This window comes from Rutidosis leptorrhynchoides, chromosome 11, assembly GCF_046630445.1.
Source record: "Rutidosis leptorrhynchoides isolate AG116_Rl617_1_P2 chromosome 11, CSIRO_AGI_Rlap_v1, whole genome shotgun sequence".
NCBI classification, from domain to species: Eukaryota; Viridiplantae; Streptophyta; class Magnoliopsida; order Asterales; family Asteraceae; genus Rutidosis; species Rutidosis leptorrhynchoides.
In genome coordinates, this window is record NC_092343.1 from 158,878,495 (window position 1) to 159,022,673 (window position 144,179).

The 144,179-nt window shown below is 34.1% G+C and overlaps 3 protein-coding genes across 3 annotated transcripts; 2 read left to right on the plus strand and 1 right to left on the minus strand.

Annotated features, from left to right (window-relative positions):
• Positions 1 to 15,227: 15,227 nt before the first annotated feature.
• LOC139875122 (uncharacterized) lies at positions 15,228 to 67,367 on the minus strand. The gene is made up of 2 exons (XM_071862486.1): positions 65,599 to 67,367; positions 15,228 to 15,588 (listed from the first exon to the last, which is right to left on the minus strand). The coding sequence occupies exons 1-2, from the start codon at positions 67,365 to 67,367 to the stop codon at positions 15,228 to 15,230; spliced, it is 2,130 nt and encodes a 709-aa protein (XP_071718587.1).
• A 7,569-nt stretch (positions 67,368 to 74,936) lies between these two features.
• LOC139875123 (F-box/FBD/LRR-repeat protein At1g13570-like) lies at positions 74,937 to 76,622 on the plus strand. Its single transcript, XM_071862487.1, has 4 exons — positions 74,937 to 75,770; positions 75,943 to 76,107; positions 76,220 to 76,509; positions 76,616 to 76,622. The coding sequence occupies exons 1-4, from the start codon at positions 74,937 to 74,939 to the stop codon at positions 76,620 to 76,622; spliced, it is 1,296 nt and encodes a 431-aa protein (XP_071718588.1).
• Positions 76,623 to 107,950: 31,328 nt separating this feature from the next.
• LOC139875124 (F-box/FBD/LRR-repeat protein At1g13570-like) lies at positions 107,951 to 109,424 on the plus strand. Its single transcript, XM_071862488.1, has 5 exons — positions 107,951 to 108,013; positions 108,487 to 108,570; positions 108,745 to 108,909; positions 109,021 to 109,310; positions 109,418 to 109,424. The coding sequence occupies exons 1-5, from the start codon at positions 107,951 to 107,953 to the stop codon at positions 109,422 to 109,424; spliced, it is 609 nt and encodes a 202-aa protein (XP_071718589.1).
• Positions 109,425 to 144,179: the final 34,755 nt, after the last annotated feature.

Genomic DNA, 144,179 nt, shown 5'->3' on the forward strand with positions numbered 1-144,179 from the left:
GTCCAAGGTGAAAGCCGAAGTTGTTTGTCACGAGAAGGCGATTCGCATCCCGAGAGAAGACGGATTACCCTTAATGGTGTACGGAGAAAAAGGTAATGCCAAATTAAATCTTATTAGTAGTTTGAAGGCGCGCAACCTAATAAGAAAAGGTTGCTTTGCTGTACTAGCACACGTCGAGAAGGTTGAAAAAGAAGAAAAGAAAATCGATGACGTTCCCGTTGTAAGAGAATTTCCTGAGGTGTTTCCGGACGAATTACCGGGACTACCTCCACACCGATCTGTTGAATTCCAAATAGATCTTGTACCAGGAGCCGCACCAATAGCTCGTGCTCCATATAGACTTGCGCCCACTGAAATGAAAGAATTACAAAGTCAGCTACAAGAATTATTAGAACGTGGTTTTATCCGACCGAGTACGTCACCATGGGGAGCTCCAATTTTGTTCGTTAAAAAGAAAGATGGGTCTTTTCGCATGTGTATCGATTACCGTGAGCTGAACAAAGTAACCATAAAAAACCGATACCCTTTACCCCGAATCGACGATCTATTTGATCAACTCCAAGGTTCGAGCGTATACTCCAAAATCGACTTAAGGTCGGGTTATCATCAACTGAGGGTTAAAGAAGCCGATATACCAAAAACAGCCTTCAGAACTCGTTATGGCCATTACGAATTCATGGTTATGCCATTCGGTCTAACCAATGCACCCGCCGTTTTCATGGACCTCATGCACCGAGTATGTAGTCCATATTTAGATAAGTTTGTTATTGTCTTTGTTGATGACATTCTTACCTATTCGAAGAATAACCAAGAACACGAACAACACTTGAGACTTGTGTTAGAGTTGTTAAGAAAAGAACAACTTTATGCAAAATTCTTTAAGTGCGCTTTTTGGTTAAATGAAGTACAATTTCTTGGCCACGTAGTCAGTAGTAATGGAATCAAAGTTGATCTCGCCAAGATCGAAGCCATCAAAAATTGGGAAACCCCGAAAACTCCAACGCAAATACATCAATTTTTGGGTTTAGCCGGTTATTATAGGAGATTTATTCAAGATTTCTCCCGAGTAGCCAAACCTTTAACGGCCTTGACACATAAGGGGAAGAAGTATGAATGGACTTCCGAACAAGAGGGTGCCTTCCAATTTTTGAAAAAGAAGTTGACTACGGCACCTATTTTATCGTTACCTGACGGAATGGAAGATTTTGTTATCTACTGCGATGCATCAAGAATGGGTTTTGGGTGTGTTCTTATGCAACGAAAGACGGTTATTGCATATGCTTCTCGACAACTCAAAATTCATGAACAAAACTACACCACACATGATCTAGAATTGGGCACCATTGTTTTTGCATTAAAGATGTGGAGACATTATCTATATGGGTTCAAGTTTATCGTATACACCGACCACAAAAGTCTCCAACATATTTTAAATCAAAAGCAACTGAACATGAGGCAGCGTAGATGGGTTGAGGTGCTAAATGATTATGATTGTGAAATCCGTTACCACCCGGGGAAAGCGAATGTGGTAGCTGATGCCTTGAGTCGAAAGGAAAAAGAACCTATTCGAGTAAAAGCTATGAACATGATTATTCATACTAATCTTACTACTCGAATAAAAGAGGCACAACAGGAGGTTTTGAAGGAAGGGATTTTTGGAAGGGAAATACCCAAAGGATTAGAAAAACAGCTTAATATTCGGGAAGACGGAACCAGGTATTTAGCTGAAAGAATTTGGGTACCAAAGAATGGGAATTTGAGGAAAGTGGCACTAGATGAAGCACATAAAACCAGATATTAAATACATCCCGGAGCGGGGAAAATGTACCAAGACCTCAAGAGAAACTTTTGGTGGCCAGGAATGAAGGCCGATATAGCCATATATGTAGGAGTATGTTTGACTTGTTCTAAAGTCAAAGCTGAGCATTAGAAACCATCGGGTCTACTCCAACAACCTGAAATCCCAGAATAGAAATGGGAAAACATTACCATAGATTTAATTGCTAAGTTACCAAGAACCGCAGGTGGTTATGATATGATTTGGGTAATAGTCGATCGTCTTACTAAGTCAGCACACTTTCTGCCAATAAAAGAAGAGGATGGTATAGAGAAATTAGCACGATTATATCTGAAAGAAGTTGTTTCTAGACATGGTATACCAATCTCTATTATCTCTGATCGTGATAGCAGATTTACTTCTAGATTCTGGCAGGCATTACATGAAGCGTTGGGAACTCGTCGAGATTTAAGTACTGCCTATCATCCACAAACTGATGGGCAGAGTGAAAGGATGATTCAGACACTCGAAGACATGCTACGAGCATGTGTTATTGATTTTGGAAGCAGTTGGGATCGACATCTACCGTTAGCTGAGTTTTCCTACAACAACAGCTATCATTCTAGTATTGAGGCGGCACCATTCGAGGCACTTTATGGGAGGAAGTGCAGGTCTCCGATTTGTTGGAGTGATGTGGGGGAAAAACAGATTACGGGTCCAGAAATTATCCAGAAAACTACCGACAAGGTCATTCAGATTCAGCAACGATTGAAAACAGCCCAGAGTCGGCAAAAGAGCTACCCGGATGTTAGAAGGAAACCTTTAGAGTTTGAGGAGGGTGATATGGTTATGCTTAAGGTATCACCTTGGAAAGGGGTTACTCGTTTTGGAAAGCTATGGAAATTGAGCCCAAGATACATTGGGCCATTCAAGATCGAAAAACACATTGGGCCGGTGGCCTATCGACTTGAACTACCTCCACAATTAGAAAAGATTCACAACACCTTTCATGTTTCGAACCTGAAGAAATGCCTAGCTACCGAAGATCTCATTATCCCTTTAGAAGAAATTAAGATTGACGAGAAACTAAATTTCGTCGAAGAACCCGTCGAAATTATGGATCGTGAGGTCAAACGACTCAAACAAAGTAAGATACCAATCGTTAAGGTTCGGTGGAATGCACGTAGACGACCTGAATTCACTTGGGAAAGAGAAGACCAAATGAAGCAGAAGTATCCACATCTGTTTACCGATATCGCACGTTAACTAGGTACTATTCCAAATTTAGGAACGAAATTTAATTTAACGGGTGTATAATGTAACGACCCGGATTTTTCCGCTAATATATATAAGATTAATATTTACATAATTAGATGTTTCCAACATGGTAAGCAATCAAATTTGTTAAGACTTGGTTCATTGAAACAGAAATTATCTAAACGTTTGACCACCCAGTTTGACCGATGATTCACGAACGTTATAATTTGTATATGACATGATATATATATATATATATATATATATATATATATATATATATATATATATATATATATATATATATATATATATATATATATATATATATATATGTTTAACATGATATAATGATAACCAAGTATCTCATTAAGGATATTAACAATGAGTTATGTACATAAAAATGAGACTATTAACGTAAGAAATTCGAAACGAGATTTTTATGTATATATATCATATTAAGAAATATTCATATATCATATTAACATGATAATATACTAATTTAACATCTCATTAGATATAATAAACAATGGATTAACAACATTAAATGAGATCGTTAACTTAAAGATTTCAAAACAACACTTACATGTAACGACTAACGATGGCTAAACAAATTCATTAAAATGTATATACATATAATGTATTTAAATGTATTTGAACACTTTTAAAAGACTTCAAGACATATATCAAAGTACTTCCAGTTAACAAAATTACTTACAATTACATTCTCATTCATTTTCATCAATAATTCTACACGTATGTACCCGTACGTGTACTCGTAGAATACGTAGCTTTTAGATGTATTTACTATTCATCTATACTAATAAAAATCTGCTCCTTAGCAGCCTTAAATGATTAAGGATCATGTGGGGACCACCATTTGTCAAGTAGCATGAATTATTTAGCAAGAAAACAAAGTTAGGTATCTTTTCTTTCTTTATAAACCAAAAACGTTTTTATGCATGCACACCATTTTTCCATTCCATTTTCTCATACATACACTCCCAATTCTCTCTCAAAATACTCCTAACTTCATACTTGATCATCTCCAAGCATTTTTCCCATCATTTAGCTTCAATTACAAGCTTTAATCATCATAAAAACAACCTAGAATCAAGATGTTGCAAGATTACTTCCAATCTTTTTAATTCAATCCAACAACTCATCCAAGATCAAGAACATCATTTCTATTTCAGCAACTTTGTTCAATTGATTTGAGATAGTCACCCTATTCATAATCTTATTTGATTCATATTCATATAGCTATCTTATTATGAGTTTATAACTTACAATAACAAGAACATAGTTTAGATTAATTCTAAACTTGTTTGCAAACAAACTTAATCCTTCTAACTTGACTTTTAAAATACTTCAACACATGTATTATGATAGTATGTCTAGCTAACATAAGGATATAAAACTTGTAAAAATGAAGAACACCTTAAAATCAAATATACGCCGTCTTAGTTGAACGGGGGCTGTTTTGGGATTAATTTTAAAAAACCTATCTTAAACTTTGAATTAAAAGATTTCCTTTGGTGAAAAATATTATTTTATGTGGATATGAAACATATCCAAAATCCATGGTTAAACTCCAATTGGAAGTATGTTTTTCAAAATGGTCATCAAGATGTCGTTCTTACGATGGATATGACTATCTTCTTATATTTGACACCTAAGCTGTATTTTTGACTATAAACATATACTTTTTCTAATAAGATTATTAAATAACAGTTCGATACAAAACTATGGCAAGTCGAATCACTCAAAACAGATTTTTAACGAAGAAATTATGGGTAAAACAAAATTGGATATTTTTGCTTGTTTTTAGCTACGAATTTGATTAATAAAAATGGATGTTAACCATATCCTTGTTAAATTTTCCTATATCCTATATATATATTTGGACTGTTGGACTTTTCGAACTATTTTGGACTACTAACATTGGACAATTAAAATTATCACAAGTATTATAAGTATGGAATATTAATTATATACATATCTTGACACAAGAATATTATTATTAGGTTCGTGAATTTGTCAAAGGCCAAGTCTTATTACCATCTATTCAGAAAACATCACAAGTGAGTTATAGTCCCATTTTACTATCTAAATTATTTTGGGATGAGAATACATGCAGATTTATAAATGTTTTACAAAATAAGCACAAGTTCATGAAACTACATTTTATGATTGTTTTGTTATACCGGATATCTGTACTTATTATTATTATGCTTGGTAACCTAAGAATTAGTGAAAAACACTAATTGACTCGAATCCTAAAGGTAGATCTACGGGCACCAACCACCCCCATTTTTGAATAGTGAAAATGCTTTAGTACTTCGAAGGGTTCTTGTCATACATTTGAATAGTGGAATGTATGATGCCAGATATCTTAAGCGCTCTATGTTAAGGTCGGTTACCAGGCGACTCATCGTATGAATGATTTTTGCAGTTGTAATGATCCTGCGCATTTAATTAAATGAAATCTTATGGCTTATTAAATGTTATGATTATTATATAAAAACTAAACCTATGACTCACCAACAATTTTGTTGACTTTTTTAGCATGTTTATTCTCAGGTGGTTATTAGAAAGCTTCCGCTGTTGCATGTTTACTCAACGTCAAGATTTGGAGTCATCATGCTTTTCTAAATAAATAAACTTGCATTCGGGAATTGTATTTGTAATATATTGTTGGCAAGTATGTAATGGTGTGTGTAAAATACAGGTATTTTGAGGAGATTGTCTTTGATCGACAATCAAAACTTATGCTTTTAGACCTTTATCCAATAATAAAGTTATGGTTATTTTAAAATGAATGCAAGCTTTGAAAACGTCTCATATAGAGGTCAAAACCTCGCAAAGAAATCAATTAATATGACACGTTTATAATTAATATGAACGGGGCATTTTATATTTTTACTACAAAATACAGTATGGTGAGTTTCATTTGCTCCCTTTTTAATTGCTTTTGCAATATATATTTTTTGGGCTGAGAATACATGCGCTACTTTTATAAATGTTTACTAGATAGACACAAGTACTTAAAATATATTCTACGTTGAGTGGTACCACCCTGTATATCTTCCCTAATAGCTTGGTAACTACTATTTACATGTGGTATTGTAAACGCGAATCCTGCTGATAGATCTATCGGGCCTGACAACCCCAACCGGACTGGACGACCAGCATTCAACGGTTGCACAGTACTTCGTTTCAGTGACTACTCTTGGTACAGTGTAGTGAGATTTCATAATAAAGGGAATATGCGACGTTGATTAAATGTTAAGTATGGATACAAAGTGCTCAACCACTTAGAATATTTTTATTAAAACATTTGTGTATATTAAATCTTGTGGTCTATTAAGATATTGAAATGATTGTTATGATAAACCTATGAACTCACCAACCTTTTGGTTGACACTTTAAAGCATGTTTATTCTCAGGTATTAAAGAAATCTTCCGCTGTGCATTAGCTCATTTTAAGGATATTACTTGGAGTCATTCATGGCATATTTAGATCAGTACCTCGCAATGGGACCAAATGTTGATGACTTCGTCCAGGTGGATAAGGATGGGTCGTCACAGGTGGTATCAGAGCAGTGGTCTTAGATAACCAGGTCTTGCATTAGTGTGTCTAACCGATAGTCGTTAGGGTGCATTAGTGAATCTGGACTTCGACCTTAGCTGCATATTATAAATATTGTTTATCATTCCTAGTGGAAAATTACATGTTTATCAATCCTAAGTCTAGACACGACTTCCTGCACTTATTGCATAGCTAGTTTATAGATAAATTTATATCCTAGCGTATCTGTTATTATAAACTTTGTCTGACCGTTTCCGAAAGTTCCTCTGTAGTCTACGGGATCTTCTATATTATATATAGATATTCTATGTAATTAGAATACCACTCGATAGCCGGAAAAACATTCATATCGAAAAATCCTTTATTCAATCGTACGAAATGGAACTCATCACTAGTTCAATTTCTTCAGAACCCGACAGATATTTCGACATGGATGTTTACCTATGCTCCGGAAGCAGCGTCACCAGAATGAATCAACCAATCAGCCATCCCCAATTCATCTGATGGGTTTGTAGCCTACTTAATCATTGGAGACACGAAAAAGGCAATCCTTTCCATCAACCGAATTCACCTCTTGACGAAGAACCTGAAGCAATTACCGGCGAACCTATCCGAAACACCATTTTTAGCCTCATCTCCAGGGTAGCTCGTCACGATTATCTTCTATCTAAAATTCTAAACCCTATTCATCCGCTCGTTCTGACCGACAATCATTCAGGAATAATAGAAGAAATTAACGAACTTCGTGCTCGAGTAATCAATTTGGAGAATATGGTGCAAAACTTAACAACTTCAACAATATCACCGGCACCCACAGTACCATCAATAACAGCACCAGTACCATCAACAATCTATGCCTCAACATCTCATTCTGTACCTCGAGTATAATCATCGTTCTACATACCGTTCTACTTCAATTGTCTTCGTTCTTCATGGCGATTATGTAATCTCTAATGTTTTAGAGATTATATATTCTTGTTCTAACGGTAAATCAAATGAGTCTAATATCATATTGACTCATTAAATCCATGATTACATCAGAAGAAAATATATATGTATATATGTTTTCATAAAGGTTGTAATTAAAAATTCTTTCGTACAAACTGTTAATGGTGAAAATATTTTAACGGGTAGGTAATACCGAGGAATATTTAGATTTCACATTAATAAGTTACCATGTACATCCTTCGAATCTGATTCAACAGTCATTTACTATCCTACTTACATCCACAGATATACGAATCCGTTCACCACAGAATAACCATATTCATTCAATTTCATATTTGGATTTTGATCTATCAGAATCCAACAAGTGGCATAATGAAGAAAATATTGGACAAAATAAAATTTGTTAGAAACAAACAATTTAACTATGAGAAGAATTTTGTTAATAATCCACGCTAACTATTTCTAGTTAACTGTTCCCAGCTAATTGATTACATTTTATTTATCTCAATTTATTTATCGCAATTTATATTCTCGCAATTTTATTTATCGTCATTTAATTTCTGTTATTTATTTTACGCACTTTAAATATCGGGACACGTATACAAGGTTTTGACATATCATATCGACGCATCTATATATATTATTTAGAATAACCATAGACACTCTATATGTAGTAATGCTGGAGTTAGCTATACAGGGTTAAGGTTGAATCTACAATAATATATATAGTTTGAGTTGTGATCGAGTCTGAGACATGTACACGGGTCACGATAAGTATTAATTAATTCAAATATTATATATTAAACTATATATGAATTATTGGACTGTTAATTGTGGACTATCGACTGTGGACTAATAACATTGGACAATTAAGATGAATTAAAATATTGATTATAACATATGAAACTAAACAATTCTTCAAGTTTGCCACTTGATTTCATCTTAAACCTCATTTGTGTCTTGACGATTATAATTTGTGTCTTAACGATTATAATCTGCGTTCAAATCTTTCATGATTCTTGAAGTCACCTCAATCGAGAGGATTAACCAACCGTACTTCATCTACGAAAGAAAAGATTGATGCATATAGTTATGCACCTGAAAAACTCTCGAAAACTGAGTAATCGTTTAACACGTAGCTGTGCTAATTCTTTTAGTGTTATTATTACCCAAAATAATTTGGGTAATCCCTTTCAAAGTGGCAAATTTTGTCACAGCTCCAACAAGTTAACTTCAACCTTTCGTCTGAAATTATATACCTCTTCGTGCTATCTGTATTACATTATATCAGAAATTTCTATAAAACCTAAGTATGAATTATGAATGTTTCTGGAGTAGTGTTGGGAATTGAAGCATGAGTTAGTATAATATAATGCGCTTGGCCAACGTGATTATATTACAGTAAGTCATGCTAAGTTTCTAATGGAACATGATAAAGGATCACAGATTATACTTTTATCAGGAACCATGTTACATAACTCTTTCATTCTTCTTAACCTCTGAACATATCAAGAAAATATATATTCTTGATAGTTCTATCTTCTATAATTCTGGTAATTTACCAAATCAATCGTGCTATTACGTTCCTTCCTGCTTAGAACATTATGACCAATCGAAACTTCATACCTATAAATTCTGGACCATTATTTGCTTGACTTGTAGTCGGGAAGAGAAAACAAGAGCATGGAGTTCCAAAATATAAGGGAAAATATAAAACCCGACAACAACACCGAAATTACAAACCGTGTATATCAATACGTATTGCAACGTAAAGACACGGGAGAATTAAAAACATTATAATCCCAAGGTAATCATAGAAGTAAATAGATTCCTCTGATGATAAATGAAAGAGAAGAATGATAGAAGCGATAGTCAGGAAAATACAAAGTATTAGAACTGGATTAAGCATTTTCAGAATCTTTTGGAAGTATGAAGTGAGTAAAGGAACAGTGAAAATAATGGAAATGGAAGAAGTTAATTTATAATAGAAATATTTGACAGAGCAATCAAGACAGATGACCATATTTAATTAAAAAGATCCTAATTTCCTTAAATTCCGAAGACTTAGATCTTATTTAGATTTCAAAGATTTCCTTAATCCCTTGAATTCCAGAAATTCAACCAAGACAACGTCAAAAGTTAAGACGCACCTTATTTTCTAAATTCAACAGTAACTACGTCAAAAGTTAAGGCGAACAGTTATTTCCACATTTCTCTCTTTTGTGACAGCTTCACTCGTACGCTTCACATAATCGAATCATTTTATCTATATTACTCAATAATGATGAAACTCTATTTATCAACTCATATTCGTCATGAAAACATTCTTATTGTTAGGCACGACGACCTCGATCAAATTTCGGGACGAAATTTCTTTAACGGGTAGGTACTGTCATGACCCGGAAATTTCCGACCAAATTTAAACTTAATCCTTATATGGGTTCGAGACGATAAGCAAAGTCTGTAATATTGAGTCTCAAAATTTCTGAACTGTTATTTAACATTTGACCATTTCCGATGACTCACGATACGATTACATGTAAATAGATACGCAAGTATCTAATATATATATATATATATATATATATATATATATATATATATATATATATATATATATATATATATATATATATATATATATATATATATATATATATATATATATATATATAATATGAAATATTGTATATTGTAATTATTATAACTAATATATAATAATTATTATTTAAAGAGTATATATTTATAAATAATGTATATTGAATACATATTTTGTGATTTTGAAGTTATTTAGTAAACGAAAGTAACACTCAATTGTTATTTGATTGATAGTAAACGAGTTAAAAAGAAACTTATATGAATTTAAAATAAACGGTGATCCGAAAATAAGTAATATAAATTTTAGGCTTATTAAAAATGTATTTAGGAACTATTTGTTAAGTTTTAACACTTTTTATATTTTACCCAGAAATGAGAGGGATAGTTGATGTAATTTTTATTTTGTAGATTAATGATCAAATTATATACCATAATGACTAAAATAAATAAAACTATTTAATTTAAAGATATGGGATTTTTCAGAGATTTTTATTTCGCTACTGTTTATCAACGAAGTACGATATATATTATTCCTATTAAAATAGAGTACAAACAATTAACCGGTGACTATATATTTTAACACATTTATTTATTATATTGTATTATTTACTTTTCTCAACTTGTTATATAATAAATATATTTAATTTATAGACATAGTTTAACATCAATCAGGAAATCTCATATTCCACTTGTGCTTAAATTAAATGACTCGCTGTACATGATTGAAATACATTTACACATTTAAAAGGGATAAGAGTGAGTTGCACTCACATAAGCACTACCACTTTACATTTTCATCAATCACACTTTCTTTCTCTGTTTCATGTCAATTCACAATTCACATATTAGTTGATTATTAGTATATTTATTATGATACAGAATATATAACTTTATCTATGTTATATATATATATATATATATATATATATATATATATATACATCCATATCATACCATCAATATAAATCTATCAACTTTTGATTTTCTGTCTAATCATGGACCACTCAATAACAAACCCACTAACCATCTACCTAAATATCTATTTCTATTTAGTCTTCAATTGCAACTAAAGAATACATTTAACCCACCATCTATCACTCTGCTTTAATAAACTATCCCATACCCAATTTCTTTTTCATATTATATAAATAAACATAAGCCTACAATTCAACTTGCACCATTCATGATTATCTCCCTTTTAAAATATGTCGATACATTAAATTCATATGAGAAGGTGGCTATGAGCTGTAAAGTGTGAAAATAATTAGTATTTTGTTTTTGTCTCTCAATCACTTCTATATATCTAATATATATTAGTCACCGTATTATGAACTATCATCGAGCCACCCTCACTTCTCACCATCATCGTTCATGACTCCTCTCTTACAGCCGGAATAACCTTGTGAAGAGCACCACCAACGAACTACTATTGTATATCTCTTCGATTCACAACCATCTTTAACCACCGGCTACATCACCATCATGTAAACCACCACCTTCATTATTAGAACCACCACCTACAACCACCCATGTAAACCATCACCAAACTCACCCTCATCAAACAATCATAAACACCACCTCATCTCCTATAACCGTTCGCTACCACAACTGAAAACACCACAATCATCTCTCTCTCTTTATTTCCTTTTTCCTGCAATTCATGACCACCGTTGTTGTCGTTTCTATTTTCTCTTTTGTTTAATAAAACTAACAATTAAACAACAACACCATCTTCAAACTGTGACCTTTTAAATCACCACTTGGAAAGTCTCATACCCCTATACCACCACCACTTCATCGGATCAACACCACCAACCCACCTTCTCCTCTTGCTTCGGCCACCCATCACAACCTGTGAATATAACTGTTTCTACTTTTCCTTATTCAGTTTCAAGTCCACAAATACAATCATGGTTTTCTTTTTCTTTTAAAGTTGTGGCCGACAAAACCTAAAACGAATAAATCCCACTTGATTAATATTTGAGCCGTCTCAATTTTTTTTATTCCTTTTTGAAGTCAAGTAACGAAACAGAAATTTGATAAGTATGTTACTGGATATTTTTTTATTATTTGGGCCGTTTAAATGAATTTTTACCAAATGGGGCTGTTGGGCCGTAATTACTATTGGGCCGAAGAGATTAAGTAGAAGAAGATAGAAAAGCAGAAGTAATCAAGTTAAATAAATTTTGGTTTCGTTTATATTCAGAAAAACGGAATTAGTCTAGTGGTTGGATCTGTTTGTGGGTTAATGAGAGGTCTTGGGTTCGAACCTGGGCCAAGGCAGTTTAATTTTTTTAGCTCTTCCCATTTAAGATAGTTATTTATTCATCTTATTATTATTATAAGTATTATTATTAATATTATCATTATTATTATTCATATAAGTATTAGTATCATTATTTTTATAGTTATGATTATAAATATTCATTATTGTTAAAAATTAACACTTTTACTAAACGTATTATTTATTAAAGTTATCATTTTCATCAATATTATTAAAAGTATCTTTATTTTAAATTTATTATTATTATTATTATTATTATTATTATTATTATAAATTAGTATTACTATTATCATAATAGAAACATTTTTACATATATTACAGATATCAATATAATTATTTATGAAAGTATTAATACATAATAGATAAAGATAAAACATTAATATATATATATATATATATATATATATATATATATATATATATATATATATATATATATATATATAACTAATAAATCATAATAAATAATAATTAATAAGAATGTATAAACTTGTTCGATTACCATTATATGTGTTAATATATATATAAATGATATAGGTTCATGAATTCGATGTCAACCCTACATTTGTTCAATGCCGTCATATGTATTTTTACTACAAAATATAGTATGGTGAGTTTCATTTGCTCCCTTTTTAATTGCATTTGCAATATATATTTTTTGGGCTGAAAATACATGCGCTGCTTTTATAAATGTTTACGAGATAGACACAAGTACTTAAAATATATTCTACGTGAGTTGTACCACCCTGCATATCTTCCCTAATAGCTTGGTAACTACTATTTACATGTGGTATTGTAAACGTGAATCCTGTTGATAGATATATCGGGCCTGACAACCCCAACCGGACTGGATGACCAGTATTCAACGGTTGCACAGTACTTCGTTTCGGTGACTACTCTTGGTACAGTGTAGTGAGATTTCATAATAAAGGGAATATGCGACGTTGATTAAATGTTAAGTATGGTTACCAATTGCTCAACCACTTAAAATATTTTTATTAAAACGTTTGTGTATATGAAATTTTGTGGTGTATTAAGATATTGAAATGATTGTTATGATAAACCTATGAACTCACCAACCTTTTGGTTGACACTTTAAAGCATTTTTATTCTCAGGTATTAAAGAAATCTTCCGCTGTGCATTAGCTCATTTTAAGGATATTACTTGGAGTCATTCATGGCATATTTAGATCAGTACCTCGTAATGGGACCAAATGTTGATGACTTCGTCCAGGTGGATAAGGATGGGTCATCACAATATGTGTGTATAGAAGCTCATGAGTCATTGATATATATATATATATATATATATATATATATATATATATATATATATATATATATATATATATATATATATATATATATATATATATTTGCATGATGTATATTATCTACATATAAACAAAAGAATAATAATATATTAATAATCATGATAGGTTAAATAGGTCACCTAGTAACAAAACGTGCATAATTGAAAGAATATGATAGCAGCCATAATTTATTTTAAACTTGTTTACTAACAATCAAAATAGCAACCGATTGTTACTATCATTTAATAATTATGTTCGATGTACTTTCTATATAGATACTTTTTTGATAACATGTTTTATTATACCGTATTTTATTTTACATATTTATCAATTAAATCGTATATTATTTCAATTTATATTTCAAATTAATTCGAACTAATATACACATTTATATTTTTAAATATATATGTATCTATTTACAAATTAGTGTTCGTGAATCTTCGAGAACGGTCGAAAGGTAATTGAAACAGTTTAAAAATTTTGAGACTCAAGATAAAAGACTTCGCTTATCGTGTCAGAACCATATAAAATTAAGTTTAAATTTGATCGGAAATTTCCGAGTTGTCACATGTTACCCGTCATGTGTGTTGTACATCCGCTATCAATTATCCATTCTTCATTTTGTACAACACCATTGAGACAAACCTACATTTGATTAATCAATAACTTTGGTACCCAATGTTTGTTGGGTCCGAGATGATTAGCATTAAAGATTCCTACTCTAACCCATTTCTTAACAATTTTAATTTTGTTGTTCTTTTTAGTTTGACTCTATTTTTAGAGTTTTGATTAATCATTTTTCTTGAAGAATTTTTTGCAAATGATTTGATTTCTTTTCCTCTGGTCTTAACTTGATTGGTTATGAAGGCCTTTGGTTTTGGTGTTTCTACTACTTGAGGTCTAACAAACAATATTCGCTTATGTTTGGATGATTTTGTTTTAAGAGTATTTTCCTTGTATCCTAGCCCTTGTTTGTCATTTGTTGATTTTTGAACACTTAAAATATTTTGTAACACTTTACTACTCCCGTCATATTTTGAAAACTTAATTTTATTTTCAAGTAGTTTGTTAGTTTTGTTCAAGGCATAGTTTTCATGTTTTAAGTCATCACATGTAAGACATTCTCGTGAGTTAGATATTCTTTCTTTAAGTTGTAAGATTTCTAACCTAAGCAAGTTATTTTCTTCCTTTAGACTTGTGTTTTTGTCACTTACTTTACTACTCAAGGTACACAATTTAGCAAAGTTGTCAATACTAAACTCAAAGAAATTTCCAAGCACCTCATTGTCGGTTTGTCCGACTTGTGATCCTTTGTCGTCATCACTTGGCATGTCAATGGCCATGAGACACGTTTCCTTTCCTTCTTCTTGAGTGTCATTTTCTTCATAATCTCACGCACCTCCAAGAAAGGCCTTTTCATTCTTTCTTTTAGGACATTCACTTATTAAGTGATTTGGATCACCATACCCAAAACATTTTCGTACAAAATTTTTCTCGGGATCGAATGGCGTCTTTCCTTTGTTCCATCGGAGGGCGAACTTGGTTTCCTGGTCTTCGATAAAATTTCTTAAATGAGCGAACAATAAATGCGAGTTGCTCATCATCATTGAGAATATCATCATCGTCATCATCAATGTCATATTCATCATGAATCTTAGCCTTTAGAGCGATTGACTTGTTCTTTTCTCTCTTGACCTTTTCTAACCCATCATCTTTATCTAGGATGACCTCATGTACTTTGAGATTTCCAATGAGTTCATCTAGAGTTAGCTTTTTCGCATTCTTTGATTCGTCAATTGCCGTCACCTTTGGTCTCCATCTTGATGGTAGAGCCCTTAAGAACTTACGAACATATTGCTTATCCATGTAAGTTGTACCTAGAGCTTTCAAACTTGAACAAATATTGTTAAATCTAGTGTAGGCACTATCTATTTTTTTCATAATCTTTAATAGCAAATTGTTCATATTTAGTTATAAGCAATTCTACTTTATTTTCTATGACTTATGGGTTTTCAAGATGAGTAACCATGATACTATCCCAAATTTTCTTAGCACTACCATAATAAAAACCCTCTCATATTCTTTTCTAGGCAATGCATTAAAAATGGTCATTTTAGCCTCATAGTTTTTTCCTACTTCTATCTTATGTTCCTTAGTCCATTCTTCGTCGGGTATATATATTTTAGTTTTCTTATCATCACTAACCTTAAATTCAACATGATCACCTTTAGTAATAATGTTCCAATAGTCTATATCTTTGGAATGGACATACGTTTCAAATCGATGCTTCCAATAGCAAAATCCTTCACTTTCAAGAAGTGGAGGTCTTTACATGGAACATCCTTCACTATAGTTCAAGTTCTCAAATTTTTGTTCCATGATCTTAAACTCTAAGATTTGCAAAAATTAGTTTTTATTTCAAATTAGTAATTTTTGACAAAACGTTTAGAGCAACCGCTCTGATACCAATTGTAAGTAACTAGAGGGGGGTGAATAGTTACTTAGTCGATTTTTAAAAAATTTCTTTAGCGTTTTGTTGAACTTGAACTTGATATAGTGTGATTTGAAATGTTTGTTCTCTAATAATGCTAGAAACACAAATATATGTTAAATTGTAAGTAAAAGATAAGGGAAGAGAGAACAAACACAACGATTTATAGTGGTTCGGGAAGATGTTAACTAATCTTCCTTAATCCACTCCTCAATTCTACGAATTGAAATTTTTCTTCACTATGATACTCCAAACTCGGTGGAGTGTCCGGATACAACACTAGTACTTCGATAAGCCGCACCTTGTGAACTCTTACGTCCCTTTGAAGACTTCATAAACACCTATAGCTCTTACCACAAGATCCCAATGAACTTATCCTAGTGAAAACACAACTATCCTCTAGATACCTTTAAGAAGATAGTTTACAAGTAAACTTAAAACTTTAAGCTTACAAGTACTCTTGCTAGAATCACTCTAAAAGATTACAAATTGAGTATAAGAATGATATCAGTAAGTATGAGAAAATATGAGTGCAAGAGGTGAGTCTTCAAATGCTTCAAGGCTTGGCTTTTATAGGAAATATAAATTTGCCTGGAAGTCATACGGCTCACTGCACGGTCGACCGTGGTTCGACCGTGTACCTCTGACATCTGATTCTTATGGCCGTTTTTGTCTTTTGAAAATTATCATTTTCCTTTGTTGAATAGCTGCAACTAGAGGCCAATTACTTCTGAAAATTATCCTCATTACCCTTTATGTTTTGGACATAAGCTTGGAAGTTGATATGTCCTCTAAAGAAGAGAGTCTTCAATCTTTGACCATTTGTCATTGATTACCAAAAGAGGTAATTGCAGATTTTTGTCTCTTGACAAACCATTATCTTCCAAAAGCTTCATCAACCTTTCTTAATTACTTGTCATTTAGCTTATGGGAGTATCTTGCCCTTTAGAACATTGTTACAACTTAAATGAACTAGTTTGAATCTAGTTTGAACACAATGATTCTTGTTATATCTTGACTAGACTTGAACTAATTACATTCTTATACAAATAATGATACATAGAGCTAATGGTGGAGCAACTCTTTAAGTGGGACTTTAATGACCATTATTATTATGTTTAAATGATACTATGTATTGGGGTAAGGAGATATGACACTTGAGTGTTTTAGTCTAAATCAAGCTTAAAGTGTCATTAAGATGTCATTAGGTGTGATTAGTGAAAATTAACATCTTTTGGTTCAAAACTCTTTTTAGATCAAAGAGGGCAACTATTATAAGCATGTTAAAAAAGGTTTTGTAAATTATAGATGCCGGGAACTAGTCAAACTTTATTTGGTCAAGATTGGTAACAGAGAAAACTGCGGTCGGGCTGTGGTCATCCATGAAGTCAGCCGTAGGTTTACAGTTTAAGAAAAGCTTGAACTCGTTGGTGCAGGACAAACACGGTTGGTGTCATGGTCGATCGTGGTGCAGCCGTGTAGTATTTTTCCCAAGATAATTACTTAAGTATTGGTCTTTTGCTAGAGATAGTTTAGGCTCATGAACTCATGTCATCCTACAAATGATTAATTACTAGGTTCTTGTGTGTCATCATCAAAACAAAGTGATTAACTTTTGAATATTATGTTTTGAATCTTAACCAACACAACGTGCTATTAAGTGTGTAATCACTTAACTTGATCCCCGAATGCTTATACGACCGTTAGTGTCACTTGTCGTTTGAAACGAGCTATGTACTTGATACACGTTTAACTTTGGTCATAATTGGGATATTATAACTACGTAATACTAATTGTTATTTTCTAATAATAATTACTTGGTTTATTGGTTGCTTAATTACGCTTAGTAATTTACTTATGCTCACTAGTTAGTCTTGTTGGACTTTCTACCTTGTTGGACTCAAACCCACCCTACTCTAGTTGATGGACTATTTAATTAGCCCAATTTTAATAAGTTTATGACCCATATAAATGTAAGACAAATGTCTATTTATTAGAGGGAACATACTAGCATTTTTGTTAACCATAATCACAATTGTGGCATGGGATCCCAACATAAGCACCAACTTTAGACAACCATTAACCAAAAAGCAAAAGTTTGTCCCCCTTGTCCCCCTAAACCCCACGGCCACCACCACCATACCACCCCATCACCTCCTATAAATACCATGCTAATTCCTCACATTTCACACTTGATTTCATTCACAAATTACACACACTTACTCTCTAATTCTCTCTCTAGTCTTTCTCACTCTAAAACTTGTAAGTTTTAAATTTTCTTTCTCTTCTTTTTCCCTCCATATCCACGACATCATCATCATCATTTAAAGGATCTAGCTTTTTAGCTTTTGATCTTGTTATATCTTGTAGATTCAAACTTGGGTTTGAATCCTTCAAGAACATGAAAGATTCAAGCTTTCTAGCTTTGAATCTTCATTTACTTGTAAGATCTAGCTTATGATTTCTTTATTTGGTTATAAAGATCAAAACTTGTGTTTATGATCTTCATGTAACTTGAAGATCTAGTCTTTTTCTTTAAGGAACTTCAAGAACACTAAAGATCCAAGCTTTCTAGCTTAGGGTTTCATTATTTTGTTAAAGATCTTAGCTTTTTAGCTTATGGTCTCATTACTTTCATTAGATCTTAGCTTTCTATCTTATGGTCTCATTAATCTTGTAAAGATCCAAGCTTTCTAGCTAAGGGTTTTCTTAATACTTGAGATCTAAGTTATTATTGTAGATCTCACTTACTTGGAACTTTTTTTTTGTTTTTTGTGATGATAAAGATCAAGTATTCATCATCACATATGATGAAGATGCATAAACTTGTGTAAAAAGGACAAATGTTGAAGCTTTATTAGGTTTATGCAATAAAGAGGCAATCTTGATGTTCAAAACTTGTAGAATGATAGATTTTACTCTTAGTTATGTGTTGATGGTTGAAACTTGGTCAAAGTGATGCTAAAACATCAAAGATTTGTACACGTGAAGCTTACACGCATCAATGATGAGAACCGTGATGAGCATCAAGCACCATGAAACCCACCGAAGCACTTGTTTGCTGTTTTTTGGGGTCTGATCTGACTCCTGGACTTCTAGAAAATCAGTTTTCAGATAGTTTGTTTCGAGTAGATAACTTTTCATTTAGGCCTCGCCTAAATCCGATATACGGTTTAGGATTTATAGCCTTCCGAAAGTCACTACGCCTTTGTAACGACGTGCTGAAAATTCTGACCTACTCGCACTTAAACCGTCACCACGGTCAAACGAAGACGAGTTAGGTTCTGAAAATTGGAAAGCGGTTAGAGGACTCACATACAGAGCCTTGGCCACTGACCACGCGTCTTTTCGTTTTGTATAGAGGTCGTAGCAGCTGTCCGAAATCAGCCTTTTGTTTCGATCGCTTTTCTTTTTGAAAACTTACTTTATCTTTTATGAATGATGATGACGATGATGATGTCTAGGACTTTACTTACGTACTTTTAAACCTTTTGGGACAACATACTGACTTAGTGACCTTTGACTTAGGTTGACGACCTTTTGGACCGACTTACTACCTCCATACTTTTCATATCGACTTTTACTGCTTATTCACTGTGAGTTATAGCTCCTTTTTTTACTTTAACTATTTTTGGGACTGAGAATACATGCGCTTTTTATGTTTTACATACTAGACACGAGTACTTAAACTTTATATATGTGTGGGTGATATAATGGCACAAAGATTCCCCTTAGCACGGTAACGTTTAATCATTGGTTTTTGAACCGGTGAACGCGAATATTAGATATGGATCCATAGGGTTTGACATCCCCACTCGGGCTAGTCGCGCTAGCATTTAACAGGTGTTTGATACTTCGAGGACATACGCACTCGCCAAGTGTACTTTTAGGGGGTATTACTATTACGTTAAGTTAGTTACCGGGTGCCCACGGATAAACATATACTTTATCATACTGATTTGAATTGCTGGTTGAAGCACTGAAATCTCGTGGTCTTCATTACATTATTGATTACAAACAAACTATAGCTCACCAATATTCGTGTTGACATTTTAAGCATGTATTTCTCAAGTGCTTAGACATTGTTGCTTCCGCTGTTAGACTTGTTGTTATAGTCTTGGTGTATAGACTTGCTGTTACAGACTCACTGTGTTAGACTTCCGCTGCATTACTTAGAGACGTCTCAATCATGGAACTTTTATTTTGCATTCGCAACTTATGTTATTTTGAAAAATGGCTTTGTAACGACCTTTGTGTCACGTCATCTTTTGTAAAATGTTATCCTTTCCTGAATGCAAAACTTTTTTTTAAAACAGCATGTAGTATTATACCGTGTAATGGACCTATTGTTGACAATTCGTACATGATGGTTTTGTACGGGGCGTCACATTTGGTATCAGAGCATTGGTTGTAGGGAATTAGGTTGCATTAGTGAGTCTTGACCGAGTATAGTAGGATTCGCTAATAGGACTAATCTACAACTTGCTCGTTTACTTGTTTCTGCAGAACTGCTGCATGCTACTGCTTACTTTTACTGCTATATGATCTTGATGTATGCTACTGCTTATTCTCGCTACTGCATGCTACTATCTGCTTTTTGCATGATACTTCTATTTGATACTGTTATTATTGCCATGCTATGTACTGTTGTAGATGATCTAGGCTGCTGTAGTTATTATTCCTGATTACGTTCTCGCTACATGTCTGCTATTCGCTGTACCGACTTGGAGAATTTATCTTTCCTAGTTCAGATGTTTTTCTGAACCCTTTTTCCACTCGTCTAACCCTACGGACTAGTATTGTAATCCACCTGTTACTACCGTTCCATCGTTCCAGAGATCGAAACATTACTTCACGCAATCTAGGAGGAGTACCCCTCGGATTACACGCCCACTAAAGTTGATCCTCGGAGGAGGAGATATGTGAGGACTTTGTCGGAGTAACCGCACCTCGAGCTCACCCTAATTAGCCACGTACAACATATGAACATTAGAAGGTTATTCAGTTTCCACAAGTTGACTCGTATCCCGTACGCTTTCATGACCGTCACTAATCTCTTTCATTCTTCACCACTACTCGACGATCTAATGACACTTCTGGACTTAGGTCCCTAACACTTTTAGGCATTGGAGAAGTCGGGAAGGCATCTCCTTTCACAAGGTCAGAGTGTCTTCTACTGATGCTTAGCCATACCCAAAGACTTGGGAGTCGCCTCAAGACATATCGTATTACTACTTGCTACACGTACAACTCGACACGAGACACAGATTGAATTTTGATATTGCCTAAAATTATCATATATTTAGACGCAATATCATTCCAAAATGTAATGTTTTTTATTGTAATTTCCTTATTTTTAGTTGTAATAGTTTAAATAAATAATTGCGAAGACGAAAGACGAAAATCGCTCAAAAATGAAGATTTAAAGTCAAAAATGAAGATTTAAAGTCAAAAATGAAGATTTGAAAGACGAGAACGTCCAAAATGCTCAAACGTACAAGTTACACTCCAAGTGATTCAATTTATTGATGAATAACGTCTAAAAATGACAAGAGTACAAGCCGAGAAACATAAAGTACAAGATAGCTAAGCATACGAAAAGGCGTTCGAAAATCCGGAACTGAGACATGAACCAACTATCAACGTACGACTCAACGGGGTTAAAATTACAAGTCAATTATGCTCAAGAATATAATATAATATTTAAATAATTCATCATAATAATAATAATATAATAATAAATATAATATAAATATATAAATAATCAATCACGGAGGATTGAAAGATTGAAATCAACAAATTGCAAATACTTCCAACAAACATCAACATCCAGCTAATTTTCAAGCAGCCCACAGTGCATTTCATATTGCTATAAATAGATGCTACGGATGCAAACAATGGACAAACCTCAATTTGTTTCTTTCTCCCTATATGTAATTTATATTTATAATTTTAAGTTTAAATTAAGATTAATAATAATTGGGTTATTGTAAGAAATGTTTTACGGGTTTTAAAGTCGGAACTCTGTCCGTGTAACGCTACGAGAAAATAATCACTGTAAGTTATGTTCTTCCTTTTTAAATTAATGTCTCGTAACTAAGTTATTATTATGCTTATTTAAGTCGAAGTAATCGTGATGTTTGACTAAATATTAAGACGGGGTTATTGAACTTTGGACCATAATTAAGGTTTGGGCAAAAGACCGACACTTGTGGAAATTGGACTATTGACTATTAATAGATGGGGGGTATTGTCTAATTGAGTGACAACTCATTGGAGTCTGTCGAACCTATCTTCAAATTAATTAACCTAATAATTAATAATGATTATGGCTGTCCTATTTAGTGACGTTCATATGGAATCTATTATAATCATTTAATTAATTATTCGGGTTGGGTAATTGATTATTCAAACTGATCAAGTGGTTAAATTAATATTCATATCTAATCAAAACAGGGGAGGATTACATACAGTGATAACTGGTGTAATTGTTGACAGAAGTGATAACTGCGTCACAGTTTAAATCCTTAATTAGTGGGAATATTTGACTTCGAGTATAAGGGTAATTTGACGAGGACACTCGCACTTTATATTTATGACTGATGGACTATTATGGACAAAAACCAGATAGGTATCAAATAAACCAGGACAAAGGACAATTAACCCAGGTAACAATTAATTAAAATCAAACGTCAAACATCATGATTACGGAAGTTTAAATAAGCATATTTCTTTTATTTCATATTCTATCGCAATTTTATTTATTGTTATTTTATTTATCGTCATTTATTTATTTTACGCACTTTAATTATTGTCATTTATCTTTACCCTTAAAAATATAAAATCGACAAACCAGTCATTAAACGATAAAACCCCCTTTATATATTATTATTACTATCTATATATATATATATATATATATATATATATATATATATATATATATATATATATATATATATATATATATTTGTATAAATATAGTTGTTAAAAATATAGTACGTAATCACTAGCTCCCTGTGGAACGAACCGGACTTACTAAAAGCTAAACTACTCTACGATTAGGTACACTGCCTATAAGTGTTATAGCAAGGTTTAGGTATATCTCATCCGTAAATTAAATAAAACTTGTGTGGATTGTATCGTATTCATATTAAAATAATAATATATTTCGTACACCTTCGCTTTAACATCAAGTTTTTGTCGCCGCTGCCGGGGAACTCGTGGTTATCTAAAAAAAATAAAATATAAAAATAAAATAAAATAAAATTGAAAAATAAATAAAAATTTAAAAAAAATAATAAAAATAATAAAAAAAAATCTCTTTTTTTAAAAAATAAAATAAAAAATTTTAAAAAAAATATTTAAAAATTTAAAAAAAATATTAAAACGTAAAAAAATAATAATTTAAAAAAATTATTAATTTCGTAAAAAAAAGAAAAAAAATTTAAAATCCTTAACAAAAAAATTTTAAAAAAAAATTTTTTTTTTTTAAAATAAAAAAATTATTAATTTCATAAAAAAAAGAAAAAAATTTTTAAAAAACAAATTAAAATCTTAAAAAAAAATTTTCAAAAAGAAAAAAAATTTTAAAAAAAATATTAAAATCGTTAAAAAAAATTTTTTTAAAAATATAAAAATAAAATTTTTAAAAAAAATTTTAAAAAATTAATTAAAAAATATATTTTTAAGATTTTGTCCATAAAATTAAAAAAATGTGTTTATTTTAAGTTTTATTACCTTTAGTTTTTTAGACTATAGTCGCAACTTTTAGTATTAAGTTTAGTTTTGCCATAGTTATTTTTATACTTTTAGATTTTTAGGATTTGCCGTAAAATCCCTTAAGTGCTTTTTCTTTAGACTAAGATTTAGGTGCCTTAGAATTTTGCGACGCCGTGTTAAAATTTTAGTATACTTTTAAGTAATTGCCGTTTTTCGTTTAGAATCCGTTTTTAATTTTCGACGCGCTACTTTCTTATTATATTTCGACCTTTATTTTTCGACGCACTTTTTCTTTTTCATTTCGACGCTCTAGCTTTTAGGACATAGAATTTTCTATTTCTTCTCTAAAATTTCAAAGGAAAAAATTATTTTAAGCGGTTAAATTAATAGACATCCAAATTTTCTGGTTCTTAATAATAGTTGGATTTGTTAGTAGCTATTTGTGGGCTTCCGATTTAAAGGGTCCTGGCTAGGGGTGTTTAAAACCGGATATCCAAAAATTCGGATATCCAAATTTAGGATATCCGAAATTTCGGATAGTGGTTTTGGCCATCCGATATCCGAATCCGAAATTTCGGATATCCGAAATTCGGATATCCGAAATTTCGGATTCGAATATCGGGTTATCCAAATATCCGATTTTTTTTAAAAGAAAACTTTGTTGGAAATACTAACAAATATATACATGAAATGCAATATTTACATTGAAATTTGCCTTAGACCAGCTAGGAACTAACTACAGACAGACATATGAACCGAATGATAAATAATAAAATAAGGTTAGAAACTACACATCACCATCTCTAGAACAATAGGAAAAAACAGTACTTTATTGGTAAAATTAAAGTGATCTTAATGTAATGACTTCCAGCAAAACAACAAGTTAATTAACTTCCTTTTGTTGACTAGAGATTCCACGAAACTTTTTGATGTATGGAAGCAGGAAGTTGTTTTCTCTTTCCCACTTGTAGATCGATTCATCCACATCTTCTTATGTAATCTTAGATCTAAGGTTGAAGATAACGACTGAAGATGAGATGAAGATGTGACTCAGATAGAGAGAAATATTTAGATCTAGAGTTTTTTCTTCTACCTTTTGCACTGTACTCAATTTGCCCCATTGTAATTGACAGCCCATTTCCCTAGTATAATTATAATAAACTTATATTTATATATATTAATTAATTATTAATATATATATTTTCGGATATCGGATATCCGAATATCCGAAAATTTTGAAAAATGCTATCTGAAACCCGAATCTGAAAAATCGGATATCCTATTTTCGGATATCCGAAAATCCGAATATCCGATTTTTCAGATATTTTCGGATCGGATTTTCGGATTATTCGGATTACGGATTCGGATTCAGATATTATGAACACCCCTAGTCCTGGCTACCTGCTGCATCTTTTGGCTATTCGAAACGTGAGCAAAATCAGAAAAGTCTATTAATTTGATAACTTATATAATTTTTCTTATTTGTATAACTAATAGGATATTCTGTGAATGCACCCAGCAAAACGTTCACCACCTTTCATACGTTCACCACCTGTAACTCGATCAAGACATCTAGCCAATATTGTCGCCGTTGATTTTTCCTTAGAATCATCATCTAGTCGACCAAGTACTCCAAATCAAATTTCCGATAATCCATTTTTTGAACCCGACCTCACAATTGAGAACCCGGAGGATAGTCAAGGACAATTCAGAGATCCTGAACCATTAATCTTTCCTCCGGAACCACCAATCATTCAAACAGAGATTGTCGAGGAACAAACCATTAAATTAGAATCCTCTAGTGATTCAGATTCAACAAATCCAATCATGGAAAATCGGGAACCTCTAAGTATGGAAGATCGAATGAGAGCTACACGCACTAACCAAAAGTTACGCAATTGCTCAACCACACGTTAATGCACCAGATTATGAGAACAAAGCACAAATTCTACACATGGTAACTAATCAATGCCAATTTATTGGTACACTGTAACAACCCGACCCATTATACAACCGAAAACAGACCTTAAAAAAAAAAATTTGAAGCAGGCCTGTCCAGGCAGGGTGCGCGGCGCGCAACCCTTCCTGTGCGCGGCGTGCATAGGGCCTGGCAGCCTGATGTCCGATTTGGTCAATTTTCAAATAAAGATCACCCACTTCCCGACATAATTAGACGAAACGCTTTTCACAACATGTTCTAATATGAAAACTCATATGATCCAAACATAAAATGAGTTTTACAAAACGGGGCCCACATCAGCCTTTTTACGAGTTTCATACAAAAGTTTGAGTTTCGACCACACTAGTTTAAATTCGAAACGACACTATGAGCTTGGTGTTTGGAGTTAAACTACCCAAATCTCGGCCAAACTCCAAAAGCTATCACATTCCAAAAGCGTCCCCTAAACAATAAACGGGATCTCTAATCCAATCGAATGCCCTTACCCTTGTCCACGCCGGAGCCTATAAAAAGATAAACAACGAGAGGGTAAGCTAAAGCTTACTGAATGCAATAATTATACACATACATATATAATATACCTACTTGCAAATACTCATACACATACCGCATACATACTAGCAACACAATTAGCTTATCATCAATACGAGGCTACCAACCTCCAATACCAAAAGCTAGCATAACAATCGCATAATATATATATATATATATATATATATATATATATATATATATATATATATATATATATATATATATATATATATATATATATATATATATATATATATATATATATATATATATATATATATATAACTCGAACAATATAGTATGCTTTCGCTTACAACACAATAACCATGGTTAACCAATCGTAAAAGGGAATGGTGCCCGCGAAAGGCCATCGGAGTTCACAACATCCATTAGTGTACTTAGCACCTCGTATCACTAACCCCCGGGTGGCATCTTAACACCTCGATACTTCACCCTCGGGTGGCGTCTTAACACCTCGACACTTCACCATTTATTATGGAGTGGCGTCTTAACACCTCGACACTTCACTCCTAGGTGGCATCTTAACACCTCGATGCTTCACCTCGAGTGGCATCTTAACACCTCGATGCTTCACTCTCACTTAAAGGGTTTCTCACTCTAGAATTGAATGGGAGAGATGATAAGGTTGGTGGAGTGTTGAATATGCCTTCAACCACCATCCAAGCTGGCCTTTACAGCCCTAACTCGTCCCCATGTGAAAAGAAAGGATTACCCCTTATTTAATCTTTTAAACAAAAGCTAGAATTCGTCAACAGTAGCAGTGCGCGGCGCACACCACTACATGTGCGCGGCTCACACAAAGAGCTGGGCAGAATCTGACTTTGGTTTAATTCTACAAAAGTGCCCATACCTTATGTAACATAATTACACTGCTGTAAAATACTGATTAGGGTCTTACAACTCTCCCCCACTTGAATCGGAGCGCGTCCTCGCGATCCAAGCCGCATGACAAGAGGGAAGATAAACTAACACGAATTCTTCGGGCTCCCAAGTAAACTCGGAACCTTTACTACGACGCCATTGAACTTTAAAATCCTAACCACTTTATGCCTCAACCTTTTGACCTTCTCATCGAGTATGGCAATCGGTTCCTCAATATACTCTAACTTATTATTTAGCTCAATCTCGTCTAGTGGCACCCATGAAGACTCGTCCGTAAGACACTTACGGAGATGGGAAACATGAAATGTATTATGGATCCCCGCAAGCTCTTCGGGTAATTCCAAACGATACGCAACTTCACCAACATTAGCTAAAATTTTAAATGGCCCAATAAACCGAGGAGCTAACTTTCCCCGTTTTCGAAAGCGAATAACACCTTTCCATGGCGAAACCTTAAGCATCACCATGTCCTCTTCTTGAAATTCGATCATTCGTCTACGCTTGTCGGCATACGACTTTTGTCTATCTTGCGCCTTTTTCAAATGATCCCGAATCGTATCAATCTTGCTATTCGTTTCTAAAACCAAATCGGTACTCCCGATTTCTTTTTGACCAACTTCATGTAGTGACCCGAACTTTTCCATGTTTTTATATATTAAATGAAATTGATATTTACATGATTAAATGTTTCCAACATGTTAAGCAATTAAACTTGTTAAGACTTGATTAATTGAAATAGGTTTCATATAGACAATTGACCACCCAAGTTGACCGGCGATTCACGAACGTTAAAACTTGTAAAAACTATATGATGACATATATATGGATATATATATATAGTTAACATGATATTATGATAAGTAAACATATCATTAAGTATATTAACAATGAACTACATATGTAAAAACAAGACTACTGACTTAATGATTTTGAAACGAGACATATATGTAACGATTATAGTTGTAATGACATTTAATGTATATATATATCATATTAAGATATATTAATAGATCATGATATCATGATAATGTAATAATTTAACATCTCATTTGATTTAATAAACAATGGGTTAACAACATTTAACAAGATCGTTAACCTAAAGGTTTCAAAACAACACTTACATGTAACGACTAACAATGACTTAACGACTCAGTTATAATGTATATACATGTAGTGTTTTAATATGTATTCATAAACTTTTGAAAGACTTCAAGACACTTATCAAAATACTTCTACTTAACAAAAATGCATACAATTACATCCTCGTTCAGTTTCATCAACAATTCTACTCGTATGCACCCGTATTCATACTCGTACAATACACAGCTTTTAGATGTATGTACTATTGGTATATACACTCCAATGATCAGCTCTTAGTATCCCATGTGAGTCACCTAACACATGTGGGAACCATCATTTGGCAACTAGCATGAAATATCTCATAAAATTACAAAAATATGAGTAATCATTCATGACTTATTTACATGTAAACAAAATTACACATCCTTTATATCTAATCCATATACCAACGACCAAAAACACCTACAAACACTTTCATTCTTCAATTTTCTTCATCTAATTAATCTCTCTCAAGTTTTATCTTCAAGTTCTAAGTGTTCTTCATAAATTCTACAAGTTCTAGTTTCATAAAATCAAGAATACTTCCAAGTTTGCTAGCTTACTTCCAATCTTGTAGAGTGATCATCCAACCTCAAGAAATCTTTCTTATTTATAGTAAGATATCTTTCTAATACAAGTTAATACTCATATTCAAACTTTGATTCAATTTCTATAACTATAACAATCTTATTTCGAATGGAAATCTTACTTGAACTTGTTTTCGTGTCATGATTCTGCTTCAAGAACTTTCAAGCCATCCAAGGATCCTTTGAAGCTAGATCCATTTTTCTCATTTCAAGTAGCTTTATCCAGAAAACTTAAGGTAGTAATGATGTTCATAACATCATTCGATTCATACATATAAAGCTATCTTATTCGAAGGTTTAAACTTGTAATCACTAGAACATAGTTTAGTTAATTCTAAACTTGTTCGCAAACAAAAGTTAATCCTTCTAACTTGACTTTTAAAATCAACTAAACACATGTTCTATATCTATATGATATGCTAACTTAATGATTTAAAACCTGGAAACACAAGAACACTGTAAAACCGGACATACGCCGTCGTAGTAACACCGCGGGCTGTTTTGGGTTAGTTAATTAAAAACTATGATAAACTTTGATTTAAAAGTTGTTCTTCTGGGAAAATGATTTTTCTTATGAACATGAAACTATATCCAAAAATCATGGTTAAACTCAAAGTGGAAGTATGTTTTCTAAAATGGTCATCTAGACGTCGTTCTTTCGACTGAAATGACTACCTTTACAAAAATGACTTGTAACTTATATTTCTGACAATAAACCTATAATTTTTCTATTTAGATTCATAAAATAGAGTTCAATATGAAACCACAGCAACTTGATTCACTCAAAACGGATATAAAATGAAGAAGTTATGGGTAAAACAAGATTGGATAATTTTTCTTGTTGTAGCAACGTGAAAATTGGTAACAAATCTATATTAATCATATCCTAGCTAACTTATATTGTATTATACATGTATTCTAATATATTATGTAATCTTGGGATACCATAGACAAGTATCCAAGTGTTTTGACATATCACATCGACCCATGTGTATATATTATTTGGAACAACCATAGACACTCTATATGCAGTAATGTGTGAGTTAGCTATACAGGGTTGATGTTGATTCCAAAAATATATATACTTTGAGTTGTGATCTAGCCTGAGACGTGTATACACTGGGTCATGGATTGATTCAAGATAATATATATAAATTTTTTTCAGTACATCTAACGTTGGACAACTAGTTGTAGGTTACTAACGAGGACAGCTGACTTAATAAACTTAAAACATCAAAATGTATTAAAAGTGTTGTAAATATATTTTGAATATACTTTGATATATATGTACATATTTGTTATAGGTTCATGAATCGACCAGTGGCCAAGTCTTACTTCCCGACGAAGTAAAAATCTGTGAAAGTTAGTTATAGTCCCACTTTTAAAATCTAATATTTTTGGGATGAGAATACATGCAGGTTTTATAAATGATTTACAAAATAGACACAAGTACGTGAAACTACATTCTATGGTCGAATTATCGAAATCGAATATGCCCCTTTTTATTAAGTCTGGTAATCTAAGAATTAGGGAACAGACACCCTAATTGACGCGAATCCTAAAGATAGATCTATTGGGCCTAACAAACCCCATCCAAAGTACCAGATGCTTTAGTACTTCGAAATTTATATCATATCCGAAGGGTGTCCCGGAATGATGGGGATATTCCTATATATACATCTTGTTAATGTCAGTTACCAGGTGTTCACCATATGAATGATTTTTATCTCTATGTATGGGATGTATATTGAAATATGAAAACTTGTGGTCTATTGTTACGATTTGATATATGTAGGTTAAACCTATAACTCACCAACATTTTTGTTGACGTTTAAAGCATGTTTATTCTCAGGTGAATACTAAGAGCTTCCGCTGTTGCATACTAAAATAAGGACAAGATTTGGAGTCCATGTTTGTATGATATTGTGTAAAAACTGCATTCAAGAAACATATGTCGATGTAATATATTTCTATTGTAAACCATTATGTAATGGTCGTGTGTAAACAGTATATTTTAGATTATCATTATTTGATAATCTACGTAATGCTTTTGAAACCTTTATTGATGAAATGAAGGTTATGGTTGTTTTAAAAATGAATGCAGTCTTTGAAAAACGTCTTATATAGAGGTCAAAACCTCGCAACGAAATCAATTAATATGGAACATTTATAATCAATATGAACGGGACATTTCAGTTGGTATCAGAGCATTGGTCTTAGAGAACCAGAAAATTTGCATTAGTGTGTCTTATCGAGTTTGTAGTATGCATTAGTGAGTCTGGACTTCGACCGCATTTTCTTTAAAAATGATTACTTAACATTATTGTTGGAAACTATATATTTTTAACATGTGAATATTATGTGATATATTAATCTCTTAACGTTTTTGATATTATGTGATAGATGTCTACCTCTAGAACAAGTCCCATTGACTCACCTAATAATAATGAAGAGTCAAATGTAAATTGGAATGATTCGTGGACTGATTCACAAGTTCCCGAAGAGGAACCGGAAGAAGAGTCGGAACCGAAAGAAGAATCGGAACCGGAAGAAGAATCGGAACCGGAAGAAGAAATAGAACTAGTGGGTGAAATAATAAAACGGTTAAGTAGAAGAAAATCCTCAACCAACCGACCAAAGTTAATTATGGTCAATGGTGTTTCCGCCAAGGAAGCAAAGTATTGGGAGGATTACCAATTCTCCGATGAATCGGACCCCGACAAGGATTCCGATGATGTTATAGAAATTACCCCAACACAATTTAATAAGGCAAAAGAGAACAATAAGGTAAAGGGCATAAAAATAGAGAAATTTGATTCCAAACCGGATGAACTTTATATGTATCGTCAACACCCGTATTTCTTAAGTTGTGACAATAACCCGGGAACCTCTAAACCACCAGGGTTTTCTAAACCAATGTGGAAAACGACGGATCGTATTAGGGGAACATCATATATCCCTAGAAACTTGGCAAAATGAACCAAAACCGAAGAAGAAGAAACGAGCGAGTCGGAATAAGATAGTTGTATTCGTGTGGTGTAATATATTTAATATAGTGTGCTTATGCTTTATGACATATGTAAAAATTGCTTGTATTAATATGTATTTTTTTTATGAATCTAACTCTTGTCTATTTTACAGTATAAGAACACAAAATGGATAGACAACCCAATATTTTAAGAGACCTACCCGGAGACATGATTGATGAAATCTTGTCTAGAGTCGGTCAGAATTCCTCGGCACAACTATTTAAGGCGAGATCAGTTTGTAAGACATTCGAAGAACGTTCCAAGAATGCCTTGATTTATAAAAGGCTTTCGTTCAAAAGATGGGGGATATCACATTGGGAAATCCATAAGTTACGATGTGTTTACTTTGACGCATATATTGCGGGGAACTCAAATGCTATTTTACGCAACGGGTTAAGAAATTATTTTGACTCAATATATCCGAATATAGGACTTCGTGATTTAGAAAAAGCGGCTAACATGCAACATAAAGAAGCATGTTATACTTACGGGTTAGAAATGTTCGCTTCTCACCAAAGTGAGAACAAGAACATCGGGCTACAACTATTAAACAAAACGTTCCCACAAGTGACGGAGTCGGTAATTGGGGTAAGAAATGAGGTTTTTAGGTTATTACGAGACTGTTGGTCATTACATAACCTTCATCCTTTTGACGAAGTTACAACACATTGTCTTACTATCGGTCACAACGGTTATGTTCCACCAAACTAAGGATGGGAAGTGGTATTAGTAAAACCAGAATGCATGACTTGTTTCTGGACGTATGAATTACGTGTCTTTATTGCCTTTGATGAACGCCTTATTTATTAACTAGAATTATCTTCGCAACTACTTTGTATCAAAGTTTTATGTGCTATATTTCATGCTATATGTAAAAAAAAAAAAACGGTATTGTAAGTTTGCAAGTTATTGTATAAAGGTTTGAATATGATTTTTTTTTTTTGTGATTAGTTTTTCATATAGAATTGTAGTAGCTGAAATGGTATGTTAGCTACTGAGTATGAACTTAACGGGTAGGTACTACCCGAATTAAAGAGTATAAAACGCTAATATGAAGAAAGAGCTTTTATAAATAAGTTCATATTACGCTACGAAATACTATTGACTACTCTTGATATTCTATATGATTAACCCGTTTCATTTGATTATTTTGAAGGAAATGCCACCGACTACTCGACACACCTTGAATATGAGCGAAGAGGAATTCCGTGCCTTTCTTGCTTCAAACATAGACGCAGTACAGGCTGCGCTACATACCAACAATAACTCCGAATCTAGCAATGCAGCTAACGGCGCAAGAAATCGTGTAGGATGCACCTACAAAGAATTCACTGCCTGCAAACCTTTGGAATTTGATGGAACCGAAGGACCGATCAGATTGAAACGGTGGACCGAGAAGGTCGAATCGGTGTTTGCCATAAGTAAGTGTACTGAAGAGGACAAAGTGAAGTATGCTACGCATACCTTCACAGGTACTGCGTTAACATGGTGGAATACCTATCTAGAGCAAGTGGGACAAGATGATGCTTACACACTACCGTGGTCAGCATTCAAGCACTTGATGAACGAGAAGTACCGTCCCAGAACCGAGGTCAATAAGCTCAAGACAGAACTTAGAGGGTTACGAACCCAAGGATTTGATATTACCACGTACGAAAGACCATTCACAGAATTGTGCCTATTGTGTCCGAGAGCGTTCGAAGATGAGGAAGAGAAGATCGACGCATTTGTGAAAGGATTACCGGAAAGAATCCAAGAAGATATAAGTTCACACGAGCCCGCCTCCATACAACAAGAATGTAGAATGGCTCACAAACTATTAAACCAGATTGATGAAAGAATTAAAGAACAGGCAGCTGAAGAGGCCAATGTGAAGCAAGTTAAAAGAAAGTGGGAGGAAAACGGTGATAAGAATCACCAATACAACAACAACAACAGCAATTACAACAATAATCGCAACAACTATCCCAACAATCGCAACATCAATCGTAACTACAACAAACGGCCCAACAACAATGACAACAACAACAAGAACAACATCAACTACAACAATCATCCCAACAACAATAACAACCGCAACAACAACAACAATCAGAAGCAGCTATGCCAAAGGTGTGAAAAGTATCACTCGGGATTCTGCAACAAATTTTGCAACAAGTGTAAAAGAAATGGTCATAGCGCGGTGAAGTGTGAGGTCTACGGACCAGGGGTTAACAGAACGAAAGGAACAAATGGTGTCGGTACGAGTAATGGCGGAGCAAGTAGTGTCGAAGCAAGTTATGCCAATGTAGTTTGTTATAAATGTGGAAAACCGGGCCACATTATTAGAAATTGCCCGAACCAGGAGAACACGAATGGACAAGGCCGTGGAAGAGTTTTCAATATTAATGCGGCAGAGGCACAGGAAGACCCGATGCTTGTTATGGGTACGTTTCTTATTGACAATAAATCTACTTACGTTTTATTTGATTCGGGTGCTGATAGAAGCTATATGAGTAGAGATTTTTGTGCTAAATTAAGTTGTCTATTGACGCTATTGGATAGTAAATTTTTACTCGAATTAGCAAACGGTAAATTAATTTCAGCAGATTATATATGCCGGAATCGAGAAATTAAACTGGGTAGCGAAATATTTAAGATTGATTTGATACCAGTAGAGTTAGGGAGTTTTGATGTAATAGTTGGCATGGACTGGCTGAAGAAGGTGAAAGCAGAGATCGTATGTTATAAAAATAAAATTCGCATTGTACGAGAAGAAGGAGAACCCTTAATGGTGTACGGAGAAAAGGCCAACACGAAACTACATCTTATTAGTAATTTGAAGGCACAAAAACTAATAAGAAAAGGTTGCTATGCTGTTCTAGCACACGTTGAGAAAGTATAAACTGAAGAAAAGAGCATCAATGATGTTCCCGTCACAAAATAATTTCCCGATGTATTTCCGAAAGAATTATCGGGACTACCTCCGCATCGATCTGTTGAATTTCAAATAGATCTTGTACCAGGAGCTGCACCAATAGCTCGTGCTCCTTATAGACTCGCACCCAGCGAGATGAAAGAACTGCAAAGCCAACTGCAAGAACTATTAGAACGTGGTTTCATTCGACCAAGCACATCACCATGGGGAGCTCCTGTTTTGTTTGTCAAGAAGAAGGATGGTACATTTAGGTTGTGTATTGACTACAGAGAGTTGAACAAACTTACCATCAAAAACCGTTATCCACTGCCGATAATTGACGACTTATTTGATCAACTACAAGGCTCGTCGGTTTATTCGAAGATCGATTTACGTTCTGGATATCATCAAATGCGAGTAAAGGAGGATGATATTCCAAAAACTACTTTTAGGACGCGTTATGGTCGTTACGAGTTTATGGTTATGCCGTTTGGATTGACTAACGCACCAGCTGTGTTCATAGACCTTATGAACCGAGTGTGTGGGCCATATCTTGACAAGTTTGTCATTGTTTTCATCGATGACATACTTATTTACTCAAAGAATGATCAAGAGCACGAAGAACATTTGAGAAAAGTGCTAGAAGTATTGAGGAAAGAAAAACTGTACGCTAAGTTTTCAAAGTGTGCATTTTGGTTGGAAGAAGTTCAATTCCTCGGTCACATAGTGAACAAAGAAGGTATCCAGGTGGACCCGGCAAAGATCGAAACCGTTGAAAAGTGGGAAACCCCAAAAACTCCGAAGTATATACGTCAATTTTTAGGATTGGTTGGTTACTACAGAAGATTCATCCAAGATTTCTCCAAAATAGCAAAACCCTTGACCGCATTAACGCATAAAGGGAAGAAATTTGAATGGAAGGATGAACAAGAGAAGGCGTTTCAATTATTGAAAAAAAAGCTAACTACGGCACCTATATTGTCATTGCCTGAAGGGAATGATGATTTTGTGATTTTTTGTGACGCATCAAAGCAAGGTCTCGGTTGTGTATTAATGCAACGGATGAAGGTGATTGCTTATGCGTCGAGACAATTGAAGATTCACGAGCAAAATTATACGACGCATGATTTGGAATTAGGCGCGGTTGTTTTTGCATTAAAGACTTGGAGGCACTACTTATATGGGGTTAAAAGTATTATATATACCGACCACAAAAGTCTTCAACACATATTTAATCAGAAACAACTGAATATGAGGCAGCGTAGGTGGATTGAATTGTTGAATGATTACGACTTTGAGATTCGTTACCACCCGGGGAAGGCAAATATGGTAGCTGACGCCTTGAGCAGAAAGGACAGATAACTCATTCGAGTAAAATCTATGAATATAATGATTCACACTAACCTTACTATTCAAATAAAGGAGGCGCAACAAAGAGTTTTAAAAGAGGGAAATTTAAAGGATGAAATACCCAAAGGATCGGAGAAGCATCTTAATATTCGAGAAGATGGAACCCGGTATAGGGCTGACAGAATTTGGGTACCAAAATTTGGAGATATGAGAGAAATGGTACTTAGAGAAGCTCATAAAACCAGATACTCAATACATCCTGGAACGGGGAAGATGTACAAGGATCTTAAGAAACATTTTTGGTGGCCAGGTATGAAAGCCGATATTGCTTAATATGTAGGGGAATATTTGACGTGTTCTAAGGTTAAAGCTGAACATCAGAAACCATCAGGTCTACTACAACAACCAAAAATCCCGAAATGGAAATGGGAAAACATTACCATGGATTTCATTACTAAATTGCCAAGGACTGCAAGTGGTTATGATACTATTTGGGTAATAGTTGATCGTCTCACCAAGTCAGCACACTTCCTGCCAATAAGAGAAGATGACAAGATGGAGAAGTTAGCACGACTGTATTTGAAGGAAGTCGTTGTGACAACCGGGAAATTTCCAACCAAATTTAAACTTTAATCTTTATATGTTTCCGACACGATAAGCAATATTTGTTAAGTTAAATTTAAAGAATTTTAAACTATGTTCATACATTCATTCAACCTCGACCAAGTTCCAACGATTCACGAACCATTAAACGAATATGATTATATATGTATATGTGTATATATATTATAACTTGAAACGTAAATAAAATATTAGATTAAATACTTTATATGATTGTATCCGTTTTAAAATGTTTATCAATGGAATTAGAAGATAAGATCAAATGATTAAATTATCAGATATATTGAATTATGATTACATGTCTCTGTTGAAAGGCCCACGTTGATTTGAGAAATCTTTCCATTTTAACAATATTCAGAAAATGGTAAAGTGATTTATAAATAAGAACAAATTGTCAATCATTGAGAACTAGACAAAGGATAGTGGAAAATTGAATCTCATAAAGACTCGATTGATCTATTTAGTTTCAAACGTACAAAAACGTTTTCAGTTTAAAAAGAACTTTATTATTAAAACGTATATAACTTTTATAAATATCTAGAATCACTTTTGACAACTCATTACTTAACTAGTATGATAAAGATAATGATATTTATATTTTATTTTATTAAATATATATAACGATTTAAATTAATATTATATATATTTATAAGCGTATTATACGTACATAGTTTTATACTTTTAATATACTTAAACTTTACCTTTACTTTATTTTTACTTTACTTTAACTTTAATAATTCACTTTAATAATTCATACTTTAATAATTCACTTTAATAATTCATACTTTAATAATTCACTTTAATAATTCATACTTTAATAATTCACTTTAATAATTCAAAAATCTATTATAAATAGAATTCAATAGGTTTCATTATTTCATAGAAACTTGAAAATATTTTTTCTCTAAACTCTCTCAATCGATTTACATATATATATTTACTCCGTATTATTTCAAGATATTATAAGTATACATAAAATATTACGACGGAGTGCTGTCCGAGTGATTTCGAAATTGTTTTTCGAGTGGGATAGGATTAAGAAAATTATGGGTTATAGCTATGGAGGAGATTGAGTATGGTTCATGGGTATGCTCGTGAGGTCAAAACTAGTGTTTATCATTTCCGTTGCGTCTACGTACCTTTCCTGCAATATTGAATCTCAATATTGATATGTGAGTACTCATAATTTAACTTTTACATACTAATAGTGTATCCCTGACTAGTGCTCGAGTATTTAGGATTATGCATGCTTGTACTTTTGATATTGCCCTTAGACAGGTTAGGTTGAATCTTGAATTAGTTACACTTGCGGTTGAGATAAGGTATAAGATATGCATGTCCTTGGAAAGCTAGCGAAAAATTAAGAACTTTTCCTTTAGATATCGAATGGTTTCGATGAACGGATTAGAAGTTATAATCAATTGAATTTTCGATATTTTTATTAAAAATGATTATTATTATCGTCGTTTTTATCATCGTTCTAGTTTTATCTTATTATTATCATTATTATTATCTTTATCAATAAAAGGGATTTATCATTAAAAAATGTTATTTTTTTATTATTACTATCGTTATTATCGTTAAAGTTATAATTAGTATTATTATTATTATTATTATCCAAATATTATTATTATTGGTATTATTATTATTATTATCATTATTATTATATATATCATTATTTAAAAATGGTTATTGTTATTGTTATTATTATTATTACTATATTATCATTAAGATAATTATTAGTATTATCGTTAATAATGTTATAGTAACTATCATTATTAATATTAGTGTAATTAAAACAAATATTTGTAACAACTAATTATTTTGATTACTATTATTATCATTATTATGAACACGATATAAAAGACGATTAAAAGCTATTAAACGAAACGATTAGGAAATAATGGGTAAGAGTATCATGATGAAATTAAAATATTATAAGATATTGATTTAGATAAAATTATCGTTCTTATTATTTTTATCATTACTATTATCATTAAAAGTATCGTTAGTATTAAAACTATCATTTTAACAAAAATTATCATTTTAATAGAAATGTCATTGTTACTATAAAATATCATTATTATTATTATTTTAAATAGAATTATTATTTTAAAGATAATATTAAAAATTATTGTAAATATTAAAGTTATCATAATTAGAATTATCGTTTTATCATAATGTCATCTTAGTAATTATAAATATTGATATTTTTATAATAATTATTATTATTACAAAATAATACAACTTTTACTTACTAACATTATAGATATTATTTTATCAAATAAATATGTGATCAAACATATTTTACTACGTGTAATAACTTACTTTAATAATACATATCATATTATCTTTATGATATTAAATGAACCCTATAAATTTTATTACTTAATATATATAAAAGTATATTTTATTATATAAATTTAATATAAAATTTTATTTATTAATAAATAAATTATATTATTTACTCTAATAAATCTTTTAAAAATATTTAAAAATATAAAACGACGATATTTAAACTATATATTAATCATGTATAGATTTTTGAAAATTATTTTGAGTCAAATTTACTTTTGTTGACTTTTGCATATTAGTCTCGAGCATTAGGATTGTGGTACACTATGACTTGACCTAATTTGTTAGACAAATATTGACCAACACATAAATATATATAATTAATTTAGGTTCGTGAATCCGAGGTCAACCTTGCACTTGTTCAATGACGTTATATGTATTTTTACTACGAAATACAGTATGGTGAGTTTCATTTGCCTTTTTACCCTTTATATTTTTGGGACTGAGAATACATGCGCTTTTATAAATGTTTGACGAAATAGACACAAGTAATTGAAACTACATTCTATGGTTGAATTATCGAAATCGAATATGCCCCTTTTTATTAAAGTCTGGTAATCTAAGAATTAGGGAACAGACACCCTAATTGACGCGAATCCTAAAGATAGATCTATTGGGCCTAACAAACCCCATCCAAAGTACTGGATGCTTTAGTACTTCGAAATTTATATCATGTCCGAAGGAGGATCCCGGAATGATAGGGGATATTCTTATATGTATCTAGTTAATGCCGGTTACCAGATGTTCACCATATGAATGATTATTTTTGTCTCTATGCATGGGACGTATATTTATGAGAACTGGAAATGAAATTCTTGTGGTCTATTAAAATGATGGAAATAAATGATTATGATAAACTAATGAACTCACCAACCTTTTGGTTGACACTTAAAGCATGTTTATTCTCAGGTGTTAAAGAAATCTTTCGCTGTGCATTTGCTCATTTTAAAGATATTACTTGGAGTCTTTCATAGCATATTTCGAAGAACGTTGCATCCGAGTCATTGAGTTCATCAAAGATTATTATTAAATCAATTTATAGTTGGATAGTGGATATTATGAAATGGTATGCATGCCTGTCAATTTTCGATGTAAAGAAAGATTGTCTTTTAAAAACAAATGCAATGTTTGTAAAATGTATCATATAGAGTTCAAATACATCGTAATGTAATCAACTATTGTGAATCGTTTATAATGTATATGAACGGGTCCTTTCAGTTGGTATCAGAGCGGTGGTCTTAGCGAACCAGGTCTGCATTAGTGTGTCTAACTGATAAGTCTATAGGATGCATTAGTGAGTCTGGACTTCGACCGTGTCTGCATGTCAAAAGTTTTGCTTATCATTTTGTGTCGAAAATTAACTACTTATCATCCTCAGGAAATTACCTGCTTATCATTTTTAGTCTAAGACACGTCTTGCTACATTGATTGCCTGAATAGTGTATAGACAAAAATTCATATATTAGCATATCTGCTAAATCATATCTTATCGTATCTGTTACTTTAAACTTTGCCTGACTTATCCCGCAAAGTCCTCTGTAATCTACGAAATCTTTTGATCTATATATATATATATTCCATGTAATTAGAATACCATCCGTTAGCCAAAATCAGTTCAAGTCACTCGGATTCCAAAATGGAATCCCATTCAAGCTCCGAAAGCAGTGTGACCGGAATAGATCAACCAATCAGTCATCACCTATTCTGGATGAATTGAGGATGGGTTCGTAGCCTCCTCAATCATTGGAGACAAGAAGAAGGTGATCCCCTCCATCCACCACATTGACCTCTTGACGAAGAACCTGAAGCACTTACCGGCAAACCTGTCCGAAATACTATGTTCTCACTCATTTCCAGAGTATCTCGTCACGATTATATATTACATCAAATTTTAGATTTTATTTATCCGTTCGTCCGAACTGACAATCACCCCGGTGTAATAGAAGAAGTCAATGAGCTTCGCGCTCGGGTAGTGGCTTTGGAGAATATGGTGTGGAGATTACAAACACCAGCAGCAGCATCAGCAGCATAACCAGTACCACCATCATCAACGCCATCAGTACCATTACCACCTCCAACGACAACCGCCTCGTAAACCTCAACTTCACAATCTGTTCCATGAGCATCAACGTCATACGCACCATAGATACCAAGTAGTACCAACAACAATAACTGACGAAGTATTAATTCATAACTTCATTGGAGAAACATTCCGCGGCGATTATGTAATCTCTAAAGTCTTAGAGATTATCTAATCTAGCCCTAACCATAAATCAGTTAAGCGAACTAAAATGATAGAAGGAAGAGTAGAAACCCTGACAAAAATGGTGTGTGATTAACAAGCTAAACTTGCTTTACCAACAGCATCAACAGTACCGTCAGCGTTACCAGCATCGTCAGTACAGTCAACATCCGAATCAACAACACCGATAACATCACAAACTCCGTCAATTCAAGAATCACTGTGGACATCATTACGAATCAATAACGTGTATATTGTATCAACGAGTTATGAAGAATTAACTCATTCCCTGTAAAGAAATTATATGTATGTATGTATATATATATATATATATATATATATATATATATATATATATATATATATATATATATATATATTTTGAAATAAATCTTTCCGTGCTAAGCTATTGTGTGTGAATCTTAACTACTCGGTTAATTCATATTACAAATATGCAATAATGTACAACCTTCGGGCGCAACTTAACCAGCGTTAACTACAATCTCTGTCGCAATTCAACAAATTCCAATTCATAATAAATCAAGTATATATTTGATTTTACACTTTCATCATCGATGTACAAGAAACTTTTCAGATAACATCATTCGTACTTTGCAAAATTCACAAGAATTCCACGAACCGAACATCATACATCAACAAATAATGAAGTATTGATTCATAATTTCAATGTCATTAAAGAAATACTGCGTAAAAGTTGTGTACTTTTTAAAGCCTTTAGGGATTATTCAATTCTAGTTTCAACCGTAAATCAAATGAGTTTAATTTAACATCAACTCATTAAATCTATGTTACATCTGAAGAAAATATACATATATATATATTTTCATAAAGACTGTAATAAAATTCTTTTGTACAAAATATTAATTGTGAAATTTTTTTTTTTAACGGGTAGGTAATACCCGAGAGATATATAAATTCACAAATAATATGTTACATTCTTCGAATCTGATTCAGCAAATCATCCATTATACTCCCTACTTTCACAACAATATACCTTCTTTTATAGAAATCAAAACAACCATACTCATTCAAAATTTAATTACATATTCTGATTTTGAAATCTCAAAATTCAACTCGAGATATGACCAAAATCATCACTCTTAGATCCTTACATCTTTCACAAGCTATATTTTGACTTCAAAAATGTGTTAGAACATCAAATTTATGATAACGATTACAATCTGTGTTCAAACCCTTCGAAAATTTCTGAAGACACTTCGAATGATGAGCAATCGAGATGATGATCCAACCACATGTTACCCACAGTTATGTACCCGAAAAACTCTTGAAACCAAAGTAAAAGTTTAAACAACGTATCCGCGTCAGATTCTTTGGCATTTATTAGCAAAAATAACTTTGCGACTCCTATTCAAAGTAGCCAGTTTTGTCACAGCTCCAGTAAGTCAACTTCGACTTTTCAGTCAGACTAACCTTATTATAACCTTGAGATATACACCATCGTTACCAGGGAACCTTTTACATTCCACCACATTATTAGCAGATGTACCAACAACTTCATTACCCTTTGACTTTAGCCTCTCCAAAAAGTCATTATAATTATTTATTGAAACCCCATCTTTTACTCATTCGCATCTTGTAATGAGAATTGCCATACGAATCATTGGGAATTAGCAATCAGTATTTTGAAATCTCGCAGCATGTATACACCAACAGTTATATGTGTATATATAACGTCTATCTTCTGGACTTAATTTGAATGTGAAGTTTCTGAAAAATACTCCGAACTACGAATTGGTTCTCCGAAAATGGAAAAAATGCTGATGAAGCAGCAAAAACTATAAACGACTTTAAACGGTAAAAGCTGGATGATAATGATGAAGTGTCTGGCAAAGCGCAGAAAAACAGAAATTTTGGAACTGGAAAACGGATTGAGCAAAGTAGGAAGGAGGCTGTGTGATAGTTAAGCTAAGGGGTATAAAATACTATTAAATTTTACAAGGAAATACTATTAAATACGATACAATTTTACACAAGATATTTATTTATTTATAGAATGGATATACTTAAACCTTGCTACAACACTTATAGGCAGTGTACCTAATCGTACAGTAGTGTAGTTTTTAGTAAGTCCGGTTCGTTCCACAGGAAAAATCTTTAAACAAAGCTTAACGCTATATTAGTTTATTTTTATAAAAATACAAATATATATATAAGTAATATTATTATTATAAAGGGGTATTTTTACCGTTTAATGACCGGTTTGTCTATTTTAAAACTTTAGTCGCAGTTAAAACCAAATGTAAAATAATAAATAAATACAAGACTTAATTTAAAGCGTAAAGTAAATAACGATAATGAAATTGCGAATAATAAAAGTGCGATAAAATAAACTTGCGATAATTAAAAAGTACGATAATTAAAAGTGCAATTAAATACAATAACAATAAAAATGCGATAATTAGAAGTGCAATTAAATATAAAATAAAGGAAATTAAATATGAAATAAAAGAATTATGCTTATTTAAACTTCCGTAATCATGATGTTTGACGTGTTGATTTTAGTTTTATGCCCATGGGTTAATTGTCCTTTGTCCTGGATTATTTAATATGTCCGTCTGGTTTTTTTCCATAACAGTCCATCAGTCATAAATATAAAGTGCGAGTATCCTCGTCAAATTATCCTTATACCCGAAGTCAAATATTCCAACTAATTGAGGACTTAAACTGTAACAAGAGTTTTATACTTTGTTTAATAATTACACCAGGATGTCGACTGAGTGTAACCCAAGGTTTTAATACTTTGTTAACAATTATGCCAAGTGTCCTTGTACATAATTTCACCCCTGTTTTAATAATTCTAGTGGCTATTAATCCATTCCCGTGTCCAGTTAAATGAACGATTATTCGTACATATAAATACCCCGCCCATCGTGTCTGATTGAGTGTATATGGTAATTTATGGGTACGTCCAATTATAAATCTTTATATTAACATTAACAAACTATCATTTAGTTAAAAAAATATAAAGCCCATTAATAGCCCATAGTCTATTTTCCACAAGTGTCGTTCTTTTGTCCAAACCCCAATTATGGTACAAAGCCCAATTACCCAATTTTAGTAATTAGCCCAACATCATGATTACTTCGGATTAAATAAGCATAATAATAACTTAGCTACGAGACATTAAATTAAAAAGGTTGAACATAACTTACAATGATTAAAAATAGCGTAGCGTTACACGGACAGAATTTCGACTTACACCCTTACAACATTCGCTAACATACCCTTATTATTAGGATTAAAATTAAAATTAAAATATAAATTATAAATATAAATATTACGTATAGATATAGAGAGATTGATATATTGGATATATATTTTTACGATCAGAATGCGCGAGCTTTATCGGCAGTTTCAACATTTCGGGCTCCGCGACTCGCGGCCCTTTTCTTCTTCAAACTCCGCGAGTCGCGGAGATCGTTTTTACAGCTCACCCACATTTGGCTCTTTGTTTGCCGACGATTTATTTTATAAATATAATATATATATAATTAATTATATATTATATTATATTTAAATACATAGTTAACTTGTAATTTTTAGTCCGTTGCGTCGAGCGTTGAGAGTTGACTCTGGTCCCGGTTCCGGATTTTCGAACGTCCTTGCGTACTATTTTATATCATGTACTTTGCGTTTTGAATCTTGTACTCTTGTAATTTCGAGACGTTTCTTATCAATAATTGGAACCTCTTTGATTGTATTTTGTACTTTTGAGCTTTTTGGTCGTTTGCGTCTTCAATTCGTCGAGTCTGTCTTTTGTCTTCACCTTTTAATATTTAAACGAATATCACTTGTAAATAGAACATTTGCAACTAAAAGCTTGTCTTTCTTGGGGAATAATGCTATGAAATATATGTTCATTTTTAGCATTATCAAATATTCCCATACTCGAGCGTTGCTTGCCCTCAAGCAATATAGTCTTGAAATACTAGAATCACTTCTTTATTCTTCACACTTTGTACATCAGTGATTTCTATACGGCGGTATAAACAATGGTAGTAACGATATGGTTTACAGTCCCACATGACTATAAAAATTTAGATCCATTAAGGAAATTGGATCTTTATGAAAATATTTGATCTTTTGAAAATTAAATCTAGTTTTTACCCTAGATAAGTTTTCCGAAATAACCCTTTACCGGTGTTTGCAAATTATTTTTGAGGGTTTGGTGGGTTTCATATTTGAAAATTTTAGCTCAAAACTTATGGTTTTGTGTCACCCACTTGCTAACCTTGTATTTGGAAAGCAACACGTCCAGTTTACTTGTCCCGTATATTACCTTTCGGTAAACTACCGTCTGGTTGTAAAGGAAAGCGTTGAACAAGCAACTGTTAAGGCAATGTCCCCTGACATGCTTTTGATTATGGTTTATAACGTGTCGGACGCAATTACTATCCTTGGTAGGAGCAATAGTAAAGCTCACCCTTATAATTTTTCGGTCTGGCACAAGGTCCTGTCTTTGACCATGCTATGCAACCACCGTTCTTACGGTTGACACCCGATTTGGTTCAGGTGACCTAATGAATTCCAGGTGAATTCCTAGGATTTTACGTTCAATGGTAATGAACGCATTGAAAATGGGTTTTTCAGAAAACAAATCGGTTTATAATTTTGATCAAAATATTTTCTCGTTCAAGCTCGAGTTTAGATATCATCGAATTTCATGAGTTTGTAATTCTCAATCTTTAAGGTCAATCTCTAGGATTGAGTAATATCAGTCTTAAAAGCTGATTTTTAATCTTTAAGGAGATTATCCTTTCTGGGGATCTGATTCATTAGTCTTATCCAGCTAATTTGCACGGTGCCCCCCATTGTACGAGATAAATCCTTCTCATGGTTAGGATAAATCTGACCACTTGGCAACCCTGTTTGATGCTGAGATCCGTGGATTTCCTGCTGATTTTAGTGATGACTTTTCTAGATTTTTCGTCAACCTACAGCTGGTCTGGACGACAACTTCCTGACCTAAATCAAGAAGCGCGTTTCTTTTTCGGATGACTTTACTTCCTTTTAATGATGGAATTGATTCATCGTGTAGATCCATCTTTCTTACAGTAAATCAGGTAAAACTTTTTAGTTTAGTCAAAAGCAAAAGTATTTTCAGTTATTTGTACAGAAATATGTGACATATGTTTAAAATATCTTGGTAAATTTTCTCACACTTGGCTTTTATTTTCCTTTTTATTGTCCTCTATTCCATTTTAAATGAATTTTAATATTTTGGTTTGTTTCTCAATTTATGTCCTTTCCGAGGTAACAATAATTTCGGTGTTAAAACCTAGTTTTATCGTTCATAAATATGTATAAACATGATTTTGAGTTCATTTAGTTGAAAATTTTGAAAAATTTTACTAGAATTGGGTAGTCAGTATATAAGACTAGGGCTGTTCTTTATTATCAGAGAGCACTAGATTCTAATACAACTACTACTTTACTAGTATTTCTAATGGTAACCAAGTGTATAAAGTAAAAATTTTAAAATCCGAAAGAATTTAACCCCTTCCCACACTTAAGATCTTGCAATGCCCTCATTTGCAAGAAATCAGTAACAATTTAAATTATTGAGGGTGATTTGTGTGAAAATAATTAAATTTTACCAAAGTTTCCAAACATATTTGTGTTTGCTTGCTGAATGATAAATGGTGCATATCATTTGTTCATTCCGTCTTGTTGTTATTTCACATATATTTTGCATCTTGTCGTCAAAATTAGTTGCTTTTGCTGAACTTAATGCCAGACTTTGAAAATGCGTTGTTTTACCCTGTTGTGTACATAAAATAAACTGCAAACATATATACATATTTTTGAAGTTTGGTATATTACCCCACATTCAAAAATTATTAAAATCTAAGAATAAAAGTTAGAAAATTATAAAAACTATTACAATATTAACATAAGTATTAAACGTATCAACATTACAAATTACAAAATAAATAAAACTAAGTACACTAGGGATGATACTGATACCAGTAGGGGTTCCATGCATAACCATAGGTGCTATAAAATGCTTCGGCTGGGTTATACGTAGGATACGGTGGTTGAATCTCTATAGACCAGGGAGGGAATATGGGCGATGGAGTAGGAATATAGTTTCTACCTATATGTTGGCAATAAGCTATGATTTGGTTTTGATGAACTTTCCAATCTTCAAATGCTCTATGTCTAGCATTTTCATACTCTTGTGAAGCTATAAACCTTTGCATTTCTGCCATTTCATTTCCCCCTCCTACATTACCTTGCTGTTGGTTTCTCTCAACCTGTGGATGTCTACCATGGTATTGTACTGCGGCGTTATTTCGCCTCTTCAAAACCTTCGCACCATGGTACACATTTAAACCTATTGTATCGCGGGGTTCTGGTTCTTCGACTAATAATCCCCCCCGACTTATATCCACACCGAGATATTCAGCAATCAAAGTAATAAATATACCACCTCCTATTATGCTATGCGGTCTCATCCCCCTAACCATAGCTGATAAATAATAACCCACACAATAAGGTATATTTACAGCGCTTTGTGGGTCTCGAATACACATGTGGTAAAACAAATCCTGTTCATTTACCTTTTCCTTGTTCTTACCTCGTTGTGTAATCGAATTGGCTAAAAACCTATGAATTACTCTTAATTCAGCTCTATCTATATCCAAATAAGAGTAATTTTCCCCTTTAAATCGGTGATGGCTAGTCATTTGACTCCATACACCATGCGTATCAAAATTTTCGTCTATCTTTCTACCATTTAGTATCAACCCTCTACAATCGGCAGATGCTAGCTCCTCAGGCGTATATATACGTAAAGCCTGAGCCATGTCTAGTAAAGACATGTGGCGCATCGAACCTCCTAACAAAAATCTAATAAAAGATCGATCGGTTAAACTAGCTACCCGATCATTTAATTCTATACTACACAACAATTCTTCACACCATACTTTATATACAGGTCTACGCATGTTGAATAACCGTACCCAATCGTTAAAAGTAGAATTACCATACCTCTGTGCAAGTAATTCCCTAATTGGCCCGGCCAATTCTACAGCTTCTAATGGTCCCCATTCTATGACCCTAGGTACCTCAACAGCTTTAGAATGAAGAGTATGCAAACCCCTTTGGTATTTTGGATAATCTATCCAAAGTCTGTCAAATCTCAGGTTCGGGTGCAAATCTTCCAAGTGCATATCAGAAAATGTCATGACTGGATGAGGTATATCTTGTTTGTAGTAGTTATCCACCTCCTGTTGTTCCGTATTCTCAGCAGGAGCATTGCGAGCTTGGGATGAAGATTCACCCCTTTCAGTCTGCAAAACACATCAAACACAATTTTTGTGCATCCAAATATGCATTAGTGTCAGCAAAATCATCAATCAAAATAATTACAATGACATGATCAATTTATATCAAACTTAAGCTCATTTACATATTTTCATCAAATTTACACTTTTTCAAATAAGCATATACGAAAATGTTCGCCAAGTTCATAAGCATTCAACTCAAATAACATGTTAAAATAATCATTACTAGCAATTAAACAAGTTTCAAATAGCATTATCTCTCAAAAATCAAGTTCATGAATTTTAGACTTGAAAAAGTCCACTTTAATTCTCAAAATCATGTTTAGGCTCAAAGTTTGGATCATTTAACTACCTAAACATATTACACTACTTAATTTAGCAACAATTCATGACAAAAATCGGCCATAACCTGTTTATATCAAAAAGCCCCAAATTTGCTCAAGAACACAAACCCTAGATTACTCAAAATTTGAAGTTTAAGGCTTCTAATCATGTTAAATTGCATCAATCTAGGTTATACAAGCATAATACATAAACAATTTAAGCATAATTACACTAAAAAGCATCAAAATCAAATTGGGTATAAAATTGCTCAAGAACACTAATTTTCGGATTAAATGGTGTTTAGGTGTAGAAATTTACCGTTTTTCTGAGTAATTCCTTGATAGCATCCTTCTTAACATGATTTTAGTAAAAGATTTGATGATTAACGGTGAAAAATTGTGAATTTGGGAGGTCTTTTTCGTGTATTTTCGGGTTTTATCGCAGTATTTTCGTGGGTGTTGGGTTGGGGACTGATCAGTTCGTCCCTTATATTTTTTTTCTGGATTTTAGTCCCTCCGCGACTTGCGGTGTTTGATGCTTACAAACTCCGCAAGTCGCGGTGTTTTTTTTTTTTTTATATATAAGCCGTAACTTATAAAACATATATAAAATAAATTTAAAATTTTGTTTTCCTTTGTTTTAGGACGAGGTCGTTTCGGATCGATGTCCTAGTCCGTCCTTCGATAAAATTTTAAAATTTGTCTTTTTGTAGCGATTGTTTTAAAAGCTAAGATTTTTGGGTTTTTTTAATGTTTTTGGCATACTTTAATTCAATAAGATTAAAAATAATGATAATAAAAGTTCTCGTCCCTCCCTTGGGTAAAGCAATTTCGGTTCAATGACCTAGTCTTCAACTTACGACGAATTTTAAAAATCATATTTTTAACTTAGCGAAATAAAGTAAATTTTTGTTTTTAAATTCACACAACTTAAATATAAAATTCAAAATTAATATTAAAAATTCACACCAAACTTACAATTTAAAATGCATAAAAATAAAATTCATATTTTAAAAATTAAAAATTCACACCAAACTTAATTTAAAAATTCATATTATAAAATCACACCAAACTTATATTATATTTTTCAAATATTTACAATTTTAATTATATTGATTTTACAAAGTTTACAATATTAATTTAAGATTTATATATTAATTTTAAAAACATGGTAAAAATAAAATTAAAAATCTTTTTGGCTTTTTATCCCACTTTAATCAATCAAATATTATCAAAAATATGCGCCCCTCTTTTCGGTAAAGTAATTTCGGTTCCAAGACCTAATTTAACTCATGACGAATTTTTGAAATATTTTGGGTTGATTGATTAAAGATATTTATACCTTAGGAATAAACGTTAAATTTCGCAGTGATATAATAAATTTTTGAATGATATCAATAATTTCGGTCGCCAAACCTAATTTTATTCAATACCAATTTAATACTTTATAGCGAACAAATTAGCGTTTATTCTCAAAAGGTTAAAAATAAAAATAAAAACAAAAAACTGTACAGACTTACCTGTGAGATAGTATTCTTAGTTATACGATCTATCTCATTCATAAGATAGTCGGTTTAATTGGTTTTCCATGGCTACATAGGCGTAACCTCGAGCATTCAGTGTTTTTTCTTCTAAACATATGAACGGTCCGTCTCTGCATAAAGTAACAAATTCGGTATTTGAATAGGTTTGATTATTTGAACATTTACCTCCATGTGACCATTTTCCGCATTTGTGACATCTTTCTAGGTGTCGTGATCTTCTTTTCGCTGCGGATTTTGATTTTTCTTTACCAAATTGTAACTTATTATCTTCGCATCTGGATTCTTTTCTTACTCCGTCCAATCTTTCTTTGATTACTGATACTATTTCACTCGGTAGTGTGTCATTATTACGTTTAGTGATCAAAGCGTGTAGCATTAGACCATGGTTTAGTTCACATGCAGTCTTCATTTCGTAAAAACCTAAAAAATAAAAATTCAGAATGGGGGGAGAAGACTAGTTCTTTAGGGTCTGCTAGGGAAAGACCATTCGGGTTCCATTTTCGAGAACTACACGAAAACAGACAATCTAACTCTAACAGTAATACATATTATCCTTTAAAGATTTGATTCTCCCCACACTTAGTTAGCTGTGGTATCGAAATTGTGATTAACTTCATTGTCGAATTCCATCGGACTATCTATGTAATGTTTAACTCTGTGACCATTAACTTTAAATTCAATCCCATTTGAATTTATTAATTCTACTGTTCCGTATGGGAAAACTCTTTTGACTATGAATGGTCCAGACCATCTTGATTTCAATTTTCCAGAAAATAGCTTGAATCGTGAATTGAAAAGAAGAACTCTGTCTCCTTCTTTAAATTCTTTTAAACTTCTGATTCTTTTATCATGCCATTTCTTCGTTCTTTCTTTATATATCAACGAATTTTCGTATGCTTCATGTCTTAATTCTTCTAATTCATTTAGTTGACTTAACCGTAGACGTCCAGCTTCATATAAATCAAGATTACATGTCTTCAAAGCCCAAAATGCTTTGTGTTCAATTTCTACTGGAAGATGACATGCTTTTTCGTAGACGAGTTTAAAAGGTGTGGTTCCAATTGGAGTTTTGTAGGCTGTTCTAAAAGCCCAGAGTGCATCCTCCAATTTAATGGACCATTCCTTCGGATTTGATCCTACGGTTTTCTCTAGAATACGTTTTAAAGCTCGGTTGGTATTTTCAACTTGTCCACTTGTTTGTGGATGATATGCGGTGGAGATTTTATGAGTTACTCCATATCTTTTAAGAACTTTCTCAAGTTGATTATTACAGAAATGAGTACCCCGATCACTTATTAAAGCTTTCGGCGTTCCAAACCTTGCAAAAAGACGTTTTAAAAAGTTGACTACAACTCGTGCATCGTTAGTTGGGAGAGCTTGTGCTTTCGCCCATTTAGATACATAATCAATGGCAACGAGAATGTAGAGATTATTATGAGATTTTGGAAATGGACCCATAAAGTCAATACCCCAAATGTCAAATACTTCACATACTTGAATGACATTTTGTGGCATTTCATCACGTTGACTTATTTTTCTGGCCCTTTGACAAGCATCACAGGATTTGCAAAGAAGGTGTGCGTCTTTGTAAATTGTAGGCCAATAGAATCTAGCTTCATAAACTTTTCTTGCTGTTAGTTGAGGCCTATAATGCCCTCCTGTTGGTCCTGTGTGACAATGGTTTAAAATTTTACTAGCTTCATCTCCAAATACACATCGGCGTATTATTCCATCGGGACAACTTTTAAACAGATGTAGATCTTCCCAAAAATAGTGTTTTATATCACTGAAGAATTTCTTTCGTTTTTGGTACGATAATCCTTTTTCAAGGAATCCACATACTAAGTAGTTTGCATAGTCGGCAAACCATGGTATTTCATTATAATCTATCTTCAATAGATATTCATCAGGAAAGTTGTCTTGTATGGCCGATTCATTTAGAACTTCTAATTCAGGATTTTCAAGATGAGAAAGATGATCAGCGGCGAGATTTTCTGCTCCTTTTTTATCTCGGATTTCAATATCAAACTCTTGTAAGAGTAAGATCCAACGGATTAATCTTGCTTTGGCATCTTGTTTCGAAAATAGGTATCTAAGAGCAGAATGGTCGGTATAGACCACCGTTTTAGCTAGAACGAGATATGATCGAAATTTGTCAAAAGCAAAGACAATAGCAAGGAGTTCTTTTTCAGTAGTTGTATAATTTGTTTGTGCTCCTTGTAACGTCTTACTAGCATAATATATAGGTTGAAATCGTTTTTCAATCCTTTGTCCTAAAACGGCTCCCATTGCAAAATCACTTGCATCGCACATTAATTCAAACGGTAGATTCCAATTTGGTGTTATCATGATCGGCGCATTAGTGAGTTTCTCTTTAAGAATATTAAAAGATTTGATACATTCATCTGAAAAGATGAATGGAGCATCCTTTTCTAGGAGTTTATTCATAGGAGTGGCAATTTTAGAAAAATCTTTTATGAAACGTCGGTAAAAACCGGCATGCCCTAGAAAACTTCTAACTCCTCTAACATTGGTGGGATGTGGAAGTTTAGCAATTACATCTACTTTAGCTCTATCCACTTCAATTCCATCTTTTGAGATTTTATGTCCAAGAACGATGCCTTCTTTAACCATGAAATGACATTTCTCCCAATTAAGTACTAGATTTGATTGTTCGCTGATAATAAGCATTCGTTCCAGATTAACTAGACATGATTCAAATGTATCACCGAAGACTGAAAAGTCATCCATGAAAACTTCCATGCATTCTTCTATCATGTCGTGAAAAATCGCCATCATGCACCTTTGAAAGGTTGCAGGGGCGTTGCAAAGTCCAAATGGCATGCATTTGTAAGCAAAAGTACCATAAGGGCACGTGAATGTGGGTTTCTCTTGATCTTCGGGTGCTATTGGAATTTGAAAATATCCGGAAAATCCATCAAGAAAACAATAGTAACTATTTCCGGCTAATCTTTCCAACATTTGATCAATGAAAGGTAAGGGAAAGTGATCTTTTCTGGTGGCGTCATTTAATTTTCTATAATCAATACATACACGCCATCCTGTTACAGTCCTAGTAGGAATAAGCTCATTTTTCTCATTTGTAATGACAGTCATGCCATCCTTCTTAGGCACGCATTGAACTGGGCTTACCCATGGACTATCAGAGATTGGATAAATTAAACCTGCATCTAGCAGTTTAATAATCTCTTTCTTAACTACATCTTGCATATTAGGATTTAGTCTTCGTTGGCGTTGCACATACGTTTTATGACCTTCTTCCATAAGGATTTTATGTGTGCAATACGAAGAATTTATTCCTTTAATATCATGAATCTTCCATGCAATGGCTGGTTTATGAGCTTTCAACACATAAATGAGTTGTGATTTCTCATTTTCAGTAAGAGAAGACGATATTATTACAGGTAATTCAGATTCACCATGTAAATAAGCGTATTCCAAATGGTTTGGAAGTGGTTTTAACTCTAATTTCGGAGGTTCTTCTATCGATGATTTATATTGATATCTGTCTTCTTCTTTTAGCATTTGAATTTCTTCTGTTGTTGGTTCATATCCATTAGCTATTAGTGTAGCTAACATTTCAGTTTCATCAATTTGTTCAGTTCCTTCTCCTAAAGAACATTCTCCTGTTCCTTGTAATTCTGGAAATTCTTCTAATAATTCTGCATGTGCATCTATAGTTTGAATATAATAAAATGTATCATCTGCAGATTGTGGTTGTTGCATTGCTCTATCAACTGAAAAGGTAACACTCTCGTCCTCTATACTTAGAGTCAATTTCTTACCAAACACGTCTATCATTGCTTTAGCCGTGTTTAAGAATGGTCTTTCTAATATGAGAGGAACTTGAGAATCTTCTTCCATGTCCAGAACAACAAAATCTACTGGAAATACTAAAGTACCAACTTTAACTAGCATGTTCTCCATTATCCCTCTAGGATATTTTATTGATCGATCGGCTAGTTGTATGCTTATTCTTGTTGGTTTCAATTCTCCAAGGTCTAGTTTAGCGTATAGTGAATACGGCATTAAATTTATACTAGCACCTAAGTCTGCCAGTGCTTCTATTGAACTAAGACTACCCAGAAAACATGGAATTGTGAAACTTCCTGGATCAGATAGTTTTTCTGGTATCTTATTCAACAGCACTGCTGAACAATTAGCGTTCATAGTAACAGCCGAGAGTTCTTCCATTTTCTTTCTATTCGTGATCAGATCTTTCAAGAATTTAGCATATCTAGGCATTCCTGAAATCACATCAATGAAAGGAAGATTTACATTTATCTGTTTAAACATATCCAAGAATTTGGATTGCTCGGCTTCAAGTTTCTCTTTCTTCATTTTACTCGGGTAAGGAAGTGGTGGTTGGTATGGTTTAACATAAGGTTTAGCCTTAACTGTGTTATCTTCATTAACCTTCTCAACTAACGGTTCTGTTTCCTTATCTTGACCAGGTTGTGGTTCTTGTGGAGTATGAATAGCTTCATCAGAAGTTACAGGTATTTCAGGTGGTTTAAGTGTTGTACCACTTCTTGTGGTAATGGCTTTAGCTGTTTCATTCTGGGGGTTAGCATTTGTATCACTAGGTAAACTTCCCGGTTTTCTTTCACCTATTAACCTTGCTAGGTTACTTACTTCTTGTTCCAGATTTTGAATAGAAGCTTGTTGATTTCTAAATGCTTGAGCATTTTGTTCATTGGTTTGTTTTTGAGATGTGAAAAACTGCGTTTGAGTTTCAACTAGCTTTGTCATCATATCTTCTAAATTCGGCTTTTTATCATCGGGTTGTGGTGGTTTGTTTTGAAAATTAGGTCTTTGCTGATTGTAAGTATTGTTGGATACTTGTTGATTGCTAGGACCTTGTTGGTTGTTGTATGGAATATTTCTATTATAATTCTGGTTTTGATTGTAAATCGGTCTTGGTGGTTGATAATTATTCTGATAATTATTTCCAGGCCTTTGGTTTATGTATGAAATATTCTCTCTTTGTTCCATTGTTAATTCAATACTGAGACAATCTTTTGTCAAATGTGGTCCTCCACACTGCTCACAACTAATTCGTATTGAGTGAATATCCTTAGTCATCTTTTTCCATTCGTCTCTCCCCAGCATCTATCTTTGCGGAAATGGAATCTAAGTCATGGCTAGAATTGGCTCTAGCTGCTTTATATGATCTAACGATATCTTTTTCTTGGTGCCACTCATGTGAGTGGGAAGCAGTGTTATCAATAATTTTGTAAGCATCAGTTTCGGTTTTCTTCATAATAGAACCACCAGCTGCTATATCTATGTCTTTCCTTGTAGTGATGTCGCATCCTTGGTAGAATATTTGTACTATTTGACAGGTATCTAAACCATGTTGCGGACATCCTCTTAATAACTTTCCAAATATTGTCCACGCCTCATATAGAGTTTCATTCAGTTTCTGTGTAAACGTAACAATTTCTCCTTGAAGTCTTACGGCTTTAGATGCAGGAAAGAATTGTTTAAGAAATTTTTCAACTAAAACGTCCCATGTATCAATCGCCCTTTCAGGTAACGATTCCAACCAATCTTTGGCTTCTCCCTTTAAAGTCCATGGAAATAACATGAGATATATCTGTTCATCCTCCACTTCTCGGATTTTAAATAGTGTGCAGATCCTATTAAAGGTACGAAGATGTTCATTTGGATCTTCCTTTGGCGCACCACTAAATTGGCATTGATTAGTCACCATGTGTAGAATTTGTCCTTTGATTTCATAATCTGGCGCATTAATGTCAGGATGAGTAATTGCGTGACCTTGGCCAGTATGTTTAGCTCTCATTCGGTCTTCCATACTTAAAGGTTCCAGATTTTCCATAATTGAATTTGTTGAATTGGAATCACTAGAGGATTCTGATTTAATGGTTCGTTCCTCAACAATCTTTGTTTGAATGATTGGTGGTTCCGGAGGAAAATTTAATGGTTCAGGATCTATGAATCGTCCCTGAATATTCTTCGGATTCTCAATTGTGAGGTCGGGTTCAAAAAATGGATTATCGAAAATTTGAACTGGAGTACTTGGTCGACTGGATGACGATTCTAAAGAAAAATCAACGGCGGTAATATTATCTAGTTACAGGTGGTGAACGTACAAAAGGTGGTGAACGTCTTGCTCGGTGCATTTACTGAATATCCTATTAGTTTTTAAAAAAGAAAGAAAAATTATATAAGTTATCCAATCAATAGACTTTTCTGATTTTGCCCACGTTTCGAATAGCCAAAATATGCAGCAGAGGGGCAGGATTCGTTTGGTCTCAATATAATTGAGGACTGTTTGGCTCCAATAACCCGGTCCACGTACAAATCCAACTATTACTACGAACCAGAAAATTTTGATGTCTATCAATTTAACCACTTAAAATAAATTTTCGTAATTTTAAGAAATTTAGATAAGAAGTAGAATAAAAATCTATGTCCTAAAAACTAGAATAGCGAGAAATAAGAAAGAAAAAGAGTGCGTCGGAAAAAAAATCGAAAAATAAAAATAAGAAAGAAAAAGAGTGACTTATAGAACTTAAAAATACTCGACTAACCCAACCTTATTACTATCACTAACTTAAAATTATAATCGCAAATTGAGATTACTAATTGGAATGATAATTGATACATAGGTAAAAGGCGTCGAGAAATAAGAAAATAGCGCGTCTAAACTTAAAAAGTAACAAAAAATTTAAAACTAAAAGTTGCGTCTTAAAGCTTACAAGTAAAACTATATCCCAAATGGAAATAACTTAAAAAGAAACTAAAACTTAAAAAGGCGTCGCAAAATTCTAAAGTACCTAAATCTTAGTCTAAAGAAAAGGCACTTAAGGGATTTTACGGCAAAGCCTAAAAATCTAGAAATAAAAATATAACTATGGCAAAAACTAAGTTTAAAACTAAAAACTAGCGAAAAATACAAATATTACGCTAAAACAATTAAAAAGGGACAAAATATAAAAATATACAAAAAGTTGTAAAAATTACAATTTTTATAAAAATATTATTTTTATATTATTTATTTTATTAAACTATTAATTTTTATATATAATAAAACTAATTAAAATTTAAAATACAATTTAATTTAAAAACTTAAACTAATTATAATAATAATTAAGTAATTAGGGTTTATTAATAATAATAATAATTATCCGTAATAAATGCTGATTAGGGTTTCTGTCGGTGTCAGGATGGCTCCGCGAGTCGCGGTATTCGAAGCTGCAAACTCCGCGAGTCGCGGGGTTCCAAAATTCAAATGACAGTTTGATTAAAATTCGACGCATTTTTTTTTTATATTCTGTTTTATATTTTCTGTTTAAATATTTAAATAAAATATTTATAAAAACTAAATAAAAACTTATGTTTTAAAAACTAAAATAAAAATAGAAATACTTTATAATAAAAATCTTAAAACTAGATTTATATATATATTAATTAATTTTTTTTCGGTTTTTTTTATGTTTTAAATAAAAATATTTAAATAAAACTTATGTTTTTATAAAATAAAAATAAAGAAACTTTATAAAACTTAAATATTTAACAAACTCTTAAAAATATTTATATTTTTGTTTTCTTTTTATGTTTTCGAATAATTAACACGTATTTTTACAAAAGTGTATTTTTTTTTATAAAAGTAAACTAAAAATTAAAATCCCTTTTTTTTTAATATTTAGCGTTGCGCTTTCGGCGTTTAATTTCCCCGGCAGCGGCGCCAAAAATACTTGATAGTTAAGCTAAGGGGTATAAAATACTATTAAATTTTACAAGGAAATACTATTAAATACGATACAATTTTACACAAGATATTTATTTATTTATAGAATAGATATACTTAAACCTTGCTACAACACTTATAGGCAGTGTACCTAATCGTACAGTAGTGTAGTTTTTAGTAAGTCCGGTTCGTTCCACAGGGAAAATCTTTAAACAAAGCTTAACGCTATATTAGTTTATTTTTATAAAAATACAAATATATATATAAGTAATATTATTATTATAAAGGGGTATTTTTACCGTTTAATGACCGGTTTGTCGATTTTAAAACTTTAGTCGCAGTTAAAACCAAATGTAAAATAATAAATAAATACAAGACTTAATTTAAAGCGTAAAGTAAATAACGATAATGAAATTGCGAATAATAAAAGTGCGATAAAATAAACTTGCGATAATTAAAAAGTACGATAATTAAAAGTGCAATTAAATACAATAACAATAAAAATGCGATAATTAGAAGTGCAATTAAATATAAAATAAAGGAAATTAAATATGAAATAAAAGAATTACGCTTATTTAAACTTCCGTAATCATGATGTTTGACGTGTTGATTTTAGTTTTATGCCCATGGGTTAATTGTCCTTTGTCCTGGATTATTTAATATGTCCGTCTGGTTTTTGTCCATAACAGTCCATCAGTCATAAATATAAAGTGCGAGTATCCTCGTCAAATTATCCTTATACCCGAAGTCAAATATTCCAACTAATTGGGGACTTAAACTGTAACAAGAGTTTTATACTTTGTTTAATAATTACACCAGGATGTCGACTGAGTGTAACCCAAGGTTTTAATACTTTGTTAACAATTATGCCAAGTGTCCTTGTACATAATTTCACCCCTGTTTTAATAATTCTAATGGCTATTAATTCATTCCCGTGTCCGGTTAAATGAACGATTATTCGTACATATAAATACCCCGCTCATCGTGTCCGATTGAGTGTATATGGTAATTTATGGGTATGTCCAATTATAAATCTTTATATTAACATTAACAAACTATCATTTAGTTAAACAAATATAAAGCCCATTAATAGCCCATAGTCTAATTTCCACAAGTGTCGTTCTTTTGTCCAAACCCCAATTATGGTACAAAGCCCAATTACCCAATTTTAGTAATTAGCCCAACATCATGATTACTTCGGATTAAATAAGCATAATAATAACTTAGCTACGAGACATTAAATTAAAAAGGTTGAACATAACTTACAATGATTAAAAATAGCGTAGCGTTACACGGACAGAATTTCGACTTACACCCTTACAACATTCGCTAACATACCCTTATTATTAGGATTAAAATTAAAATTAAAATTAAAATATAAATTATAAATATAAATATTACGTATAGATATAGAGAGATTGATATATTGGATATATATTTTTACGATCAGAATGCGCGAGCTTTATAGGCAGTTTCAACATTTGGGGCTCCGCGACTCGCGGCCCTTTTCTTCTTCAAACTCCGCGAGTCGCGGAGATCGTTTTTACAGCTCACCCACATTTGGCTCTTTGTTTGCCGACGATTTATTTTATAAATATAATATATATATAATTAATATAATTAATTATATATTATATTATATTTAAATACATAGTTAACTTGTAATTTTTAGTCCGTTGCTTCAAGCGTTGAGAGTTGACTCTGGTCCCGGTTCCGGATTTTCGAACGTCCTTGCGTACTATTTTATATCGTGTACTTTGCGTTTTGAATCTTGTACTCTTGTAATTTCGAGACGTTTCTTATCAATAATTGGAACCTCTTTGATTGTATTTTGTACTTTTGAGCTTTTTGGTCGTTTGCGTCTTCAATTCGTCGAGTCTGTCTTTTGTCTTCACCTTTTAATATTTAAACGAATATCACTTGTAAATAGAACATTTGCAACTAAAAGCTTGTCTTTCTTGGGGAATAATGCTATGAAATATATGTTCGTTTTTAGCATTATCACTGTGGACAAATTACAAAGACTGAACCTGACTTCAAAGGATTCAAATGATTCAGTACCTGCTGAAGTCATTAACGAATACCTTGCTTCTGACTCTAAACCCCTGCGGACAATATTCTTCATCATCCTCTGATATTAGAAATTCTAAAATATCATCATATCTTTCATTATAAATATCCTCCATATTTCTGAAGATATTTTCTTAATCTTTCTTATTTGAAATCATTTACCTCTTCGCGCTATCTGTATTACATCATAAAAGAAACTATTTTAGTTTCTAAATTCTGAAACATTCAAGTTTAAAATAGGAATATTTTGAAGTAGTGTTGGGAACTGAAGCATGAATTAGTATAATATAATAACACTTGATCAACGTGATTATATTACAGTAAGTCATGCTGAGTTTATAAATGGAACGTGATGATTCACAGATCATAACATCATCATGTGTCATGTTATACGACTCTTGTATTCTATTTAACCTCTAAAATATCAAGAAAATATTTCTTGATGATTCGGCCTTTTCCAAGGTATTCTAGTAATTTGACAAGTCAAGATCGTGCCATCACAATTTCCTTCCTAGAACATTAACAATGTTCATTCCGAAATTCATATCTGTGAATTCTGGACCATTACAAGCGGTGCTTAATTGCAAGAAGAAGAAATGAAAGGACAAAACTCCGAAAAAGAAATTGGGGTATAAATTGCAGCAAATAAAAGAGAGCATTAACTGTGAATGATAATGATTATAAAAGACAGAAGCAGAGACTTTGAAATATAAGGGAACATATAAAGCCCAACGATAAACCAGAAATTATAAACCATATATATCGATGCATATAGCAATATAAAGACACGGGAGAACTAGAAACACTATAAACCCAAGAGTATAGTAGAAGTAAATAGATTCTTCCGGCGGTAGATGAAAAAGAAGAATGACCGATATGAAAGTTAGAAGTATATCGAGAATCAGAACTGGATGGAGCATATTGATGAATACTTTAAAATATGAGTTGAAGGGGAAAGAATAGAAGGTGATGAAACATGACTAGAAACTTAGAAATCAACAGATTTAACTCACATAATGGCGGAATAAGTGAATCAAACCCTCTAGTGAATAGGTTAAGTTTTTTTTTTTGATTAATTTAGTCAAACCACAACTAAATCAAGTGTGATTAGATCAACACCTAGAGCTATTATTCACCACCTGGGTGATTTGAACTGAGAGAGAATCGGAGGAGCTCACTAGATCTGAGTGTGTGTAACAAATGAGAGGCTTAACCTAAAATGAAGAACATAAGACTTTATATACCCCTGCTGTTGACTCACCCATACGATTTATTCATCACACGTACGAGTTGGCTTCATCAGCCGTACGGGTGATCACTCACTCGTGTCTTCTCATTTAGGTTGTAATTGTGACTTAGCTCAGCATCAACCGTGCGTTTGAGCCTGTCAACCGTACTAGTAAGGCTTCACTCGTACGTCTGACTAAGTCTAACATAGTCAAACATCTAAATCTCATTCCTGCAGTTCCTGTAACCACATACAAACGCGGATAGGATAATAACGAGCAATCATGGTGGTCTGTAAACTGTTGTACCTGCAATGGACGTGGGTAGATGTCTAGGGGCTTGCATAAAATGCATCAACAGAAGGTGTGAGTTGTAAGGAAACGAAAGAGGTGAATTTATAAGAAAATCTCCGACAGAACAATTAAAATGGACGATAGCATTTAAAGCGGATCCTAATTCCCTTGATTACCGGAGAGTCAAATCTTATTAAGAATATTTTCTTCAAATCCCTTGAAATCTGAGAATCAATCATATCTACGTCAAATGATAAGATGAATCTACACTTACTCATTTCACTCTTCTATGTTAGCTTCATTCGTACTCTTCATATAAATGGATAGTTTATCCAAATTATTCGCTGATGATAAAACTCTAATTTTCAGCCCGTATGCATCATGAAAACATACTTATTATCATTCACGACCTTTCCACGCAAATTTCGGGACGAAATTTCTTTAACGGGTAGGTACTGTGACAACCGGAAAATTTCTAACCAAATTTAAACTTTAATCTTTATATATTTCTGACACGATAAGCAATATTTGTTAAGTTAAATTTCAAGAATTTTAAACTATGTTCATACATTCATTCAACCTCGACCAAGTTCCAACGATTCACGAACCATTAAACGAATATGATTATATATGTATATGTGTATATATATTATAACTTGAAACGTAAACAAAATATTAGATTAAATACTTTATATGATTGTATCTGTTTCAAAATGTTTATTAATGGAATTAAAAGATAAGATCAAATGACTGAATTATCAGATATATTGAATTATGATTACAAGTCTCTGTTGAAAGGCCCACGTTGATTTGAGAAATTTTTCCATTTTAACAATATTCGAAAAATGGTAAAGTGATTTATAAATAAGAACAAATTGTCAATCATTGAGAACTAGACAAAGGATAGTGGAAGATTGAATCTCATAAAGACTCGATTGATCTATTTAGTTTCAAACGTACAAAAACGTTTTCAGTTTAAATAGAACTTTATTATTAAAACGTATATAACTTTTATAAATATCTAGAACCACTTTTGACAACTCATTACTTAACTAGTATGATAAAGATAACGATATTTATATTTTATTTTATTAAATATATATAACGATTTAAATTAATATTATATATATTTATACGCGTATTATACGTACATAGTTTTATACTTTTAATATACTTAAATTTTACCTTTACTTTATTTTTACTTTACTTTAACTTTAATAATTTACTTTAATAATTCACACTTTAATAATTCACTTTAATAATTCATACTTTAATAATTCACTTTAATAATTCATACTTTAATAATTCACTTTAATAATTCAAAAATCTATTATAAATAGAATTCAATAGGTTTCATTATTTCATAGAAACTTGAAAATATTTTTCTCTAAACTCTCTCAATCGATTTACATATATATATTTACTCTGTATTATTTCAAGATATTATTAGTATACATAAAATATTACGACGGAGTGCTGTCCGAGTGATTTCGAAATTGTTTTTCGAGTGGGATAGGATTAAGAAAATTATGGGTTATAGCTATGGAGGTGATTGAGTATGGTTCATGGGTATGCTCGTGAGGTTAATATAGTGTTTATCATTTCCGTTGCGTCTACGTACCTTTCCTGCAATATTGAATCTCAATATTGATATGTGAGTACTCATAATTTAACTTTTACATACTAATAGTGTATCCCTGACTAGTGCTCGAGTATTTAGGATTATGCATGCTTGTACTTTTGATATTGCCCTTAGACAGGTTAGGTTGAATCTTGAATTAGTTACACTTGCGGTTGAGATAAGGTATAAGATATGCATGTCCTTGGAAAGCTAGCGAAAAATTAAGAACTTTTCCTTTAGATATCGAATGGTTTCGATGAACGGATTAGAAGTTATAATCAATTGAATTTTCGATATTTTTATTAAAAATGATTATTATTATCGTCGTTTTTATCGTCGTTCTAGTTTTATCTTATTATTATCATTATTATTATCTTTATCAATAAAAGGGATTTATCATTAAAAAATGTTATTTTTTTATTATTACTATCGTTATTATCGTTAAAGTTATAATTAGTATTATTATTATTATTATCCAATTATTATTATTATTGGTATTATTATTATTATTATTATCATTATTAATATATATATATATATCATTATTTAAAAATGGTTATTGTTATTGTTATTATTATTATTACTATATTATCATTAAGATAATTATAATTATTAGTATTATCGTTAATAATGTTTTAGTAACTATCATTATTAATATTAGTGTAATTAAAACAAATATTTGTAACACCTAATTATTTTGATTACTATTATTATCATTATTATGAACATGATATAAAGACGATTAAAAGCTATTAAAAGAAAAGATTAGGAAATAATGGGTAAGAGTATCATGATGAAATTAAAATATTATAAGATATTGATTTAGATAAAATTATCGTTCTTATTATTTTTATCATTACTATTATTATTAAAAGTATCGTTAGTATTAAAACTATAATTTTAACAAAAATTATCATTTTAATAGAAATGTCATTGTTACTATAAAATATCATTATTATTATTATTTTAAATAGAATTATTATTTTAAAGATAATATTAAAAATTATTGTAAATATTAAAGTTATCATAATTAGAATTATCGTTTTATCATAATGTCATCTTAGTAATTATAAATATTGATATTTTTATAATAATTATTATTATTACAAAATAATACAACTTTTACTTACTAACATTATAGATATTATTTTATCAAATAAATATGTGATCAAACATATTTTACTACGTGTAATAACTTACTTTAATAATACATATCATATTATCTTTATGATATATTAAATGAACCCTATAAATTTTATTACTTAATATATATAAAAGTATATTTTAGTATATAAATTTAATTTAATATAAAATTTTATTTATTAATAAATAAATTATATTATTTACTCTAATAAATCTTTTAAAAATATTTAAAAATATAAAACGACAATATTTAAACTATATATTAATCATGTATAGATTTTTGGAAATTATTTTGAGTCAAATTTACTTTTGTTGACTTTTGCATATTAGTCTCGAGCATTAGGATTGTGGTACACTATGACTTGACCTAATTTGTTAGACAAATATTGACCAACACATAAATATATATAATTAATTTAGGTTCGTGAATCCGAGGCCAACCTTGCACTTGTTCAATGACGTTATATGTATTTTTACTACGAAATACAGTATGGTGAGTTTCATTTGCCTTTTTACCCTTATATTTTTGGGACTGAGAATACATGCGCCGTTTTGTTGAGAGGTGTGGGGGCAAGAGAAACGTATTTGAATACCGTTGGTTTGAAAAAGTTGCTGGAATTGTTTGTTATCAAATTCACCACCATTATCACATTGAAAGACTTTTATTTCAGTATTGAATTGAGTTTTAACATATGTACGAAATTGTAAAAATTTGTCAAATGCTTCAGACTTATTACGTAAAGGGAAAATCCATAAATAATGCGAGTAATGATCCAAAAATAAAACATAGTATTTGTATCCGCTAAGACTCGGTATGGGAGACGTCCATAAGTCCGAGTGAACAATGTCAAATAATGAAGTAACATGCGAAACAGAACTACTAAATGGAAGTCTCACGTATTTGCCAAGTTGGCAAGCATGACAAAGAATGGGAGACTTCGTATTATTACAAACAATAGAATTATTGGAAATAAGACGACGAAAAGTATCAGTACTCGGGTGACCAAGTCGCTGATGCCAAATGCTGGGTGTGGTTACAAGAGCTTGATGAGCTGTAGGTGGTGACTGAGGAGTGAGCGGGTAAAGATCTCTGGAGCTATCACATCGAAGTAGTAGACGGCGTGTCAAGTAATCCTTCACAGAAAAACCAAATTCGTCAAATGTAACAGAAACTTTGTTATCACGAGTAAATCTACGTACGGAAATATGGTTTTTAACAATATTGGGGGTGACAAGGACATTAGATAAATGGAGGGGTCGGTGGATATTAGGCAACATGCTATAGCCGGTATTGGTGACGGGAATAGAATTCCCGTCGCCAACGGCGACCGACGGATAAATGCAATGATTAAAAACAGTACTAAAATTATTAATGCTAGAGGTAAGGTGGGTGGACACACAAGTATCCATAGTCCAACCCGAATTACCGTAATCAGGTAGTGTCGTGGCCGCGAAATCATTCGGAATCAAAGTTTCCTGACTAGGCTGAGCTGTAAGAGCAAATGGGGTGTGACCAGTGGGGCCGACAGTGAACTGAGATTGGCCAGGTGTAATCTGTGCAGGCCCATTGACCGTGTGAGCAGCTGGGCCAGAGACCTGACCTGTATTAATCTGAGCAGGCCCAGTTTGAAGATAGCCATTAAATTGTGGACTGGGCATAAGAGGGCCTGTTAAATAACCAGACCCGACAGAAGCTGGCAAACCGATGTAGTGGGCCTGTGGAGATGCAGGGAATCCTGGCGGGCCAGAAAATTGGGCCAGATGAGTTCGCGGCCCATATCCTGGAATAGATGGAACACTGGACCGATTTAAATGTTGTTGGGCTAACAGATGCTGTTGGGCTGCTATGATGTTTAAGAGCTGAGTTTGGTTATTTCCTGTTGTCCGATTACCTGAGGTATTTTGCATATGATTACCAGAACGTGAAGCATGATTTCCTTGGTGAATATAGCGACACTTCTCACCAAATCGACAGTGACCACGACTAAAATTGCGACAAACCTGAGGTGATGTGATCGTTGATCGAGACGGAGCATTTGCGGGAATCTGAGCCATGAGAGCAGTGGGTGCCGAAGGGGTTCCTGGTGAATCAATTGAACCGCGAAGTTGTCGTTGAAGTTGCATCTCTTCAAGGGTGATCATGGACCGAACAGTGTTTAGATTCGGGAATGGTTCGCTATGTAGAATAATGTGAGTAGCATGAGGAAATCGATTATTTAAGCCATTGATCGCATAAGTTACTAACTCTTCATCCTTCATGGTAGATCCGAGGTTCTGGAGCATAGATGCAATCGAATCAATCTTTTGAAAATAAGCTTCTGCCATGAGGTCTCCAACGGTAATAGAACGTAGTTCAGCCGTGAGTTCGACGATCTTGAATCGTTTATTGTCTTGGAAAATATTCTTCAAAAACTCCCATGCTTGATAAGATGTCTTTGGTTGTGAGTTCAAGAGACGTTCAAGGAGTGTTTCCGAGATGGTTAAGAACATCCATCCCATGACGAACGCATCCGCCTTTTTCCAATCGTCCGATGGTGCGTCGGACGTCGTTGATTCGGTCAAGAACGAATCAACATTGAAGGCCGCAGAATGATTGCTAAACAACTTGCTCCAATGGATGTAGTTGTGTTTGTTTAGATCTAGTTTAATGGGAATTAAATGAGTGACGGAAGTGACCGTGTAGATCTTATCGTACTTGCCGGATGTAGATATGTGTGAAAAAAAAAAAAAAAAACAGAAGAAGATGGAAGCTGCTGTAAAGATGTGTTTGTGTGTTAGGGTTTCGTGGTGGTTCTGTGCGATAGGGAGATAGCTACTGATACCATATTAATCATAATTGATATATTGATATTGATATTAACTGAATTGCGTACAAATGAGAATCCTTGCCACATATATAAAGATCACACCAAACATAAGGCTAATCACTAGAATATACTAGAATATGGCCCTTATAAAGATGGGCTTACATCATAATACAATATATAATATGGGCTAACACCAACTTCAAGGAAATTTTTTTTTTACAAGACCTTCTTAAATAGGCTTGAATTTTAGTCAATAACATCTCGTTTTAATCTTATAATGAAATGGGAGATGAAGGGTACTTTGCCGGAGGAGAGCGAACTGGGTGATGAATCCGCCAATGTGTTAGCTTACAAGATAGTGAATCGGTCCGGGAAAAACACTTTGAAAGGGAGGGTTAATGGTAAGTTGAAAAGAGCGGGACCTAGAGGTTAATTGATTGGGTTCGTCTCGTGTTTTTTCGTATATTTTTTAAGTTTTTTGATTTCACTTAGTTCGTTTGGTTTGGTACCTGTTACTAGTGTGTAGTATGCGGTTTAGTATTGGTTAATTTGTTTTAATGTTTTCTGGGTTCTTAAGGAAGACCCATTTATTGATAGTTTTCGTTTAGTTGGTTGTTTTCTAGGTGTGAGCTTCCCCGTTTCCCCGTTTCTTTGTATTCTCCGTTGAGGATGTTTTCCTATGGAAAACAATTTCGTTTGTATATGAGTTTCCGTTGTTTTTCACAAAAAAAAAAAAATCCATTGCATTATTTCTCTCGTTGAAGGTTCAAAACTTCAAACAGCTCGTGATGAAATGCAATAGGGTGATCAAGAGGGTCCCCCTCCCTTGCTGGTCAAATCTGCTACAGAATTTTGTCAAAAAAGAAATCTTGAAGACATTGGAGCGGTATTATTTGTAATATTATATCTACCCATTTCAACATTTTAGGATTCTTACATGTTTCACTCTGTAGGTTGCTGTTGCTCTCTGGCTGGATGCTTTGGTATGTATTTGGATTAAACTCGTTGAGGTTTAAGACAACAATCATAAATCTTGATAAAATATTTTTCTTTTTGCTTGCATATTATGTTGTAAGCCACCAAAGAAGCAGTGCTTCAACGGTACCCACACCCAAATATTCTTGGGAACCCACCATGTGAAAGTTTGCCACATATAGACGCAGGTTCGATCCCTCCAGGGGTCAGTCTGTCACATGGTTGGGGATCCAGGATAGGGGAGTTGCCCGGAGTTATTCCTTGTGGGGTGGACAATGGCTGGTGCCAAAGGCACACGGGATCAGGGTGTTCCTGCCAGTTTACACCTTTTGACACATGTTGTAAGCTGAAATTGGAATATTGATTTTGAAATGAGAAGTATTTAAGTTTATTTGAATTTGAATTGATGATGAATTTTTTGGTTACATTTTGAAAATTAAATTATTGGTTGTTATTATTGACAAAGCTAACTATTACTTATCTATACTATCCTACTTTGTCTGAAATGGCTATATGGTTAAATTAGGAAGGGAGCCAATAACGTTTAGGGAATATATTTAAAGAACACCATAAACTTGGTAAGTAGCCGTTTAGTTAGGTATGATATGATGTACATACATTACAAGAAAAATGAGCTTTATTGACGAGAGCGATTCATCACTAATAACGCTAAATTGTTCACCAAATCGAGTTAGTGACCAAAATAAGTTGGTCAATTTTCGTAAATATAGATCCGTCACAAAACATTATTTGAGGGCAAAATACTAAAATTGGTCACTAAAATGACTATTTGTTTGGTCACTAATATGATATAGTGACAAAATTTAGTGACGGCCTTTTTAATGTTAACTAAATAGCATTAATAGTGACCAAATAATAAGTCGTCACTAAAAAATCGTCACAAACGACCATTTTTCTTGTAGTGATAAGAAATGATGAAGTTTCCTTCTAATCTCCTCAAACACTTTATGTTTATTTGAAGACTTATCTCCAGCTAAATTGTTGCCTCGACAAGATTTGGTAATGTTGATATTGTTGTTCTTTTCCTAATTATGTTCGTGTCCCGAAGTCGGGGCACAAGAGTTCAAGTACGGTTATTAATCAAAGCATTATATCCATCGTTCATAGCACTGCGGCAGACAACCAAGATAAGAGAAAGCTTGAGAGTATGATTTTGGGAGGGGTGAGGTAGTGGAGATGTGACGGTTTAGACGTTGAACAAGTTTAGTAATGCCAGCACGGGAACGGGGGTGGTCATGGGATGAGTCGGCCCATGTGGCGGGGTTGGGTTTGAAGGTTGGGTAGTGGAAGAAGGTGATGTAGGGGCAACATCTTCCATAAACTGTGATGAGAAATCGATTCCTTAATCCAGTGCTTTTCCTTTCAAGTTTGGTTCAATTGATGAATTTGATCTCCAAGCTACAAATGATGGAGATGATTTTGGAGACACGTATGGAATTTATGTTTCTACCTCTTCTTTGCATTGGAAAAAGGTAACAGAGCTTCTGATGCGCTTGATAATTGTAATGAACTGTAGTTTTTAAAGGTGGATCGTACCGTGGACGAGTCCATTTTAAAGTCCATTGGTTTGGTTGTAGGGCCCTCTGATGCGCTGAATGCAGGGCTGCCTGTTGGGGCTGAATGTTGGCCTGCAAATTCCACTTTCGTCGAAACATTGAAAAAACAAAAACAAAAACAAAAAAAAAAAAATACGGAGAAGGAGATGGAGAAGGAAGGATCTTGAAGGCAAGAATGAAGAAAAGCCTACCCCGATTTTAATTGGGCGAAGCGGGAGAATATATTGCGACTGTGAGGTGCTCTCGTGTGAAAGATTTTGTAAATTTTGGCATGTCTTTAATAGGCATTTATCAAAAGTTCAAATGAATAGCGTTAATTTGAAGACAAGAAAAAATGCGAAAGAGATGCATACCCCGGGATCTTTAAAACTCATGGATTATGATGAAGATTTGGTTTACAGAGAAGCAAGCAATCTAAAATTTGATATGGCTCCTCAAGATGGTAACAAGGTTGGATCGTCGGGTACGAATTTTAAGAACTTCGAATAAAGATGCCTTTCAAAGCTTGGCTAACCGTGGTTTTTCCCCTCCTTCTTCGGGTACTATGATTGGTGATTGATCTTCTAATGCTTTGTTCTTTAAGATCGAGAATTCCTCCGAAAAATATCCGTCGAGAGATTTTACATGGCAAGTTATAAAAGGTCGAACCGTAGATTCGATGCTTGTTACATTTTGTAGTTTTTCCTTAAGGTCTACTGTTGGATGTTAGTTTGATGTTTTGTTATGTTTTTTGTTTCGATTCTCCTTTTGGTGTAGTTTGGTTTGATTTAATGTAGATAGATGAGACTCAGTATGAATAGTTAGTTTGTAGGCTGCTTTTTAGGTACGAGCGTCATCGGATCATCTCTTGTATATATATTGTATAGTTGGTTAAAGACGTTTTCTTTTAGAAAATGTTTTAGATTTTATAGAAGTTTTTGTTATTTTTGGCAATAAAAAGATCAACTCTCAGTGTTAACACCTATTTTATTATAAGGTAAGGCTTAGTGTCAACAAGATACTAGAAGTAATCTGGCTTTAGGAGGGCGGAGTGTTGCCGATTGATTTTTACCCTTGGAAAATAATCCCTGCAGACCCGGTTCACAAGTGTAGAAACTTGTGGGGTGGCTTAATCAATCTGTCGTCCGTAGAGCGTAAAAGTGCTAGCCGGATGACTTCTAGTGAGAGAAAGTAGAGAGAGAAAGAGAAGTGAAGCCTCAGCTCTCAAAGTTGTGAGAATGTCTGAACTGTGTAAAATGACGACCCAAGGGGTCTATTTATAGTGTCAGATCCACCAGATTGCTCGGGGACACGTGTCAGATGTTGATACGTTCTGTTACTTGTGATCCGAAATTTACGCTGAAGGTGGCGTTCTCCGGCCAGGGCTTACGCGCTAGGCGGCCTTCAGGGCTTACGCATGACGGAGCAGCCTGTACAGCGGAGAACGCTGGACGGATAACTTCACAAAACTGTTGTTTCCAGTCTTCCTGATGCTACTTTTATGCAACCATTATGCCTTTTATGCGTGTATACGATAGGATACACCATTATCCAGAAACAAAATACTACTCGATAAAAATTGGTATTATAATTCCTTATACAACACACATTGTACTACCTTAATGTAGTCGTACCGACATATGGAATTAATATTTTACACTAACTATGAAGAGAAGTTGATGTCAACATCAGCGAGATACCAACCGCACACAATTAGTTAGTTTTCATTATGCTGTTTAAATGATAGGTTTTCATTGGTTTAAGAAGTCTATCACATTTGATGATCTTGGTACATGGAAAGATGATCGACTTCAATTGAAAGAAAGACAAATTAATTACTTAATTAAATTAATTAATTTAATTACAGTTTAAATAAAGAGTATTTAACTCCGTACTAATTTTAATTGAACAAGGACCTATTCTCTAAATAAAAACTTTTGGTTTTGGAGCGTACACACAAGACAAAATTCGAGGGATGTTTACTTAAGTCACAGTGACCTAAACCCTAAAAACCTGAAAGTCAGAAAAAACTTAAAACGAGAGGGACTGCAAGTTTCGGCGCTAAACTCTAATCGGTAATCCAATGGATTCATCTTTTATTTTGAATATCGGTAAGTTTATTTCTCCCTCATAATTTGATTTAAGATTTTCAAATAAACGTACTTATGTGTGAAAAACTTGATTCACGTTGTAATTTCTATTCGACTTTTTATTTTCCTCAATTTAATGCTGTCGCACATTCATCGTTTATTCCATATGAATTCGTAGTTTCTGATTTAACAATTAAAGTTATTTGTAATTGTTATAACCTAATTAGCGATTTATTCTTAGATTAACATATTCAACAGACCGAAATTTAACCTAGGTACTTATTAGAATCCCTAAAGAATAAAGCAGCAAGTATGAATAGATTGCTTTAGCTATTCACACAATTATACAATGCTTACATATTTGCATCAGTTAAGCTAAGCTGGTCTAGGATTAAAAGATGTGACATAGTGAAAGTGAAACTTTAATGTGTTGAAAATTTTTAAAAGACAAAGAGAGGCAGAACAAGCTTTTTTAACATGAAGAGCTGATAAGACAAATTGCACTCTATACTTAGTTTCATGTATGCTTGGCCTGCAGCTTGCTTTTGGATAGTAATATTGCTTTAGGATACTATTACAACCGTTTAAGATTTCATAGCCCTCATTGTTACCCTTAATAACCTTTTGAACTAAAAGCATTATAAAGACGACTAATCAACAAATAGACAAATGCAGATAGTATCAACTAAGTGTATTCAGATTACCTGATGAGTGATGAATGATTGGCTTGAAACCCGTAATGTAAGCTTCATATGGGCTGCAGAAAATATTGAAAAAGAAACATTAATGATGTTACTTATTGGGAGATGACATGAAAGTAACATAAGCACAACAGAAAAATATTTAACAGCTACTAAAAAGAGAAAATTGGATAAATGGTCCCTGTGGTTTACATGAAAATGGGTAAATGGTCCCTGATGTTCATTTTCGAGGTTCGTGGTCCTTGTGGTTTACACAGCCGGTGTAAATGGTCCCAATTTCTGACGGACGTTTATTTCATCCGTCAAGTGTAATCACGTGCCAAACACGTGATGGGTAAAATCGTCCGTTTACATAATTTAATATTTTTTTCATTCCTTATTTTATCTTCTTCTTCTTCTTCTTCCCATTCTTCATTCCTTTAACAAAATGCCTTTAAATGAAAACACATACCTGCACATACCAAAAAGCTAAAACGCAGTGAAACGAATCAAGATTATATACATATAATTAATTCATAATCACTTACACGATTCCTTAGTGGAACAGTTAACCACAATCTCTATTTTATTTCATGAATGAGTTCTAAAAAATTAAATGAAACAAAAATTTTTACCTTTACATCAAGAATCAAACTAAACCGTTTTTAATATAAATGGATTTAGTAATATTTCCAACACCAAATATCAGGCGATTGAGAAACGTGATATTTTTAATTTCGTCCAGCATATTTTCAAGCAAAAGAAGGTTTCGTGATCCAATATCCTGCCTTGTCCACGACCAGTTCCTGTATACATTGAATATAAATATAATTGTTTAGATCTTACTAGTAGAATAATCAAAATATTCCATTTCCCCCAATTTAGCAGCCTTTTCCGGCGTGCCGCCACCGTCGATTTCATCCCGACCCATAAACAAAAATTGAGAATCAGATCTACCAATACCAAATCGAAGATTGTTGTACTGAAATCGTGGGTGTACGATGATTTGCAACTGAAAGTGTGGGGGTACGATTTGCAACTGAAAGCGAGGGTGTACAATTCTCAACTGACGATGATTCAAGCTCTGTCTAACCTCTGATTAAAGCTCTGCTCCTTTCGCTGATTTTCGTTTGTTTTGATTCGACGTGAGGTGCATCTGATTTTGTTTTAGTGAAAGGTTTCTGTAATTTGGTTTATTTGTTTTTGATTTTTGTGTGTGGGTTTGTATTTGGAATAAAAGAGAGTTAGATCGATTAGGGTTTTTTAAGCTTAAGTTCTTATATATTTTGAGTTTATGTGCAGGGACCACCCACATGCGTTTAGTAAACCACAAGGACCACGAACCCCGAAAATGAACATCAGACCATTTACCCTTTTCATGTAAACCACATGGACCATTTATCTAATTTTCTCTACTAAAAAAGATAAGTCCCTTAATGAAACCATAGGTGGTAAAATGGGCAGGTTAGTTCATGAATGGTTGTTAACTAGATACATGTGAGGTTGTGTTGACCTGAAACACTTCTCGTCCAAACTTTTATACAAATAACTAGTGTATCAAATATGATTATCAAATACATATATATACTACTTTGATAATAAACTAAAACTTTGAAAAAAAATGATTTGGGAGGTTTTATGGATCGAAGATACACATTGGGAAACTTTCAGTTCATTAGATCCGTTGTTTATCAAGCAGTTTTTCTATTTTACTTTTTGTCCCATTGAGAGATATATCATAACCCAAATCAACCCATTTATAAGTAAATTGATCTAACTTCCATTCATAATTCATAAGTAAACTGATATAACATCGGCCTAAGAACTACATCACATTTTGCGCATCTTGGTATGTGGAAATCTTCATCGATTTTGATTGAAGGAAAAACAAATTAATAAAAATAAAAATAAAGAGTATTATATAGTAATTAGATAAACCAGTCTTGTTTTCTTGAATGTAATGACAGATAACAATACTAAGAGGAGGTTTGTAACTTGTACCGAAGTGGATAGAATCAGTAATTTGCCAGAGAATTTGATAGACTTGCTTTTAGAGAAGCTACCTGTTCAAGATGCTGTGAGGACACATGTTCTGTCAAAAAAATGGAGGTACAGATGGACCTCAATGACGTCACTGGTTCTTGATAAACATTTCTCAAGAAAGTTTGCCAAAAATGGAAGTTTTGGTCATAATGGATTTATTAGGATCACAAACTATATCTTTAACTATCTCAAGGGTCCTCGCCTAAAGTTACATCTCCACATACCAAAAATGTTTCTTGATAGTTTCCAAGAAGTCAATCAATGGATTTCATCATTGGCAAGAGATGGTGTTAGAGAACTCGTCCTTACAAATTCAAACCAACCTTATCAACTTCCATATTATTTTTTTCATTGTCTAGAATTGAGAATGCTAGAACTTGACAACTGTATCATTAAGCCACCACTTGAGTTTCAAGGATATCTATATCTCGAAAAACTTACGCTTAGGAATATTGAATTTGGGGCTAACTTACATGGAACTATTATCAACTTACCACAGCTCAAGATGTTGAAACTGGTTGCATGCACCAACGTTTACAATTTCAAGATCAAGTCTACAAAGTTGTTTCAGTTAGTGATCAGGAGTTGCCCCGATGCAACTTTGCTCCACTTGTTGCATAGTAAATGTCTTAGTGAGTTTGGTATATTTATCAAAAAACCTATTCAGGGAGTTGAAAGAGTTAATTTGGCAAGCTTGTTAAGTAATATGCCATGTGTTGGGTATTTTGTTATCGACGGGTATTTTCTCCAGGTACGAGTTGAATTTTAAATTCTAATATTTAAATTTTGCTCTTCATCTTTTTGCGTTTGAGCAAGTGAATACCATTCAACTCTTGTGTATAGTTAGTTCTCATATATTATTTCGTATCATCTTCCAGCCATATCTTCTTTGTTAACTTATAATCTTACTTTCACCCTCACAGTTTTCTATTGCGGAAAATATTCCCAAGTGGCTTCCACACCCAACTAATAGTTTAAAGCTTCTCTACTTACGAGACTTCAAATTTGGTGATTTGTATCAACTTCAAGGTGTTTTATGTATCCTTCGGAACTCACCTAACTTGAGACAACTCGATGTGTACAATCAGGTAAAGAGTGCTAAACGTTTCTCTTGTGTTTTTGTGATGTGTGTACTTTTTATAGTAATTTAATGTGGGTTCCATTTATACACAGTCAGTCTCACTTTTAATGTATTTCCAGGATCTTCCACATGTGCATTTGGATGTGAAACCAGCATTAACTTATTTGGAAGCTTCTGACTGTTTGGACCAGACATTGAACTGCTTGAAAACTATAAATATCATGGATGTAGAAAGATCAAAGCCCTTGTTGCTCTTTATAAAGCTTTTACTTGAACATTCTCCCACACTTGAAAAAATATCAATCCGACCACATGCAACTGCTGATGCTCAGGAAAAGTACAACTTCTCTAAGGATGTTACGCGGTTCCCACGAGCTTCCTCGAAAGCAGAGCTTCACTACTTGGATCCGTAACTACAATCCACTAATAACTTTAAATTACTTTATAATTTGTTGTGTTCTAATTGTATGCATATATGTTATGGGTTTTCATTTTTTATGTTTTGTATGCTGTAGGACTTGAGTATTGTAATACTTAAAATTGGAAATATGGTTATTGCAAAATTCTAATATTATTTTTCTGTATGTATATACTGTTTGATAAACCCAATTATTGGCAATAATAAATTTATGGTTACAGTGACCCTTAACTGAATTTTGCACCTTCCCCATGGTCATGAGCGTCATATCTTCAAGTTATTCAATCTGGTTCTTTAACTTGTTGGGTGGTACCCTATAAAATCGATAACCCTGTTGGTATTTATTTATACTTTGCGAGCGGCTAGCAGTCGGTTCAGTTTAATAAAAACTAGATCAAGTGTTCCTTACACGATAGTTCTGTAACACGCATCTTTGAAAAAAGAAAATTCACAGATTGATTTGTTTGGATAAAATATAGGGGATTATAGTCAAAATGCCCAATCTTATCAAGTTTATTGCCCTGGAGCCCAAATTTTTTTTTCCCAGATTGCCCTCTCAAGATGCAAGGAGCTTTGTGTCTTGCCCGCGCAAGGTGCAAGCTTGCGTCTTGCGACCTTGTGTCCTTATCTTATCAGAATTGGATTTTCTGGATAAGATTTCGTCAGATTTCCTAGATTTTTTCGGATAAGATTTTTACCCTATATATAGAATGACCCTGAAACTTTGCATTCACAGTCTCATTACATTTGAAAACATATTCAATTCAAAGATTATAGCCACGTTAAGGTACTGTTTAAAGCATTTTTTCACTAATTTTAGTATTTATGAATTGTGCTAATGATGATTAATTTTAGTGTGTTGTTCATTTCAGTTGATATCCATGCCAGGAAGAGCTTACGACGAGTTTCACAAGGATAGTCATCACAACTAGGTTGATGATAGACGACGACTAGTGGCTGATCGTATTCTTACTGGTTGTTATGTTGCTGCTCAACCTAACTTTTCTGCATACTAGCGGGGAATTAGTGGTGGAGCTTTTCTCAATCAACCTCAATATAATGCGAACTATCCCAAACTTGTTAGGGAATTTTATGCAAACTATGTATTTGATCCACGTAAGGTGAAATGTGTTCACTTGAACATGTTTGGTTATCCATAAAATTAGACATTGGAGGAGTTTGCTGAGAACCTGGATATCCCCGTGGGGAATTTCAAGTTTTTCAGTCTCATCAAGGATGTGAAAAGTGGCCCAAGGAGGTCACCTGCGAGAAATTTGTTCTCAACTTCTGGTTATGTTATGGATTGTGCAAACCTGATTTTGTCTTTCCAAACAGTGGTCCTATCATTATCAGGGAAGAACATATTTAGGACCTGATGATGAGGGTCGTCGAGAAGAATGTAATATTTCGAGATGATGATGATGTGGAGCTATATGTAACTAAAGTTTTGATTTTGATGTGTTTGATTGAACAAATCCAAATTAATCTTGCATATGTGGTTGCTAATCGAATGGTGGGATTGCCAGCGGCTGCTGGGAGAGGATTACCCTATGGCTTGTTGTTGAACAACTTCTTTCTTTATGAATATGAGTTGATGTATCCTTCTGATCGATTGGAGTTGCTGAGGTTCTGATTGCTGCTTATATGTTTTAATTCGGTTGGTCATGTAATAAACTAGGTCGTATGGCCTTTTGTAATAAACTATGTAATTCGAATTACTTAAATGTTATTGTAATTTTATTCTACCTTTATTCTACCTTCTTTAAATCATATTTTATCAACAAGACGCAAATACGCAAATCATGTCTTGCGTCTACAAATTAGACAACACGCAAGGCGCAAGTGGACTTGCGACCTTGCGTTCTTGCGTCTTTGCGCTTGGTATTTAATTTAGTTTATAACCCTTTTTCGACCACTCACTTGACACACACACACAACCCCACACGCAAGATCGCACAAAACGCTGTTATTTTGCAAATGCAAAAACGCAAGATCATCTTCTCCCTCGTACGCAAACTAGTTCGTAACCACCTTCACCACCTCCACTAGCACCGGTTAATCTTCTTCACCACCACCGCCACGTACGCTTCGTCTCCGTCACCACCAACCCACCTACTCTTCGTCTCCGTCAGTTTTCAAGTAATACACCAACCAAAAAAATCAATAAATCAAGCTAATAACGATGGCAAATCCACATGTTAGTTCTTCCTTCACTAGATATGTTAGTTATAAATATGGTATATATATATATATATATATATATATATATATATATATATATATATATATATATATATATATATATATATATATATATATTTCTTATGTTCGTATATAAATGTGTTTATGTGCACACCAACTGTTTGATGAAATGTCTCTATGATAATCATCAACAGTTAACACTATAATTGGTTTTTTTTTTTTTTTTTTTAATAATGGAGTATATGTTATGTTTTTTTTTGTATATGATGACGGTGAAACAACTCTTTGTTGCTCATCAAATTAACTTCACTGTATAGGCGCAAGGATCATCTTGCGTCCTTGCGTACTGAAAAAAAAAGAGGTCGCAAGACCAAATTTGCGCCCTTGCATCCCGATGGTTTAACACGCAAGTAGTTTCTTGCGTCCTTGCGTTCCGTTTGCTGATGTTCTTCTTACTTTTACTGGGATGGGTTGAAGGTAAATTGACGATGAAGAATAAATTGAGTGTTATAAGTGATGTGAAGAAAGTTATGACAGAGAATCAAATAAAAAAGTTTAAAGAAACATGTTTTGGTCCATGGTTAGATCTTGAATACGTGGGTAATGATTCCGGACTTGTACATGCTATGCTCCAACGTAAAGCCGGAAGGAATAGATGCTGCTAAGTACCCCAAAGAGTGTGATGACATTTGGTTTACTTTTAAGCCTAATTGTTCAATTAGATTTGGTCGGCGTGAATTTTGTCTAGTAACGGGGTTTTTGTTTGGTACCCGTACGGACATGGCACATTATATCCCTAAAAATTATGAAAATGAGACCGCAACAATTAGACGACATTTATTTTCGACCATTAAAGATAGCACAAACATTTTGATTGGTGATATTGAAAAGATGCTTCTAAAAACTAGTCGGGTTGGTATTTCGAATGATGATGTGGTGCGACTAGCAATCATATTGGTTGTAGAGAGCTTTTATGGGTAAACAATCCGCCCATGTGGTGAACAAGAAGTTTTTATATTTAGTCGAAGATTTTTCAAGTGTTAATAAGTTCTCATGGGGGTCTCGTATATGGGAAAGCCAATTAGAGAGCGGAAAGGCGTACACTTTAGCGGGGTTTATGTGGGCATTTAAGGTAACAACATGTTTGATTTTAAATACTTGTATTATTAAATATATATTTGATATTGTTAAAACAAATGATTTGTAGATTTGGATACTCGAGGCTTACCGTCGTACCATTAATGCCTTTGCTAAAAAACGGACAAGAATGGAGTACCGATGGCTCTTTTTTGGAAGTGGTCATCAGCGGAGATTTTTGGAATCTCTGAGTACATTAAACTCCTAGATATTATGGTTAGTTGCATTAATTTTTTTTAAACTAAATTAAATTCATATTTAACTGCTATTAACAGAGAGGATATGGTAAGGGCGCAAGACCATTCTTGCGACCTTGCGTTCTATCCTTAAGCTTGGACGCAAGGTTGAACTTGCTTCTTTACGTACTAGCTGCATAGGAGACGCAAATCTAGATTTGCGTCCTTGCGTCTCGCTGACCAGGATAGTCGCAAGATTTTTCTTTGTAATTTTGCATTTAATATTATGTTTAATTATGCAGGATGATTATCCCAAGAACAAGAAACCTCTACGTGGTATGTTCCCCACTGATACTGAGAAGGGTTGTCAATGGTGGATTGATAGTGACGCGTTCTTTGTTTGAACATTAGTTGAAGAGGAGATCCTGAAAGATGATGATCCCGAAGAAGTTCCGGAAACTGCAGAGCAGACACAAAAACATCAAAATCCGGATGTACGAGAATTACATCGTTTGGTAGCGTTGTTGACCGAGTGGATAGACAAAAGTGAAGATGAATTTAGCAAGCGGATGGAAAAAGTTGAAAATGAATTAAGAGAATGTAAAAGTAAATTATCGGAATGCGAAAATGGTTTTTCAGAGCAAGAGTATCAGGTATATTTTGAATTTACCTTGAATTTATATATTTTTTGCAATTGAATATTTTAAATAGTTCTCTATTGATTTTATATATTTTTGTTTTTTATTTGCTTAGGACGATACGTATTTTGATAAATCTTTGTCTGACAATGAGATTATCAAGCCTTCTCATATGCAAATACGACGTGGAATAAGAGAAAGAACGCCCATGCGTGCATTAAGGTCCCCGTTTACTTCACCTGGCTATAGAAAACCCCTTGAGAAGGTACGTAACTATTATATTAGTTTTATTTCAAATGACTAAATTATGTTTGTGCTAAATTGTGGTTTTTACTGATGGTCGGTGATGGTCGATCTGATGTGGACGCAAGATACAACCTTGCGTCCTTGTGTTATGTGGACGCAAGGTTCTTCTTGCGTCCTTGCATCTAGTATTCGCAAGGTTGTCTTGCGTCCTTGCGTCTAATGTTTGTGTTTTTCTTAACTAGATTTCATGTTTTCCACAGTTGTCCAGACATGTCATTGAGAAAGTGAAAAACATGAATGTTGTCAACCTTGATACAGAAGAGCATGCTTTTGATGTGCAAGTTGTTGATCAGGAAGCTGTTGATGGCCAACCTGATGCTATGGTAGTTGATAATGTGATACCTGAAACAGAAGGACCATAGAAGGTAAGTTGTAATTCTGTCGCAAATAAGGTCTTGCGTCCTTGCGTATGCTTGTTGGTCGGTAGAAAAACCCATCTTGCGCCTTTGCGTCTCGTAAAAAACCTTTACGCAAGGTGTGTCTTGCGTCCTTATGTCTTATTTTAAAATTCTAATGTTGGCTTTTTATGTTGAATTATTGTAGGATGGTAAGCCTCTTGTGAAGGTAAGTAATAAGAGAAAAAGGAAGGAAAAGGACTGGGCTAGTGAGGAAGAAATCTGGGCCATGATCGACAAACTTATAAATGATCAAGGTTGTCTTCAACGACCACCAACGGGAGCCTGGAGAGATCAGAGAAAGCATGAACCCCCTGCAAGAGATCCCAAGTCAATTATACAGAGCAAGCAAGAGACCCGTTGCATGTTCATCTTTCAAAGTGATCAGTTCATTTACCTTAGTACGAACTTTTGGATTCGCCTGCTGGGATTAGGAGAGGCTGGGTATTTGGAGAACTTGGTGAGTGATCTTCTTAATTTTGTGTTTATGTCATGAATCATTAATTTACATTAATATCTTAACCTGATCTTCTTATTTTTGTAGCACATTGATGGTTGGGCTACATTTCTTTTGAGATATCGTCAGAGATTTCTCCCCAGAACAAGCCAGATGTTTAACACTCCTGTGTTTCCACATGAGGTGGTTAAAGCAAGTTCTAGATGGACGATTATGCCATCGGCATTCCTTTCTCAGCTTGCAAATTTTAAAGATTTCTATGAATTAACTCAGAAGGAGTAGGAGGAGAAGTTGAAGCAGAAGGAGGAGATGTTGAAGCAGGCCAAGGCCAAAGATCCAAAATTGCAAGTAAATGAAGGAATCACTGCCGTTAAGGAACCAAATTACACGTATATAATTTCTCTCGGGGATTGTAGTGATGAACTTTATCCATCTTGGTCTGTGTACGTACACTCTTAAAACTTTGAATCTGGTATTGTTTATAATTAGAACAGGTTTTTAAAAGTTGGAACAGGCGCAAGGTCACTCTTGCGACCTTGCGTCTTGTTAGGTGTTTGGACGCAAAGTCACTCTTGCGTCCTTGCGTCTTAATGACTTTCTGGACGCAAGGTTTATTTTGCGTCCTTGCGTATTGTTACATGTTTGGACGCAAGGTTAAATTTGCGTCCTTGTGTATGGTTAGTTGTGTGACTAAACATTCTATCTGTTTCAGATCTTGATCCCAGTACTCTTTACAGAACCATAACATTTCCTACTACTATGTTTTAAGTTAGAAGAAATGAAGTTTTATGTGTACGACAGTTTACCCGGTATTGCCAGTGCAGCACTCCAACATGTTGTTACAATGTTGTGTAAAAACTTTCACGTCTACTTACATGCGATTGAATACTATAACAAGATGCCAGAGTCACAAATTGTTGATTACTACCAAAACAATGAGACTTTGGAGTTGATGGTTGAAAGTGCTCGTAATGTGCCGGTGCAAATAGGTGAAACCGGTGACTATGGGGTTTGGGTGTGCATCCATATAGAGAGGCTGGTGTTTGCACAGGAGGGGCGTGATGACCTTGGAGATCCTAAAAAGGCTGCACAGGAATATAGGAACAAAATGGCAAGGACGTTCTTTCGTGCACGTTTTGATACACTACCGCCGCCGCCACCTAATCCACCATAGGAAAACGATGCACAAAAGGATGCTCCAATAGAGAAGCAGATTGTATGATTGTTATTCCAATTTAAATATTAATTATTTTGTATTACATTAAGTTGTTAGTTGTGTATTTTTGTAAATATTTTTCATATTTGTATTCTGGAATAGGCGCAACATTGGACTTGCGCCCTTGCGTATTTGTGATTTTGGTCACAAGGTTTATCTTGCGACCTTGCGTATCGGTTCATGAACGGATGCAAGGTTGTTCCTGCGACCTTGCATTTACATGTAAGTATTGTCTTACGTACGCAGGGTGTTTCTTGCGTCTTTGCGTATTGTCCTGGTTATTTAAAGAAAATCACACATAAAATACATAAACTTCGAGAATTTGTTACAACAGTCGATATGACATTAAATAGGAAAATAAACAGAAACTTGGATATTGGTTACTAATTATCGCTCGCTAGATTGCACATTGCATAAAACTGAGACTGATAAGCATGAAACGCTTCAGCCTCTGTGAGTTTCTCCTTACCCTTCTTCGACTTTGATGTTGAGGCCGATGACTACCCTTTTAGAAGTTGGTTCACCAGTTCGATCAACTGAAGCTCTGCACGTATCCCTATTATTACTATGACCTGCTTCTTTGCAACGAGTACATGTTCTTATTATTTTTTCAGCGTCTTCACCCGTTGACGGAATACATTTTGTTGATTTTGGGCGTCCGGGTTGTCTTTTCGGCTTAATGGGAGGGTTTACTATTTGTAGGACGTCGGGCACTGGATCCGACCATTCAGACCGATGGGGCAAAGGAAGGATGTGTTCCAAATATGTATTTATATAAGTTTGTGTCGTGAACCAATGTGATACAAATTGAGTAACATCAGCCACTCCAAAGAGTCGTGCTGCTACAAAAACATGTCTGCAAGGTATGCCTAATCCCTGCCATTGCCCACATGAACAAAATCTATCTGTTAGATTAACGAAGCCATTTTTTCGTCCATCGCGCACTTCTACTAGATTGTTTGTCGATGGAATTGCTTGCCATCTTCTTATTTTTTCGTCCTCTTGGCTAGTTTATGTTCAGCATATGGAGTAACCGTTGAAGTAAGACTAACCGATTGGTTGCGATGTTTGAAATACCAATCTTTTACTGAAGCGCGAAAAAATTCCAATAACATGCAAACAGGTAGTTTTCGAGCATGTACGGATAGTGCGTTAACAAACTTTACACTGTTGCTAGTAAGGTGTGAATACCTAAAATGTTCAGCTCTACTTCTGGACCATTTGTGGAAACCAACTTCATTTAAAACGTTGTAAGACGCTTTCAATCTTCTTCGAAATACATTAAGATGATCCTCAAAATCCGACGCACGATAAGCTTTGACCGTTTTCCAATAATGCCATTCAAAATATTTGAATTTTCTAGATTTACTTTTAATGGTTCTAAGCAAATGACGAGCGCAGAAATAGTGAAACGCTTCGGGGAACACGGTTGAAACACCGTGTGCTATTGCCAACCCTCGATCAAAAATAAAAGTAAGCTCTGACATACTATCACCCATACCACAAGACATTGAATGGTCTCGCAGGTTTCCCAAAAACCAATCCAAAGACTCGTTTGTCTCGCCTCCAACAATTCCATAAGCCAATGACAAAATTCCATTATTGCCATCCATCGCAACAACAACTAAATTTGTACCCAAGTATCCTGCGTTCAAATGCGCTCCATCGACGATGATTATCTGGCGACAATGTTGAATAAATGATCGAACCTGCAGGAATGAAAAAGGTTAAATAAAAATGTTAATTTGAACAAATACGCAAGGACGCAAGATCTAATCTTGCGTCTTGCATACAGTTGACGTGCGAGTCACAAGGTACTTCTTGCGTACTTGCGTCTTCTGAACCTATACGCAAGCTTTTCCTTGCGACCCTTGCACATCGTTCATACTTTATAATTTTAGTAAATGGTAATAGTGATACTTACAACTACACCAAGGGAATAATAACACATCAGAAATCTATTTTCTTTGTCGGTGACCAAATTAGTTACGCTCTCCGGGTTGTGAATCTTAATGTTATATAGGTAAATGGGAAGCATTCGGTACGAGTCTTCACTACTCCCATGAAGCATCTGTAATGTATGACATTTGGCCCTCCATGCTTTATTGTAAGATATGCTGACACCAAATCGGCTGCCTATATCCGCACGTATATAGTTTGCTTTATATTCCCGGTTTGCAGATTTGAATGAATCCACAAGCATACTACCCAACACCTTTTTGGTTACATGTTTATTGATTCCCATAATTAGTGCGTGAGCATGTGTGTACGTCATGCAGTTTCTTTACCTTAAAGTTTTCAGTGAATCGTACTCTGTAAGCACTACATTTCCACTCACAATTTGGCAACACACATTTAGTGGTGTATCGAGTTTTGTCTGACTTTACAAGCTTTATTTGGAAGTTTTCTTCAAGACATTTAGTAAATAGAGTGTTTATAAACCCTTCTCTGTTCAAAACAGTTTGATGAACTTTAACTAAATCTAATACCCTATAAGTGGTTGGTATTTCAGTCGTATGTTCGCGCTCTTCCTCATGCTGACTCAAAAGCGTTGGCATATTCCAGAACGGCTCTTGCTTTTCTTCTTCATATTGGAATTCTTCTTCTCCGTCTTTTGCTCCATATGAATCACTATCTTTGACAACAGGTGCCTCAAACGGGTGGTTTCCTTCTTTAATTTTACATACGTTTTCAAGACCATAGTTAAAAAAATCAAAATCTTCTGTGTTTGGTGGTGGCAATTCAGGTTGTTCCATTTCTAAATTGTTACTTGCAAATTTTTCTTCGGTATCATGCAAAGGTAACAAATGTTGTGGCTGGTGTTTAGGTGATTTTGGTTGTTTTGTTGGTTTTGGTGGGAGTGTTTCTTGGTTTCGTTGTGGCTGGTTTGTCGAGTTTTTTGTTTCTGGATTTTGTTGTGGCTGATGCTTTCTTACTCTATCAACAATATAAATCTCAATAGGAGCATTTACAATTGCATATTGTAAAAACTCATGAAAGTCTTCATCATCATCAGTAATATCAAAAACATGATTATTAAAAACGTATATCATTGAAACAGCTGCATTGGGTGGTAATTCAATCTTTTTAAGAACATTTTTTAACAATATTCTCTGATTCATTGGTCTTACGGGCGCAATTGGGAGTCTTAACCGAATTCTAAAACAATCTTGTGGCATATATGTGGGTATGTTGTTAATATACTCAAAAGAACTACCGCGACATATATGAACAACAAATTTATCATCATTAACACAATTCATAAATACAAAAATTAGTGAAAAAAATGCTTAAAAGAGTGGCTATAATCTCTGAGTTGAATATGTTTTTAAATGTAATGAGACTGTGAATGCAAAGTTCCAGGGTCATTCTATATATAGATCAAAAACTTATCCGAAAAAATCTAGGAAATCTGAAGAAATCTTATCCAGAAAATCAAATTCTAATAAGATAAGGACGCACGGTCGCAAGACGCAAGGTCACAAGCTTGCACCTTGCGAGGGCATTCTGGTAATATTTTTTTGGGCTTCAGGGCAATAATATGGATGTGAGTGGGCATTTTGACTATAATCCCTAAAATATACATATCACATCTGTAGTGTAATGTTTGGATATTCTTGTTATTGTAACTATAGTGTTATAAGGCGTTAGTTAGTTATGTATCCATCCGTCATGCACCAAAGTGACACAAATGTGAAGGTGCGTTTGTTTTCTCCCAACCAATCATAATTTTTCATTAATTATATTTTTTTATTAATTAATTTATTTTTCACCCAATTTTCAATCGGATTTTACCACATCACTCTCACTACAACAAATTTGCTAGTTAACCACGCATAAATTTACACACTTTTAAGAAGTGTGTACTTTTTTATTAAATTCCTCACACTTGTAAATGTTTGTAAATGTAATACATTTATAAGTGTTGAATATCGTTATAGTTTCACACATAAAATTTGTGTTTGTACACACTGATAAGTATGAACAAACTTTTGCTACAATTCTAAGTGTGAATTTTTTTTAACATTCAACATTTATAAATGTAACAAACTTATACATATTTATAAGTGTGAGGAATTTGGAAAAAAGCTCACACTTTCTTACAAGTGTGTAAAAATATGCGTGAACAATTGATAAATTTGTTGTAGTGTCTACCTAATGTTTAAAAACAAAACTGATAGTTGAGGTTAAAAAAATGTAAGAAACTGAAATTGGCAAATCACAATCTCGTTTCTGCTGACCCGCTGCCCATTATTGCACTTTTTGGCCAAAAAGTGCACAACTGACCGTGATATCACTGCCAAGGGTTAGAAATGGTCCAAATAAAAGACACAGCAATTTTATGACTGGGTATTGATTTGATTGAATACAATATACCCATTTCCAAATAGTGCTTATACAAACATTAATTTATCTTTGCATATTTACTGTGAAGGGAAAATAACTTTACTACACGAACATATATCAGTTTTAACAAACAAGAACATGTGGCACAGATAAGTTGTACCATACAGCATGCAAATAGTAGGATCTCAATATTTGCAGTAACCCATTAGGAGAAGTCGATGAAGTCAGCATCATGGATTAATTAATTTTAGGTTCCAACCACACGACAAACAATTAGTACGTATTGTTTGTTTGTAGTCTTAAAAAACAGGAACACTGAGCGATGAGGTGTTTAGAACTCGTGGTAATATCTGCAGTAACAGCCAACTGGAATCATGATTCAGGTAAATCTAAACTTACATTTAAATGGCCTTCAGGAACAACAGACCTCTCCCCGTCTCGCGTTAATTTTAAAATCTGCAATATCATCAGCTCGTGTTTTGCCAATATTGATACTAGTTACTAGAATTGGGTTACATCGGGTTTAAGAATTCAGTCACATTTTGAGCATGTTGGTATGTGGAAATCTTCTTTTCAGAATTTTTAATGGATTTCAATATCACCATCGGGTATACTAGTTATTCCCAAAACTCTTATCTGAATTGCTGCTGTCATAACCCAGACTTTCTATTGCTGCTGCCCACTGCAGTCAACTCGTGTAATTAATTTGTAACGTCCATAATAGTTATTCTCATTCAGGCACTGTTGTAACGCTCCCCAATTACTCCTTTTTAAGAATAGGCTGATCCTAGTCTTGCGTTAATCTTCAATCTGCAATATCGTCCACTCGTGTTTTGCCAATATCTATAATTGAAGTAGCTGCACCAGCATCATGAGCTGCTCTGTACAATTCATGTACATTTCTCAATTAAACAAAAAAACCCCACAAAAATACCAAAACATAGTAACATTCACGTCAAATGAATTTGCATGAACATTTGTACCGGACAAGTCGGAAAGCAGACATCGTCATAACCGATGAACCAAAAACGAGGAAAGCATCACACCCGGCAGAAGCTTCCATAGCTAGTTAGCGACAATCGCTCAAACTTTTCGTACATTATCACAAAAAAAAACAACCTTTAAAAAGAGACAAACTAAACCTATTAGTCAATTAGATCCAGTAATTACGGATTTCATGTATTGATACTAGTTATTAGTAGATTTGGGTTACATCGGGTTTGAGAATTCCGTCACACTTTGAACATGTTGGTATATGGAAATTTTCTTCCCAGAATTTTTCATCGATTTCAATATGATATGGATCTTCCGAATTAATACTAATTGTAGAAGATCACAAGCTAAAGTGACGAACACCCAATATTAAGAATAAGTGTTGTATCATAAAACCAATAGAAGTAATCCATTGATTATTGAATTAACCGATCTATAATTTCCAAAACCGAATTCTAACTAACAACTATATGTCTTACACTGATGCGTAACTTCAGTTATTTTGACATCACGTGCAGAGCCTGTGCCCATTAAGTAAAGTCCATAACATCATAATCCGGACCTTCTATTGCTGCCGCCCACTGCAGTCAACATATATACTTAATATACTTGTAATGTCATAATAACAATACTGAGAGGAGTGAAGTGTATAGAATCAGTTGCTTGACATAGACTTTAATTGACTCGATTAGAGACGCTCCCCCTAAAAGATGCTGTGAGGTCACACATTTTATCAAAAAAAAAAATGGGCGTACAAATGGAAGAAAAGGATGTCATGTCAAAGTTTTGTGTATTCAAAAAGCTAATCCGGTTGGCTTATTATAAAGAAGCTAACGCAGTATGAGGTGGACTAGGGTTAGCTTCGTTAAATTTCCTCCATCCTGCATAACTCCTAGCCCAATACTGCCTTCATGCACGGCTTGAACAACTAAATTGCTACACCCAGAAAAATTATAAAAAAGAAGTACAAATCAGGATTCCTCAAATAGAAAAATGCAGATAGTATCAACTGAATGTAATGTATTGAATTTACCTGATGAGTGATTGGATTGAAACCAGTACTGTAAGCTCCATTCGGGCTTTTGCACCAATTATGATATTAGACAGGAGAGATGAATGATGTTACTAACAGGGATACATATAATGAGTAAACACAAACAGATTACCAGCAGATAACAACCACTAAACAGAATATGTCCCTTTATAAACCAAAATATCAGGTGGTTAAAATGGGAAGGTTAGGTAGTTGGTGGGTTGCTGATCAAGTTTGTACAAGGTTGCACTACCCTGGAACACTTTTTTGTCCAAACTTTTGTACAAACTAGCTCATCAAATATGATTACAGAATATATAATTAGACATGCAGATTATCAGCAGTTGACAACTACTAAACAGGATATGCCCCTTACTCCCTTTATGAAACCAGACTATTAGGTGGTAAAATGGGCAGGGTAGGTAAGTACTGGGTAACTTAGGTACGTGTGAGGTTGCGTTGACCTGAAAGACTTTATGTCCAAATTTTCATGTAAATAACCAGGATATCATATCCAAAATATATGACTTTGATAATAAACTAGTAATATTTTTTGATTAAAGTGATTTAGGTGGTTTTTATGGACCGAATATACACGTTGGGTGTCTTTCAACTCATTTGATCCATTCTCTATTAAGATAGTACTTGATATGCTACCTTCTGCCCCGTTGAGAAATATAATGTAACCCAAATTGATTCAGTTACAAATAAATTGATCTAAACTCTCACATCTACAGAACACAGAACGGAAAACATAACAATCATGAATTACCTTGTATAATCGGGAATACCACATTCTGTGCTTATCCCAGCTCCAGTCAAAACAACAACTTTGTTACTGCATAACGTAACGAACAGACCATTTCACACACTGTAGATCAGCTTAAACATTCAATAACCACACCAAATATGACTCCATCAGGACATACCTTCTATCGAAAAATTGATACAAAAGATTGACATCTTTAGCAGTTGGTGGATCTGCATCCGGGACCACTTTTCTGTCTTTTAATGAATCTAATAATAAATCTTGTAGTTAAAAATTTGGCAGTGGATATAATTCATTTAATATATTGCAGTTGGATTAAACTATAATGTGGACTTATTCGAATGTTCAATCACAAAGACTACTTCAAAAGTCTTCTTCCATATTATATACAGTTGAACAATTTTGTGAATACTTTAAATAATGTTAATGTTGTGTTTGAACTGATGTAGTTAGAGCCTTAAACGTATAAAATTACAATGAACATTTAGACTATAAAGCAATATTTAATTAAAAGCATGTTATCAATTGAGCATAACCCCTTTAAAAAAACTTTAGTAGTGTTCCGGAATTTGAATCCACAAAATCACATAATGACTCACATCACATGGATCTAAGATGACCTAGTAATCTGTGTCTTGATATCCCCACAAGAATTCTCAGGTTCAAAACTCAAAACTCTAGCTGCAGATCTTGGTTGACCATGTAACATTGCTTATGAACGTTATGAATAAAGTAGTGATGAATTCGTCGCCCATTGGTTTGAAAACAAACCTTTCAATTACAAAGTTTCTTAAACAGGATAGTAGTAACCACGTATTGATTAAAAATTTGACTTAATTACAACAAAGAAACAAAATATCTTTAACATAAAAACCGCACAAGGTAAAAAATCCATCATATTTGAGCATCTTGGTATGCCGAGATCTTGATTTTTTTTCAATAGAAGGAAAAAAAAATATTAAAAAAAAAATTAAGTAGAGTACTTTAGTAATTTTAATTGAACAAGGGACCTATTCTGCAAAGAAAGTTGGTTTTGGAAAATACACATAAAACAAAAGTTGAGGGATGATTAACGTATTAAACTACCGTGACATAAACCCTTGAACTCTGAAAAACTTACAACGAAAAGGCACTACAAATTGGGCGATAAACTCCAATCGGTACTCCTATGAATTCATCTGTAATTCTTAATATCGGTAAGTTTATTTCTACCTCATAATTTGTTTGATTCTTGAAAGCGTTTAGCTGCAGACGTTTAGCTGCTAGCGTTTAGCTGCAAGCGTTTAGCTGAAAGCGTTTAGCTGAAGCTTTTTAAATGTATTTAATTGTTTGGCAAAGTAGCTGGAGCTGTTATAAATAAGTAAAATGACAAAAATTGACACTAGAAAAAATACTTAAATATCATTATTTTAGTTTAATAAAACATAGTCATTACCAAATAACCGAAAACATATATAATACTACTAATAACCGAAAACATATATAATACTACTAAATTATTAATGACTATCATACTTGTTCTTTAGAGCTCTATCACTGTTGAATTTATGTTTTATAGCTCTTTCAAACTCTGGTTGAAGGGATACCCATTTAAATGGAGAAGTTCGACCATACTTCGTGATATATTTATTTAAGAACTGACAAAATTCCAAAACCATCTCTTTTGTCCAGTTTTCTTTTTTTGCATTCTCGGGTTTTGAGGCCATCTAACAACATGATGAGATACGAATGATACTTTAATACTTAATTTAAACTACTTGATTATCTTAACCTTATAAAATTACTTTATACACAATTCCATTACTCTTAAATAAAGTCTACCACCATTATTCAATAATTTTTATCACTATATGAAATATGATATAAATTCATGTTTATCAATTACATAGCCTTATAGCATTATCTCCTAATGGGACAATAGCAGTTACACACTCATAGCATTGTAATCACATGGAGCTTATATAGTTACACAAATAGTTTATACAGTTACACAAATGGATGACAATAGTAGCTACGAGAGAACAAGATCTAGTTGCAGCATATCAGTAAACAATATGTCAATATACATACATCATACATGTATATACAATATACAACAACTGATTATGCTACAGTTATTACAATTTTGATTACGATAATGATTTTACCAAATAAACATACAATACAAACATATATACATTATACAGTACCATCTTTACGAAATATGTGATTTAATAGAATATTTATATTATATATATAATATATATATTTTGAAAATATATCGATATTGATAATACACAAATTTAACATTGATTTATCTAACTCGGTAACTAAAAATTGGATGCCGCAAAATATGTTGGATGTACGTGAGAGCATTTCTAATATATAAGAGGGGGTATTTAAGTAAACTAAACCCCAAAAGCTCTTGTAACTTTCTAAACGCTATGTCATAAAGCGTTTCAATTATGAGCTTCTTGGAGCTTTTTCAATCCCATTAAAAGCTTTAAGCTATGTCAACCACACGAATCTATTTATTAAATATGAGCTTTTTCTTAAAAGCAAAAAGCTAGAAGCTCGAAAAAGCTCCTAAAAGCGCCTTGCCAAACATACCCCAAAAGGAGTTAAATTATTAAATAGGAGCTTTTTCATAGTGATATGAACTTTCTGAATTCAATGAATCGAGAAAGTTCTTCGAAACAACCTGGAAGCGTCGAATTAAGAATCAGCTTCGGAATTGAATCAAATTGAACTTGTATTGATGTTACTCAAATTACAGTTCAAGATTACAAGAGAAAAGGGGGAAGAAAGTGTGATCACACACATACAAATTCATAAGCTAACTATTGTGTTACAATGGATCCTAACTATATACTACTGCTAGGTCACAAGATGACAAATTGACGGTTATCAGTTAACAACTTTTGAACTCTTAACACCTCAGGTGCAATGCACGACTCTAATGTCACGTGTGTGGCACAATATGGTTAAATCCATAACAATCCCCTTCCCTTAAAAACATTCTTGACCACAAGAATGGGAATTATCATCAAAATCAGATCTGCAGCATGTTGTCTCACCTTTGCACTAGTGTTCAGATGCCACGTTATAGTACCACAGATTTGAGGGAGGTATGACTTTACACGTAGCCCAAGAAAGGTAATGACACCAACCCCATTCATGAGAAGCTCTTTTAAACAAGGCTCTATATCAGATGCACCTAGATTTGGTAAAGTTTTCTCACTTTTTTCCATCACCACTCTTATATAAGGCCCACTTTCATCTTTCATGTTTCCACCTATTCTGGCCACAATGATAGAAACACCATCTTCATTTTCTATCTTGACGGTATTCTTAACAAGCTGCTTATAACTTCTAATGCCTAAAGCCATCCTTCTAACCAAAAAGTTTCTCAAAATCACTGGAAGGATATCACTACAAATGTAATTTGTCTCAACACCTTCAGTACTCACACATTGCTCCACCGCCTTTATTACAATTTTCTTTGTTTCTTCATATGGAGACCACACCGTATTTATACTTGTAGTCTCCTCTGCTCCAGAATTATGAGTCACACTTTGGATTTGGAAAGCTCCATTCATACGTTCTACAAGGGTGTGGATCTGAGTGTATCGTGTCCACAATACACTAGTCGTTTCCATCTCAAAATTAATAAGCAATGATGTTGTGGCATCAGTGCCAAGGTTCCCATGCAATTCCATCAAACCACCAGTTACATTCATATCATTACATATACCAAAATTCATTTCATGGTCATGTACTTGCCTACTGTTCAAAATTTTCAATGGTTTAATTGCCATAATTCCATCATTGTTCATATGTAACAATGTTCCCATCATTTCGATCAGTATATTCAACACCTCAGCAAGTCTATGAGCAACTTCTTTAAACACCCTATTTACCCTAAAAATAGGCCACAAATTGATAATCTTTATCTTTTTCCTCCTAGGCCATTTCCATAAGTCAAACATCATATGTTTTTCCCCTAATGAGGAAAAATGAAATTTCTTTAAAACAATAATGGTCATGTTACCTTTAACATAAGCTTCAAAGCCAACATCCATTACTTGAAAGTAAGTGATTTCATGATTATTTTCTACTGAGCAAGAAATGGAAGTTCTCGAGTTAACCTTTTTGATGGCCCTTTCTATTCCATCATTCTGATTTGTCCTTTCTATGCCATCTTTATGATTTGTCCTTTCTATTCCATAACTCTTATTCTTTGGGTGATTCTTTGGGTCCTTCTGAGTGGTTCCGTTGATAGATTCTTCGTTCACATAATCAGAAGCAAATGAATCTGAATACACTAGATGACTTGGACTAATTACAAATATTAGTGACAAACTCATCTTCTAACTCATTACTAACCACAACTTTATCTTGGATATCCTCTTCCACTAATGTCGGTTTAGGCTTACCTTGATCATCTTTATCAATTTCATCACAACTATCAGTAACAGATACAAAAGCTAACTCATTTTGATCACCTTTACAAACCTCTTCACAGTTATCAGCAGCAGCTAACAATAGTTATATCATTACTGTTTTTTATGCTACCTGAATCTTCCACGCTGAGAAAAGGTAGTGATTCCAAACAAGGTTTGTTCACTAAGTCAATTGAATTACCAAAACTAACCAAACAACAAGAACTGTCATTATTCACTTCATTTGAAACCTTATGAGTAGAAGTAGGTAGCAATGAGGAACTAGTTCGTTTCTTAATGACATTGTTGATATCTTCTTGCACCCTAGCCAAACAACAAGCATCATGAAGGGTTTTGGGTTCGAACATGCTAACACCTTTCTTAATTTCCTGTTGCAACCCCCAAACAAAGATATCTATGACATACGATTCATTTAAACCCATATTTTGAAACAAGGAATTAAATGCTTCATAATATTCTTGAACCGTCCCATCTTGTTTGACAATATTTCTATTTGACATTTTATCAAACACCTTATGTGCATCATGATCATTTACCATTAAACTTCTTGAATTGACAACAAAATCTAAACTACATACTGAATCATTAAAAGAATAGCACGAGGAATGTGAATTTCGATTCTTACCTTGCTTTTTATCTTTAAGGTTGTGTACTTCACTCATCAGAAATTCTTGACTTATTGCCAATACATCTAATTTTGTGGTCATCTCTTCAGTCATCTTCTTGATTGAATCACAAAGTTGCAGAAGTTAATTTTTGATATCTTGATTCGAATTTGGGATTCCAACAGTAGCCATTGATTTGTTTTTAATCTTTGAATCGAAAGAAAGAAAAGAAAAAAAAATTGGTCCAGAAAAGTGTGGCTCTGATTACCAATTGATATGAACTTTCTGAAATCAATGAATCGAGAAAGTTCTTTGAAACAACCTGGAAGCGTCGAATTAAGAATCAGCTTCGGAATTGAATCGAATTGAACCTGTATTGATGTTACTCAAATTACAGTTCAAGATTACAACAGAAAAGGGGGAAGAAAGTGTGATCACACACATACAAATTCATAAGCTAACTATTGTGTTACAATGGATCCTAACTATATACTACTGCTAGGTCACAAGATGACAAATTGACGGTTATCAGTTAACAACTTTTGAACTCTTAACACCTCAGGTGCAATGCACGACTCTAATGTCACGTGTGTGGCACAATATGGTTAAATCCATAACACATAGAAGCTAAAAGCTCCAAAAAACCTCAAAAAACACACCGCCAAACATGCCCTATTCTATAATAATACATGCATTATTTATCCAGTTGAACTCGTAGATTCCGGTTTACCAATTCGACTGATTATAATTGTTATAACTTAGTTAGCGGTTTATTCGAAACATATTCAAGTGACCGGAATTTAACCTAGATATATGTTAGAAGCCCTAAAAATAAAGCAGGAAGTATGAATGGATTACTTTAGGTTTTCGCATAATTATACAATGTTTACAAGTTTTTTTTTGTCTATACTGATGTCTGATTATGTCATAACCCGTCCTTAACCATAAGAACGTGTTAGATAACGTATGATTTCATTGCGAGGTATTGACCTCTATATGCGACATTTTTAAAAGAGAAACTGCATATATTATACATTACAAACCATAACCATTATTTTTGTTACAAGCTTTAGACAATAAAAAGATGATTATCGTTTAGCGATAATCTTCGACTTACAAACTTTACAAATGATAATAACAACCCGATTTCTAGCATATTTTACAACACAAGTTCTTGGGTATGCAGTTTTATTTTTGACACAAATATGCGTACGCAAGATCCTGCTCAAATTCAACATAATGCAGCGGAAGCTTTAGTAATCACCTGAGAATATACATGTTTTAAAAGGTCAACATAAAGTTGGTGAGATATAGGTTTAATGCCGGCAGCAATATATATATATAGACCACAAGATTTCGTATATAAACAGTTTAATAAAAGTATTCTAAGTGGTTGAGCACTTGGTAACCATACTTAACATTTTCACGTCGCATATTCCCTTTAATATGAAATCTTACTACACCGTACCAAGTGTAGTCACAAAACGAAGTACTGTGCAACCGTTGAATACTGGTCGTCCAGTCCGGTTGGGGTTGTCAGGCCCGATAGATCTATCAACAGGATTCGCGTTTACAATACCGTTGTAAATAACAGTTACCAAGCTACAGGGAAGTATGCCAGTGGTACAACTCAACGTAGAATATATTTTTCAGTTACTTGTGTCCATAACGTAAAACATAAAATACATGTATTCTCATCCCGAAATATTTAGAGTTTAAAAGTGGGACTATATACTCACTCTTGTCTTGATGATATATATATTTTGACTCGGTCTTCCGGTTGATATCACGAACCTATCCATATATAATATATCAATATGTTTTCATTTTAAAACAAACGTTATATATATATATACTTGTTATACTTTTAATACTTTGAATATTTCCTTAGTCCGAAGTTAGCTGTCCGAGGTTAGCAATTCAATTTTTAATGGTTCATTTTTAGATGTTTAATATACCCGCAATAAATAAAACCCCCAACGAAATAAATAAAACCTCAACGTATATGTATTGGTCGAGATTAATCTTGACCCACGGTACCGGTGTTGTCAAATGACGTATTGCGTACATAAAGTACCGGTGTTGTCAAATAACGTGTTGCGTACAAACATGGGATCTTATGATTAATCTTCTCGTGTTGCTTACGGGTGATCCTGAACCATATGAAATTGAATTATGAGTACATATATATAAAATATCATGTTATCTTAGAAGTATGTGATTTTATGTAAATTTTTCCAATGAATCCCGAAGTTGAAAATGTCTAGGATAGCCAATTTTGTTTCGGTCATAGTTTCTTCGTTACAAATCCGTTTTCGTTGATTCAAATTTCCATCTTCTTGGATCGAGTTCTTCTTTAAGACTATGAACTGTAAATACGTTGGTTTGTATTCAAAATCATACGACATAAGTGAAAGTTTAGTGAAACATATGAAGTTAAACATTTTGTTACAACAAAATCATTTAATGACCATTTTTCCAAAAATACTTATACTTTGAAAAACCAAGTTTTACCTTGTTAAATTAACATATAAATAAGTTATGTTACATGTCTTGAAGTATTTTAAAAAGTTAAGTTAGAAGGATCTATTTAGTTTGCAAACAAGTTTGAAAACATTCAAACTATGTTCTTGTTGTTAAACTTTTGTACCACAAAATAAGATAGCTATATATATATGAATTGAATAAGGTTATGAACATAGATTCTACCTCAAGTTCCTTGGATAAAGTTGCTGTAAAAGAGAAGTAAGAAGCTAGAATCAAAAGGGTGATGGAAGTGGATGAAAGATTGGAAGTAAGTTGGTGTTCTTGGAAGGTTTTCTTGAAGTGTTTTTGTATGGTTTTCTTATGGTGTTTTAGTATGGTTTTTGAAGCTAGATCTTTATGGAACTTTGCTGGATTGTTATGGAGTTTAGAGAGTAAGAAAGAGTGTGTGTTTTTAGCTAGAGAATGGATGTTTAAATGAAGCAAAATGATGATCCTTGTGACCTCCTTAAAAACGTGGGAATGGGGAGACAAGAACAAAAGTTTTGTTGTATTTTTGTATAATAATTCATGCATGCATCCAAATTCCAATTACCTTGCTCTAAGGGCAGTAACAAGGGTGGGTTAGGTGGTGATTTGATGTGTATTTACTATTAGTAAATACGTATAGAAGCTTGGTATGATACGAGTACAAATACTCTAGGTATACGTATAGAAATTTTGTGAAAAATGGAATGAGGATTCAAATATAGCTATCTTTTGTGAATACACTTATATGATTTTATGTATTTAAATTCTTAAAAGTGATTAAATACATTACTTATACGATATATGTATAAACATTATAAGTCTTAAGTATTTATGTCAAATAACGTTACGTATAGTTATCGTTTTGAAAACTTAAGTTAGTAGTTTCAAAATATACTTGTAACTTATTGTTATTAATATAAAATGAGGTATTAAAACATTCATTAATCATGTTAAATATGTATATATACATATATATATACACAAACGTATAATTATCATATATTGTATAGTTCGTGATATCATCGGTCAAACTAGACGGTCAAACATTGTGTAGAACTCTTTTCGGAAATATAAATCTCATCAATTTGGATTGCTTATCATGTTGGTAAGGTTTAATCTATGTAAATATTAATCTTATAAGTATAGAATGATCGAAAAAGTGCGGGTCGTTACATTACCTCCCCGTTAAATAAATTTCGTCCCGAAATTTTAAAATTGTACCTATTTTGCGTCATCGAGAAACAAGTGTGGATACTTTTGCTTCATCTGATCCTCTCGTTCCCAAGTAAACTCAGGACCTCTTCGAGCATTCCAACGAACCTTAACGATTGGTATGTTGCTCTGCTTGAGCTGTTTAACTTCACGATCCATGATTTCGATTGGTTCTTCGATGAATTGTAGTTTCTCATCGACATGGATTTCTTCAAGAGGAATGGTGAGGTCTTCCTTTGCAAGACACTTCTTAAGGTTTGAGACGTGAAAGGTATTGTGTACTCCGGCGAGTTGTTTCGGTAACTCGAGTCGATAAGCTACCGGTCCAATGCGTTCGATGATCTTGAACGGGCCTACATATCTTGGGTTCAGTTTACCTCTTTTACCGAAACGTATTACACCTTTCCAAGGTGACACCTTTAGCATAACCATGTCCCCAATCTGAAACTCTAATGGTTTCCTTCGGACATCGGCGTAGCTCTTTTGGCGACTTCGGGCTGTTTTCAATCTCTCCTTGATTTGTACTATCTTCTCAGTCGTTTCGTGTATGATCTCGGGACCAGTTAATTGTCGATCTCCTACTTCATTCCAACAAATAGGAGATCTACACTTCCTTCCGTACAATGCTTCGAATGGCGCAGCTTTAATGCTCGCATGATAACTATTATTATACGAGAATTCTGCTAACGGTAGATATTTATCCCATCCGTTTCCAAAATCGATCACACATGCCCTGAGCATGTCTTCGAGAGTCTGAATCGTTCTCTCACTCTGTCCATCGGTTTGTGGATGATATGCGGTACTCATATCCAACCGAGTTCCTAGTGCCTCCTGTAGTGATTGCCAGAATTTTGAGGTAAATCTACTATCACGATCGGATATAATGGAAATAGGTATTCCATGCCTTGAAACAACTTCCTTTATATACAATCGTAATAGTTTCTCCATTCTATCCGTTTCCTTTATAGGTAAGAAATGTGCAGACTTGGTGAGACGATCAACAATCACCCAAATGGTGTCGTATCCCCAGGCAGTCTTTGGTAACTTTGTGATGAAATCCATGGTAATACCATCCCATTTCCATTCTGGGATTTCTGGTTGTTGAAGTAACCCTGACGGCTTTTGGTGTTCTGCTTTAACCTTGGAACAAGTTAAACACTCCCCAACATATGTTGCAACGTCTGTTTTTAAATTAGGCCACCAATAACGTGTCTTAAGATCTTGATACATCTTTCCAACTCCAGGATGTATCGAGTATCTTGTCTTATGTGCCTCGTTCAATATCAACTTCCTTAATCCACCCAACTTCGGTACCCAAATACGATTTGCAAAATACCGAATTCCATCTTCCCGTACAACAAGTTGTTTCTCGTACTTTTTCATTATTTCATCCTTTATGTTTTCTTCATTGAGTGCTTCTCGTTGAACTTCTTTGATTTGTGAGTTGAGATTCATACGAATTTTTATGTTCATTGCTCGAACTCGAATTGGTTCTCGTTCTTTTCTGCTTAAAGCATCAGCCACCACGTTTGCCTTCCCGGGATGATAACGAATTTCACAATCATAGTCGTTTATCAGCTCGACCCACCTACGTTGCCTCATGTTCAGCTGTTTTTGATCGAAAATATGTTGAAGGCTTTTATGATCAGTAAACACAGTGAATTTAACCCCATACAAGTAGTGTCTCCACATCTTCAATGCAAACACGACTGCTCCCAATTCTAGATCATGCGTCGTATAATTTCGCTCGTGAATCTTCAATTGTCGGGATGCGAATGCAATAACTTTCTTCCGTTGCATAAGAACACAACCAAAACCTTGTCGCGAAGCGTCACAATATATTTCAAAATCATCGTTCCCTTCTGGTAACGATAAAATAGGCGCCGTAGTTAACTTCTTCTTTAGTAATTGAAATGCACTCTCCTGCTCAGAAGTCCATTCATATTTCTTCCCTTTTTGCGTTAACGCTGTCAACGGCTTAGCTATTCGGGAAAAATCTTGAATAAACCTTCTATAATAACCGGCTAAACCCAAAAATTGACGTATCTGCGTTGGTGTCTTAGGAGTCTCCCATTTTTCAATAGCTTCAGTTTTTGCTGGATCAACCTGAATTCCTTCGCTATTAACAACGTGACCAAGAAATTGCACTTCTTTCAACCAGAAAGCACACTTAGAAAATTTAGCATAAAGTTGTTCTTTTCTCAACAACTCCAGTATCAACCTTAAATGCTCTTCATGCTCTTGCTCACCCTTGGAATAGATAAGAATATCATCAATGAAAACGATAACAAACTTATCTAAATACGGACTACAAACTCGATTCATGAGGTCCATGAATACAGCTGGCGCATTCGTCAATCCAAACGGCATAACCAAAAATTCGTAATGACCATAACGTGTCCGAAAAGCAGTTTTCGGAATGTCCTCTTCTTTGACGCGTAGTTGATGATAGCCCGATCTTAAGTCGATTTTTGAATAAACACATGATCCTTGCAATTGATCAAATAAGTCATCAATTCTCGGTAGTGGATACCGATTCTTGATAGTTAACTTATTTAATTCACGATAATCTATACACATTCGGAAAGATCCGTCTTTCTTCTTGACGAATAAAATTGGAGCTCCCCACGGTGAAGTACTTGGCCGTATGAATCCACGATCCAGTAATTCTTTTAACTGACTCTGAAGTTCTTTTAACTCGGACGGTGCAAGTCTATATGGAGCACGGGCAACCGGTGCAGCTCCTGGTACAAGATCTATTTGAAATTCTACAGATCTAAATGGAGGTAATCCCGGCAATTCTTCCGGAAAAACTTCAGGAAAATCTCTTGCCACAGGCACGTCGTTGATGCACTTTTCTTTCTTTTCGACTTTATTAACATGTGCTAAAATAGCGTAACATCCCTTTTCTAAACACTTCTTGGCTTTCAAACAGCTAATGAGTTTTAGCTTTGAATTACCCTTCTCTCCATAAATCATCACCGGTATTTTATCCTTACCAGGAATACGAATTGCCTTCTTGGCACAAACAACTTCCGCTCCTATTTTGGACATCCAGTCCATGCCGACTATTACATCAAAACCTCCTAATTCTACGGGTATTAAGTCGATTTTAAACGTTTCTCCGGCTAGATTTATTTCACAATCACGACAAATTTTATCGGCTTTAATTAGTTTACCATTAGCTAACTCAATCAAGTAGTTAGCATCTAGAGGTAATGATGAACAATTCAATTTAGTGTAAAAATTTATACACACGTAACTTCTATCGGCGCCAGTATCAAATAAAATAGATGCTGATAAGTTATTAATGGTAAACGTACCCGTAACAAGCTCCGGGTCTTCTCGTGCCTCTCTAGCATTAATAACAAACGCTCTTCCACGTGCAGGTCCGCCATTCTGATTCGGGCACTGGCTCTTATAGTGACCTTGTTTTCCACACCCAAAACAAGTAATGTTAGCCAAAGCAGTTCTATTTGCGTTGGTGGCAGGAGTCTTGTTACCATTTGCATTTGTAACGAGAGCCTTACAATCTTCAGCAAGATGACCCTGTCGATTACATTTGTTGCATACCACACTACAGTAACCAAAGTGATGTTTGTGACATCGGTTGCATAAAGGACTTTGTCCTTTGTAACCAAAACCTGAACCACTACCCGCACCTTTCGGGGTTTCTTGTTTCTTAAAAGTTTGTTGTTGATTACCTCGATCATAGCTTCCATTCCACTTTCTCTTGTTACCTGATACCTTCACATCAGTATTGAATGCTTTCTTATCCAAAATGACCTGATCCATTAGCTCGTTTGCCATGGTTATAGCTTCATGAATTGTCTTAGGTTTCGATGCTGTAACATTTGCCTTGACCTTTTTGGGCAAACCATCTTTGTACATTTCAATCTTCCGTTCTTCGGTTGGAACCAATTCAGGACATAGCAAAACTAATTCCATGAATCGCTGATTGTAGTTGGTGATTTCAGTACCAATAACCTTCAGACTTCGTAACTCATCTTCCAACTTCCTAACCTCGTTCCTTGGACAATATTCGTTGATTAACATTGTTTTGAATTCTTCCCACGGAGTATCATAAGCTACATCTCCTCCTACAGCCTTCACATAATTTTTCCACCACGTGAGTGCACTATCTTGTAAAGTGCACGATGCATACTTGGTCATGTCCTTTTCAACACAACCACTGATTTTAAACACAGTCTCCATCTTTTCTATCCATCGGGTTAAACCGATCGGTCCTTCTGTTCCACTGAATGATGAGGGCTTGCAAGCTTGAAAAGTTTTGTAAGTGCACCCCACACGAGGATTTGGATTAACTGCAGCACCTCTTGCAGCCTCGACCCATAACATTCTGTCGTTCACTCGTTGATTGATGAGTTCCTGGATTTCTTGTTCCGTCATTCGGTTCAATCGCGCCATATTCTTCTATAAGAATGAAAAGAAAATAATTATTCACATGGAATATTATAGATGTAGTGTATATTTATAGTACATTATAGCTTATTAATAATATGAACCAGGTATTATTATAAAAGCCTTTTCTTCTTATTAGCGTTTTATAATTATATCTAGGGTAGTACCTACCCGTTAATGTCCATACTTAATAGCTTAGTACAGAATCAATTACTACCATCTAAATAATACTTAACCATGGAAAATTATTGCATTTCACACTTCACTATTTTACATATGCTTATCTTATATCGAACATTAAGCAAACCACACTAATAATATTATACAAAACATTATATAATCCCATGGTTTAATACGGCAGCGCATCGTTTGGTCTATTTTCTAGGACGTTTAGGTTCAAGGAATGGCCTAACGCTTATCCTAGCTGTCTGCCTATATTTTGGCTGTGAGGCTGAAGAACTGGATGCCGGGACAGCACGAATAGGAATAGCGGGAATAGGGGTGGTAGTGTCTAGTGGAGTTGGTGCCACATCATCCTTACTAAACTCGGGATTTGAATTTTCTAATTCATTAGCCTTTCGTTTCTTTCCTAGTTCGAACTCGTCTTTTGTAATTTCCTGTATTTCTTCCTCGGGTTCACTTTCCTCCTCGGGTTCACTTTCCTCCTCGGGTTCACTTTCCGGGTTCTCTATAGTCGGTTCATCCGGAATTTGTGAGTCTTCCCCAAAGATATTATTTTCGTCATCGGATAGGTTAATGACTGGAACACCATCTGAAGATTCTGGTTCGGAGTCGCTGAATGTGATAACAAGTTTTGAGCCCGACATCTATCACACCACAACTAACTCATTAGTACTTACATAATATTTACATATAAATTTTTAACCAACAGTGATAAGCAATGGTTTTTAAAATCAGACCCGGTCAAAGTCCAGACTTTACTAATGTATCCTAACGACTTCTCGGTTAGACACACTAATGCAAACCTGGTTCGCTAAGACCAACGCTCTGATACCACATGTCATAACCCGTCCTTAACCATAAGAACGTGTTAGATAACGTATGATTTCATTGCGAGGTATTGACCTCTATATGCGACATTTTTAAAAGAGAAACTGCATATATTATACATTACAAACCATAACCATTATTTTTGTTACAAGCTTTAGACAATAAAAAGATGATTATCGTTTAGCGATAATCTTCGACTTACAAACTTTACAAATGATAATAACAACCCGATTTCTAGCATATTTTACAACACAAGTTCTTGGGTATGCAGTTTTATTTTTGACACAAATATGCGTACGCAAGATCCTGCTCAAATTCAACATAATGCAGCGGAAGCTTTAGTAATCACCTGAGAATATACATGTTTTAAAAGGTCAACATAAAGTTGGTGAGATATAGGTTTAATGCCGGCAGCAATATATATATATAGACCACAAGATTTCGTATATAAACAGTTTAATAAAAGTATTCTAAGTGGTTGAGCACTTGGTAACCATACTTAACATTTTCACGTCGCATATTCCCTTTAATATGAAATCTTACTACACCGTACCAAGTGTAGTCACAAAACGAAGTACTGTGCAACCGTTGAATACTGGTCGTCCAGTCCGGTTGGGGTTGTCAGGCCCGATAGATCTATCAACAGGATTCGCGTTTACAATACCGCTGTAAATAACAGTTACCAAGCTACAGGGAAGTATGCCAGTGGTACAACTCAACGTAGAATATATTTTTCAGTTACTTGTGTCCATAACGTAAAACATAAAATACATGTATTCTCATCCCGAAATATTTAGAGTTTAAAAGTGGGACTATATACTCACTCTTGTCTTGATGATATATATATTTTGACTCGGTCTTCCGGTTGATATCACGAACCTATCCATATATAATATATCAATATGTTTTCATTTTAAAACAAACGTTATATATATATATACTTGTTATACTTTTAATACTTTGAATATTTCCTTAGTCCGAAGTTAGCTGTCCGAGGTTAGCAATTCAATTTTTAATGGTTCATTTTTAGATGTTTAATATACCCGCAATAAATAAAACCCCCAACGAAATAAATAAAACCTCAACGTATATGTATTGGTCGAGATTAATCTTGACCCACGGTACCGGTGTTGTCAAATGACGTATTGCGTACATAAAGTACCGGTGTTGTCAAATGACGTGTTGCGTACAAACATGGGATCTTATGATTAATCTTCTCGTGTTGCTTACGGGTGATCCTGAACCATATGAAATTGAATTATGAGTACATATATATAAAATATCATGTTATCTTAGAAGTATGTGATTTTATGTAAATTTTTCCAATGAATCCCGAAGTTGAAAATGTCTAGGATAGCCAATTTTGTTTCGGTCATAGTTTCTTCGTTACAAATCCGTTTTCGTTGATTCAAATTGCCATCTTCTTGGATCGAGTTCTTCTTTAAGACTATGAACTGTAAATACCTTGGTTTGTATTCAAAATCATACGACATAAGTGAAAGTTTAGTGAAACATATGAAGTTAAACATTTTGTTACAACAAAATCATTTAATGACCATTTTTCCAAAAATACTTATACTTTGAAAAACCAAGTTTTACCTTGTTAAATTAACATATAAATAAGTTATGTTACATGTCTTGAAGTATTTTAAAAAGTTAAGTTAGAAGGATCTATTTAGTTTGCAAACAAGTTTGAAAACATTCAAACTATGTTCTTGTTGTTAAACTTTTGTACCACAAAATAAGATAGCTATATATATATGAATTGAATAAGGTTATGAACATAGATTCTACCTCAAGTTCCTTGGATAAAGTTGCTGTAAAAGAGAAGTAAGAAGCTAGAATCAAAAGGGTGATGGAAGTGGATGAAAGATTGGAAGTAAGTTGGTGTTCTTGGAAGGTTTTCTTGAAGTATTTTTGTATGGTTTTCTTATGGTGTTTTAGTATGGTTTTTGAAGCTAGATCTTTATGGAACTTTGCTGGATTGTTATGGAGTTTAGAGAGTAAGAAAGAGTGTGTGTTTTTAGCTAGAGAATGGATGTTTAAATGAAGCAAAATGATGATCCTTGTGACCTCCTTAAAAACGTGGGAATGGGGAGACAAGAACAAAAGTTTTGTTGTATTTTTGTATAATAATTCATGCATGCATCCAAATTCCAATTACCTTGCTCTAAGGGCAGTAACAAGGGTGGGTTAGGTGGTGATTTGATGTGTATTTACTATTAGTAAATACGTATAGAAGCTTGGTATGATACGAGTACAAATACTCTAGGTATACGTATAGAAATTTTGTGAAAAATGGAATGAGGATTCAAATATAGCTATCTTTTGTGAATACACTTATATGATTTTATGTATTTAAGTTCTTAAAAGTGATTAAATACATTACTTATACGATATATGTATAAACATTATAAGTCTTAAGTATTTATGTCAAATAACGTTACGTATAGTTATCGTTTTGAAAACTTAAGTTAGTAGTTTCAAAATATACTTGTAACTTATTGTTATTAATATAAAATGAGGTATTAAAACATTCATTAATCATGTTAAATATGTATATATACATATATATATACACAAACGTATAATTATCATATATTGTATAGTTCGTGATATCATCGGTCAAACTAGACGGTCAAACATTGTGTAGAACTCTTTTCGGAAATATAAATCTCATCAATTTGGATTGCTTATCATGTTGTTAAGGTTTAATCTATGTAAATATTAATCTTATAAGTATAGAATGATCGAAAAAGTGCGGGTCGTTACAGATTATAAGATGCAACATAGTGAAAGCGAAACCCTGATTTCTTGAAAATTGATAAAAGATTAAGAGAGCTAGAACCAGCCTTTTTAACATGAAGAACTGGTAATACCTTGAATTAAATGTTGGCCCTACTTATAACTCTGTAGGTATTTTGGCCTACAGCTTGCTTTTCCATAGTACTATTGCTTTATGATGGTCACTATTACAACTATTTAAGATTTCGTATCTCTCATTCATACCCTTAATAACCTTATAAACCTTCTTGTCTGACTACTCAGCTTTTTTTAATTTTGATGCCCACTTTGTTTATTTCTGCAGTCGACTTGGTTTCTATCTTTGAGATGTGTGTTGCTATCTCTACTTCCCCTTTCAATATTTCATGCTTTTATTGTGACCATCAGATGGTTAAGTACACTTGTATTACTAACTACTAAGTTCTACCACTTAGTATGTCATTCGGCATCATTCCAATGTCTGTTGCATCACTATACAACCCTATATATAAGTTTTCCTAGTTTCATGTATTTGTTTTATATTAACCCAGTCTTGGTTTTCTTAAATTTAATGACAGGTAATAATAACAATAATACTAAGAGGAGGTTTGTAACTTGTACTAAAGTGGATAGAATCAGTTACTTGCCAGAGAATTTGATAGAATTGATTTTAGAGAAGCTCCCCATTCAAGATGCTGTGAGGACACACGTTTTATCAAAAAAAAGGGCATAAAAATGGACCACATTGAGTTCGCTGGTTCTTGATGAACATTTCTTGGAAAAGTTAGCCAAAAATGGAGCTTTTGGTCATAATGGGTTTATTACAATCTCAAACCAAATCTTTAACTTTCTCAAAGGTCCTCGCTTAAAGTTACATCTCCACATACCATACGTGGCTCTTGATAGTTTCCAAGAAGTCGATCAATGGATTTTATCTTTGTCAAGAGATGGTGTTAAAGAACTCGTCCTTATTAATAAAAACCGACGTTATCGACACCCATGTAATTTTTTTAGTTGTCTAGAAATGAGAATGCTAGAACTTGAAAACTGTATCATTAAGCTGCCACTCGATTTTTAAGGATTTCTCTATCTCGAAGATCTCGTGCTCAGGAATATTGAATTTGGGGCTAACTTGAATGGAACTATCATTAACTTACCACAACTTAAGAAGTTGAAAATGGATGAATGCACCAATGTTTATAATTTCAAGATCAAGTCTATAAAGTTGTTTCAGTTAGTGCTCAGGACTTGCCCTGCTGCAACTTTGCTTCAGTTGTTGCATATTTAATGCCTTAGTGTGGTTGTTATACTTTTCAAAAAAACTATTCAGGGAGTTGAAAGACTTTATTTGGCTAGCTTGTTAAGTAATATGCCATGTCTTGTGGGTTTAGTTATCGACGGGTATTTTCTCCAGGTACCATTTGAATTTTAAATTCTAATATTTAAATTTTGCTCTTCATCATTTTGTGTTTGAGCAAGTGAACTTACCATTCAACTCTTGTGTATAGTTAGTTCTCATATATTATTTCGTATCATCTTCCAGCCATATCTTCTTTGTTAACTTAAAATCTTACCTTCACCCTCACAGTTTTCAATTGCGGAAAATATTCCCAAGTGGCTTCCACACCCAGCTAATAGTTTAAAGTGTCTCTACTTAATAGACTTCAAATTTGGTGATTTGTATCAACTTCAAGGTGTTTTATGTATCCTACGGAACTCACCTAACTTGAGACGACTCGATGAGTACAATGAGGTAAAGAGTGCTAAACGTTTCTCTTGTGTTTTTTTGTTGTTTGTGCATATATAGTAATTTAATGTGGGTTCCTTTTATACACCGTCAGTCTCACTTTTAATGTATTTCTAGGATCTTCCAAACGTGCATTTGGATGTGAAACCATCATTAACTTATCTGGAAGCTTCTGACTGTTTGGACCAGACATTGAACCGCTTGAAAACTATAAATATAATGGATGTAGAAAGATCAAAGCCCTTGTTGCTCTTTATAAAGCTTCTACTTGAACATTCTCCCACACTTGAAAAAATATCAATCCGACCACGTGCTACTGCTGATGCTCAGGAAAAGTACAACTTCTCTAAGGATGTTACACGGTTCCCACAAGCTTCCTCGAAAGCAGAGCTTCACTACTTGGATCCGTAACTAGATTGCACTAATAACTTTAATTTACTTTATAATTTAGTTGTGTTCTGATTGTATGCATATATGTTATGTGTTTTCATTTTTTATGTTTTGTATGATGTAGCACTTGAGTATTGTAATACGTAAAATTGGAAAGCTGGTTATTGCAAAATTCTAATTTGCTGTATGTATATACTGTTTGATAAACCCAATTATTGGCAAGAAATAAGTTTATGGTTGATCATTAACTGAATTTTGCACCTTCACCATGGTCATGAGCGTCATATCTTCAAGTTATTCAGTCTGGTTCTTTAACTCGTTGGGTGGTACTATAAAATCGGTAACCTTACTGGTATTTATCTATACTTTGCGAGCAGCTAGCAGTCGGTTCGGTTTATCAAAAACTAGATCAAGTGTTCCTTACACGATAGTTCTGTAACAAGCATCTTTGAAAAAAGACAATTCACAGATTGATTTGTTTGGATAAAATATACATATCACATCTATAGTGTAATGTTTGGATATTCTTGTTATTGTAACTATAGTGTTATAAGACCTTTTCCAACCCTCCGTTAGCTTCCCCCCATTAGATGATGTGTAAAAAACTGACAACTGCTGTCAGGCACCGAAGTGACACAAATGTGAAGGTGCGTTTGATTTCTCCCATCCAATCACAATTTTTCATTAATTATATTTTTTCATTAATTAATATTTTCCCACCCAATTTTCAATCGGATTTTACCACATCACTCTACCCAATATTTGAAAAAAAAATTGATATTTGAGGTTAAAAAAATGTCAGAAACATTGCCAAATCACAGTCAGATTGTACTTTTTGGCCAAAAAGTGCACAACTGCCCGTGATATCACCACCAAGGGTTAGAAATGGTCCAAAGAAAAGACGACAGTTGGGATTATCATTTTTTGCCCATTTTTTCACCCTTTTTTGCCTCAGAGCCAAAAAAAAAAAGATTGCCAGAATGCACGCGCAAGTCACAAGAAACCTTGCGACCAGACCTACGCAAGGCGCAAGTTTGCGACCTTGCGTCCTTGCGTTTTTGCTGTTATATAAAAAAATCTGTTGTTTTTCTCACTTTCTCCATTTGCTCCCTTACGACCATTTCACACACACTAACACCTTGCGTGTTCGATTCCTGACCCGTTACACTAACCACCATCATTGTCGAACATTTGGAGCATCACCATCATCATCACCACCATCATTCGTCATCATCACCACTATCAGCATCACGACCACCATCACATCAACGTAGAAACCCTAATATCTTACAAACCGCCTTAGATCCGTGTTTTAATCGACGATGGTAGAAGATCAGAGTAGATCTCAGAGTCAATCTCAGGTTAGTGCCACTCATCCTCTCAAATCGTTCAATCTCTCTCACTCAAATAGTTTCGCACACCAAGTGCTCGATTAAAAGCCTCATCGAATATTTTGTGTTGTTTTAATGTTATGGTTGTTTCTACTTGATTATTTTCACAAACATATGCTTTTTTAAGCGGCATTAATTAGTTTTACTGCGAATTTATGGGAAAGATTGTGAAACATATTGGGCGCAAGGTAGACCTTGCGTCCTTGCGTTTTGTTGGTCGTTGATGGCGCAAGTTAATGCTTGCATCCTTGCACCTTGTGAATGTAACAGGCGCAAGACAGTGTTTTAATCGATGATGTGTAAATTTGTTCTCGCGTCTTTGCGGATGGTATTTTTTAACATAAAATTCTTTGTTTTCAGGGATATGTTGAAGCCAAGCTAACGATGAAGAATATGCTGACTCTTATACCTGTGGTGAAGAAAGCGTTGGCTGAAAATCAACAAAAAAATTTTAGAACAACATGTTTCGGTCCGTGGTAAGATTTAGTATACACGAGCAATGATCCCGGTCTAGTAAATGCCATGCTCCAACGAAAAACTGAGCGGCCGACGGAAATAGATGCGAGGTACCCAGCCGAAGAGGAGGAAATATGGTTCAGTTTTCGTCATAATTTCCAAATTACATTTGGTAGACGGGAGTTTTGTCTAATTACGGGTTTTATGTTTGGTCACCGGACGGACATGGCACTATTCATCCCTAGTAATTATGATGTACAGTTACCGCCGATTAGACGACATTGCTTCCCGAAGCATCCAACAAATTCTAACATTACGATTAACCATATCCAAAAATTATTCAAATGATCATGGTGATGTTATTGTTAGTGACGAAGATGTTGTGCGACTCGCAATTATTTTGATTGTCGAGAGGGGATTTTTGGGTAAACAAGGGCTTCATGTGGTGAGCAAGAAGTACCTTCGGTTGGTGGAAGATTTACAAAAAATTAATGAGTACCCATGGGCGAATCATATTTGGGAACCCACTTACGCAGCAGTTAACGAGGGGTTTCAATCTCGGGGATCCTAGTTAGAGGTCAATAGGGGGTACACTATGGCGGGATTTATGTGGGCTTTTAAGATTTAGATTCTTGAGGCATACTGTCGTACGATTAAATGTTTGGCAGAAAAGACAGACAAGGATGGAGTATCGAGGGCAGTATTTTGGAAACGTACCTCGGCCGAGGCTTTTTCGATAACTGATTACATTCGAATTCTTGACGTTATGGTTAGTTTAAATTCATATATCTATTTTTTTTACGTTAATTATACCTTTTTAATAAAATAAATGTGACAAAATTGCTGACTGTCCAGGCGCAACGTAGGTGTTGCGACCTTGCGCCTGATTTAACGGACGCAAGGTATTTCCTTGCGTCCTTGCACATTCTGGTTGTTTTCTAAGAAAGGTATGTCTTGCGACCTTGTGGCTTTCTTTATAGACGCAAGGATTGACAATTCGACATTGCGGCTAAGTTAGATGCAACATTAATCCTTGCGCCCTTGCGCCTTCGGTTGTTTACTACGCAAGGTTACTACTGCAACCTTGCGTCATGGTGATTCAAGTGCAAGGTATGTCTTGCGTCCTTGCGCGGTTGAGATTTTAACTGCGCATGGTCAATTGTGCAACCTTGCGTGGTTGTTATTGATGCGCAAGGCTCTTCTTGCGTCCTTGCGACTATTAAATTTTGTATTTTATGACCAAATCTTTTTTAGGAACAGGAAAATTGTACGAAGAATAAAAGACCTCTTCATGGCTTCAAAACCCACTAAGATATAGAGTGCATGTCAATGGTGGATAAACAGTGACTCGTACTTTCAAGGCAAAAATAATGATGACGAGGAGCCTGTTAATGAGCCTGTCAATGAGCCTGTGCATGAGGATGTGGATAATGAGGAGCCTGTGCTTGATCGTTCTACCGACAAGATCGATTTACATCGCATGTACTCATCATTGGTGAAACGTTTGGAAACTCAAGAAAAATGAGTTGGCCGAGTGTAGGAAACAATTGTCTGAACAAGAAAAACGATTGTCAGTTCAGGAAAAACGGTTATCCAATCTCGAAGAACATCATGATGAGCAAGAGGATATTATTGGTCGATCTCTTTCTGACAATGAGAGCGAAAAATCCGCTCCACGGGCTAGACGTGGTAAACGCGAAAGACGGCCAACTAATATCTTAAACTCCCCATTCACAACTCCGGGGTATAGAAAACCCGTTGAGAAGGTTAGTGTATTTCCCAAATATTTATAAACTGATAATTACCAGAATTTTGTTGGGTTAAATTTACGGTTTAATCTCCTAGGTGGACGCAAGGTTCTCCTTGCATCCTTGCGAGTTTGTTTTTGCTGGGTGCAAGGCTAACCTTGCGAGTTTGCGTGTCGTTGGTTAGTAGGCGTAAAGTTCTGTTTGCATTCTTGCGCATTTATTTGTGCGCAAGTTTCATTTTGCGACCTTGCGTCTGGTTTAGTGGACGCAAGTATTGTCTTGCATCCTTGCGACCATTTTTCCTGACTTTCTTATTTATTGTATTTTCATAGTTGGATGATGTTGTTGAACAGAAACTGAAAAGGATAAAGGTGACCAAAGATCATGAAGTTCATCAGGAAGGTCAAGTGTTGAATCTAGATACCGAGGAACAAAACGATCCTTAGAAAATAGTTGAGGTGCCTGTGGAAACTCTACAACCACCACCACCTAATGCTAAGCATGTAAGGTCTCAAAATGAGTGGGTTAGTGACGAAGAAGTATGGGAGATGGTTGATAAGCTTGTGAATAATCAAGGAACTCTACAACCACCACCACTTAATGCTTGGAGAGACGGGAGAAAGCATGTCGGCCCATCAAGAGATCAGAAGACTATGGTAGAGAATAAGCAAGAAACCCGATGCATGTTGAAATGTCCCGTTCTTATTGATTAAAAACGTTCCATATTAATTGATTTCGTTGCGAGGTTTTGACCTCTATATGAGACATTTTTCAAAGACTGCATTCATTTTTAAAACAAACCATAACCTTTATTTCATAAATAAAGGTTTAAAAAGCTTTACGTAGATTATCAAATAATGATAATCTAAAATATCCTGTTTACACACGACCATTACATAATGGTTTACAATATAAATATGTTACATCGAAATCAGTTTCTTGAATGCAGTTTTTACACAATATCATACAAACATGGACTCCAAATCTTGTCCTTATTTTAGTATGCAACAGCGGAAGCTCTTAGTATTCACCTGAGAATAAACATGCTTTAAACGTCAACAAAAATGTTGGTGAGTTATAGGTTTAACCTATATATATCAAATCGTAACAATAGACAACAAGATTTCATATTTCAATACACATCCCATACATAGAGATAAAAATCATTCATATGGTGAACACCTGGTAACCGACATTAACAAGATGCATATATAAGAATATCCCCATCATTCCGGGACACCCTTCGGATATGATATAAATTTCGAAGTACTAAAGCATCCGGTACTTTGGATGGGGTTTGTTAAGCCCAATAGATCTATCTTTAGGATTCGCGTCAATTAGGGTGTCTGTTCCCTAATTCTTAGATTACCAGACTTAATAAAAAGGGGCATATTCGATTTCGATAATTCAACCATAGAATGTAGTTTCACGTACTTGTGTCTATTTTGTAAATTATTTATAAAACCTGCATGTATTCTCATCTCAAAAATATTAGATTTTAAAAGTGGGACTATAACTCACTTTCACAGATTTTTACTTCGTCGGGAAGTAAGACTTGGCCACTGGTTGATTCACGAACCTATAAAAATATATACATATATATCAAAGTATGTTCAAAATATATTTACAACGCTTTTAATATATTTTGATGTTTTAAGTTTATTAAGTCAGCTGTCCTCGTTAGTAACCTACAACTAGTTGTCCACAGTTAGATGTACAGAAATAAATCGATAAATATTATCTTGAATCAATCCACGACCCAGTGTATACGTATCTCAGTATTGATCACAACTCAAACTATATATATTTTGGAATCAACCTCAACCCTGTATAGCTAACTCCAACATTCACATATAGAGTGTCTATGGTTGTTCCGAAATATATATAGATGTGTCGACATGATAGGTCGAAACATTGTATACGTGTCTATGGTATCTCAAGATTACATAATATACAATACAAGTTGATTAAGTTATGGTTGGAATAGATTTGTTACCAATTTTCACGTAGCTAAAATGAGAAAAATTATCCAATCTTGTTTTACCCATAACTTCTTCATTTTAAATCCGTTTTGAGTGAATCAAATTGCTATGGTTTCATATTGAACTCTATTTTATGAATCTAAACAGAAAAAGTATAGGTTTATAGTCAGAAAAATAAGTTACAAGTCGTTTTTATAAAGGTAGTCATTTCAGTCGAAAGAACGACGTCGAGATGACCATTTTAGAAAACATACTTCTACTTTGAGTTTAACCATAATTTTTGGATAGAGTTTCATGTTCATAATAAAAATAATTTTCCCAGAATAACAACTTTTAAATCAAAGTTTATCATAGTTTTTAATTAACTAACCCAAAACAGCCCGTGGTGTTACTACGACGGCGTAAATCCGGTTTTACGGTGTTTTTCGTGTTTCCAGGTTTTAAATCATTAAGTTAGCATATCATATAGATATATAACATGTGTGTAGTTAATTTTAAAAGTCAAGTTAGAAGGATTAACTTTTGTTCGCGAACAAGTTTAGAATTAACTAAACTATGTTCTTGTGATTACGAGTTTAAACCTTCGAATAAGATAGTTTTATATATATGAATCGAATGATGTTATGAACATCATTACTACCTCAAGTTTAGTAGGTAAACCTACTGGAAGTGACAAGAAATGATCTAGCTTCAAAGGATCTTGGATGGCTTGAAAGTTCTTGAAGTAGGATCATGACACAAAAACAAGTTCAAGTAAGATTTTTACTCGAATTAAGATTGTTTATAGTTATAGAAATTGAATCAAAGTTTGAATATGAATATTACCTTGAATAAGAAAGATAACCTACTGTATATAACAAAGGTTTCTTGATCTTAGATGATTACTTGGAATGGATTAGAAAGCTTGGAAGTAAATTAGTAAACTTGAAGGGATTTTTGAAGTGTTCTTGAAGTGTTCTTCCTATGATGATTATAGCTTGATTCTTGAAGTGATTTTTGATGAAGATGATGATTAACTACTGGAAAAATACATTCATAATAGTGTGTGTGTGTGTTGAGAGAGAATTAGAAAGAGAATTGGAAGTGAAATGGAGTGAATGATGAGTGGTAATTGGTGAGTGGTGAGTGGGGTTAAAAGGAGTTCTAGTTAGTTGACTAGCTCATGGTAGAAGTTAAAATTGATTAGTCATACATGACATAATTAAGAGTGGAATCCCATGCTAGTTCCTATTGGTATATACTCATAGTAAGTACGTTTTGAAGCTGTGTATAATACGGGTAAGAATACGACTAGAATTCTTGATGAAAGAAAAGAATGGAAAAGTAACTGTAACCATTTTCGTTAAGTATGAGTGTTTTGATATATGTCTTGAAGTCTTCCAAAAGTATTTTAATACATCTAAATACACTACATGTATATACAGTTTAACTGAGTCGTTAAGTCATCGTTAGTCGTTACATGTAAGTGTTGTTTTGAAACCTTTAAGTTAACGATCTCAATTAATGTTGTTAACCCATTGTTTATTATATCTAATGAGATGTTAAATTATTATATTATCATGATATTATGATATATTAATATATCTTAATATGATATATATACATTTAAATGTCGTTACAACGATAATCGTTACATATATGTCTCGTTTCGAAATCCTTAAGTTAGTAGTCTTGTTTATATGTATATAACTCATTGTTAATATACTTATGGAGATACTTACTTATCATAATCTCATGTTAACCATATGTATATCCATATATATATATCGTCATGTCATTTTTACAAGTTTTAACGTTCGTGAATCGCCGGTCAACTTGGGTGGTCAATTGTCTATATGAAACATATTTCAATTAATCAAGTCTTAACAAGTTTGATTGCTTAACATGTTGGAAACATTTAATCATGTAAATATCAATCTCAATTAACATATATAAACATGGAAAAGTTCGGGTCACTACAGTACCTACCCGTTAAATAAATTTCGTCCCGAAATTTTAAGCTGTTGAAGGTGTTGACGAATCTTCTTGAAATAGATGCGGGTATTTCTTCTTCATCTGATCTTCATGCTCCCAGGTGAACTCGGGTCCTCTACGAGCATTCCATCGAACCTTAACAATTGGTATCTTGTTTTGCTTAAGTCTTTTAACCTCACGATCCATTATTTCGACGGGTTCTTCGATGAATTGGAGTTTTTCGTTGATTTGGATTTCATCTAACGGAATACTGAGATCTTCTTTAGCAAAACATTTCTTCAAATTCGAGACGTGGAAAGTGTTATGTACAGCCGCGAGTTGTTGAGGTAACTCAAGTCGGTAAGCTACTGGTCCGACACGATCAATAATCTTGAATGGTCCAATATACCTTGGATTTAATTCCCTCGTTTACCAAATCGAACAACGCCTTTCCAAGGTGCAACTTTAAGCATGACCATCTCTCCAATTTCAAATTCTATATCTTTTCTTTTAATGTCAGCGTAGCTCTTTTGTCGACTTTGGGCGGTTTTCAACCGTTGTTGAATTTGGATGATCTTCTCGGTAGTTTCTTGTATAATCTCCGAACCCGTAATCTGTCTATCCCCCACTTCACTCCAACAAATCGGAGACCTGCACTTTCTACCATAAAGTGCTTCAAACGGTGCCATCTCAATGCTTGAATGGTAGCTGTTGTTGTAGGAAAATTCTGCTAACGGTAGATGTCGATCCCAACTATTTCCGAAATCAATAACACATGCTCGTAGCATGTCTTCAAGCATTTGTATCGTCCTTTCGCTCTGCCCATCAGTTTGTGGATGATAGGCAGTACTCATGTCTAGACGAGTTCCTAATGCTTGCTGTAATGTCTGCCAGAATCTTGAAATAAATCTGCCATCCCTATCAGAGATAATAGAGATTGGTATTCCATGTCTGGAGACGACTTCCTTCAAATAAAGTCGTGCTAACTTCTCCATCTTGTCATCTTCTCTTATTGGCAGGAAGTGTGCTGATTTGGTGAGACGATCAACTATTACCCAAATAGTATCAAAACCACTTGCAGTCCTTGGCAATTTAGTGATGAAATCCATGGTAATGTTTTCCCATTTCCATTCTGGGATTTTGGGTTGTTGAAGTAGACCTGATGGTTTCTGATGCTCAGCTTTGACCTTAGAACACGTCAAACATTCTCCTACGTATTTAGCAACATCGGCTTTCATACCCGACCACCAAAAATGTTTCTTGAGATCCTTGTACATCTTCCCCGTTCCAGGATGTATTGAGTATCTGGTTTTATGAGCTTCTCTAAGTACCATTTCTCTCATATCTCCAAATTTTGGTACCCAAATCCTTTCAGCCCTATACCGGGTTCCGTCTTCCCGAATATTAAGATGCTGCTCCGATCCTTTGGGTATTTCATCCTTTAAATTTCCCTCTTTTAAAAATCCTTGTTGCGCCTCCTTTATTTGAGTAGTAAGGTTATTGTGAATCATTATATTCATAGATTTTACTCTAATGGGTTCTCTGTCCTTCCTGCTCAAGGTGTCGGCTACCACATTTGCCTTCCCCGGGTGGTAACGAATCTCAAAGTCGTAATCATTCAACAATTCAATCCACCTACGCTGCCTCATATTCAGTTGTTTCTGATTAAATATGTGTTGAAGACTTTTGTGGTCGGTATATATAATACTTTTGACCCCATATAAGTAGTGCCTCCAAGTCTTTAATGCAAAAACAACCGCGCCTAATTCCAAATCATGCGTCGTATAATTTTTCTCGTGAATCTTCAATTGTCTAGACGCATAAGCAATCACCTTCGTTCGTTGCATTAATACAAAACTGAGACCTTGCTTTGATGCGTCACAATAAATCACAAAATCATCATTCCCTTCAGGCAATGACAATATAGGTGCCGTAGTTAGCTTTTTCTTCAATAACTGAAACGCTTTCTCTTGTTCATCCTTCCATTCAAATTTCTTCCCTTTATGCGTTAATGCAGTCAAGGGTTTTGCTATTCTGGAAAAGTCTTGGATGAACCTTCTGTAGTAACCAGCTAGTCCTAAAAACTGGCGTATGTGTTTCGGAGTTTTCGGGGTTTCTCACTTTTCAACAGTTTCTATCTTTGCCGGATCCACCTTAATACCTTTTTTGTTCACTATGTGACCGAGGAATTGAACTTCTTCCAACCAAAATGCACACTTTGAAAATTTAGCGTACAATTTTTCCTTCCTCAATACTTCTAACACCTTTCTCAAATGTTCACCGTGTTCTTGGTCATTCTTTGAGTAAATAAGTATGTCATCAATGAAAACAATGACAAACTTGTCAAGGTATGGTCCACACACTCGGTTCATAAGGTCCATGAACACAGCTGGTGCATTAGTTAAACCAAATGGCATGACCATAAACTCGTAATGGCCATAACGTGTTCTGAAAGCAGTCTTTGGAATATCATCTCCTTTCACCCGCATTTGATGATACCCGGAAAGTAAGTCAATCTTTGAATAAACAGACGAGCCTTGTAGTTGATCAAATAAGTCGTCGATTCTCGGTAGTGGGTAGCGGTTCTTGATGGTAAGTTTGTTCAACTCTCGGTAGTCGATACACAACCTGAATGTACCATCTTTCTTCTTGACAAACAACACAGGAGCTCCCCACGGTGATGTGCTTGGTCGAATGAAACCACGCTCTAAAAGTTCTTGTAATTAGCTTTGCAGTTCTTTCATCTCGCTAGATGCGAGTCTGTAAGGAGCACGAGCTATTGGTGCAGCTCCTGGTACAAGATCTATTTGAAATTCAACGGATCGCTGTGGGGGTAATCCCGGTAATTCTTTCGGAAATACATCGGGAAATTCTTTTGCAATGGGAACATCATTGATGCTCTTTTCTTCAGTTTGTACTTTCTCGACGTGTGCTAGAACATCATAGCAACCTTTTCTTATTAGTTTTTGTTCCTTCAAATTACTAATAATATGTAGCTTCATGTTGCCCTTTTCTCCGTACACCGTTAAGGGTTTTCCTTTTTCTCGTATAATGCGAATTGCATTTTTGTAACAAACGATCTCTGCTTTCACTTCTTTCAACCAGTCCATACCGATTATCACATCAAAACTCCCTAACTCTACTGGTATCAAATCAATCTTAAATGTTTCGCTAACCAGTTTAATTTCTCGATTCCGACATATATTATCTGCTGAAATTAATTTACCATTTGCTAATTCGAGTAAAAATTTACTATCCAAAGGCGTCAATGGACAACTTAATTTAGTACAAAAATCTCTACTCATATAGCTTCTATCCGCACCCGAATCAAATAAAACGTAAGCAGATTTATTGTCAATAAGAAACGTACCCGTAACAAGCTCCGGGTCTTCCTGTGCCTCTGCCGCATTAATATTGAAAACTCTTCCGCGGCTTTGTCCATTCGTGTTCTCTTGGTTTGGGCAATTTCTAATAATGTGGCCCGGTTTTCCACATTTATAACAAACTACATTGGCATAACTTGCTCCGACACTACTTGCTCCGCCATTACTCGTTCCGACACCATTTGTTCCTTTCGTTCTATTAACCCCTGGTCCGTAGACCTCACACTTCGCCGCGCTATGACCATTTCTTTTACACTTGTTGCAAAATTTGGTGCAGAACCCCGAGTGATACTTTTCACACCTTTGGCATAGCTGCTTCTGATTGTTGTTGTTGTTGCGGTTATTATTGTTGTTGGGATGATTGTTGTAGTTACTGTTGTTGTTGTTGTTGTTGTTGTTGTTGGGCCGTTTGTTGTAGTTGCGATTGATGTTGCGATTGTTGGGATAATTGTTGCGATTATTGTTGTAATTGCTGTTGTTGTTGTATTGGTGATTCTTATCACCGTTTTCCTCCCACTTTCTTTTGACTTGCTTCACATTGGCCTCTTCAGCAGTCTGTTCTTTAATTCTTTCTTCAATCTGGTTCACTAGTTTGTGAGCCATTCTACATGCCTGTTTTATGGAGGCGGGCTCGTGTGAACTTATATCTTCTTGGATTCTTTCCGGTAATCCTTTCACAAACGCGTCGATCTTCTCTTCCTCATCTTCGAATGCTCCCGGACACAATAGGCACAATTCTGTGAATCGTCTTTCGTACGTGGTAATATCAAATCCTTGGGTTCGTAACCCTCTAAGTTCAGTCTTGAGCTTATTGACCTCGGTTCTGGGACGGTACTTCTCGTTCATCAAGTGCTTGAATGCTGACCACGGTAGTGCGTACGCATCATCTTGTCCCACTTGCTCTAGATAGGTATTCCACCATGTTAACGCAGAACCTGTGAAGGTATGCGTAGCGTACTTCACTTTGTCCTCTTCAGTACACTTACTTATGGCAAACACCGATTCGACCTTCTCAGTCCACCGTTTCAATCCGATCGGTCCTTCAGTTCCATCAAATTCCAAAGGTTTGCAGGCAGTGAATTCTTTGTAGGTGCATCCTACACGATTTCCTGTACTGCCAGATCCAAGGTTATTGTTGGTATGTAGCGCAGCCTGTACTTCGGCTATGTTTAAAGCTAGAAAAGTACGGAATTCCTCTTCATTCATATTCACGGTGTGTCGAGTAGTCGGTGCCATTTCCTTCAAAATAGTCAAATGGAACAAGCTAATCATACAGAATATTAACAGTAGTTAATAGTATTTCGTAGCATAATATGAACTCATTTATAAAAGCTTTTTCTTCATATTAGCGTTTTATAAGTTTAAATTTGGGTAGTACCTACCCGTTAAGTTCATACTTAGTAGCTAATATACAATTCAACTACTACAATTCTATATGAAAAACTGATTGTAATAATATTTCGCGTTCAAACTTTTATACAATATTTTACAAACTTACAATACCGCTTATTTTACATAAAGCATGAAATATAGCACACAATAACTTTGATACAAGATAGTTGTGAAGATAATTCTAGCTAGTACACAAGTTGTTCAGCAAAGGCAATAAAGACACGTAATTCATACGTCCAGAAACAAGTCATGCATTCTGGTTTTACTAGGACTAATTCCCATCCTTGGTCTTGTGGAACACGGCCGTTGATAAGACAGCGTGTTGTAACGTCGTCAAAGGGACGAGGGTTACTTAATGACCAACAGTCCCGTAATAACCTAAAAACCTCATTTCTTACCCCAATTACCGACTCCGTCACTTGTGGGAACGTTTTGTTTAATAGTTGTAGCCCGATGTTCTTGTTCTCACTTTGGTGAGAAGCGAACATTACTAACCCGTAAGCATAACATGCTTCTTTATGTTGCATGTTAGCCGCTTTTTCTAAATCACGAAGTCCTATATTCGGATATACTGAGTCAAAATAATTTCTTAACCCGTTGCGTAAAATAGCATTTGGGTTCCCCGCAATATATGCATCAAAGTAAACACATCGTAACTTATGGATTTCCCAATGTGATATCCCCCATCTTTCGAACGAAAGCCTTTTATAAACCAAGGCATTCTTGGAACGTTCTTCGAATGTCTTACAAACTGATCTCACCTTAAATAGTTGTGCCGAGGAATTCTGACCGACTCTAGACAAGATTTCATCAATCATGTCTCCGGGTAGGTCTCTTAAAATATTGGGCTGTCTATCAATTTTGTGTTTTTATACTGTAAAATAGACAAGAGTTAGATTCATAAAAAAAATACTTATTAATACAGCAATTTTTACATATATCATAAAGCATAAGCACACTATATTACATATATTACACCACACGAATACAACTATCTTATTCCGACTTGCTCGTTTCTTCTTGTTCAGTTTTGGTTCGTTTTGCCAAGTTTCTAGGGATATATGATGTTCCCCTAATACGAGCCGTCGTTGTCCACATTGGTTTAGAAAAACCTGGTGGTTTAGAGGTTCCCGGGTCATTGTTACAACTTAAGGACTTCGGGGGTTGACGATACATATAAAGTTCATCGGGGTTGGAATTAGATTTCTCTATTTTTATGCCCTTTCCCTTATTATTTTCTTTTGCCTTTTTAAATTCAGTTGGGGTAATTTCTATAACATCATCGGAATTCTCGTCGGAATCCGATTCATCGGAGAATTGGTAATCCTCCCAATATTTTGCTTCCTTGGCGGAAACACCATTGACCATAATTAACCTTGGTCGGTTGGTTGAGGATTCTCTTTTACTTAACCATTTTATTATTTCCCCCACCGGTTCTATTTCTTCTTCCGGTTCCGATTCTTCTTCCGGTTCCGATTCTTCTTCCGGTTCCGACTCTTCTTCCGGTTCCTCTTCGGGAACTTGTGAATCAGTCCACGAATCATTCCAATTTACATTTGACTCTTCATTATTATTTGGTGAGTCAATGGGACTTGTTCTAGAGGTAGACATCTATCACATAATATCAAACACGTTAAGAGATTAATATATCACATAATATTCATATGTTAAAAATATATAGTTTCCAACAAAAATGTTAAGCAATCATTTTTAAAGAAAACACGGTCGAAGTCCAGACTCACTAATGCATCCTAACAAACTCGATAAGACACACTAATGCAAATTTTCTGGTTCTCTAAGACCAACGCTCAGATACCAACTGAAATGTCCCGTTCTTATTGATTAAAAACGTTCCATATTAATTGATTTCGTTGCGAGGTTTTGACCTCTATATGAGACATTTTTCAAAGACTGCATTCATTTTTAAAACAAACCATAACCTTTATTTCATAAATAAAGGTTTAAAAAGCTTTACGTAGATTATCAAATAATGATAATCTAAAATATCCTGTTTACACACGACTATTACATAATGGTTTACAATATAAATATGTTACATCGAAATCAGTTTCTTGAATGCAGTTTTTACACAATATCATACAAACATGGACTCCAAATCTTGTCCTTATTTTAGTATGCAACAGCGGAAGCTCTTCGTATTCACCTGAGAATAAACATGCTTTAAACGTCAACAAAAATGTTGGTGAGTTATAGGTTTAACCTATATATATCAAATCGTAACAATAGACCACAAGATTTCATATTTCAATACACATCCCATACATAGAGATAAAAATCATTCATATGGTGAACACCTGATAACCGACATTAACAAGATGCATATATAAGAATATCCCCATCATTCCGGGACACCCTTCGGATATGATATAAATTTCGAAGTACTAAAGCATCCGGTACTTTGGATGGGGTTTGTTAAGCCCAATAGATCTATCTTTAGGATTCGCGTCAATTAGGGTGTCTGTTCCCTAATTCTTAGATTACCAGACTTAATAAAAAGGGGCATATTCGATTTCGATAATTCAACCATAGAATGTAGTTTCATGTACTTGTGTCTATTTTGTAAATTATTTATAAAACCTGCATGTATTCTCATCCCAAAAATATTAGATTTTAAAAGTGGGACTATAACTCACTTTCACAGATTTTTACTTCGTCGGGAAGTAAGATTTGGCCACTGGTTGATTCACGAACCTATAACAATATATACATATATATCAAAGTATGTTCAAAATATATTTACAACGCTTTTAATATATTTTGATGTTTTAAGTTTATTAAGTCAGCTGTCCTCGTTAGTAACCTACAACTAGTTGTCCACAGTTAGATGTACAGAAATAAATCGATAAATATTATCTTGAATCAATCCACGACCCAGTGTATACGTATCTCAGTATTGATCACAACTCAAACTATATATATTTTGGAATCAACCTCAACCCTGTATAGCTAACTCCAACATTCACATATAGAGTGTCTATGGTTGTTCCGAAATATATATAGATGTATCGACATGATAGGTCGAAACATTGTACACGTGTCTATGGTATCTCAAGATTACATAATATACAATACAAGTTGATTAAGTTATGGTTGGAATAGATTTGTTACCAATTTTCACGTAGCTAAAATGAGAAAAATTATCCAATCTTGTTTTACCATAACTTCTTCATTTTAAATCCGTTTTGAGTGAATCAAATTGCTATGGTTTCATATTGAACTCTATTTTATAAATATAAACAGAAAAAGTATAGGTTTATAGTCAGAAAAATAAGTTACAAGTCGTTTTTATAAAGGTAGTCATTTCAGTCGAAAGAACGACGTCTAGATGACCATTTTAGAAAACATACTTCCACTTTGAGTTTAACCATAATTTTTGGATATAGTTTCATGTTCATAATAAAAATAATTTTCTCAGAATAACAACTTTTAAATCAAAGTTTATCATAGTTTTTAATTAACTAACCCAAAACAGCCCGTGGTGTTACTACGACGGCGTAAATTCGGTTTTACGGTGTTTTTCGTGTTTCCAGGTTTTAAATCATTAAGTTAGCATATCATATAGATATATAACATGTGTGTAGTTAATTTTAAAAGTCAATTTAGAAGGATTAACTTTTGTTTGCGAACAAGTTTAGAATTAACTAAACTATGTTCTAGTGATTACGAGTTTAAACCTTCGAATAAGATAGTTTTATATATATGAATCGAATGATGTTATGAACATCATTACTACCTCAAGTTTAGTAGGTAAACCTACTGGAAGTGACAAGAAATGATCTAGCTTCAAAGGATCTTGGATGGCTTGAAAGTTCTTGAAGTAGGATCATGACACAAAAACAAGTTCAAGTAAGATTTTTACTCGAATTAAGATAGTTTATAGTTATAGAAATTGAATCAAAGTTTGAATATGAATATTACCTTGAATAAGAAAGATAACCTACTGTATGTAACAAAGGTTTCTTGATCTTAGATGATTACTTGGAATGGATTAGAAAGCTTGGAAGTAAATTAGTAAACTTGAAGGGATTTTTGAAGTGTTCTTGAAGTGTTCTTCCTATGATGATTATAGCTTGATTCTTGAAGTGTTTTTTGATGAAGATGATGATTAACTACTGGAAAAATATGTTCATAATAGTGTGTGTGTGTTGAGAGAGAATTAGAAAGAGAATTGGAAGTGAAATGGAGTGAATGATGAGTGGTAATTGGTGAGTGGTGAGTGGGGTTAAAAGGAGTTCTAGTTAGTTGACTAGCTCATGATAGAAGTTAAAATTGATTAGTCATACATGACATAATCAAGAGTGGAATCCCATGCTAGTTCCTATTGGTATATACTCATAGTAAGTACGTTTTGAAGCTGTGTATAATACGGGTAAGAATACGACTAGAATTCTTGATGAAAGAAAAGAATGGAAAAGTAACTGTAACCATTTTTGTTAAGTATGAGTGTTTTGATATATGTCTTGAAGTCTTCCAAAAGTATTTTAATACATCTAAATACACTACATGTATATACAGTTTAACTGAGTCGTTAAGTCATCGTTAGTCGTTACATGTAAGTGTTGTTTTGAAACCTTTAAGTTAACGATCTCAATTAATGTTGTTAACTCATTGTTATTATATCTAATGAGATGTTAAATTATTATATTATCATGATATTATGATATATTAATATATCTTAATATGATATATATACATTTAAATGTCGTTACAACGATAATCGTTACATATATGTCTCGTTTCGAAATCCTTAAGTTAGTAGTCTTGTTTATATGTATATAACTCATTGGTAATATACTTATGGAGATACTTACTTATCATAATCTCATGTTAACCATATGTATATCCATATATATATCGTCATGTCATTTTTACAAGTTTTAACGTTCGTGAATCGCCGGTCAACTTGGGTGGTCAATTGTCTATATGAAACATATTTCAATTAATCAAGTCTTAACAAGTTTGATTTCTTAACATGTTGGAAACATTTAATCATGTAAATATCAATCTCAATTAATATATATAAACATGGAAAAGTTTGGGTCACTACACATGTTCATTTTTCAGAATGAACTGTTTATTTACATCAACGCCGAGTTTTGGATCCTGTTACTTGGAGATGGATATTCCGGTTATTTGGAGAACTTAGTAAGTAACTTCCTTTGTATTTTAATAATTAAAAATTAATTAATTGAAAATTTTGTAACATTGTGTATTTATTTAATCAAACATTATAGCATATTGATGGATGGGCGACATTCTTGCTGAGATATCGACAGAGGGTACTCCCCAGAGCTATCCAGATGGCTTTGAGTCCTGATTACCCGATAGGGGACTCGTATTTTTGTAGTTCTCGGTGGACAATCATGCCATTGGGTTTCCTAAATCAGCTTGCAAACTTTCAATCTTTCTACGATTCCACTCAAACCCAGAAGGCCAAAGAAGCACAAGATAATGACAATTTGGACTCAGAAGTAAGGATCACACGACAAAACCCTCCGAATTACACGTATCTTATTGGATTTGGGGATGGTAGTCAGGAGCTCTATCCATCTTGGGCAGAATGTGACAAGGTTAGTCACTCTCCAGATGAGTTTGCTTGTTTCTAGATGAGTTTGCTTGAGATGAGTTTTCTTGTTTTTGTTTGGGCGCAAGGTAACCTTGCGCCCATGCGCGTAGGTTTTAACCATGCGAAAGGTTTGTCTTTCACCCTTACATATGTTAAAAGGATTCTGGCACCAGGCACAAGGTTTAACTTGCACCCTTGCGTATGGTTTGCATTAAGACGCAAGGTTTTTCTTTCATCCTTGCGTATGTGTGCATCCGTATGGCACAAAGCGCAAGATACTACTTGCGCGCTTGCGTATGGCTCATTGCGTCCTTGCGTCTTTTTGGTTAACTGGAACCAAGGTCATCTTGCGTCCTTGCGCCTCTTGGGCAGAACAGACGCATGGTTACCTTGCGTCCTTGCGTATCTAGTGCCTTTGATTTTGCTAAGTATTTGATTGTAAATGTTGCAGATATTGATCCCTGTACACATTGAGGAACCTCAACACTTTGTGCTGTTTGTGTTGAGTTTGGAGGATCAAAAGATTATAATATTTGATAGTTTACCGGGTATTGCGGACACACAAATTCAAGCCGCCTACACAAATCTGGGAGTTCACTTGCCTATCTACTTGAAGGCAATTGACTATTACAACAAAGTACAAGACTGCAAGATTGGTGATTACTACGAGAACAAGGAGAGTGTAGAGTTTATGATCCAGAATGCACAGGTCTCGCCAATTCAGTGTGGTATTAATGGGGATTGCGGTGTTTGGGTGTGCATCCACATGGAGCGAGTTGCTTTTGGTTGGGATGAAAACCCAAACATTGGAGATGCAAAAAAGGCTGCACAAGTTTACGTATTGAGAATGGTGAGAACGTTCTTCCGGGCACGGTTTGATACACTTGATCCGCCACCATCAACTAAACAACCCACAAGTAAATAGGTTGTTGATAAATACCTTTTGTATCTAAAACTGTATATTTGGTCTATTACATATTGTCTGTATAAGTAGGCTAGACAAAGTGGACAGGCGCAAGAATGTCCTTGCGCCTTGCGTATTGTTTTTTGGCGGCGCAAGTTATTGTTTGCATCCTTGCGTGTTATTTGTGGGCGCAAGTATTATTTTTTTAGGCGCAAGTTAATGTTTGCGTGCTTGTGTCCGATTTTATAGGCGCAAAGGCCTACTTGCGCCTTTGTGCCTTCCTTTGCCGAGACGCAAGAACTGTTTTGCTTCCATGCGTTTGATGATTTAGAAGGCGCAATATGCTTCTTGCGCCCTTGCGCGACTTCCTTATTATTGGTTTTTGGCAATATAAAATACACATAAAATCATATAAAATACATTAAATACATTAAATAATCCTAAATTGCAATTGCAGATAAAATACACATTAAATACATTAAATAACCCTAAATGAGTTTACAAAATCACACATAAAATCATTAATAATCCTAATCGCCCCCTAAATTGCACGTTGAATAAAACTGAGACTGATAAGCTTTACTCTTCGACTTTATCTTTACCCTTCGATTTTGAGGCCGATTGTTTAACTACCCTTTTTGAAGTAGATTCACTTGTTCGGTCAAAAGGTGCGCCGCACGTATTCCTACCATGAACTGGTTCTTTGCAACGAGTACATGTTCTTACTGTTTTGGAAGTTTCTTCACCTTGTGAAGGTTAACGATTTGTACTTTTCGGGCGTCTAGGTTTTCTTTTCACTGGATTGGGGGGGTTTACAATTTGTAAAACGTCGGGCCCCGGATCTGACCATTATGACCAATGGGGTAAAGATAGGATATGTTCCACATATGTATTTATATAAGTTTCGGTCGTTAACCAACGTGATACATAACAAGTAACATCCTCTACTTCGAAGCGTCGTGCTGCTGCAATAACATGTCCGCATGGTATGCCCGATAATTGTCACTGGCCACATGAACACACTCTATCTTCTAGATTAACCATCCCATTTTTTTCGTCCATCACGAACTTCTATTAGATTGTTTGTCGATGGGATTGCTTGAGACCTTCTAGATTTTTTCGTCCTTTTGGCTAGCTTACGTTCAGCATATGGAGTAACCATGGAAGTAAGACTAACTGATGTGTTGCGATGTTTGAAATACCAATCTTGTACTGAACCACGGAAAAATTCCAATAACATGCAAACAGGTAGTTTTCGAGCATGTTTACTTAGTGCGTTGATAGACTCTACACTGTTGCTAGTAAGATATGAAAACCTAACATGTTCAGCTCTATTTCTGCAAAATTTCTGGAAACCAACGTCTTGTAGATATTTGTAAGTCACTTTCAATCTTCTTTGAAATACACTAAGATGATCCTGAAAATCTGACATACGGTAAGCCTTAACCATTTTCCAATAGTGTCATTCGAAATACTTTAATTTGATGGATTTTTCCTTGACATTCATGAACAAATGACGTGCGCAAAAAGCATGAAACGCTTCGGGAAAGACATTTGAAATACCATGTGCTATTGAGGGGGCACGATCAGATATAAAAGTAAGCTCCGACATACGATCACCCATACCACAAATCATTAAATGATCTCTTAGGTTTCCAAAAAATCATGACCAAACCTCGTTTGTCTCGCCTTCACCAATTCCATATGCCAATGGCAAAATTCTATTATTATCATCCATTGCGACAGTGACTAAATTAGTCCCCAAATACCCTAACTTCAAATGCGCAACATCGACTATGATTATCGGACAACAACATTGAACAAATGATCGAACCTGTATGGTAGATTTACAAAATGAATAAAACAATGAAAGATGCAAGGACGCAAAGGTGTTCTTGCGTATGGTTGCACACTATACACAAGTTCCCTTACGCCCTTGCGCATGGTTTAGAAGACGCATGGGGTACCTTGCGAATGGTCGCAACCTTTACGCAAAGGCGCAAGTGGTACCTTGCATATGTTTGCAACCTTTACGCTAGGGCGCAAGGCAAAACTTGCGTATGGTTGCAACGCATACGCAAGGGCGCAAGTTTTACCATGCGCCTAAACAGAAACACTAATATATGTGTTTTACCTTGCCATCTACAAAATGATAAATAAAAGCAATAATTATTTTAATACTTACAACTATGCCAAGAGAATAGTAACACATCAGAAATTTATTTTCCTTGTTAGCGATCACATTAGTTACGCTTCCCCGATTGTAGATCATGATGTTATATAGGTAAATTGGAAGCATTCGGAACGAGTCATCACTACTGCCACGAAGCATTTGTAATGTATGACATTTGGCCCTCCATGCTTGATTGTAAGATATGCTCACACCAAACCGGTTGCCTATATCGTCGCGTATATCTTTTGGTTTATATTCTCAATTTGTAGATTTGAATGAATCCATAAGACTACCCAACACTTTTTTGCTTGCATGTTTATTGTTTCCCATAATTTGTGTGCGTGAACAAGTGTGTACGTTATGCAATTTTTTAACCATAAAGTTCTCAGTGTGTCTTATTTTGTAAGCACTACATCTCCAATCGCAGTTTGGAAACACACATTTAGCTGTGTATCGAGATTTGTCTGACTTTACCGACTTGATTTGGAAGTTTTCTTCAAGCCATTTTCTAAACAGATTGTTTAAAAAGTCATCCTTATTCAAAAACGTCTGACGAACACTAATTAAATCAGATACCTGATACGTGGTTAGTATTTGTGTGGTAAATCCAGGCTCTTCCTCTTGCTGACTCAAAAGACGTGGCATATTCCAGAATAAATCTTGCTTTTCTTCTTCATCTTCATCTTCATCTTCTCCGTCTTTTGCGTCATCAGAATCACTAGATGCGACAACAGATTCAAACGGGTGGTCTGTTTTTTTTAATTTTACATATGTTCTCAACACCATGGTTAAAAAAATCAAACTTTTCTGTGTTTGGAGGTGGTATTTCAGGTAGATCCTCTTCTAAATTGTTATTATAGACGTTTGGAGGTGGTTCTAGAAGGTGTGTTTCTGGGTTTTGTTGGTGATGGTGTGTATCTTGGTTTGGTTGTGGGCAGTGTATTTTTGGGTTTGGTTGTGGGTGGTGTGTTTCTGGGTTTGGTTGTAGCTCGTGTGTTTCTGGGTTTCGTTGAAGCTGGTGCGTTCGTACTCTCTCGGAAATATAAATATCAATAGGGGCGTTTGCGATTGCGTATTGTATAAACTCATGAAAGTCTTCATAATCATCCGTAATATCAAAAACATGATTATCTACCAAATATCTTGATATGCGCAGAGGTGTATATGAAATAGCTTATATTTTACTAGGAAAAACTATTAAATACGATACAATTTTACACAAGATATTTATTTATTTATTTATAGAATGGATATACTTAAACCTTGCTACAACACTTATAGGCAGTGTACCTAATCGTACAGTAGTGTAGTTTTTAGTAAGTCCGGTTCGTTCCACAGGGAAAATCTTTAAACAAAGCTTAACGCTATATTAGTTTTAATTTATAAAAATACAAATATATAAATAAGTAATATTATTATTATAAAGGGTGTTTTTACCGTTTAATGACCGGTTTGTCGATTTTTAAAACTTTAGTCGCAGTTAAAACCTAATGTAAAATATTAAAAATAAATACAAGACTTAATTTAAAGCGTAAAGTAAATAACGATAATGAAATTGCGATAAATAAAAGTGCGATAAAATAAAATTGCGATAATTAAAAAGTACGATAATTAAAAGTGCAATTAAATAACAATAAATAAAAGTGCGATAATTAGAAGTGCAATTAAATATAAAATAAAGGAAATTAAATATGAAATAAAAGAATTATGCTTATTTAAACTTCCGTAATCATGATGTTTGACGTATTGATTTTAGTTTTATGCCCATGGTTTAATTATCCTTTGTCTTGGATTATTTAATATGTCCGTCTGGTTTTTGTCCATAACAGTCCATCAGTCATAAATATAAAGTGCGAGTATCCTAGTCAGATTATCCTTATACCCGAAGTTAAATATTCCAACTAATTGGGGACTTAAACTGTAACAAGGTTTTAATACTTTGTTTAATAATTACACCAGGATATCGACTGAGTGTAACCCAAGGTTTTAATACTTTGTTATCAATTATGCCAAGTGTCCTTATACATAATTTCACCCCTGTTTTAATAATTCTAGTGACTATTAATCCATTCCCGTGTCTGGTTAAATGAACGATTATTCGTACATATAAATTCCCCGCCCATCGTGTCCGATCGAGTGTATATGGTTATTTATAGGTACGTCCAATTGTAAATCTTTATATTAAAATTAACCAACTATCATTTAGTTAAACAAATATAAAGCCCATTAATAGCCCATAGTCTAATTTCCACAAGTGTCGTTCTTTTGTCCAAACCTCAATTATGGTACAAAGCCCAATTACCCAATTTTAGTAATTAGCCCAACATCATGATTACTTCGGTATTAAATAAGCATAATAATAACTTAGCTACGAGACATTAATGTAAAAAGGTTGAACATAACTTACAATGATTAAAAATAGCGTACCGTTACGGGGACAGAATTTCGACTTACACCCTTACAACATTCGCTAACATACCCTTATTATTAGAAATTAAAATTAAAATTAAAATTAAAATTAAAATATAAATATAAATATAAATATAAATATATATATATATATATATATATATATATATATATATATATATATATATATATATATATATACGTTTAGATAGAGAGATTAAAGGATGGATATATAAAACGTTCAGAATGCGCGAGCTTTTATAGGCATTTTTGTCCAGGACATCTCCGCGACTCGCGGTATTTTTGTACTACAAATTCCGCAAGTCGCGGAGTTCGTAAATCCAGCTCACACAAGTTTGGATCCTAGTCTGCCGACGGTTTTATTATATAAATATAATATATATATATATATATATATATATATATAATTTATATAATTAATTATATATTATATTATATTTATATACATAGTTAACTTGTAATTTTTAGTCCGTTGCGTCGAGCGTTGAGAGTTGACTCTGGTCCCGGTTCCGGATTTTTGAACGTCCTTGCGTACAATTTAATATCTTGTACTTTTTTGAATCTTGTACTCTTGTAATTCTGAGACGTTTCTTATCAATAATTGGAATCTCTTTGATTGTATTTTGTACTTTTGAGCTTTTTGGTCGTTTGCTTCTTCAATTCGTCGAATCTGTCTTTTGTCTTCACCTTTTATTATTTAAACGAATATCATTTGTAAATAGAACAATTGCAACTAAAATCTTGTCTTTCTTGAGGAATAATGCTATGAAATATATGTTCGTTTTTAGCATTATCAAATATTCCCACACTTGAGCGTTGCTTGTCCTCAAGCAATATAGTCTTAAAATACTAGAATCACTTCTTTATTCTTCACACTTTGTACATCAGTGATTTCTATACGGCGGTATAAACAATGGTAGTAACGATGTGGTTTACAGTCCCACATGACTATAAAAATTTAGATCCATTAAGGAAATTGGATCTTTATGAAAACATTTGATCTTTTGATAATTAAATCTAGTTTTTACCCTAGATAAGTTTTCTGGAATAACCCTTCACCGGTGTATGCAAAATGTTTTTGTGGGTTTGGTGGGTTTCAGATTTGAAAATTTTAGCTCAAAACTTATGGTTTTGTGTCACCCACTTGCTAACCTTGTATTAGGAAAGCAACACGTCCAATATACTTCCTCCGTATATTACCTTTCGATAAACTACCGTCCGGTTGTAAAAGAAAGCGTTGAACAAGCAACTGTTAAGGCAATGTCCTGTGACATGCTTTTAATTATGGTCTATAACTTATCGGATGCAATTACTATCCTTGGTAGGAGCAATAGTAAAGCTCACCCTTATAATTTGTTGGTCTGGTACAAGGTCCTGTCTTTGACCATGCTATGCAACCACCATTCTTACGGTTGACACCCGATTTGGTTCAGGTGACCTAATGAATTCCAGGTGAATTCCTAGGATTTTACGTTCAATGGTAATGAACGCATTGAAAATAGGTTTTCAGAAAACAAATCGGTTTGTAATTTTGATCAAAATATTTTCTTGTTCAAGCTCGAGTTTAGATATCATCGAATTCCATGAGTTTGTAATTCTCAATCTTTAAGGTCAATCTCTAGGATTGAGTAATATCAGTCTTAAAAGCTGATTTTTGATCTTTAAGGAGATTATCCTTTCTGGGGATCTGATTCATTAGTCTTATCCAGCTAATTTGCACGACGTCCTCCCCATTTTACAAGACAGATCCTCTCATGGTTAGGATAAGTCTGACCACTTGGCGACCCTATTTTATGTTGAGGTCCGTGGATTTCCTGCTGAATTTAGAGATGATTTTTCTAGGTTTTTCGTCAACCTACAGCTGGTCTGGACGACAACTTCATGACCTAAATCAAGAAGCGCGTTTCTCTTTCGGAAGACTTTACTTCCTTTTAATGATGGAATTGATTCATCGTGTAGATCCATCTCTTCTTTTCTTTCATCGGGTAAAACAGTTAATTATCGTCCAAAACAAAATTATTTTCAATTATTTGTACAAAAATATGTGATATATATTTTGAATAACTTGGTAAATTTTCCCACACTTGACTTTTATTTTCTTTTATTTGCCTTTTTATTGTCCTCTATTTCATTTTAAATGGATTCTAACATTTTGGTTTGTTTCTCAATTTACGTCCTTTCCGAGGTAACAATAATTTTGGTGTTAACACCTAGTTTTATCGTTCATAAATATGTATAAACATGATTTTGAATTCATTTAATTGAAAATTTTAAAAACTTTTACTAGAATTGGGTAGTCAGTATATAAGACTAGGGCTGTTCTTTGTTATCAGAGAGCACTAGATTCTAATACAACTACTACGTTACTAGTATTTTTAATGGTAACCAAGTATATAAAGTAAAAATTTTAAAATCCGAAAGAATTTAACCCCTTCCCACACTTAAGATCTTGCAATGCCCTCATTTGCAAGAAATCAGTAACAATTTAAATTATTGAGGGTGATTAGCGTAGAAAAATGATCAAATTTTATCAAAGTTTCCAAACATATTGGCGTTTGTTTGCTGAATGATAAATGGTGCATATCATTTGTTCATTCCGTCTTGTTGTTACATCACATTTATTTTTCATCTTGTCGTCAAAATTAGTTGCTTTTGCTGAACTTAATGCCAGTCTTTGAAAATGCGTTGTTTTACCCTGTTGTGTACATAAGATAAACTGCAAACATATATACATATTTTTGAAGTTTGGTATATTACCTCACATTCAAAAATTATTAAAATCTAATAATAAAAGTTAGAAAATTATAAAAACTATTACAATATCAACATAAGTGTTAAATGTAGTAACATTACAAAAATAAAATAAATAAAACTAAATAAACTAGGGTTGATACTGATACCAGTAGGGGTTCCATGCATAACCGTATGTGTTATAAAATGCTTCAGCTGGGTTATAAGTAGGATATGGTGGTTGGATCTCTATAGACCAGGGAGGAAATACGGGCTTTGGAGTAGGAATATAGTTTCTACCTATATGTTGGAAATGAGCTATGATGTGGTTTTGATGAACTTGCCAATCTTCAAATGCTCGATGTCTAGCATTTTCATACTCTTGTGAAGCTATAAACCTTTGCATTTCTGTCATTTCATTTCCCCCTCCCACATTACCTGGCTGTTGATCTCTTTCAACCTGTGGATGTCTTCCATTATATTGTACTGCAGCGTTATTTCGCCTCTTCAAAACCTTAGCACCATGATATACATTTAAACCAATTGTATCGTGGGGTTCTGGTTCTTTGATTAATAATCCCCCCGACTTATATCCACATCGAGATACTCAGCAATTAATGTAATAAATATACCACCTCCTATTATACTGTGCGGTCTCATCCCCCTAACCATAGCTGATTAATAACATCCCACACAATAAGGTATACTTACAGCGCTTTGTGGGTCTCGAATACACATGTGGTAAAATAAATCTTGCTCATTTACCTTTTCCTTATTTTTACCTCGCTGTGTAATCGAGTTCGCTAGAAACCTGTGAATTACTCTTAACTCAGCTCTATCTATATCCAAATAAGAGTAATTTCCCCCTTTAAATCGGTGATGGCTAGTCATTTGACTCCATACACCATGCGTATCAAAATTTTCATCAATCTTCCTACCATTTAATATCAACCCTCGACAATTGGCAGATGCTAGCTCCTCAGGCGTATATATACGTAAGGCCTGAGCCATGTCTAGTAGAGACATGTGGCGCATCGAACCTCCTAACAAAAATCTAATAAAAGTTCAATCGGTTAAACTAGCTACCCGATCATTTATTTCTATACTACACAATAATTCTTCACACCATACTTTATATACAGGTCTACGCATGTTGAATAATCGTACCCAATCGTTAAAAGTAGAATTACCATACCTCTGTGTAAGTAATTCTCTAATCCGTTCGCCCAATCCTACGGCTTCTAACGGTTCCCATTCTATTACCCTAGGTACTTCAACAGCTTTAGAATGAAGAGTGTGCAAGCTCCTTTGGTATTTTGGATAATCTATCCAACGTCTGTCTAATCTCAAGTTCGGGTGCAAATCTTCCACGTGCATATCTGAAAATGTCATAACTGGATGAGGTATATCTTGTTTGTAATAGTTATCAACATCCTGTTGTTCCGCATTCTCAGGAGGAGCAATGCGAGCTTGGGATGAAGATTCACCCCTTTCAGTCGTTTTCCTTGAGTAATTCCTTGATAGCATCCTTCTCAACATGATTTTGTGAAAGATTTGATGAAAAATGGCCAAAAATTGCGAATTTGTGTGTGTTTTCGTGTGTGTTTTTTGCAGTATTTGAGTTTGGTTGGGAAGAAACTGGTCTGTTCGATCCCTTTTATTTTTTTCTGGATTTCGCAACCTCCGCGAGTCGCGGTACTTTCCTCTTTCAAACTCCGCGAGTCGCGGCTCTTTTTTTTTAATCAATAACTTATAAAACAAATATAAAATAAATTTAAAATTTTGTTTTCCTTGGTTTTTAGGACGAGGTCGTTTCGGAACGATGTCCTAGTCCGTCCCTCGACAAAATTTTAAAATTTGTCTATTTAAAGCGCGGTTTTAAAAGCAAAGATTTATGGGTTTTTTAATGTTTTTGGCATACTTTAATTCAATAAGATTAAAAATAATATAATAAAAGTTCTCGTCCCTCCCTCAGGTAAAGCAATTTCGGTTCAAAGACCTAGTCTTCAACTCACGACGAATTTTAAAAATCATATTTTTAACTTAGCGAAATAAAGTAAATTTTTGTTTTTTAAATTCACACCAAACTTAAATTTAAAATGCATAAAATTAAAAATTCATATTTTAAAAATTCACACCAAACTTAAATTATATTTTTGTTTTTATACATACAAACTTATATTAAAAATATTAATTTTTCAAATATTTATAATTTTAAATATATTAATTTTAAAAATTGCACAATATTAATTTAATATTAATTTTAAAAATATGGTAAAAATAAAATTAAAAATCTTTTTGGCTTTTATCCCACTTTAATCAATCAAATATTATCAAAAATATGCGCCCCTCTTTTCGGTAAAGTAATTTCGGTTCCATGACCTAATTTAACTCATGACGAATTTTTGAAATATTTTGGGTTGATTGATTAAAGATATTTATACCTTAAGAATAAACGTTAAATTTTGCAGTGATGTAATAAATTTTTGTATGATATCAATAATTTCGGTCGCAAGACCTAATTTTATTGAATACCAATTTAATACTTTATAGCGAACAAATTAGCGTTTATTATCAAAAGGTTAAAAATAAAAATAAAAATAAAAATAAAAACTGTACAAACTTACCTGTGAAATAGATTTCTTAGTGATATGCTCTAGCCCACTCATAAGATAGTCGAACTAATTGATTTTCCATGGCTACATAGGCGTAACCTCGAGCATTTAATGTTTTTCTTCTAAACATATGAACGGTCCATCTCTGCATAAAGTAACAAATTCGGTGTTTGAATAGGTTTGATTATTTGAACATTTACCTTCGTGTGACCATTTTCCGCATTTGTGACATCTTTCAAGGTGTCGTGCTCTTCTTTTCGCTGCGGATTTTGATTTTCCTTTACCAAATTGTAACTTATTATCTTCGCATCTGGATTCTTTTCTTACTCCGTCCAATTTTTCTCTGATTACTGATACCAGTTCACTCGGAAGTGTGTCATTATTACTTTTAGTAATCAAAGCGTGTAGCATTAGACCATGGTTTAGTTCACAGGAAGTCTTCATTTCGTAAAACCTAAAAAAAATAAAAATTCAGAATGGGGGGAGAAGACTAGTTCTTTAGGGTCTGCTAGGGAAAGACCATTCGGGTTCCTTTTTCGAGAACTACACGAAAATAGAAAATCTAACTTTAACATAAATACATATTATTCTTTAAAGACTTGATTCTCCCTACACTTAGTTAGCTGTGGTATCGAAATTGTGATTAACTTCGTTGTCAACTTCCATTGGACTATCTATGTAATGTTTAACTCTGTGACCATTAACCTTAAATTCAATCCCATTTGAATTTATTAACTCTACTGTTCCATATGGGAAAACTCTTTTGACTATAAATGGTCCAGACCATCTTGATTTTAATTTTCCAGGAAATAGCTTGAATCGTGAATTGAAAAGAAGAACTCTGTCTCCTTCTTTAAATTCTTTTGAACTTCTGATTCTTTTATCATGCCATTTCTTTGTTCTTTCCTTATAGATTAATGAATTTTTGTATGCTTCATGTGTTAATTCTTCTAATTTGTTTAGTTGACTTAACCGTAGACGTCCAGCTTCATGTAAATCAAGATTACATGTCTTCAAAGCCCAAAATGCTTTGTGTTCAATTTCTACTGGAAGATGACATGCTTTTCCGTAAACGAGTTTAAAAGGTGTGGTTTCAATTGGAGTTTTGTAGGCTGTTCTAAAAGCCGAGAGTGCATCCTCCAATTTTATGGACCATTCCTTCGGATTTGATCCTACGGTTTTCTCTAGAATACGTTTTAAGGCTCGGTTGGTATTTTCAACTTGTCCACTTGTTTGTGGATGATAAGCGGTGGAGATTTTATGAGTTACTCCATATCTTTTAAGAACTTTCTCAAGCTGATTATTACAAAAATGAGTTCCCCGATCACTTATTAAAGCTTTCGGTGTTCCAAACCTTGCAAAAAGACGTTTTAAAAAGTTGACTACAACTCGTGCATCGTTAGTTGGGAGAGCTTGTGCTTCCGCCCATTTAGATACATAATCAATGGCTACGAGAATGTAGAGATTATTATGAGATTTTGGAAATGGACCCATAAAGTCAATACCCCAAATGTCAAATACTTCACATACTTGAATGACATTTTGTGGCATTTCATCACATTGACTTATTTTTCCGGCCCTTTGACAAGCATCACAGGATTTGCAAAGAAGGTGTGCGTCTTTGTAAATTGTAGGCCAATAGAATCCATCATCATAAACTTTTCTTGCTATTAGTTGAGGCCCATAATGCCCTCCTGTTGGTCCTGTGTGACAATGGTTTAAAATTTTACTAGCTTCATCTCCGAATACACATCGGCGTATTATTCCATCGGGACAACTTTTAAACAAATATGGATCTTCCCAGAAATAGTGTTTTATATCACTAAAGAATTTCTTTCATTTTTGGTACGACAATCCTTTTTTAAGGAATCCACATACTAAGTAGTTTGCATAGTCTGCAAACCATGGTATTTCATTATAATCTATCTTCAATAGATATTCATCAGGAAAGTTGTCTTGTATGGCCGATTCATTTAGAACTTCTAAATCGGGATTTTCAAGACGAGAAAGATGATCAGCGGCGAGATTTTCTGCTCCTCTTTTATCTCGGATTTCAATATCGAATTCTTGTAAGAGTAAGATCCAACGGATTAATCTTGGTTTGGCATCTTGTTTCTAAAATAGGTACCTAAGAGCAGAATGGTCGGTATAGACCACCGTTTTAGCTAGAACGAGATATGAACGAAATTTGTCAAAAGCAAAGACAATAGCAAGGAGTTCTTTTTCAGTAGTTGTGTAGTTTGTTTGTGCTCCTTGTAACGTCTTACTAGCATAATATATAGGTTGAAATCATTTTTCAATCCTTTGTCCTAAAACGGCTCCCATTGCAAAATCACTTGCATCGTACATTAGTTCAAACGGTAGATTCCAATTTGGTGTTATCATGATCGGCGCATTAGTGAGTTTTTCTTTAAGAAAATTAAAAGATTTGATGCATTCATCTGAAAAGATGAATGGAGCATCCTTTTCTAGGAGTTTATTCATAGGAGTAGCAATTTTAGAAAAATATTTTATAAAACGTCGGTAAAAACCGGCATGCCCTAGAAAACTCCTAACTCCTCTAACATTGGTGGGATATGGAAGTTTAGCAATTACATCTACTTTAGCTCTATCCACTTCAATTCCTTCCTTTGAAATTTTATGTCCAAGAACGATGCCTTCTTTAACCATGAAATGGCATTTCTCCCAATTAAGTACTAGATTTGATTGTTCGCATCTAATAAGCATTCGTTCCAGATTAACTAAACATGATTCAAATGTATCACCGAAGACTGAAAAGTCATCCACGAAAACTTCCATGCATTCTTCTATCATGTCGTGAAAAATCGCCATCATGCACCTTTGAAAGGTTGCAGGGGCGTTGCAAAGTCCAAATGGCATGCGTTTGTAAGCAAAAATACCATAAGGGCACGTGAACGTGGTTTTCTCTTGATCTTCGGGTGCTATTGGAATTTGAAAATATCCGAAAAAACCATCAAGAAAACAATAGTAACTGTTTCCGGCTAATCTTTCCAACATTTGATCAATAAAAGGTAAGGGAAAGTGATCTTTTCTGGTGGCGTCATTTAATTTTCTATAATCAATACATACACGCCATCCTGTTACAGTCCTAGTAGGAATAAGCTCATTTTTTTCATTTGTAATGACAGTCATGCCACCCTTCTTAGGTACGCATTGAACTGGGCTTACCCATGGACTATCAGAAATTGGATAAATTAAACCTGCATCAAGCAGTTTAATAATTTCTTTCTTAAAAACATCTTGCATATTAGGATTTAGTCTTCATTGGCGTTGCACATACGTTTTATGACCTTCTTCCATAAGGATTTTATGTGTGCAATACGAAGGACTTATTCCTTTAATATCATGAATCTTCCATGCAATGGCTGGTTTATGAGCTTAACACAGAAATGAGTTGTGATTTCTCATTTTCAATAAGAGAAGACGATATTATTACAGGTAATCACCATGTAAATAAGCATATTCCAAATAGTTTGGAAGTGGCTTTAACTCTAATGTTGGTGGTTTTTCTATCGATGATTTATATCGATATCTGTCTTCTTCTTTTAGCATTTTAATTTCTTCTGTTGTTGGTTCATATCCATTAGCCATTAGTGTAGCTAACATTTCAGTTTCATCAATTGGTTCAGTTCCTTCTCCTAAAGAACATTCTCCTGTTCCTTGTAATTCTGGAAATTCTTCTAATAATTCTGCATGTGAATCTATAGTTTGAATATAATAACATGTATCATCTGCAGATTACGGTTGTTGCATTGCTTTATCAACTAAAAAGGTAACACTCTCATCCTCTATACTTAGGGTCAGTTTCTTACCAAACACGTCTATCATTGCTTTAGCCGTATTTAAGAATGGTCTTCCTAATATGAGAGGAACTTGAGAATCTTCTTCCATGTCCAGAACAACAAAATCTACTGGAAATACTAAAGTACCAACTTTAACTAGCATGTTCTCCATTATCCCTCTAGGATATTTTATTGATCGATCGGCTAGCTGTATGCTTATTCTTGTTGGTTTCAATTCTCCAAGGTCTAGTTTAGTGTATAGTGAATACGGCATTAAATTTATACTAGCACCTAAATCTACCAATGCTTCTATTGAACTAAGACTACCCAGAAAACATGGAATTGTGAAACTTCCTGGATCAGATAGTTTTTCTGGTATCTTATTCAACAGCACTGCTGAACAATTAGCATTCATAGTGACGGCCAAGAGTTCTTCCATTTTCTTTCTATTCGATATTAGATCTTTCAGAAATTTAGCATATCTAGGCATTCCTGAAATTACATCAATGAAAGGAAGATTGACATTTATTTGTTTAAACATATCCAAGAATTTGGATTGCTCGGCTTCAAGTCTTTCTTTTCTCAATTTACTTGGGTAAGGAAGTGGTGGTTGGTATGGTTTAACATAAGGTTTTGCCTTAACTGTGTTATCTTCATTAACCTTTTCAACTACCGGTTCTTTTTCCTTATCTAGATCAGGTTGTGGTTCTTGTGGAGTAGGAATAGCTTCATCAGAAATTTTAGGTTTTTCAGGTGGTTTAAGTGTTGTACCACTTCTTGTGGTAATAGCTTTAGCTGTTTCATTCCGGGGGTTAGCATTTGTATCACTAGGTAGACTTCCCAGTTTTCTTTAACCTATTAACCTTGCTAGGTTACTTACTTCTTGTTCCAAGTTTTGAATAGAAGCTTGTTGATTTCTAAATGCTTGAGCATTTTGTTCATTAGTTTGTTTTTGAGATGTGAAAAACTGTGTTTGAGTTTCAACTAGCTTCGTCATCATATCTTCTAAATTTGGCTTTTTATCATCGGTTTGTGGTGGTTTGTTTTGAAAATTAGGTCTTTGCTGATTGTAAGTATTATTGGATCCTTGTTGATTGCTAGGACCTTGTTGGTTATTGTATGGAACATTTCGATTATAATTCTGGTTTTGATTGTAAATTGGTCTTGGCGGTTGATAATTATTCTGATAATTATTTCCAGGCCTTTGGTTTATGTATGAAATATTCTCTCTTTGTTCCATTGTTAGTTCAATACTGAGACAATCTTTTGTCAAATGTGGTCCTCCACACTGCTCACAACTAATTCGTATTGAGTGAATATCTTTAGTCATATTTTCCATTCGTCTCTTGACAGCATCTATCTTTGCGGAAATGGAATCTAAGTCATGTTTAGAATCGGCTCTAGCTGCTTTAGATGATCTAACGATGTCTTTTTCTTGGTGCCACTCATGTGAGTGGGAAGCAGTGTTATCAATAAATTTATAAGCATTAGTTTCTGTTTTCTTCATAATAGAACCACCAACTTCTATATCGATGTCTTTCCTTGTAGTGATGTCGCATCCTTGATAGAATATTTGTACTATTTGACAAGTGTCTAAACCATGTTGCGGACACCCACTTAATAACTTTCCAAATCTTGTCCACGCCTCATATAGAGTTTCATTCGGTTTTTGTGTGAACGTAACAATTTCTCCTTGAAGTCTCACGGCTTTAGATGCCGGAAAGAATTGTTTAAGAAATTTTTCAACTAAAACGTCCCATGTATCGATCGCCCCTTCAGGTAACGATTCCAACCAATCTTTGGCTTCTCCCTTTAAAGTCCAGGGAAATAACATGAGATATATCTGTTCATCTTCAACTTCTCTTATTTTAAATAGTGTGCAGATTCTATTAAAGGTACGAAGATGTTCATTTAGATCTTCCTTCGGCGCACCACTTAATTGGCATTGATTAGTTACCATGTGTAGAATTTGTCCTTTGATTTCATAATCTGGCGCATTAATGTCTGGATGAGTAATTGTGTGACCTTGGCCAGTGCGTTTAGCTCGCATTCGGTCTTCCATACTTAGAGGTTCCAGATTTTTCATAATTGAATTTGTTGAATCTGAATCACTAGAGGATTCTGATTTAATGGTTCGTTCCTCAACAATCTCTGTTTGAATGATTGGTGGTTCCGGAGGAAAAATTAATGGTTCAGGATCTATGAATTGTCCCTGAATATTCTCCGGATTCTCAATTGTGAGATGGGGTTCAAAAAATGAATTATCGGAAATTTGAATTGGAGTACTTGGTCGACTGGATGACGATTCTAAAGAAAAATCAACGGCGACAATATTAGCT

Excerpts from the sequence above, each read along its gene's own strand:
- LOC139875122 (XM_071862486.1), bottom strand. The coding sequence starts at position 67,367 with ATGGGATGGATGTTCTTAACCATCTCGGAAACACTCCTTGAACGTCTC. Across the intron at positions 15,589-65,598 it reads ATTTTCCCTTTACGTAATAA|ATGGAGACCAAAGGTGACGG; the intron begins GTCTGAAGCATT and ends TCTACCATCAAG.
- LOC139875123 (XM_071862487.1), top strand. The coding sequence starts at position 74,937 with ATGACAGATAACAATACTAAGAGGAGGTTTGTAACTTGTACCGAAGTG. Across the intron at positions 75,771-75,942 it reads TCGACGGGTATTTTCTCCAG|TTTTCTATTGCGGAAAATAT; the intron begins GTACGAGTTGAA and ends TCACCCTCACAG. Across the intron at positions 76,108-76,219 it reads AACTCGATGTGTACAATCAG|GATCTTCCACATGTGCATTT; the intron begins GTAAAGAGTGCT and ends ATGTATTTCCAG.
- LOC139875124 (XM_071862488.1), top strand. The coding sequence starts at position 107,951 with ATGGAGCTTTTGGTCATAATGGGTTTATTACAATCTCAAACCAAATCT. Across the intron at positions 108,571-108,744 it reads TCGACGGGTATTTTCTCCAG|TTTTCAATTGCGGAAAATAT; the intron begins GTACCATTTGAA and ends TCACCCTCACAG. Across the intron at positions 108,910-109,020 it reads GACTCGATGAGTACAATGAG|GATCTTCCAAACGTGCATTT; the intron begins GTAAAGAGTGCT and ends ATGTATTTCTAG.